General features: G+C 50.0%; 2 protein-coding genes across 2 annotated transcripts; both read right to left on the bottom strand.

The window, feature by feature from the left end:
* Nucleotides 1-24,829: 24,829 nt before the first annotated feature.
* TM2D3 (TM2 domain containing 3) lies at nt 24,830-33,536 on the bottom strand. Its single transcript, XM_004593148.2, has 6 exons — nt 33,378-33,536; nt 33,042-33,119; nt 30,514-30,671; nt 27,769-27,943; nt 26,427-26,502; nt 24,830-25,130 (listed from the first exon to the last, which is right to left on the bottom strand). Exons 1-6 carry the CDS (start codon nt 33,466-33,468, stop codon nt 24,965-24,967), a joined length of 744 nt encoding a protein of 247 aa, XP_004593205.2. The 5' UTR covers nt 33,469-33,536; the 3' UTR covers nt 24,830-24,964.
* A 5,049-nt stretch (nt 33,537-38,585) lies between these two features.
* Nucleotides 38,586-81,194, bottom strand: TARS3 (threonyl-tRNA synthetase 3). Its single transcript, XM_058666557.1, has 19 exons — nt 80,836-81,194; nt 79,269-79,337; nt 78,789-78,964; nt 76,394-76,517; nt 73,871-73,992; nt 70,455-70,572; nt 69,004-69,068; nt 67,879-67,957; nt 67,046-67,192; nt 65,194-65,292; nt 59,385-59,551; nt 56,147-56,309; nt 52,288-52,425; nt 50,020-50,097; nt 49,835-49,935; nt 43,057-43,161; nt 40,858-40,930; nt 40,175-40,289; nt 38,586-39,068 (listed from the first exon to the last, which is right to left on the bottom strand). The coding sequence occupies exons 1-19, from the start codon at nt 81,136-81,138 to the stop codon at nt 38,920-38,922; spliced, it is 2,391 nt and encodes a 796-aa protein (XP_058522540.1). The 5' UTR covers nt 81,139-81,194; the 3' UTR covers nt 38,586-38,919.
* Between the last annotated feature and the right edge of the window lie 45,427 nt (nt 81,195-126,621).

Genomic DNA, 126,621 nt, shown 5'->3' with positions numbered 1-126,621 from the left:
GTGGGAGGTCGGGATGGAATTCCAGGCAGCTGGCTTTGGCCTGCCATAATCCCAGCTTCTGTGGCTATCTGGGGCGTGAACCAGCAGATGGAACATTGTCTCTCTCTCTCTCTCTCTCTCTCTCTCCCTCACTCTGGAACTCTGCCTTTCAAATAAATAAGCAAATACTTTAAAAAAGAGTGAAAGAGGGACCATTGCCAGAGAGCCGATGAACACTGAAAAGGTAATAAAGGAAATATCACCAAAAATGCTATGGCTACACGTATGTTCATAAAATGGTTGGATAAAATGTTTCCTGGAAGACAATCTACTTGCACAAGGCAAAATAGTATTAATAATGTCTTATCCACTGATGAAATTGAATTAATAATTAATAAGCCTCTGACCTAGAAATCACCAGGTCCATGGAGTTGAATAGGTGAATTCTACCAAGTTTTCAAAGAAGATCCCACTTCTCCACAATATCATAAAATAGCAACAGAGGAAGTTCTTTTCAACTCATTCTATGTGGCCAACAATACTCTCACACCAAGATGAGGAAAGTTAACAAGAGGAAGGAAGACTGTGGGCCGGTATCTCAGATAACCATAGATGCTGAACAGTCAATGAGATATCAGCAAATTGAACCCAACCACTTCAAGAAGATTTTACATCGCATCGTGGTTTTTCAAAACTCAGCAAAATAGGAAAAGGGGGGGACTTTTTCAGCTGGATTAACAAGAAGGTCTGTTAAAAACTCTAGTGCTAACAGTGTACTTTAAGGTGACAGTCCAGATGTTTTTCATCCAAGGTCACAGCAAGGCAAGGATGTCCCTAGCACAACCCTTATTTAACATACTTTCCCAAATCATAGACAACGCAATAAGGTTTTTCAAAGGAAATAAAATGTGTATGGATTGGTAAGAAAGACATACAATTCTGTTCACAGACGGCATGACTATTGATGTTGACATTGACAAAGAGGGCCCAGTGCAATAGCCTAGTGACTAAATCCTTAACTTGCATCTGCTGGGATCCCGTATGGGCACTGGTTCATGTCCTGGTTGCGCCATTTCCCATCTAGCTGCCTGTCTATGACTCAGGAAAGCAGCAGAGGATGGTCCAAAGCCTTGGATCCTTCACCCATGAGAGAGATTCAGAAGAAGCTCCTGGCTCCTGGCTTCAGATCAGCTTAGCTCCAGTCGCTGCAGCCACTTGGGGAGTGAACCAGCAGATGGAACATCTTTCTGTCTCTTCTCTTTGTTTAGCTGCCTTTCCAGTAAAAAATAAATTAAACCTTTAAAAAAAAGAAATTGTCAAAGAATCAGCAATACTACTCCTGGAAATAACAAGCAAGATAACAGATTCAGATGTAAAATATAAACCATTCAGTTGTCTTCCACGCCAGCCATTACCAATTGGAATGTAAAATTAGCAACATAAAACCACTACCCCGGGGCAGGCACGGAGCTGGTGGCTAACCTGCTGCTAAAGGTACTACACACAGAGTGCTGGGTCAGTCCTGGCTCTGAATGTGCCTTCCTCTTGATAGCCGGTGACGGTGACGGCCCCTGACACTCAGACAGGTGGCCTGGGTTGAGCTTCCTGCTCCCGCCTTGGGTTTGACCTGGTTCTGTCTGTTGCACATATTTGGAGACATTCTCCTCTGCCACATCTCTTTCTCTGGTTTCCAAAATAAACACAGAGTTTTAAAAAAAGATTTATTGGGTCCGGTGCGGTGGCCTAGCAGCTAAAGTCCTCACCTTGCACGCACCAGGATCCCATATGGGTGCCAGTTCTAACACCAGCAGCCCCGCTTCCCATCCAGCTCCCTGCTTGTGGCCTGGGAAAGTAGTGGAGGACAACCCAAAACCTTGGGACCCTGCACCCACGTGGGAGACCTGGAGGAGACTCCTGGCTCCTGGCTTTGGATCGGCTCATCACACAGATATTTTGAAAGCACATGCAACCTCTGTCACGTTAGCAACATAAAAACCAAACACCTAGGTATAAATCTAATCTAATATAAATAAGGTACATGTGAGGAAAATGATAGTTCTGGTGAAAGAAATGAAAAAACTAAACCCACAACGAGGACAGGAAAGGTCGACACTGTCATTCCTTCTGACGACATCTATAAATTCCATGAAAATTACAACAAGTGATTTTATGGAAATTGGCACACTGATTCTAAAACTGAAAAGTATCTTAATTCAAGATTTACTATAGAAGTATAATAGTCAAGCTGGTGTGATGTTGTTAAAAGATAAGGCCAATAGGTCGACGGGTGAAGTGGGTAACTCAGGAAGACTCAGCTACTGATCAAAAATACTAGAAAAAAAAAATCACCCTGCGTTTGCACTGAACATGCACAGACTTTTCTTGACATTATTCCCTGAACAACAGAGCAACTGCTCTCCCCGGGGCAGGGGTCCCAAGTCCCCGGGGATGATCTGAAGACGACAGAGGGAGTTCATGGGCCACACGCAGACACCGGGCCCTTTGTATCAGAGCCTTGAGCATCCGGTGGGTGAGGGTGGGCTCCTGGATGACTGTACAGGAAGCTGATCTTTGCCCCCCAAGAAACAACAAAAGAAACAGAACCATGCTGACACTAAACAGTGGTGTCTGGACACAGATGTTACACTGCTCACAAGCATCACCAGCGAAAGGCACGTAGACCCAACGCGAAACGTAACACCATAGAATTTCTAGAATATAAGAGAGGGTCAAATTCACGTGACTTGGGATGTGGCAGTGACTCTTTGGGAGAGAAAATATTGATACAACAAATTTCATTAAAGTGAAGACCTTCTGCTTTAAGAGTGACACTGCTGAGATTGAAAGATGAGCCTCGGGCAGTGAGAAAAATATTTGCAAAACGTAACTGACAGAAGACTCACCCCAAATCCACAGGAAACTCTTGAAACTCCGCAATGGTATGAGAACAAACAACCCAATTAAAAAGCAGGCAAGGAATCTGAAGAGATATCTCACCAGAGAAGACCCACAGATGGCCAATATGCATATGAAAAGCTACTCCCCATCACCGTCCCTGGGGAACTGCAAATTAAGACAATCGGAAAGGGCCAGGAGGCACTCGTGGGAGTGGCCAGAGTCCAGAGCACCAGCAGCTTCAAACACTGGCAAGGCTCAGAAACAGTGAAAACACACAAAGTTGGAACTTGAGAAGACAGACGCAGTTTCTGACCAAGCTAAGTACTGTCTCACTGTAGCCGAGAAACCCTGCCCGGCGTTTATCCGGAGCAGTTGAAACATTTTGCCTGCACAAAAACCTGCGCAAGGAAATCTATAGTGATTTCAGTCATAATTGCCCAAATCTGTAGCCACTAAGAAGCAGGTGAGTGGGTAAGCAAACTGTGCTGTAACTGTACCATGAGATACTATAGAGCTCTACCAATACATGAATTACCAAGACTTGAGAAGACTCAGAGAAGTCTCAAGTGGGTGTTGGCCAATCTGAAAATGTTGAATGCTGCCTAATTCCAACTATAAAACATTGCAGAAAATCCAAAACTAAGTGTCTCAAAGAGGTTGCTGCCAGGGAGTTTTTAAAAAAGAAATGGGATGCAAGGTGGAGCCCAGGATGGTTTGGGGTGGTGAACTGCTCTGTACCATGACGGAAGGTGTCATTGTGTCCTTGCCAAAAACCTTGCAGTGCACACTGAGCCACCACTCGCTCTAGTGGCAGGGCGACCGCTGTGCAGGTTCCCGGCCAGTAACAACTGGAGTGGAGGAGAGCCTGTGGCAATGAGAGAGGCTGCTTGTGCACTGCTTTTCATTCAATTTTACCTTGAACCTGAAACTGCTCTAAACAAGTAAACCCAGGCAGGCAGTGAGGGCAGCAGGTAAGCTGCTGTTGGGGAAGGGCCTGGTGTGAGTTCCGGCTCTGCTTCCAACTCCAGCTTCCTGCACATACCTCCCTCTCCCTGTAACTTTGCTTTTAAATAAGCCTTAAAAGAAGATGAATAAAGTAGTGATCATTTCTAGGACATCGCGGAGTTCAGTTTTCATGTGGTAATACCGTGTCTAGCATTCACCTTTGTGGGTTGTTTTGAAGGCATCATTTTATACTCTATTAGCAGCGCCTTCCAATTGCACAAGCTCGAAGTCCATGGGGAGGTAACTCTGCTCCCTGGTCACCACTGCACAATCAGCCAGCAGCTGATTGGTTTCAGCATGAAGAAATTCATAGATGAGGCTGAGCAATCCCACAGCCCGGTCAGGAGTGCTGAAAGGTTCAGCTGCAGGCTGGGCCTTCAGGACCACAGGGCAGGCCTTGGTGACCTCTGTGCCATGCCAGCGGAGCTGCCCCCGACTGCTGTGGACCTCTGGACATGTGTCCCTCTGCTCTGCACATCTATCTAGGGCCTGCTTTCCTTGGGGCTCACCAGGCTGAGTTCCAAAGCTGGGCAGACCTACCAGACTGGGAGAGTGAAGCGGATGGCAAAGCAAGATTGTAAGCATATCTGGAAGGCATTCCTGAAAAGCTCGCAGGCGTCCCTGGTGGCCAGTGTCCCCCATATCTACCTCCTGACCAGAGTCTGCAGGGTCCCAGGCACAGGCAGGTGAATAAGGCAGGGTCCCGGCTTCCAGCACTCCAGGAACGCAGGTCAGACACGCAGATGCCCAGACACTCCAAGCGAGAACGTGTGGGTCTAGCGATTGATGCTTGGACTGGAGAGCACTGCCTTCTACTGAGTGAGAGGTGGCTCTTGGTGAGGTAGCCGGGCCCAGGGCTGGACCCACAGGCACCAGGCAGCCGACCTCCAGCTCGAGCAGGTGCTGTGGATGCTGTGATGGTCTCAAGACCCCAGATGCTGGCGAAGGCTCCATCCCTTTTCCACAAGGGAAGGCACGATTAAAGCCTGATTATATTCTACATGAGCAGCTGCGTCTGTCCCCTCCTGCGCAGGCCACGGGGGAGAAAGCAAGGTTTGATTTCCCCGGGTCCTAAATGTTCAGCTGGCTACATGATCAAAAACAGGAGGTCGCTGAGTGCTTGGGAAACACAGTCCTCCGTAAATGAGCTGGCAGCTGGCATCCCAGCTCTCGCCCGCCAGGCCTAGGTCAAGGTCCTCATCAGACAAGGGCAATGTCGTGCGTCTCAGGTGCTCTCCTCGCAGTCCTGAGCTGGTCCTTGTTTCCTACTCTCAAGGTCCTGTAAAGCGCACCTGTCAGTATTGTGTCAGCTAAGCAGGTGACAGATTGCTCTGACATGGCTAGATGCCCAGGGAACTCGCTGTTCTGTAGACAGGAAGTAAATGGCTGGTGATGTCACCCACCAGACTCACCCCCTTTAATTGAGAAATGAAGTGATATTTATTTATTTTTATCTTCTATTTTTTTTCTGGGAATTTTTGAAGCCCCCTCCAATAGATATCCCCAGGGTCTTTGAGTTTGTGGAAAATCACCAAGATAACTGATTTTTAAAAATTGGACAGTCAGATATACAGAGAGTAGGAGAAGCAGAGAGGAAGATCTTCCATCCAATGATTCACTCCCCAAGTGAACGCAAAAGCCAAAGCTGTGCCGATCCGAAGCCAGGAACTTCCAGGTCTGCCACACGGGTGCAGGGTCCCAAGGCTTTGGGCCGTCCTCGACTGCTTTCCTAGGCCACAAGCAGGGAGCTGGACGGGAAGTGGAGCTGCCGGGATACGAAATGGCACCCACAGGGGAATTGATATGTGCAAGGCGAGGACTTTAGCCGCTAGGCTACTGTGCCGGGTCCATAACTGATCTTTTAATTCCATTGTTCATGAGCTTTATGAACACATGCACACAGACTTATACAGACACATACAAACAATACACACACAGACACACATGCACCTGCTGCCACTGCACACAGCTCAAGTGCAATCTGTGCCCCCCAGGAAGAACAGTCTACCTTTCGCATCAGGACTCCCAACAGGTGCAGCAGGTGCAGGTGAGGGCTGCACAGGTCAGGAAGGAGGGTGACTCAACTCCCAGGTACCCCCACATCCTTGGCGGTATCTCTTCTCTCGGCCCCTGTGCCTCCAGAAGACCCCGGAGGCAGAACCACATCACCCTTGGCCGGTTTCTGTTACAATTGCTCAGTATAACAGGTATTCTGTGACTTTTGGGCAGTGAGGGAGGGATGAGAGGGGAAGAGGCAGGGCCCCCTTGCCCTCCACCCCCAAATCCCTGGGACACAGCTTCCCTCCCAGCTGTATGCCTGGCTCCCTGATCCGCCCCAGAACCGATCTTCAAAATGCCACTGTGGGGAGTGAGAACGCACGGATGTCCTCAGTGGGCACTGGGAGGGTATGGTCCCCGGGTTAGCTACTTAGCTTCCTGCTCTGAATGTTTAGGGGGCAAACGGATGCCACCAAGGGGGATCCTACAGGCCTCCTGGCCCACTGGCACCTGCACGCATGCCCTGTCCCAAGGGGTACAGATCCCAGCTGTGACCACAGCACTCATATGGGATGCGGAAGCTGCAGGCAGCAGCTTTTCCTGCGGTGCCAGAGTGCCAGACCCATTCCTCCTGCTCTCAGCACTTGTTTCGCACTGGGAGTCAGGAGACCGCCTCCATCCAACAGGTGCAAGAGAGGCAGAAGGGAACCAGTGCTTCACCGGGGCCAGCCTGTGTGACAGCAGCTCTTGGCGCATGCGCGTGGGTGCTGCCAACAGCGCCTACCTTCTGGGACGTGGGGGACAGCACCCCCCACCAGGAGTCCCCCAAGCAGTCACCAGGAAAGAAAGACATGGCTGTGGGCATCTGCCAGAGGGGGTAACCATGCTGCCCTGTCCACTGAGGGACTGGGAATGGTCTCACAAGTAGGGAAGGAAGAGGAAAGAGAGGCAGAAAGAAAGAGGAGAGAGGAAGTGAGGGATGTGGAGATGAGTGATGTGAAGAGCAAGGGTACAGGAGTGCAGGGCTCGGGAGGTGAGAGTTGCAAGAGTGAGCGATTTCTAGGTGGAGGGGTGAAGTGAGAGGGCATGGATTCTGTTGGTCACAGAAATGCAAGCGAGCAGGGATGAATGGGGAATGTATAGGAGAAAGGCATGGTGAGGACCAAGACAGGTGCAGAGAGAAGTGAGGTAGCTGTGTGAGTATGCAGGGGTGAGGCCCGCCCAGGTGACGGGGGCAGGATGGAAGCTAGGAGACCCCGGGACAGGAGAAGGATAAGGGCCAGAGGAATGAGGACACAGCTCCCAAAATGCAGTTCCTATCACGAGTCTCCCAGTGCTTCCACACTGGCAGCAAGTTCAAGTTGGGGTAGTATGTAGTACTGGTTGAACAAAACATGCGTCCCAAGTTCCCAGGCCGTGTGCCATCCCTTCTGGTGCCTGCACAGACACCCGGGCAATGGCTGGTTCTCGTCCCCTGAATCCCCTTGTCACCGCAGCAGCGACAATCCAGCTGGGAAGACGCTTTAGCATCCTCTGCACATTTTCTGTGGCATGGACCTCATCTTGCAGGAGAAGGCTGGGGCCAGGGGGTCATGTGCAGGGCCATGTCATAGCTGCCTCCTGGAGGCAGCTGCATGTGGCCTCAGCAGCAGCAGCGGGGGGGGGGGGGGAAGCTACTCAGAGAACTCCCAGGAATAGCCAGACAAGCAAGAAACGCGCAGATTTCTGCTCTGGTGATGGGCTTTGGCTGGCTTTCCTGGGAGCCGCTGGGCTTGGGCAGCTCAGCCCCTCATCCTCCCCTTCATGCCCTGAGCGGTCACAGCATAGCCCACACCATGTAAGACCCTAAACATCGTGGACATAGGAGCCCCTGTTTAGAGCCCCACCTTCGGCCAGGGGCTGTTTAATTGTTACCCTTTGGACATTGTATTGCCTCCACCAGGGCCTTCCGGAGTTTCCATTGTTCTAGAAATCCTTTCCCAGCTGCCTATTCTCCCACTTGGGCTGCTGCCGCAAGCCACCCACCCCGTGCCCACCAAGCCCCTGTGTGGACAGCTCTGGCCTTCCTTCCACCCAGCTCTGACCCCTGTTGAGGCTGGATCTGTGCGTGCCACACTTTGCTGGAGTCCAGCTGAGTTCGGAACTTGAGAAGGGTGTGTGGAATAGGCATAGAGAAAATTAAAGGACCACTACAATTTCAGGATCATAAGGGACAATGCAAGAAAGCTGACCCCTTTATTTATACAGAAGCAGTCACAAGCTCTGGCGCAAACTTTTTATATCATGGTCAAGTGAGTGTTTCCAAGGATAGTTCCGCCAATTGTTTCACCTTGAGGCAGGATATCAGCTGTCCTAATCCTGTGGTCAGGAGGTTCTCAATAGACGGCACATATCAATCCGTAACACATTCCTACTATAATCCTCATTCTACAACTTAGTCTTGAATCAGTTAAGGGAGGAAATGCATCACAGAAGGAGGGACCTAAAGATCAAGGAAAGAGGGAAAGAATAGATTCCCACTACACCTAGGGACTTAACACCATTGATTAGCGTATGGTCAGTGGGGGCAACACGAATAGCAAGAGGCCCTTTTGGTAAGACTTATCAGCAACATCAACTTCCAAGATCACATTGATAGCAAAGACCAACTCTGCAGTGGCAGACTGCCTAAATAGATTACAGAATTCTCAGCGGGGTTGTCTGGTGTCCACACAAAGGGAGGTGGAATTGAGTTCAGGTGGATGCAGAGACATCCACCGGGCCTTGCCATGCAGCGGGAAATTCCTTGCCTGCAATGGAACAGTTCTCTTCACACCTTTGTGTCCTCCACACACATTGCACGGACCCAGCAACCTTTGGAGTGGGACCTTGCAGGGAGAAAGAATCCAGCACACGGAGGGCAGCAGGCCATGGCCCTGGAAGGCCCAGAAAGGGACACCATGCTTGCCCAGCACCTTGGGAGCAAGCCACAGTGTGCTACGCCACAGGAAGGCTGAATGGGCAGAGCGTGGGGTGGGAGAGAGGCGTCCCCTGGAGGTAAACTCACCCCAGCCTGGAGAGGGATTGTTGATCGCCCATTGTAGAACGCGTGCGCCTTCAGCAGGGAGGCAGGCCAGAGGGCCAGGATGTGGGGTACACCTGCCCCAGCTCACACCCCACTCTGTCACTCCCAGGACAGGCAATTCAACTTATGCATCCTATGCTCACGGTTGGGACCACCTGACAAAAATTTGTATAGGGTGTTCAAGGGACAGAATAAAAGTTCTACCTAGAGATCCTTAGTTACTTAAATTAATATGTTTACATTCTTTGGAAATTAGGTATTCACAGTATTAACCAGAATCCCCAACTCACTTCTTTGTTTTTTTGTTTTGTTTTTCATTTTTTATATGAAAGGCAGCAATGACAGAGACAGGGAGACAGACACACACACACATGCACAAACACGCACAGATCAGCCTTCCATTCACTGGCTTATTCCCCAAATGACTACAACAGCCAGGCTGGAGCCAGGAGCCAGATACCCCACCCTGGTCTGCCACACAGGACTGGCAAGGACTCAAATACTTGAACTAGCATCTGCAGCAGGAAGCTGCATTGCAAGCAGAGCAGCCAGGACTTGAAGCAGCCTCTCACCTGCTATGGAATGTAGACATCCCTAGTGGTAGTTTAACCCGCTGCACAACAACGCCTGCCCAGGGATCCAGACGCTGAACTCATATGCACCACGTGAGGCATAATCGCTTGGCATGTTCAGGTGCACAGTGTGAAGCATGTGGCCATCTAACTGGTCCCCATTAGACCCATGAAGTCTAACCTGACTTGCCACGCTGGCTGGCCCGGCGTGTGAGTGTGTGTGATGATGCAGGGTAAGGCGACAGCCCCGATCGTGTGCCTGGGAAGCTGCCAGATCTGTAGAAGCACAGACCCATCTCTGACCTGCAGGGTTGACGTGTCCTATGGCTAGAGGGGTCAATGAAAGGCTGGCTTCCTGTCGTGCCATCTCCCTAACAACCCTGGCAGGAAAGAGTAAAATCTCATTTTTTTTTTTTTCAGGGAATGGGGATTACTCCTATAACCACTCAAACTTATAAATCAGCACTTTGCTGGAAACTTCTTTAAGCCCTCATCAAAATACTCAAAGCACGATTTAATTTTCCTTAGGTGACTCCAGGTCCCTCTGTGGGGAGACAGGTCACGCCATGCAGCTACAGATGAGAACAGCTCCACAGTCGCTGTGGCCACTTGGTCCCCACAGAGGACTCTGGGTCACTCCTCTTGAGGTTACTCCCACGTGCGGCCAAGTGGCCGAGGTGGATGCTGACATCATCAATTGAGAGGCTCTGGCTCAGCAGACACAAAATCGATCGCATGGGGCCAGTTTGTGGAGGGACATGCTGGGGCAGGGCAGCACCTGTCATCCAGTGCGGCAGCATCTCCAAGCTCTGGCTGACTTCATCCCCACATCCCTGTCCAAACCCCACCCTGCTTGGCTCTTACCCTGTCCTGTTTTGAGGACTCCAGCTGGCAACCTGCTGATCATCTATCGCCTGTGCCTGGAGCCTCTGCTCCCTTCTGCCAGCAGCCTTGCCAGCTGCACCTGTCAGCGGAGGGCAGAAGGGCGTGCTGGCAGCAGGTGAGCCCTCCTGACCTGTGGAAATGCCAGTGTTAGCATGTGCTCTGTTCCTGCAGCAGACTTCAAGAGTTGGAAATGACTCTGTCCTCAGCCCTTGATTCCTGTTTTGGGGTCTGTGGTGGTGAGGGTTGCTGCATGAGTTGGGGAGCTGGGCTAAACAAGCAGTGGGGCTTCCCCACATAGGAGAGAAGCCTGCATTGGTCTGTCTTCTGCTACCTGGTAAAGAGAACATGTTCATCTAGTTTATGGCACAGGAGGCTCCAGGCTCAGCTCAGGACAGATGGCATCAAGTGGCAGTGAAGCGGAACTCCTGTCACGTAACAGCAGGACACAGCCTCCTGTCACCTGCAACCTAACTCATCCTTGTCTGCTCTTTATCAGAAGGAATTCACTAACTTGACAGTGACCCAGCTGACTGTTTAAGGTTCTAATCGCTGCATTCAAGGAGTCATTTGCTTCTCCAAAACATAAGAACCCTGGTGGCCGGTGTTGTCCTAGGGGGATTTGGGTAGGGGAATTTCAGGTCTGGGCAGAACATAACTGTTCATATTACCCCCCAAAACCAACTGGAGCCCACCTGGCCATTGTGAATGACCAGCCAGGAACTTGGATGTGAGCTGATCACCTCTCAGCCTGTTTCAATCTATAAGAACCTGACCCCTAACTCCTCGGGGGGCCTGGGAATTAAGAGGTAACTGCCCAGCCCCTTGCACCTGCTTCCTGTCACCACACTGATATAATCAATTAGTTTTCTGAGCAGAACGAGGTTGGGGGCTCTACAGTAGCACCAACTTATTTGGCAATAACAGAAGCTGGCATGGAGGGAGACAGAAAGCCGGAGAGCCACTCAGGGCTCGGCCTCGCCTGGTCCTCACCACTCAGGGTGTCCCCAGTCGGAGCTGCTCCCTGAGGGCAGCGCCCCCTGTGACTCGACCAGCTGCTCGGGGGCCCTCTGCTTCCCAGTCACTACGCAGGGAGCCCAGCTTCCAACAGGTGAGCTCCTGGGGGACAAAGTCTGCCCAAACCAGAACAAAACTCCAAAACTGCCCACACAAGAGAGATCTCAGGAGGTGTGGGACTCATGAGCTTCCTGACAATTCCAGCCTCAGCCCCTGAGTCCTCCCTCTGGCCATGGTCTCAAGCAGTACCAAACTGATGTGCAATACCCATCCAAATGGCTCCTGCATGTGATCCATGGAAATAAGTGACAGTAAAAGTATATATATTTTTTTCTTTAAAAAGAAGAGTTACAGAGAGAAGGAGAAAGTTCTTCCATCTGCTGATTCACTCCCCAAATGGCCTCAACAGTCAGAGCTGAGCGGATCCAAAGCCAGGAACCAGGAGACTTTTCCAGGTCTCCCACATGGGTGAAGGGTCTCAAGCCTTTGGGCCGTCCTCGACTGCTTTCCCAGGCCACAAGCAGGGAGTTGGATGGGAAGTGGAGCAGCCTAGACACAAATCGGCACCCATATGGGATGCTGGCACCGTAGGAAGAGACTTAACCTTTATACCACAGGGCCAGTCCTGTAATTGAATATTTTAAATCACTGCTCCTTGGGGTAATTTGTTACACAGTCATGGAAATTGGAACATTAAGTAATCACCAAAACATTGTCATTATATGCACACTCCAGAACTAACTGGCCCAGATAAACAAATCCAACATAAAAGGAAAATAAAACACATTACAAGGGCTCTTAGAATCCACAGGAGACACTACCCTAATTGGTTGCAGAGAGCTTCTACAAATTGAAAATAACTGAAAATTGTCCCAAGAATAGGGGGAAAAACATTAACCTTCTGATTATACGTTGGCTCTTAATATCTTTTTTCCAAGAGACAAATATTTAACTGTGACTCTCATTGATGATTTTGGTCACTAGGCTACAAAATGTGATGAGAAGCAGACCATCCCAGATTTTAACCAGGGCTGGGAGAAACGGAAGACTGTATGACAGTACGGTGGCACCAACGTGCCTGAGACGACTCCCTAGACAATCAGATGAGTTTGACATTTCCCGTTTCTGTTTCCATGCAGCATGTAGAACGCTGTGCAGAACAAGGAGACCAATCCACACTGTGCTGGTGATCAACACGTCTGGATCTTCCCCACACCCAAGGGTGCTCCAGCGAGCGAGCAGGAGGTGGCTGCGATGGTGAGGCAAGGGACAAGCATACGGCCACCTCCAGCTGTGGGACTATCAGCTACAGGTTGGCAAGTCAGTAATGGCCACCGGCGGGGCTGGGGCACGGATCTGGGCTGATGAGTTAGCACAGACCTGGGAGAAGCTCGTGGCTCCCGGCTTTGGATCAGCTCAGCTCTGGCCCTTGTGGCTACTTGGGGAATGAACTGGCCGGATGGAAGATCTCTCTGTCTCTGTATCTCCTTTTCTCTGTGTATCTGCCATTCCAATTAAAAAATAATAATAAATCTTTAACAAAAAGATTTACAGTAATTTTCAGGTGTAGGTACTGATGACTCTGCGCTGTTCTACTCAGAGCACTTGGTGGTTTTAACTGCAAGTTTTTACAAAGTGAAGGAAAATGATGCAGAGATGCAGCCGTCAACAGAGATCAATGCGAGGATGTGCCATGGGAGTGACCAGGGGTCACTCTGCCGATAACTGACAGCTGGTGTCTTCAGTGGGCACCAACAGGGGGCGCACTCCACCAGACACCTGAAAACAGTTCTTCAGTAGGCACATGGGAAGAGTGAATGCAGCAACACGCGAGGTTGAAGTTATCCCAACAGAAACAGAAAGTGGGGGACGGCATTAGGTACATCTTGTATCACAGGGCCAGCTTTAGTCCAGGCTGCTCCACTTCCCATCCCGCTGCCTGCTGATGCTCCTGGGAAAGCAGCGGAGGGTGACCCAAGTGCTTGGGCCTCTTGCACCTACAGAGCAGACCTGGATGGAGCCCCAGGTTCCTGAGTTTAGCCTGGTTCAGCCCCAGCTGTTGCAGCCACTTGGGGAGTGAACCAGCACTTCAATCTCTGTCTCTCCTCCTCTCTGTGACTGTTTTTCTAAGAATTGAAATTTTAAAATCTTTTTTAAAAATCGCAAGAAGAAAAGCAGCAAAATCAAGAGCTACAGTACTTCCCTGGGCAATATTCACGGAACTGGAGTGCCAGGAGAGGAAAGAGGGAAGATAAGTGGTTTGGAGTGGTAAAAGCCAAGATTTTTTTCGAAAGTATGAAAAAGCATCAAACCCCAAATCCAAGGATATCGAGACCCTAAAGTTAAAAGGAAGAAAACACCTCCGCCACTGCTAACAGCAAGGAATAAAGCTGCTGCCCAGCTGTGCGCAGTCGCACTGCCTGGGCTGCAGGGGAGGAGGAATGCTGGACAGCAGAGAGAAGGCTCCTCCCACACGGAGAGCAAAGCGAAGGCAGTGCCACACATGGACACTGGGACAACACTGCCCCAAATCCGGCACGCGACAAAGGTGTCGTTCAGGGAAGTAGATGCAATGAAGGATTCTGACGAGCATGCTGCCTGCATACCTGCTGCTAAGGCACCCTGATAGCAGCAGACAGTGGGGTGTCTGGGCGGAGGAGGAGGAGCAGCGGAGAGGGCCTGAACGGCTCCCGGCAGGTGAGCACCCCGGCCAGGGCCTGGCAGGATTCTCAGCTGCAACCCGCACCTTGACAGGCCTGTGCCCACATCTGGATTGGGGGTCTTTCTCCAAGCTCATGTGCTTCTTCACAGTTCGGTTCCTTGCACTAACCCTGTTCCCTGACAGGCGGCCTGCTACCCATAGTTCCATCTAGATCCTTTGTGCCTTAAAGTGCTTGGCCAGCCAGCACTGTGTGTGTATCAGTATGTGTCAGTGGTCCAGCGGGCACTGTGTGTGTATCAGTATGTGTCAGTGGTCCAGCCAGCACTGTGTGTGTGTCAGTATGTGTCAGTGGTCCAGCGGGCACTGTGTGTGTGTCAGTATGTGTCAGTGGTCCAGCCAGCACTGTGTGTGTATCAGTATGTGTCAGTGGTCCAGCCAGCACTGTGTGTGTATCAGTATGTGTCAGTGGTCCAGCCAGCACTGTGTGTGTGTCAGTATGTGTCAGTGGTCCAGCCAGCACTGTGTGTGTGTCAGTATGTGTCAGTGGTCCAGCCAGCACTGTGTGTGTATCAGTATGTGTCAGTGGTCCAGCGGGCACTGTGTGTGTATCAGTATGTGTCAGTGGTCCAGCCAGCACTGTGTGTATGTCAGTATGTGTCAGTGGTCCAGCCAGCACTGTGTGTGTCAGTATGTGTCAGTGGTCCAGCGGGCAGTGCAGCATCCACCCTGATCTAGCCCTGCACACTTCAGCGGAAAAGTAGTTTTCCAGAGAACAAATACAATTTAGAGTGTTTTATAGCACAACAGCCAAAATGTTCAGGCTCCACTAATAATAATAATAAATTAGACAAGACATGATATCAAGCATCAAGGCACTCACCACTTGAGTAAGATCTTCAGAAGGTGCCAGTGCTGGAAGGACTGGGATGATGGAATCAGTAGATGAGGGTTCTAATGCAGAATTGTAAAAAGGAGCAATCATGAGAATCAAGACGATAGAATAAGGTAAGCACACATTTAAAGAGACAAAGAATCATTAGTCAGGGTGAAGCAGAGGGCACATTGCAGGAAACAGGAGGACAGGCCAACAGCAGAGGGGCGCCAGTTGTGGGACATGAATGGACATGGGAAAACAGTGGAGACAACGGTGTGGTGTTGCAATGACCAGATACCCCAGAGGCCATCAGCGAGTAGCCATCTGATCTCCACCGGTGGTCAGAGCTCCAGCAGCACCCAGGAGGGAGGGGAGTTGACTAGGAACTCGGAGGTGAACTCAGACAAAGAACTGCCCATCCTGCTGAGTTGTTTGATTTGACCAGGAGCAGAGACAGAGCAGCAGATCCCAAACAGGCATGCAGGAACAGAAGGGATTTCACAACCCAGACCCCTACCAGAACCACATGGGGTGCCATTTTGTGCACAAAGGCAACAGTTGTGGGACAGGACTTCATATGCTCTAAGCTGGGAGCAAACTCATTTCTGGCTAAGTGCATTGCACTGACCTAGCAAACTACAGGTTCCACCCAAAATAGGTCCAGGTAGCCCCCAGACTTATGGCCAGCATTTCCAGAACTCTACCAGTGGCACATCAGGTGCCATTTTGTGCAGTGTGGCAAAGGCTGTGTGATTGGAGGGACAACAGTGAGCTGTGCATGTGTTGAGCTGGGAAAAACTTGCTCCCAGCTCAGTGCATTGCACTGGTCCCACAGGGAAAATAAGACCGACTTTAACATCCTATGGGTCAAAATAGGTCCATGTGCTCTTCAAACCTAATGACCAGTGGGTTCCAACAAAATCAGTACCACCAACAACCGAGCTATATAGGACACCTGGTGTCTCCCTAATCTTGGGACCTGCTTTAACTGGAAGTGGGAGAAAGGTTGTACAGACAACGCTGCAGCCTCAGCACAGTATCACAGGAAGTGGAGAGTGGTAAGTCAGGAGCTGGGGCTACAGAGACCATGGTGGAATTCTAACACAAGAACCTAGACCTGGAACTCACTGGAGGGAGTGGCACAAGTGACTGCAAACAAAGAGCCATGTACCAACTGCAACAAGTAAAATAGAACTGTAGATTGTGGGTGACAGAGCCTAGACTTCCCCGAAAAAGAATCTGCTATCCAGAAGTGCAGTGACCAAGAGCAAAAGAAGAAAAAAAGGCACAATGAATATTACTGAAGACTCCCTTGCAAAGGAACAAAACTCTTTGCCAACCTCAGAGTTCACTGAGGAAGACATTGAGAAAATGGGGGATACAGAATTCAAAACACTTGTTATAAAGCTTCTTATCAACAATGAGAAGCACATAATACAAGAGTTCAAGAAATTCAAGGAACATGTCACACAGGAAATAGCAACACAGAAACAAAATCAAGCTGAATTATTATACATGAAGAACACAGTAGAGCAAATTAAAAGTACAGTGGAGAATCTCCAAAATAGAATGAAGCAAGCAGAAGAAAGAATCTCAGAATTGGAAGATTATTCTTGTCACCATGGGGAAAGAATCAAAAAACTGGAAGCAGAGCTGAAAAAAGTATTCAAGAATTAAGAGATGCTATTAAAAGGCCAATATGAGATATGGGAGTTCCAGAAGGTGCGACAGAGAAGTTGTGTTTAAGGCTGTATTCAATGAAATAATAAAGACAAATTTCCCTAATCTAGAGAAAGAATTGGGAAACAACACCCAGGAGGGACACAGAACTCCCAACAGGACTGACTAAAAGTGATCTTCACCATGACACCTGATAATCAAGTTCTCTTTAGTCAAACATAAGGAAAAGATACTTAAATTTGCACATGAAAAAAATCAATTGACATATAAAGGAATGGCAATCAGACTCAGAGCTGACACCTCACAGGAAACTCTACAGGCCAGAAGGGAGCAAAGTTACATATTCCAGATTCTGAAAGTAAAATATTGTCAGCTGAGAATAACGTACCTAGCAAAAAACTTCTCCTTTGTTTTTGAAAATGAAATAAAACTCTTCCACAGTAAAGAAAAACTGAAAGAATACACCTCTTTCAGATCTGCCCTATGGATGATACTTAAAGATGATAGAAAAAAGTAATAGCGCCCACCAAAACCAAAGGCTAATTTGAAGAACATTCCAGTAAAATAACAGAAGACTAAACCGAACAATGAACAACCCATTGCTAAAATGACAGGACCAAATTACTACTTATTTATATTAACCTTGAATGTAAATGACTTAACATATCAATCAAATGTCATAGATTATTAGACTGGGTAAAAAACAAAACCCATCTATTCGTTGCCTACAGGAGACACATCTCACCAACAAAGATCAGCAAAAGTTATATCTCATGGATTTTGATGTTTTTGTTTTTATTTTCATTTCTTCAAAATGCCTTTTTTCTCATATTAAATTCTTCACTGACTCACAGGTCATACAGCAGCATCATTTTCTTCAAGAAGGTTCTTGATTTTTCTTTTTCATTTCTTCAGCGACATATTAGTCAGTCAGTACCATGTTGTTTAACTTCATGGCATTGTAAATTTCTATTTTTTTTCTTCCTGTTCTTGATTGTGTAGTGTTTTCATTTAAGCGGCTTTTCATTTTGTAGGCTTTTCATATAAGGGGATGTATTGTAACTGTGTAATGGAGACTGTCATATCCAGATGTGAGGATACAATGCAGTATGCATCTCTACTTCCAGACCAAAGATGGACTCCCAATGAAACTGTTTATTATATCTTGACAATAGGATGCTGGACTCTGCCATTGTCCATGCCCACAATGATTGACTTAGGACTGTTTGTGAAGAATTAAACTATTGTAATAACATCGGGGAAATCAGTGTGTGGAGGAGGGGACTTGGGGAAGGGGTAAGAGATTTCATCGCCTATGGAGCTATATCATTAATAATAATAATAATAATAATAATGGAAAATTTTTAAAAGTACATGAAAATCACAAACAAAAAGCAATCATAAACATCCCTGAAACAATAAGAAATGGGGGGCTCAGCGGCGTGGCCTGGTGGCTAAGGTCCTCGCCTTGATCCCGTGTGGCCGCTGGTTCTGATTCTGGCAGCTCCCCTTCCTCTCTGTCTCTCCTCCTCTCAGTGCATCTGACTTTGTAATAAAAATAAAATAAATCTTTAAAAAAAAAAAAACAATAAGAAATGGGAAATCTCAGCAAATGAATGAAAGATATAAAACACTACTAGCAACAACTTGTAACAAAAACTAGATAATTGAATTTTAACAGTCATCATATAGGTCCAACGTGTAAGATTTAACGAACTAGGCCTGGCACAACGGCCTAATGGCTAAATCCTTACCTTGCAACCACTGGGATCCCCTATGAATGCCAGTTCATGTCCCAGCTGTGCCACTGCCCATACAGTTCCCTGTTTGTGGCCTGAGAAAGCAGTAGAGGATGGGCCTACACCTTGGGATCCTGCACCCACATGGGAGACCTGGAGGAGGCTCCTGGCTCCTGGAACCTGGTTTTGGCTCGGCTCTGCTCTAGCCTTTGAGGCCACTTGGGGAGTGAGCCAGTAGATGGATCTTTCTCTCTGTGTCTCCCTCTCTGCAAAACCCGATTTTACAATAAAAATTGAGAAATCTTAAATAAAAGAAAAAGATTTAATGAACCCTGATCAATGCAGATTTCCAATTTGAGCAAGAAGAAAATTTTATGTATGTATGTATGTATGTTTCACTCAAAAGTCAGAATTACAAAGAGAATTACAGTGAACCATCTGCTGGTCCACTCCCCAACCTGCTGGTATGGCCAGAGCTGGGGCTGGTCTGACACATGTTACAATATGAAGGGATGTTGTAGATGTTACAGTTAGGGGCACAGGAAGACAAACAGTACATGGTTCTACTCACGTGAGGTAACTAGAATGGTCAAATTCATAGAGGCAGACACAGCATCACAGCTGCAAGAATTTAAGGTAGGAATTATTGCTTCAGTCTTGGAAGACAAAAAATTTCTGGAAATTGACAATGCTGACAGTCGTACAACACTACGAACGTGGTTAATGCCACTGAACTGTGTGTGCCTAAGAAAGATCAACATGGTAAATGCTACGGACATGTTAACCTAACAAAAATATCACAATCCTAGAAGTTATGACTAGCAAAAGATTTTCAAAATAAACAAAAACTTACAGAACTAAAAAGGTAAACACACAACACAAATTAGATTTGGAAGCTGCTACATTCTCTCATTAGTTACTCATAGAATACTTGGAATATTTGCAAGGTTATAAAAAGCTAAAATATACTTCCAACTTAACCTACCTGATGTTCACAAAACATCACTTGGAGCTGTGGAAACAGACAGAACTCTCATCCTAAGAGACCATAACCATAACGCAGACCAGCACATTTGAAGACTTGAAAGAATACAAATTTTATTCTCTGACCATAATGAAATTCTACTACAAACTGATTATAAAAACAACTCTTGCAAATATTTGTGAATAAAGTACAGTCTGGGACTTCACACAATGGCTCAGTGGCTAAATCCTCTGCTTGCAATCGCTGGGATCCCAGATGGGCGCCTGTTTGAATCCTGGCTGCTCCACTTCCCATCCAGCTCCCTGTTAATGGTCTAGGAAAGCATTGGAGGATGGCCCAAAGCCTTGGGACCCTGCACCCGTGTGGGAGACCTGGAGGAAGCTCCTGGTTTTGGATCAGTTGGCTCTGGAAGCAGCAGATGGAAGGTCTCTCTGTCTCTGCTCTCTCTGTAAATCTGCCTTTCCAACAAAAATAAATAAATCCTTTTTTTTTTTGAAAGTACATTCTAAACTAATTCTTGGATCATATAGGTAGTTATAGGAACTATAAAATATTTTTCACTGTTTACAACAGTTTGTGAAATCATTTGGGTAGGAGGAAAACCACGGCCTCATTTATCCTAGAAGATGAGAAATGTCTCTGATCAATCCCCCAAGATTCTTTATTGAGAAACTGGGGAGCAGAGGGAGTATTGCTTGCATCCTGCGAGGTTCTTTTTTACATTTAGGGATTAAAATGAAAGCTTGGTCCCTGGTGCTGTGGCTCAGTAGGTTGAGCTGTAGCCTGTGATTCCAGCATCCCATATGGGAGCTGGTCTGTGTCCCGGCCATTCCACTTCCAATCCAGCTCCTGGGAATCCAGGGAACGCAGCAGCAGAAGGCCCTAGTGCGGGGGCCCCTGTACCCTCAGGGAAGACCTGGAAGAAGCTGCAGCTTGCTACCCTGGTCACCGCAGCTGTCTGCCTCCTCCTCTCTCTGTGTAATTCTGCCTTTCAAGTAAATAAAATCTTCATTGAAAAAAGAAAAACAAAATGACAGCCTGGCTAGCAAAAGCCATTTCCCATTTTCTAACCTGGACTCACATTTGCTACTACATTTTTTTTTTTTTTTCTGTAAAAAATAAGTTATTGGAACAGAAGCAACAAATCAGGTTGGAAAGACTCACCCGTATCCAGGATAAGTGACCACTGCAGTGAACACAAGGCCATGACCACTGTAGTGAACACAAGGCCGTGGCCACTGCAGTGAACACAAGGCCGTGGCCACTGCAGTGAACATAAGGCCTTATCTTCCTGGTTGATCCGTGGAATTGAGTCTGTTACTGCTGTGCACCAAACACGAGAGCTCCCAAAGAGAAGTTGTTTATTGCTACATCTCCGAACTCCTAGGAGGACACCTGCCCCATAACGGAGGCTCGGCGGCAGAGTGAGGACCCCGCAGCCAGAAACACGTGGGGACTCCCTTCCGTTTCTTCAGTCACATCTTCACGAGCAGCCTTTCATTCCTGCTGGGCACAGTATATCCCTTTCTTTCCTTTCATGTGCTCTCTCATTCCCACTGCTGAATCCTTCTTAGAACTGCTAGAAATACTGCATTTTTCATTAGTTTAAGGTGCATGTGTGTTGCTGTTTGTATCAGTACTTCATTTCTATGATGGAATAAGATTCCATTACATGGATTCTTAGCATTACTCGTTGGCCAGACATTTGGGTTGCTTCCTTATTTTTACTCTCAAATATGCTGCTACAAACAGCTTTTAGAATGCACATATATTCCGCTTTCTCTAGGCAGACGCTCAGAAGAGTCAGCCACACAGATGTGCACATTTACGTCTGGAGGAACTGCAAGGTCGCTTTCCAAGGTGGCTGACCCAGTGCACATGTGCACCTGCCCCGTGTAAGGGCTCCAACTTCCCTACACTCTCCCAAACTTGCTGCCATTTTATTATAACCCTGAGAGTCAGTGTGAAGTGTTGCTTCATTTCATGCCTATCTCATGTGGACAACTTCCTGGCCTCAAGGGAATGTTCTGGAAATTGTGTTTTGTGTTCAACGTTCCATCATGTGCTAGCTGCCCCGTGTAAGGGCTCCGACTTCCCTACACCCTCCCAATCCTGCTGCTGTTCCTGGCCTCAAGGAAACGTTCTGGAAGTTGTGTTTTGTGTTCAACATTCCGTCATGTGCTAGCTGCATGAAGTGGGAAGCGCTCAGATAGCATCTGTTTCAGTATCTGGTCTACGGAGTCTAAGACTTGAAAAAGTCCTGAGCTAAGGTTTTCTTTCTTTCTTTTAAAAGATTTATTTGTTTTCATTGGAAAGTCAGATTTACAGAAAGGAGAGACAGAAAGATCTGGTGCCTGCTGGTTCACTCTTCCAGTGGCTGCAATGGCTGGAGAAGTCGATCCGAAGCCAGGAGCTTCTTCTGGGTCTCCCATATGGGTGCAGGGTCCCAAGGCCTTGGACCGTCCTCGACTGCTTTTCCAAGCCACAAGCAGGGAGCTGGACGAGAAGTGGAGCAGCTGTGAGTTTTGTCCTGCCCTAGACGGGGAGTTCCTTCCCTGCCCCAGGCGCGTCACCTGGGACTTCTGACTGTCTGCTCTAGTTTCGTTTGGGAACTCCATGTGTTCATCTGGCTGCTTGGCAGCTCTTGCTCACCATCTCTTCCCAGCAGCCTTTGCAGCACTCCCAGCTGACACAGGGAAAGGACAAGGACATCCTCCTTCTTCCTGCCAACCTGCTTCTCTGGTCAGTGGGGGTTCCTGCATCTCACCGGGGGCAGCCTCACACACCTGAGGCGTTCATTTTTTTCTTCCCTAACTCATTTTTTGACACTTGGAGCAACGGGTTGCATCTTGCTTGCTGTTTGCTTTGCAGGAAGGAAATGCTGGTTTCTCTGTTTACGTCACTGTTTCAAACGGTCTGTGTGATCCAGCTGCGTTTCAACACTGCCCAGAAGGTCTCCGCAGTGCCTTTCCTGGAGACTCCCCTTCATTCATGCGTCATGATTCCCACTCCATGCCAGGCGGGGCCCAGAGCTGCAGAACCCGAGCCCTGCCTGCAGGCCGCCTCTCCGCACATTATGCGCCAATGTCTCAAGCAAAGCTTCCACACTCTGCATAGAAACGACGTGTTTATAGAAGACAAGCTCCAGACTCCACATCCAAGAATTCACACCCAATTCACTCAAGTTATAAAATCGAATTAGAAATGTACAGTATAGCAGGAGGGCTATGACTATTGAAAGCTTGCTAGGAAGAGTGTATCTTAAATGTTCCTCCCAGAAAAAAATGTGATCTGTGCGGAATAAAATGTGTTCATTTGCTTGACTGTAGGAGCCATTTCACCACGTATGCAAAATAAAAATCACATTACACACTACACACAACAAAAAATGTAACAAGAATACATTTTAGGGCCACTTCCCCAAGTGCCGCGGGGGCAAGCATGGGCCTGGTGGCCAAGTTACCAGGGTCCACACACCTCCCAGGAGTCCCAAGGTCCAAGGGGGGGTCCGGAGGTCACAAGTTCCTGCTAATGCATACTCTGGCAGGTAGCCTTCTGGGTCATGGGGTCCCTGCCACCTACGGGGGTCGAGTTCTTGGCTCCTGTCTCTCCCTGCCCATCTTTCAAATAAGTAAGACTCACAGCATTTTTATCAAATATGGCCATGGAGAGAGCAGGAGGAAAGGGACCGATTCATTTTTCAGTTCTCTGGATGCTGTGTGTGAAAAGCTCCATCAGATAACAGCTCATTTTCTATTCACTGCTTACGGGATAAAATCATTTGCAAATTCCATACCAAAGAAAAAATCCTGGTGCACTAAAAATAAGTGCAATCCTGGCATATTTTAAAAAATTGAAATCAAGCTATGTGGCAATAGAGGATATTTTTACATTTTAAATCCTCAAGCGTAAGAGCCCTGAAACACCTCTTTTACAAGCACCATGGAGCATGGCCCTTCCTTGTTAGTCTGCAGAAATCGCAACATAATACTGCAGACGTGTTTTCTCGAAGCCCATTTGTCTTTTCTCCCTGTAGCCACCAGGTCTGTCCATTTCCAGAATTCCATGAACTCACCTGAAGCTTCCAGGACACTGCTGGCATGAGCTCACTCAGAAAAACCCACGTGTTTCTGTAACACCGTGCTGGGTACAAGGGGTGAAAAATAACCAACATGGCCCCTTCCCTGGAGGGGTCCAGGTGGGGAGGGATCCTCAGAGGTGATGGTGGACAGGGTGCTGCAACGGAAAACCCAGACTACCTTGAGGGCCACTGGCAGAGGGCGGCAGGCTGGTACAATGCCCAGCCTGTGCACACACCCCTTCACAGAGCACACACCTTCCCTCACCTTCCCACTGCTGCAGTCACTGGGAGAGTGAACCAGCAGAGGGAAGAGCTCTCTGCCTCTCCTCCTCTTCCTTAAAAAAAAAAAAAAATTCAACTGCTGAGCCAAATCTTGTGGACAAGACAAAGCATGTGTTTACCCTAAAAGCAAAGGTTGTGCCAACCAGGGCGCCCCTTTCGGCTGGCTGCACTGCCTGTGCCCGGGGAGTGTCTGCCAAGGCTAATGATGCGCCACCTACTGGCCTGCGCTGGAACCGTAACTTGACTGAGCACGGAATCGCAACCCATCAAGGGCCCTCGTGAGCAAGTCATCACAGGGACCTGTGCGCTACACAGCCTGCAGGCCCAAGAGCGGTATGCAAGTAGCCCCAAAAGGCACTCAGCAGTTTCTCGATCTGACGTGCTGGTCAGCACGTGCAGCTAACAATGCAATACACAGTACACCCAGGCATCCAAGACTGAAAGCTTAAGTTTTCCAACGTTTCAAAACCAACCAGGAATGATCCCATTTTGAATGAACAACTGCTCTGCCTCCCAGTAAAGCAGGCTGCTCTGGCTGGAACAGCCTTTACCGTATGAAGCACACGGTTAACACCGCCACCGTGGCAGTAATGCCTGCAACAGCCAAGAGAGACGCTGCCCGCGGGGACGAAGCGTTGCCCCGAGAAAGAGCATGTAACTTCTTAAAAGATGAATGATTACCGAAGACGACATCTTCATACAGAAAACACAGGAAATAGGTTTAGAGTATTTCTTAAAATAGTAATTTTATTCATCTTTCAGCATTCTTGCAACCTTTTTACTAACAAGATGAGGCTATATGACAGGCCATTTCTACAGTTCACAAAGTCACGTACAAGGCCACACTGCATGGCTGTTACCCTAAGTGTACAGTACATGGCAGTTTGGAGGGGTCCCTTTATGGGGGTCACAAAACCCCCCTTTTTCCTGCAACCACATCCTGGCGGGAGACAACAAGGGGTTAACGTAAACAACACAAACCCCAAGGCATAAACTAAGCGGGTGGTCAATCATGCAGAATTGGTTCTTCTGGCTTAAATAAGTGGATACTTTTTCACAGAAAAAAAAATGCACTTCAGGCAGATAAAAGCAAATTCCAGATTAGCATGGGTCGGCGTGTCATTTCACCTTTATTTTACCTTCATCAAGGCAAGCTAAGTACAGATGCTGTACATAAGAACAGACCCAGCGCCCCTCCCGCCCCGCCGACTCCAGAGGACGGCCCTGGGTGCGGCACACACTGCAGCTAGATGTAGAGAGAGCCGTCCGCGGGGCCCACGTAGCCCACTCCAATCAGCAGCACGTCTATGAGCGTCCATATGCCCAGGCCCCCGAAGCTGAAGAGCTTGCCGAGGCCCTCCCGCCACTGGCCCAGGTAGAAGCGATCTGCTCCAAAGCCACCGAGGGTGATACTGCAAGAGCAAGGTACACGAACACGTGAGACGGGGGTCTCCCCGCCACGGCCCACGCTCCTCAAAAGTCCAGAATTTTCATCAATGATTTTACAGTTATTTCCAACGATGATCTCTAACAATCAGGGCATAATGTCACCACGAAAAACCTCAGACCCATGTAAAAGCAGAGAGCAGCTCCAACAATGAGTCGGTCAAGGCCGGCCTGTGGGAGCGCTAGCTGCCCTCCCCCACCCCAGGGTGCGCCCAGCTCTCCGTGGCCTCAGGTGGTGAGTGTTTCAGAAGGAAATACTGTGGGCACAGCTGCGGACTCTTGCCAACCTTCCCCTAAGGAATACTGTGTAACAAGTACAAGTAAAGTCAGGCACTATAAACCACCTGCAGAAGGAACTCGGTTATCTTGGTGATGGCAAGTTTTCCACAAATCTAATGGTAAGCACCACAGTAAGGGTTTTTAGAGGTCAGCTGCAGATGGACACTGAGGCCAGCTGGCAAGACCCCCTGCCCCAGTTCACTCCCGGCCACGGCAGGTGGGGCCCCTGCCTGACTCAGTGGTTCTCAACACGTAGAGGGGTCACCCCACCTGCCTGTGTCTAGAGATGCTCTCAGGGTCACAATCGGCAGTGGGGAACAGGCGACAGCGCCTGTGCCAGCCAGCCAGTCGCAGGTAGCAGCCAGGACTGGGGCTACCTGACAGGCAGCCCCACAATAAAGGGTGACTCTGCCCACACTGTGCCCGCGAAGAGGTCAGGAAGCTCAATGTGCCACCCCATAGGCCTCAGCCTGCTGGGCTCATCCCCGAAGACCTCAACTGCAGACAGCACAGCCCACTTCCCAGCTAACTGCCCCAAACTGCTCAACCACCTGTACCATTCAACAAATACAAGCGTGTCTTTAGGAGGAAGCACAATCCTGTCATCTGTGCAGGGTGAATTGCAGGTTTTAATGTTTTTCTTACTTTGATTTATTCTAGTTTTCGACACTGAATATGTATCCTTTTTTCCTGAGATGTTACTTAAAAATTGAATGCATTTATCATAAGTTGATTTTAAAACTCTATGGTATTTCACATACTCCAGGTACACCACGCACAGAAAACGATGACTGTTTTTGCTAGCTAAAAAAGCCATCATTCCATTAAACTCCAAGGGTTGGTCTGGTCACCCAGACGTCTCTCCCAACGCTGTGTCCTGGAGTCCATGCCCCAGAGGACGACTATGGCAGTGAAGGAGAACACAGCCCGCGGTCTAAGACCCTGCACTGAAGCCACACCAGCTTGTCCCTCGGGAAGCTTACCTCAGAGCCAGAGCCGTGGACCACTTGTAGCCTCCAGTCCAATTGCAGTACAGCATTTTGGGAAATGTACGGTTTCCTTCAAGGAGAAAAAAAAACCCACAGAGATAAAAACACTCCTAGGGTCACTTAACCAAGGACTTTGCAAGTTAGTTAAGTGACTGACTTGCACAGCACATCAGTTCTCCTAGCTGTAGCCAACGCTTAGCAGTGACCAGCACGGAAAAGGGCCCTGCCACCCAGGAGCACAGCCTGACGCCTCCATCAGCTAGGTGACAGCTAAGCCACCACAAGGGTGAGATGCCCCATCAGACAGCATGGCAGGGAGCTTAGGAGAAGACACAGTGGTGCTGGGACAGGTCAGTCACCCCACAGCAACAACGAGTCGAGAGCAAAAACCAGCTCAGACACTCAACAGCCCCGAAGTCACCCGCGGAGGCGCAGGGAGCCCTGTGGCTGGCCATGTGGGAAGCAGTGCTGAAGTTCACCTCACCCCGTCTTCCCAAACCAACCTGGGCTCTACCTTAGGGGAAACAGAAGGGAATGAAACTGTCCTGGAGACGGAGACCTGCGAGTGTGTGCGGCAGCCAGGAGCTACGCCCAAGAACCACCATAGTAGCTGCACCGCAAAACCCCGCCATGAAAACAGCCCAGGAGATGGGAGAGCCAGACTTCGCTGCAGAAGAACCCCAACTGTACGCCAACAGGAAAAGCAAGGTGCCGTAACCACTACTAAAGACTTACTTCTTTGAAACTCAGAAGAGACACCCAGAGACCCACCCTCTGGCTTATTCCCCAAGTGGCTATAATAACCGTCACTGGGCTAGTTAAACGCCAGAAGCCAAGAGTCGGAGCCCCACTGCTTCCCCAGGTGCTTAGCAAGGAGCTGGACAAGTGGAGTGGCTAGGACTCAGGCTGGAGGCCACAGCAGGAGCCCAACCCACCACACCCCAACACTGGCCCCCAAGGAGCATAGTATTCTGTTTTACTACATACACAACAGAACTCTAGAAAAGCTTTAAAGAAGCAGAGGGATGATAAAAACAGTTCAAATGCGTGGTTATCTCAGAAAAGGCCAAAGAGGCAGTCGCCAAATGTTGCTGCAGGTTCGGCTCACCCAAATGCGACGCTGTGCCACAGGCTACGTCCTGCACCCCACATACGCTCTCTCGATGAACAGTAAATTTAGGAAAAGTTCACTGAGCTTATGAGCAAGGCTAGGCACACCCAAAAATCCGCTGTTTCTAATTCAATTTTCATGTGTTTCTCGAATCTGTGGCTCAAGCCCCTTGAGGAAAGGTAGCAGAGCACATCGCATGCCCAACTCCCCCCGGGGCCGACTCACCCAGGCAGTGGACATGGTCCCGCACCGTGCAGTTGGCGGTGTAGCGCTGCCGCGGACAGGACACCGCCATGCAGCTGGTAGAATTGGAGCATTCATAGTCTGTCTCGGGCAGCTGCCAGCAAAACCTGCAAGTCATGTTGATGACGAAGTTCTTCTGGGACCGCAAGTCCTGATCCTACATACCAACAGACAGAGTCCATCAGGCCGACACTTGCGCAATCAAGAGGCATACAACTTCGGAAACATCTAGACCAGGACCCAGCAGTCAGTGGCAGCGAGAAATGGGATACCAAAACAACACGCACGCACACACATGGATGTGGTTGTGACCAGCAAGTACCCGCTCAAGTATATGGCGCATAGCTCAGCAAGACACAGCCACCGAATGCCACATCAAAGCGCAAACAGCACTTCCGGGTGACAAGCTTATGTCATCACGCTCAACTAAACCCATCAGAGTGCTTGCTGTCCGGCACCAATGGACTTGCTGCATGGAGCCAATAATTACACGTGTGGACTACTGACTGATGGACACACAGGATGAGGGAGGAGGCATTGATGAGTTTACATGTCAACAACAGGGAGTTGACTTGAGATTATGGGAGTTCCCATAAGCCTGCCTATGGAACCCATCAACCCATCAACCAGGTATCTCTGTTTTATGTATCCAATCCAGTGTCCTCCTACAGTTAGGTCTTTGAAGTCCCAGAGAGCTAAAAGGGCAGACAGCTCAGTCACTGAAGGTCACAGGCCCCGGGCCAGCCACTGCTTCTCCCAGCATCTCAGTGTTTAGATGTGCCCAGTGTGGAGGCCCCAATCTCTCCATGCCAGAGGTGTCCCCTCACTGGGCTGTCCCTGGGATACCCCCAGGTGCCTGTACTGATGACAGCAGTGGCCCCAAGCTGCAGAGCCTGGCAGGGGGCACTGACCCAGACCTGCACCTCAGCTGCAGGCACAGGGGCTCAATGACAGCATCAGGTGGGGTCAGTGGACCTGGATCCGGCTCGGACCCTGCAGCTCGGTGGTCCTCAGCACCATCTGTCCCTTACATGCCCTGCCAGAACTGGGACAAGACGGGCTCCTGGGAGCCACTCTGTTGGGAGCACTGCACGTGTGCCCTGCCCTGAGAAGGCGCCGAGGCCACTCCTCCTTTCGGAGCTTGGCGGTAAACAGGTTTCAGGAAGTGCCTTCTGATTGGCCTGCAGCCGCATGCCTGGCGCGTGTGCTACGTGTGATCAGAGTTATGACTGGACTGCGCGCATTGGTGACCTTTAAGCTGACTGGATTACGATTGTATATAAGTGGTGGGGGTTCCAGGAAGAGCAGAAGGAGACAGAGACAGACGGACGGACGAAGACGGAGGACAGGGCACGACTGGGACAGACGGACAGAAGAAGACTGGGGGGCGACGAGGAGACTGGGGAATGAAGCAGAGAGAAACGGGAGAAAAATGGGAGGAAGAGAGAGAAGTCGAGTCGACCGGCTGGGAAACGGACCGGTTGGAAGAATAAAGTGCCTCTTGAAACAGAGCCTGGAGTGTCAGGTGATTTCTTCCGTGGGACGGGAGACCCTGATACCACTCCAGCATTCATTGAAGCCATTTCTCAGGTTATGACTGACCCCTCCCAAGCTCCTCTCTGGTACAAACATTGCCACCCACTGCACACTAGCTGCCTCTTCCAGCATACAGAGCCCAATCAAGGGATCCGCTGCTCCAGGCACACCCACATCCAAGCCCTAAAGCTGCCTTCACACCAATCTCAAACAACTGAATCAAAAGGCAAAGGCACCACAATGACCGGAACACTCGCGATGTAATACGGGAGGGAAGGCAGAATATTAAAATTTATTCAATTTTGGGGTCCGGCACTTTGGTGTAGCACATTAAGCTACTGCCTGTCTGGGATCCCATGTGGGCACCAATTCAAGTCCTGGCTGTTCCATTTCTGATCCAGGTTCCTGCTAAAGCGCCCGGGAAGTGGCAGAGGACTGCCCAAGCACATTGGCCCTGTGCCCATGTGGGAGACCCAGAAGCAGCTCCTGACCTGCCCAGCTCATGCCATTTGAGGAGTGAACCAGCGATGAAGATTTCTCCCCCACCCCCAACTGGTAAAAAATTAAATCTTGAAAAAAAATTTTATCTTTAACAAAGTAGTCATAAAATATGGGGGGAAGGGAGGCTGATGCTGTGGCTCAAGAGACTCAGGCACCAGCACCCCATGAGGGCGCCAGTTCATGTCCCGGCTGCTCCACTTCCCATCCAGCTCCCTGCTTGTGGCCTGGGAAAGCAGCCGAGGACAGCCCAAAGCCTTGGGACTCTGTATCCTCATGGGAGACCTGGAAGAGGCTCAAGACTCCAAACTTGGGGAGTGAACCAGCAGATGCAAGATCTTTCCCTCTGTAAAAATCTGCCTTTCCAACACATGTTAAAAACAAAACAAAAACAGGTGTGGGCACTATGGCACGGCCAGTGAAGCCACCATCGGATGTCTATTTCACTCCCCATCCAGCTTCCACTAACTTACCAGGGGGCAGCGATGATGGCCAAGAACGTAGGTTCCTGCCAGCCAGTCTTCCTAGCTCCTGACTTCAGCCCTGCCCAGCTCTGGCTGTGTTGGGCATTCGGGGAATGTACCGGCGGCAGAGACATGTCTCCTCTCTCCCCATGAAAGCCAAGTCTAAGCCACACTTGAGGCTGAGGCTTACAGTGGATTTCTGTAGAACGAGCAAAGCGGCGGTACTTACGACACACGTCACAGAAGGCTTCACCGTGCAGTCAAACGTGACAGGCTTGCCGTAGACACAGGAGAAGTTGGTCGCACAATCTATGCAGTCGGCAGGAAGTCGGCTGCACAAGCCGTTGCTTGGACACTTCATCACGTACGATGGGATTTCAGTGCTTTCTGTGAGGGGGAGAGGAGAGCTCACAGGGGCACGTGGCCATCCCAACCACTGCACTGCCAGAACACAGGGCCATCCCGGACACTGCACTGCCGGAACACAGGGCCATCACGGACACTGCACTGCCGGAACACAGGGTCATCCCGGACACTGCACTGCCGGAACACAGGGCCATCCCGGACACTGCACTGCCGGAACACAGGGCCATCCCGGACACTGCACTGCCGGAACACAGGGCCATCCCGGACACTGCACTGCCGGAACACAGGGGCACGCGGGCATCATGGACACTGCACTGCCGGAACACAGGGGCCATCCCAGACACTGCACTGCCGGAACACAGGGGCACGCGGGCATCATGGACACTGCACTGCTGGAACACAGGGGCCATCCCGGACACTGCACTGCCGGAACACAGGGTCATCATGGACACTGCACTGCCGGAACACAGGGGCCATCCCAGACACTGCACTGCCGGAACACAGGGTCATCCCGGACACTGCACTGCCGGAACACAGGGGCACGCGGGCATCATGGATACTGCACTGCCGGAACACAGGGGCACGCGGGCATCCCGGACACTGCACTGCAGGAACACAGGGCCATCCCGGACACTGCACTGCCGGAACACAGGGTCATCACGGACACTGCACTGCCGGAACACAGGACCATCACGGACACTGCACTGCCGGAACACAGGGCCATCCCGGACACTGCACTGCCGGAACACAGGGCCATCCCGGACACTGCACTGCCGGAACACAGGGCCATCACGGACACTGCACTGCTGGAACACAGGGCCATCCCGGACACTGCACTGCCGGAACACAGGTGCACGCGGGCATCATGGACACTGCACTGCCGGAACACAGGGTCACGGAGCTGGGATCCAAGATGTGGACAGTGTGCAGCTGCGTGGCCACACTCCTGTCCCCCACAGGCACAACAAGAGGCTCTCATTGGCTGTCGCTGACTCACACTTACTGTAGATAATGCTAGGTACAGCTCAGGGGGCTCAAAAATGACCACTGTCTTATAAGACAGAAAACAGAAGCCGAGAGACGGTAACGCCAGCGTTCGTGAAAATCACACAGGAAGTCTGTGGCTCAAGTGGAACCAGACCCAAAGCTCTCCATTTCCAATCCAAGGTTGTTCATTTATTTGAAAGGGAATTACAGGGAAGGAACGAAGAGGCGAGCAGTAGGGAGAGCGAGACAGGGAGGAAGCCTGGCGTCTTCTTCCCCACTTCCCAAATGGCCATGTGGAAGCCAGGAGCTGCAAGTTCCATCTGAGCCTCCTGTGTGGGTGCAGGGGCCCCATCTCTTGGGCCCCCTCCACTGCTGTCCCAGGCCAGAAGCAGCGAGCTACACTGGAAGTGGAACAGTCGGGACCAGAACTGGTGCCCATATGGGATGCCAGCAGTGAATCAGCAGCTTAACCCATGACACCACAGTGCCGGCCCCAATCCAAGGTGCCTCTCACCTGCACCCACTAACTCAGAAATGCGGCCACAGAGGTCCTTTGGACAGCCAGCTCTAGGAAGCACTGGGTCGTTGTCCCACAGAGGAACTGCAACACGCTGTATGTAAACTTTTACAGTTTCATACCACCAAGGTTCAAAATCACTCTCCACCTGACTGGCCTGTTTGGGAGCTGTTAACCCGCTTTTCGCCCAGCTAGCACACCCAGGTGCCCAACATATACCCGCTAAGAGAGGCTCAGCATTGTAGGTATGCATGAGAAGAGGCACTGGAGGAAACCAAGAATTCGTCTTTTCTCTAGAAAATACCGTGCGATTCAAATTTAACGTCAGCGTTGTTCACATTGTAAACATATCAGGGCCAGTTTTATTTCACTGCAACAACAGAGATGAGCCCAGAATCAAAACATGTCCAGCTAAAACGCACCCCTCGGAGAGCGGGGTGTTAAGCGGCAGCTTTCCCCAACACAGGGCTTCCTTCCACTGGTGCTATTCCAGGCACCAATTGCAGTCAGACACTGCGCCCACACAGGCGAGGCGACTTCGGGCGGCAGACAAACCTCACCCCTACCACCCCTGGGAGCAGAGGCCTGCAGGAACGACAACCTGCTCCCCCTCCCCATAACATGGCTTAGAGCCGGACTCTGGGCGCTTCTCCGCACTCGCACGGCCCTACCCGGGAACCCAGACCATCCATGCTTAGCAAGAGGGTTCTGGAAGCCAGGGACAGCACTGGGTACAGGTGACTGATGGAGGACGCGAAGAAATGACACAAGGAGGGCGCGTCTGGGCTCAGGAGTCACCGAACTGCGCACTGCAGCCGCAGCACCTGCAGACGCGACCGCAGGGGCAGAGAGAGTGCCGACCCCCACGCGCCCCACGCGCACAGTACCTGCTGCCCCGGGGACGGCCGTGGCTGCACGCGTGGGGACCGCGTCCTTCACCGCCTGGGCCAGCGGCTGCGAATGCTCTAGAGACAAGGAGACCGCAATCAGACAGAACCGGTAGGGCGCGGGGGCCCCACCAGGTCACGAGTCCTCACGGCCCCGACGGCCGGCCCGCTCGGGCTCCGCGGGCGGCCAGGCAGCCAGGGGAGGCCCCAGGCCGGCGAGCCCCAGGCCGGCGCTCCGGGCACCGAGCGGTGGGGTCCAGGGGCGACCGAGGGCGCAGCGACCCGCCGCAGGCAGCCCCCCGCCCGGCCCGGCGCGGATCCCGGCATTGCACTCACCACTACCACACGGAACGTAGAACTGAGAGAGGAGCAGCAGCAGGCGGCACAGACGGCCGAGGCCCCGCAGCCGCCTCTCCGCAGCCGCCATCCCGCCGCAGCGCGCGCACTTCCGGACTAGCAGCGCCGCCGGCGCGTGCGTCTTAAAGGCAGGCCCGGGAGCGTGCGCCTGCGCGCAGAGACGCTGCAGGGCGGGCGCGCCTGCGCGGCAGGGCCGTCCGAGCGCTCCTCGTACTGGACCAAGGGTGACCCGCAGCGACACAAATTGCGGCTACTGTGCCAGGGCACCATCTCGTCTCCCACAGCCTGCAGAGGCCGCCCATGGGCACCTGGACCCCTCGTACACGGGACGCCCTCCCTCACCTCCCACAGCCTGCAGAGGCCGTGCAGGGGCACCTGGACCCCGCGTCCACCGGACGCCCTCTTTCACCTCCCACAGCCTGCAGAGGCCGTGCAGGGGCACCTGGACCCCGCGTCCACGGGACGCCCTCCCTCACCTCCCACAAGCGGCACATGATTTCAACCCCCGTGTTCAGCTTCACCCTCCGCATCCCTGAGGAAGCTCAGGCTTGAGGAGGTTGAAGAAATAGAATTTCGTAGACCTGCTTTGAATCCTGACAAACTTAGCCAAAAAATCTTTGGCGTGAGGAAAGCTTAATTCGGTTCTGAGCAATGATTTCCTTCACTTAAAATCGAAACTCCTGGGCCTGAGGGGATGGTTCAGTGCCTGAATCTTCCCATTGCAAGGACCAGAATCCCTTATGGGTGCTGGTTGGTATCCTGGCTTCTCCACTTCCCATCCAGCTCCCTGCTTGTGGCCTGGGGAAGCAGTCGAGGATGGCCCAATGCTTTGGGACCCTGCACCCATGTGGGAGACCCGGAAGAAGCTCCTGGCTCCTGCTTACAATTGGCTGGCCATTGTAGCCACTTGATGAATGAACCAGTGAATGGATGGTTTTTTCTATCCTTCTTCTCTGTAAATCTGATCTAGTTTTCCAATAAAAGTGAATAAATCTTACATTCTGGATCCGTACCAACCCATGGAATGGCATCCCATCTAACAATCTAAGTGCTGCTGTAAGCCTGTAAGAGAAACGCTGCAAGTGTTGACACAGCTTACCTGGGAATTCGTCCTTTAACTATGACCTGTAACTGGTCACTTACAGTGTAAATAAGAAATTCTGGAGTTTGACCTCAGGGCCTGGGTAATGGGAGCTTCCAGCAGCCTATTGGCTTCTGGGAGTACCCAAGCCAGGCAGGACTCAATGCTGGGGCTCTGGCCACAGCCACCGCTGCCCATGTGCCCATGTGCCCATGAGTCCTGGGGTTTGGGTGGCCAGCATGCCAATTGGCATGGTGCTCCCCCCAGTGGCCACCCGGCAGCAAGCTCTGGTGTCTTCAGGGTGCGGAATTGCTGCCTAGGTACGTCCATGAGTGAGGCCACTGTGCATGTTGGTGAGGAATCAATCCTGAGGAACTCCCAATGACAGGGTCACTTTACTGGAAGGTAAGCGAGGGTACTGGGATCTGGTGGTTTGGAGGGGAGAGGCCAGATAATCTGTATGGGTAGGACTGATACACAAGCCAACATGTGAGTCCTGTGTGGGACTTGTTACCACTGAACAATGCTGACCACCACACACCAGTCCATGTGAAAGCTAGGGCTGGAGGCCTGTCTAGCAGGGCTAGATCCTAGTTCCTGACAGAATGTCAGAACTGGGAATGGGTCACATTAGGGCCATGACACTTAACCAGCACACAAGAGAACCAAGTCCGGCAGTAGATGTATGGGCCCAACTCTGTGGAAATACAAGTCCCGTTGGTTAGCTCAAGAGTTGTGTTGGTAATGAGCTGAACTAGGTGTAACCATGGAACCTGCCATCACTCATGGGTACAGGGACCCACAGCAGTCTGGGCAGGTCCAGGCTGCAGCACCCGCATGTGCATCCTAAAGCAGGGTGTGAGGTGGGCCAGGCTGCAACGTTCACCAGTTCATACAAAGCCAAGATGGAAGGGTAGACTATGCCAGGCACTGACCTAACACCCACTGGCATGTATGAGATCTGGGTCTGGGAGTGGGTCAAATGGGGAAACTTGGGAAACTCCCCTAGTGAGTCATAACTCTGACAATTACATAGACCAGGCCTGGGAGTCGGGCAAGCTGGGCAAAGTAACTCCAACTGTTGGCTAAAGTGTGGGTTAGTTATGGAAGGGAATGGACCAGGCAGGGCCAAGCAAACCTTAGCCCACAGGCAAGAACAGAGATCAGGCTGGAGCACAGATCATGCTGAACTAGGCTCTTACACTGACTGGTCTGCATGAGCCAGGGATGCCAGGCTACAGCATCTAAGGCAAACACCAAGACAGGTAAGCGGCTATGCCAAGTTTGGTCAAGCAACCACTGGCACGTGCAAGATCTGTGGCTGGGAACAGACCTGGTTAGGGAGTTAAGGGGACACCCTGGCTGGGTTGGGGTTCCCACTGACGAGCGCGGGGGCCAGAGTGCGAATTGCATTCTGGTCTGGATATGGCTGCAGTGTCCCTTGGCACAAGTGTGGACAGGCACTGGGTGCACTGAACTGGGCTAGACTCCTACATCATCTGGTGCTCTGCAGAACCAGTGTAGGTGTAGGACAGTTTAGAATAGGTCTCTGTCCCTGCTGAGCCATGTGTGAACTGTGTCTGGGTGTGGACCAAGCTTGGCTGGGCTGAAACATCCAACAGTAAGAACTGGAATGGGTTGAAGGCCAGTCAGGAAAGGCCACTGTTAACTGCCAGGACAGGAGGTGGACTAAGTAGGACTGGCCCATGGACCCACCAATGTGTGTGAGATCTAGTAGTGGGAGAGGTTCTGATGGAGGAGCTTGGGAAACTCCTCTGTTGGGACACAGTCCCTGCAGGTGAGCGTAAGAATCATGATAGGGAGCAACCCAGACCAGGTCAGGAAAAGGTACCCATAGGCATACATTTGGCACAGGTTGGGGGTGAACCAGGCTGAACCAGTTCACACCACCCGCTGGCAAATCCAAGCACTGGAACAGAGTGTAGGCTGGGCCAGGTTGGGTTGCAACACACACCAGTACACATTAGGGCTGGGACTGGGTGCCGGCTGGGCTGGGATAAGCTGTAACGCCCACAAGTATGAGCTGGAATTGGGGGTGGGCTGGGCTGGAACAGGCTACAGCACCTACTGGTAAATACTGAGGCGAGGTGGCCATGCCAGACCTGGCCGCAGTGCCCAATCAGCACATGTGAGACCAAGGGGGAGGAAGCAAAGCCAGTAAGGGGGTTATGAGGGGCTCCCCTGGTGGGCCACCACTCCCACTGGAGAGTGTGAGTTGGGATGGGGACAGACCAGACCAGGCAGTGTTATAACAACTATGGGCCTCATGTGAGCCTGATCAGGGAAAAGCCAGGCTCGGTTGACTGTTCCTACTGTGCAAGCAAAAATTAGAGTGGGTGAGGGTTGGTTGGGCTTTGCCACAGCATTAGCTGGCAGATGCTGGCACAGGGGGCTAAATCTATCAAAACTGCAGAACCACACAGAGAGTGCATAATCTGGGAGTGGGAGTGGCCCAGTAGGGAAATAGTGGGCACCTCCCTCTTGGGTTGCCACTCCTACTGGAGAGCATGAAAACCAGGACTGGGGCAGGCATGGCTAGACAGAGTGGCATCCACCAGCATATGTGTGCGCTGAATAGTGGGGTTGGTTGGGTTGAACTAGGCTTCAATATCCATTGACATGTATGAGAGCTAAATGGGATGTGGGACAACAGGACCAGTCTGCTGTACATACTGGCAAGCACGGGAACCAGGGTAGGGGGCAGGCCTGATGGGGGTCATGGGGAGTTGCTCCGACTAGGCTGCAGCTCCCACTGGTTTATGTGAGGGCCGAGTGTGTGGTGGGCAAAATCAGGCTGGACTGCAATACGCATTGATTTATATGGAAGACAGGGCTGGAAACAGAACTGACCCAGCAATTGCAACCACCAGCATGTGCATAAGCTGATTGGGGCGACAGACTGTGCTGGACCTTATACTGGCAAGCACACACAAGAATCAGGTCTGGGATCATCCCAGATGAAGTTTCTCTGGGGAACCCTCCAACTGAACTGCTGATCTCAGAACCCCAACCATGGAGAGAAGTGCAGTTTCCATGGTATGACCATGGAGTGCATGTGTCAAAGTTGAGCCTCCTCAGAGGTTCAGACGGAGTAGTGGACAGCATATCCAGGTGCACATGGAGGATATGACAGTCCATCGGAACCTGCAGAAGATACCTGTTACCGGGCCCGGCGGCGTGGCCTAGCGGCTAAAAGTCCTCGCCTTGAAAGCCCCGGGATCCCATATGGGCGCTGGTTCTAATCCCAGCAGCTCAACTTCCCATCCAGCTCCCTGCTTGTGGCCTGGGAAAGCAGTTGAGGATGGCCCAAAGCTTTGGGACCCTGCACCCGTGTGGGAGACCTGGAAGAGGTTCCTGGTTCCTGGCATAGGATTGGCACATACTGGCCCGTTGCGGCTCACTTGGGGAGTGAATCATCGGATGGAAGATCTTCCTCTCTGTCTCTCCTCCTCTCTGTATATCCGGCTTTCCAATAATAATAAAAAATCTTTAAAAAAAAAAAAAAAAAGAAGAAGATACCTGTTACCACAACAGAGGATGGAGGACAGAACAAATCGATCATGTGTTGGCAGTGAAAATCTGGGCAGAGACTCTAAGGTGGACTATGTCAGCCAGTGGATTCTGGAGAGATTTCATCATGCTTGGAATGGCAAGATTGGCAGCAATTCAGAACTGCTGAACCATCAAAACCACTTGAGCAAGACCCTTGGAGCATGCCCCACGCCGGGGACCTGGAATGGGTGGGAAGCTGGGTGGGGCTTCTCCCTTTATCTCCCTCTTTACCCCAGATACAGAAAAAAAATAAACAAATATGGAAACAGTGGTCTTACCCACTTTCCTGTAGCCTTTGACCCTTTGTGCCCTAATCAACTATGTAAAGATTATTAAAATAACTTAAAAACAAACAAGAAAAATTCCACAGCACTGATTTCCTTGTCATTTATCCCAGACACTGCTTCTGTAGTTGCTTCAGTAGATTAATGACCCAGTTGTGGAGATCAGGTCTCAAGGCCCCTTTAGTAATAAAATGATTAAAGTACCTGGAGACATAACGTGGCTGGAACGTAAGATTTCTCCCCCACATTCAAAACAACTTTTACAGACTTTATTTAGTCTATTTTCAAAATCACAAAACTTGGCAACATTATCCTGATTTGCTAGTTCTGTTTCTTTCTGTGAAGAATGTGCCTGCACTTAAGCCTTTGACAACATCAGTTGCCGGAACACTGCCCCAGTCTGCCCTCGGACTGTCATCCAGACGGGCCGGTGAGTGACAGGCTGACATCGGCTGCTCTCTCCTCTCACCCACCCCAGCAGCCGGAGCAGAGGTCAAGGGCAGGCTACTAACGTGCTAACCAGTTAGCAAGACACATCTCAGGTCGAGCCGAGCCTATGCGAAGCAAGCGCCAGCAGCACCCTTCAGAACTCCTCCTCGGCATTCAGGACACGGGATTTCTGAAGGTTCTTCAGTCTTTCAATGGCAGAGCTGACTGAAGTCTCTCCATGAATTTTATTGTCTCTTGTTCGAATGTTGACAGCATTATTTGCTTTTTCCTTTTCTCCAACCACTGTAGAAAAGGAAAAATAATTATTGTTTAAACCACCAATCTATTAAACAATAAGTCAACAGTCTTGAGTTTTTCTTTGCGGCTCAACCCTCCACATGAGCATGGCGCTCCTGCTCTGACAGCAAGTTTCCCGAGGAGGGAAGGGTGTCTGAGCTGGCTGCTGTCCTCCAACAGAGGGCTGTGGGTCTGGCCCAAATGAAGCAGGGACTCCCAGACCCCAACTCCAGCCTGAGTCCTGGTGGCCACCACACCCACTGCTAGCCAACGGGAAGCTTCGGGAGTGACAGTGAAAATCCCATTCTCGCTAGCGGTCCACACTGTGAGATGGTGCAAGCAGCAGGCATCATGTTTTTTGCTGTGTGAAGCAGGATCAAGCGGAAATTCACAGGACAGTGAAGCAGGAACCAGCGATGGGAGAAGGTCTGGACACGGGTTATGTTCCCACTTGTTCTGATGGTTCAGCTGTTTATCAAGCATCCGGGTCCGGGAACTTTCCAGTCAGTTCCCTGGGAGCTAACCTGAGTTTTCCCTCACCAGACCAAGCCTGCCTGAAACACTGCAGCACTCCTGCAGAGGCCAGTACTACCAGCGGGACTGCCGGCCAGGCAGCCCTGTTCTCCGATTTGCCTGCAGACTTCCGCAGCTCACATACGCCACACTACCATGCCTGTGGGCACGTCAGCATCTGTTTCTTCCGGTTTCAGAGTCATTTTCTATGACAGAATGTGATTCTGCATCCAGATCATCTATGAGCCTAAGGACATTTTCCTATCTGGATTATTTTCTTATTGATCATTTGAACTTTGGAAACTTTTCCCATCTATGAGGTTAACCCTAAAAGATTCCATTAAGCAGGAAGGTGAGGGAGGTGAGCTGAGGCCTGCCACTAACTGGTGCCACTCCCCAACTGCTACAGGCACCTGGACGCGTGTCAGACTGCAGCTGTCCTTCCAGGAAACAACAGGGCACCCACGAACAGCACACCCTTCTCTGCGTGTGAACATGAAGCAGCCAAACCATGATCATCAGATTTTAACATATGCTCCACATTCTGGGGGACTGAGGTGAGAAAACAACAGGGATTTGGATTTGCAAACTTCAATTACCTAAAATAAAGTTATACTGAGCCAGCTGTGCATTTCGTATTTTCTTGCTCAGTGTGCAACTGTGATCTAAATCAACGTCGGCCATGAACCCTTCTTCAAAAAACTCCTTACGCACCTAGGAGAAAAGGAGATGCTTTCAATTTCAACATACCAGCGAGATTCTGGGGGAAGCATGTGTTCTCTGCCCATGCTCTGAACACCCCTGAGGTCTCTGTGACCCCAGGAAACAGCACACAGAATGACAGCCACTGCTGTGGCCGGCCTGCTGGACTGGCTTCCATGTCCCTCTGATCATGTGCTCACGGGCCAGCCAACTGAGCAGCCCACCACTGTGTGGGAGAGCCCGGGCCTGCAGCCCTGGACAGCTGCCCAGAACCAGCCAGCGCCACTGCACCCAAGTCCTTGCTTGGCAGAAACAGGGAGAACACATGTTGCTTTAAGCTGTCATCTATATAACTAATAAGGAATTTTTTTCTCCTAATAGAGCCACATGAAAAATAATGGTTTCTCAAAACACAAACACCTATAGACACACAGATATAACTCATGCATTACTCCCAACTGCTGGGACAGGTTGTTAGGAAACAATGTGTTCTGCAGAATCTTACAGCACGAATGACATTCCAACTCCGTGGCCTACACGGACCCCATCACCGGGCTATCACCTGTGTCTCTGACTGTACCTGAAGTGCATAGTTCTCACAAGTGGGCCCCACAGGGACGACCATGACCTGACGGGGAGACAGCCAGAAAGGCCTGAAAAATAAAGCAGGCGTTTTCAGCATCACTTCACAACCACCAATTATGGGATTTAAAAATAACCAAAGATTTTTTTGAAAGACAAGACTTAAGACTATAGCTTCAACAGAATGGTGTAGAAGTTAAAGTATGCAGAGTTAACAGCAGAGTAGACAAGGGGGGGGCGATCTGGGATCCTGACAGAGGGAAGAACTGGGGTGGCAGACGGACAGATGACAGAGGGGCTGGGTGTGCACTCCACACAGGACCCAGAGAGAAGACGACAGGTTCACACAGAGTCTGGTACCATGAAGCTGACGGCAGCTTCATGTCTAACAGCGGCTGTGGTGTGAAAAGCAGCTGGCACCCCAGCAAATGCCCTGCTTGGTGGTGCTAGGAGGGAAGACACTGCATCCGCTTACAGTGAGCCAGCAGAAGTCTTGAGGTCACTGGGGGGTGACCTCCCTTGGAAGGTGGTTCTACACAGGGGGCGGGGCTCGGCCAGGCTGGACCTCCCAGCTTGCCAGCTCCACCACTGTCAACGCTGGCCTTTCCAGAGGCCGAACCCAGAGCGCCGACCAAGCCAAAATGAACCACTTTCATAAATAGCTAGTCTCAGGTACTTAGCATTGTGGTACAAAGCTTTAAACACCCCAAATGTCCTTCAACAGGTGATGGTCAAATTGTGGGCTCAGTAGCATCAGTAATAAAAAGTAACCATCTGCTGATGTGTAGTGAAACAACAGAAACCCCCAGAGTAAAAACAGCAGTTTCCAAAGGTCAAAGAATATGGTACGATTCCACTTATGTCACACGCTTGAAATGAGAAACTCATGGAGAGGGACAAGAGGCTTCACGGTTGCCGGATGGACGGAGAGGAGCAGGCAGGGCGTGCAGGGGTGGGCACTGCCCTGTGACGGGTGGTGGCTGTGTGATCCACTGCTGTGATAAGATCTCACAGAGCACGTGCTCACGCTCAAGTGCAGGTGAGCTGTGAACACGGCGAACAGTTTCACAACAAGCTGTCAGTGGACAAGCTGTGTAACGGTCATGTTCAGGCCCCTTTGTGGTGCTGCTTACAATTACATGTAAAGTCAATCTCAAAACAAAAAGCTGCTTTAGAAAAGCTGTGTGTGCAGTGCTTGATGGGGGCATGCTGCCAGGCTCCTGCTGCATCAGGGCTCAAGGACAACACAGCAATGCAGAGGCACTAGCCCAGGTGGTGCCCGAGGAACACCCAGACTTATTTGCTCTTAAATTATATATATATAAAAACGCACAATACATCTGATAGCAGTAATAATACATCCGTTAAAACTGAGACTATAAAATGAGGGGAGGTGCCTCCTTTGGCCCCTGGCCTCATCCACTATCGCCAGACTTACTCTTCTACAAGAGCCACATTTCAACGCTTTCCATTCCTGGAAGACCCCCACCCCAAGTGTGGCAAGCTTGGGTTATGGGGTGACACGGAGGAAGTGCCCCAAGCACTACTGAAACGGTGAGGGCCTGGCATGGCCCATCCACACCGTCACCCACACAGCCCTCCGAACCTGTCCTGTTTTCCAATCCAACTGCTCTGAAGACTCTGATCTTGTGGTCGAAGCAGTAGGCAGAGCCCTGCAGCAGTGCGACGCCACACCTCTGACCACTTCCTTCCAGGCAGAAAGGACCCCAAAGGGCAAGGTTCTGTAGGCCCCCGGGTGGGGCCGTGCCCCAAGGCCGTCCTCTCCAGGTAACAGCCATTTCTGGGGCAGGTCGGGTCTACCCGCTTTGCTTCTCAGTGCGCAGCCACAGGTCCCTGATGTGGGAGAGGGGCTGAGAGCAGGGCAGGGGCAGTGCCCCAGTGCAGCACGTGTCCCGTGCTTTCCAGAAGGGCACCGGATCCCTGGCGGCTAGAAGCTGGGAAAAACCCCTCAGTCCTACCGAGTTCCTTGGAAGGCAGATGGTGCAGTTTATGCCACTCTGCTTTCTCTGGTCTTGTTTTCTGATCTGGAAAACTGAAGAACTCTTTGTTTGCTATTTGGATACTTGCGGTTTCTGAAGCAGGAGCCCTCCACCTTTCCCTGCCGACGCACACTGATGGACACGCCCTTTAGGAACGGAGCCCGGGCTGCCCTCCGCCCCCGCCCCCCGTCACTCACCATTTCCCGCCGTAGTTTTCGCAGAGGATGGCAACCGTTCTTTCCACGGAGCCCAGGATGGCCCGGTGAATGATGACAGGTCTCTTCTTGTCATCCCCGTCCTTACTGGAGAAGGAGTCACCGCTGTGAGTTTCCCGAGGACGTGGCAATGCACTCATCCCCTCACCTTACATTTCGCTGTAGGCTCCAGGTCTGTTTTGGGTACCTTTCTATTAATATTTTTACTGTCCTATTTTCTCAAAATACTGATTCGTTCAATTTTTCCTTCCAAGATATTTAAATGACAACATGGAAAACATATCCAAAACAAGAATCCTAAAAGGAGCTCCCATTCTGCCCGCTTCACAGTGTCAACCCAGAGCCAGTGTGATGAACCCAAAAGCGTCCCCTACTGTTCCCACTGGGAACCTTGTTTCGGCACAAGCTCCTCGCATTTGTTCTAGAAGTCGACGGATCACAATCCTCTTTACATTCTCCTTACATTTAAGGGTTCCCTCCCCCCATTTGGAAAAACTAAGACAAACAAATATCTGCTAACCGCAATGAGGTGAACCACTTCAAGGTCTCCATGCACGTATTTCAGAAAGACAAATTTCATTTTATTGCAACAAATGCAGTATGTGGCAGACAATTCTTAGGAGAAATTCTATCTAAAAATGGTGCCTCTCCAGCTGCCAGCACACGAGACTCACATACCCTGAACACACAGAGAGCCATCTGGCAACCTGCTTCCAACGAGCTGTAGCTGGATGTTAGCCCCGCCAGTCACTTCTGCTAAGGGCCGTTACAGACTAACGGGCATATCCTTGGATTTGAGCCCACTGAAAGTTCTGGGTGGTGGTGGAGTGCCCGTCCTTGGCAAACAAAGAACAATCATTCATCCATCCACAAACTATAACACCATCACAGAACGTTCCTGAACATTGCGTAGCTTTGCGTAGGGCACGTAAAGGAAGCAGGATGACCTTCGTGGACCCCTGAGTCTACATAAGTTTCTGTTCCATCATGTATTTTAAACAGGCATTCCCTTAAAAAGAGAACTGAACTTCTGTGCTGACCAGATAAACATTATAATCAACATCAAGTTCCCCCAAAACATTCTCAGCAAATCTGATTACAATGGGAATATCTTCACCATAGTTTCTTCCCATTCCAAGAGTGTAGTGTGAATCTTCGCTCAAATAACTCCCTGTTAGTGGCTGTTGACAAGCCTCATGGTTGTACATTTTATACAAACTTGTATGTTTGTGTTTCTTGTTTACTCCTACTGTGTATCTTGTTGCTTCTGAGAGATTTTTTACCATCGCATTTCCTAGATTATTCATTAAATGAAAGCAAACTGATTTTTGTATTTCTATCTTTATTCCATTTTTTTCTCCATTTGGGTATTAGATATTCCAAGTATTTTAACACCTACACATGATAAATATTTTATCTCTTTTAAGTATTTGCACTCCTAGAATATGACTGAGCGAGCACAGTCGGCTCATTTGCCCTTCGAGTTCTGTGATGAAGCCCCTGTCGTTTCCCGATCATGTAAGTCCTGTGGTCAGGAGAGCTCTCCCTCACGACCCAGTGCCTTTCCGCGTAACGACAACACACATCTGCACATGCAACCTCCCCTGCTCAGGAAGGGCAGAGAGAGGAAGAGGGACACACCGAGACAGGGCTCTCCCAGCTGCTGGTTCATTCCCCAAACGCCTGCAACAGCCGGTGCTGGGCCAGCCGGGGCTGGTCTCGGTCACGGGTGCTGGGGATAGAAGCAGCTGATCGCTCCCTAGCCGCCTCCCAGGCTGTACAGAAGCCAGTGGATGTGCGGAGTGAGGCTGGGACTCAAACCCGTGTGCTCCAACATGCAGTGTGGGCACTGAATTCCTAGTACAAACACAGGGCTCCCTCACTTTCTTGGAAGAGAGCTTCCCGGGTTATGGTGAAGGCCTTGATGCCTGGTCTGGCTCCTGGAATGGCGCTGTTACCAGGGTCTGCCCTGGCTCTCCCTGAACGAGGCCCACCCCACACCCATGCATGGGGCAGCAACCTGAAGAGGACCTGGGAACCACCAGGCTGACAGTCGCCTGCAGAAGACCAGGAACTGAGGCCCACCGCACCGGCAGAGGACTTGGGCTGGTTTTGTCTTCCAGCTCCTGTGGTCCGTACTCAAAGGTGGCTCCCACTCAGGAAGGGCACCCCAGGTACAGACAGGGCAAACGGTTCAGGGCAACCCTCATTTCCTGGCCAAGAAATCGGCGAAATAACATTCTGTTCTCAGTCCTCACACCCCTCTCATGGCAGAAAATAGACAGGTCTCTGAAATTCTGACAAAGACGGTACAACCAGAAGGGCTGTGGTCACCAGGACACGGGGTTTGGTCTCTGACCCAGGGTGGGTAGTCCTGGAAAGAGCCTAGTGGAGTAAGGAAATCAAGTCCCAGCTTCCTGGTCACAGAGACACCAGTGAGACCCCAGGAAAATTAACAGGCGCAGGGAGCTGTAGACAGGCATCCTGTAACGGGAACTCACAGGGCCTCCCTGCTAACATGCCTACAGTTGAAGAGACTGCACACCTATGACCATTGCACTTTGGTAATTGACCACGGGGTGGCGCACACACAAGCTGCCCATTAGGATAAATACCCTGAAGACTGATCCCTCCTGGGAACCACAGCCCACAGAAAGTGGAACAGGGCCCAGCGCTGTGGCCTAGCAGCTAAAGTCCTCGCCTTCAATGTGCCAGGATCCCATATGGGCGCCAGCTCTAATCCCGACAACCCTGCTTCCCATCCAGCTCCCTGCTTGTGGCCTAGCAAAGCAGTCGAGGGCTGCCCAAGGCCTTGGGACTGTGTACCCGCTTGGGAGACCCAGAAGCTCCTGGCTTCGGATCAGCTCAGCTCCAGCCATGCGGTCACTTGGGGAGTGAACCATTGGATGGAAGATCTTCCTCTCTGTCTCTCCTCCTATCTGCATATCTGACTTTCCAATAAAAATAAAAATAGGGTTCGATGCGGTGGCCTAGTGGTTAAAGTCCTCGCCTTCAATGTGCTGGGATCCCATATGGGCACCGGTTCTAGCCTCGGCAGCCCAACTTCCCATTCAGTTTCCTGCTTGTGGTCCGAGAAAGCAGTCGAGGACGGCCCAAGGCCTTAGGACCCTGCACCCGTGTGGGAGACCTGGAGAAAGTTCCTGGCTCCTGGCTTCAGATCTGTGCAGCTTTAGCCATTGCTGCCACTTGGGGAGCGAATCATTGGACAGGAGATCTTCCTCTCTGTTTCTCCTCTGTGAATATCTGACTTGCCAATAAAAATAAAGAAATCTTTAAAAATAATAGATCTCAGGCCCAATGCGATAGCATAGCGGTTAAGGTCCTTGCCTTGAACGCGCCAGGATCCCATATGGGTGCTGGTTCTAATCCCAGTGGCCCCACTTCCTATCCAGCTCCCTGCCTGGGAATGAAGTCGAGGAGGCCCAAGACTTTGGGACCCTGCACCTGTGTGGGAGACCCAGAGGAGGCTCCTGGCTTTGGATTGGCTCAGCTCCAGCTGTTGCGGCCGCTTGGGGAGTGAACCATCAGGCGGAAGGTCTTCCTCTCTGTTTTAAAAAATAGATTTTTTAAAAAACATAAATAAAAAAATTTTTTAAAGATTTATTCATTTTATTACAAAGTCAGATATACAGAGAGGAGGAGAGACAGAGAGGAAGATCTTCCGTTTAATGATTCACTCCCCAAGTGAGCCGCAACGGCCGGTGTACGCCGATCCAAAGCCGAGAACCAGGAACCTCTTCCAGGTCTCCCACGTGGGTGCAGGGTCCCAAGGCTTTGGGCCGTCCTTGACTTCTTTCCCAGGCCACAAGCAGGGAGCTGGATGGGAAGTGGGGCTTCCGGGATTAGAACTGGCGCCCATATGGGATCCTGGGGCGTTCAAGGCGAGGACTTTAGCCACTAGGCCACGCCGCTGGGCCCAACATAAATAAAAATTTTAAAAAGCAAGTGGGATGAAATTAGGATTTTGAAGTAATCAGATTGATGCTAACATAGACTATATCTAGAAATAAACTTAATGAGAAATAGAAAACTCTTAAGTTTATATAGAAAGTACCCATAAAACTTTATGAAAAGCCATAACAAATAGTGAGAGCAGTAACAATAATACAACACGGCAATGAGCTTCATCCCAGCCACGCGAGGCTGGTTTAATATTCAAATTAATACAACCCAGTATACGAGCATGCTAAAGAAGAAAATCAATCATATCAACTAATACAGAGAAAGAACCGAACAAAACTCTCAACACCTACTTGTTTAACATAAAAATTCTCAGGAAATCAGAAATACAGAGGGAACTTCTCTAACTGGATGAAGAGCATCCAGAAAAGACCTTCAGCTAACACCACAGTTCACGGCAGAGAAGGTAAGGACGGTGAGCCTGTCCCTCGCCTCCCGCCGTCAGCACAGCACTGCAGGGCCAGCCACCGCCATGGGCACGAGGTGGCAATCACGGCAGAGAGAACGGAAACGAGGTGAGCTGTCCTCAGCTGTCGACGGTAGGACCGTCACAGGGAACTCCCCAAATCAGAGCGCTTCTCTAGAGCACAATGAGAACACGGAGCCAAAACCAAGACCACAAGACCGCCAAGGCACTCCTGAAGCAGGCACCACTGCTGCTTCGCTCTCGGGGTACCTCCGGGACAGCTGCTTCGCTCACGGGGTACCTCTGGGACATCTTCACGGACACCCAGGGAGACTGAGGGGCAAGCCAAAGCCCATGGGCTGCGATCTTCAATGTAGCAATCAAATCTACCCAAATTTCTCTCTAGATTTCATCCAACTCCAATTAAAATTCTCACCATTATTTTTGGATATCTACTCAAAACAAAAATTAGAAACAACTGTGACAAATACAAAGGGATTCACACTCCCTAACTTTGACTCCCTGTACAGCTACAATAAACATCACAGGGCCCGGCGGCGTGGCCTAGCGGCTAAAGTCCTCGCCTTGAACGCACCGGGATCCCATATGGGCGCCGGTTCTAATCCTGGCAGCTCCACTTCCCATCCAGCTCCCTGCTTGTGGCCTGGGAAAGCAGTGGAGGACAGCCCAAAGCTTTGGGACCCTGCACCCGCGTGGGAGACCCGGAAGAGGTTCCAGGTTGCCGGCTTTGGATCGGCGCGCATCGGCCCATTGCGGCTCACTTGGGGAGTGAATCATTAAACGGAAGATCTTCCTCTCTATCTCTCCTCCTCTGTGTATATCTGGCTGTAATAAGAAATGAATAAATCTTTTAAAAAAAAAATAACCATCACAGTATGGTACTGGAGAAAGCACAGTTACGATCAGAACTGAAAATCTGGAAGCAGAGCCACACAACCGCATCAGACTGCAACAAGGGCACAGCACTCCGGCACATCAGGCCAAGCTGGCATCCCATATGGTGCCAGTTCACATCCTGGCTGCTCCACTTCAGATCCAGCTCCCTTTAATGCTCCTGGGAAAGCAATGGAAGATGGTCCAAGTGCTTGGGCCCCTGCACCCATGCGGGAGAGCCAGAGAGGCTCCAGGCACTGACCTGGCCCAGCCCAGGCTGCTGGAACCACTTCAGGAGCGCATCAGTGGATGCAAGATCTCTGTCTATAGCTCTGCCTTTAGAATAAATATGTAAATCTTTTTCAAAAAAAAGGACACACAAAACTAGTGGCATACTACTGCATGTCTACAGAAGCGCTTGATGAACCCGGCCCAAGGGTCTGGCATTCCTGGAGTCCTCACGTAGCAGCGTGCTGGGCAGTTCCTTACCAAGGCAAGCACACCTACATGACCCACTCCCAGGGATTTACGAAACGCAAACTCCATTCACATAAACATTTGCGCACTGATGCTCACAGCAGCTTTGTCCACCATCACCACACCCTGCAAACAACCCAGCTGCCCTTCAACACAACAGCACACAACTCGGCCACCCACATGGACAGATGGAGCAGACACAGAGAACACGATGGGTCTCAGGGCACCACACCACATCAAAGCAACCAGTGTGATTCCAGAAGAGACAAAACAATGACGCTGAGATTAATGGATGCCAGGAGTCAGGGGAAGAAACAGGGTGTGACTGCAAAGCAGCAGCCCAAGGGAGTGGAGTTGAAGGGGCTTAATTCTCATTATGGAGGTGTACACGTCAGAACTCACACACACACACAGCACCACGCTACTGTATGCTAAGGACGTCTTGTAACCAAAGTCCCCGGTATGCAGGTCGTCACCGACTCTCCCCGCTGGGTCCTCGGGCATGTACAGCATTCTTGAGACACAGCCATAGGCCAGCTCCCGGAGAGGAGGTCCCCATACCGCCAGGGAAGGTCACGGCCAGCCACTGTCCCTGGGAATGCTGCTGGTGTGGCTGACGCCAGGGGAACGTGTCCCCCCTCCCCGACCTGATCATGTGCACAGAAAACCCAAGCTGATCCCCAACTCGATCACAAACAGGTTACACAAAAACAGTGTGGGAAATGGGATTAAAAGATAGTTTTGATGAAAAAAAAAGATAATATAATACTTTTTATAATATGCATTTTCCATAAAGTTTTTGAAGACCCCTAATATGCGTAAGTTCCAAAATTTCTGTACCTAAACGGCTCTTAATTTTTCCATGAACTTTGACACACTCTTACATGCTGAACGCACAGTGATAAAGTAGGACCCAACTGCTAACATTTTGGTGTTTCTAACGTCCAAATGTAAAGTAATTTGGGCATTAGACTATATTATTTATCATATTCAATAACTCACCTAACATATGTAAGATTAAATCTGATTGGCAGTTGAAAATCCAGCTGGATGGTCGCACACTGATGGTATCTGCCAATCGCATCCTTGATTTTTATATCAATCTGTAAATTAAACAATGCTTGCTTAGGGACAGTTTCCATTTTTATGTAAATTATACTCATTTTCAAAGCAAATGGTCCACTTACTTTGGGGCCATAAAATGCTCCATCCCCTGGGTTTACTTTCCATGGTTTTCCAAATTCCATCAAGCTATTCTGCAGTTGCTATTATTTTAGAAAGAAAAGAACATTAATACCTTCTGCATCTTTGTATATTTTATCTTTCTGTACTGTAACTCACAAGAGTGAACTAAACAGAATGTAACTGAGTTATTCAACTCAGCACGTATTCAGAGTATCTTCTACATTTAGTAAAGCCCGTTGAACAGACAACACAGACTATTAAGAGATACCTGCAACAACAAACATATGTACACGAGCCGAGGGAGAAGATAATCTCCAGTGAATTCCAGGCCCTCCTTCCAAGGCCCCCACTGCCCTACACACTGACCAGCGTCCACTCCCTGCTGTGGGTCGGGGGCCTGGCTCTCACAGGTGGGGCCTTGACCTGGCTTCCTCTGCCAACTGTCCCCTCTCTCGTGCTGTCCTGTACTTCTGTAGGATTGACTATGGCGGCTCATGAGGGCTACACACTTTCATGGGGTGGGATCGGGGGACCCCGCTCTGGAGCCCTCAGCTGAGCCCAAGGACAGGAAGCCGGCATGAAGGACAACAGTGTCCACACAGACGTCCCACAATCAAGGAGCAGTCTCCTGGCCATCCTGCAGGTGCAGCCCGAGGTGCACAGGGGTCAGCACCCTGGGGCCTGGGCTGGCTGGCCCTGGAAGGGCGACACCTCATGGGGCTGTACAGGAGTCTCCCCAAAGTGGACTCATGGAGCTGGAGCATGCTTGCCCCATCCCAGTCAGCTCAGCCTTGAGACGGAGTTCATTCCTGAGGTGTAGGTCTCCAGGGGCAGCTTCCTTCCCCCTTCAGACCAGACAAGGGAAGAACAGGCCCTGCCTCTGCAGGTCACTGGGGACCTGAAGCTTCTGCCTGGGACGTCTCAGAATAGGCCACAGGCTCCCTCCCTGACTTGCAGGTCAGTGGTCACTACTATCTGAGAAACGGCCCTGAAGAGAAGCAGGTCCATCCTTTCGGGCAGCGGCTCCGTCCTCAGTGAGCTGGCGCCTGGCTGCTGCGCTGCTGCAGCTGTGTCTGATCACCCGGTGCGCATGCGCCGAGCTGTCCCACTTCCTCTCTCCATGCCAGGCCCAGACACCTTAGCAGCCCTCACCTAGCCAGTCCCAACTGAACACAAAGATGGTGTACATGTGTGACGTCCTTCATGCAGCGCACAGGGAAGACAAATTCAGGACAGAAGTGGAGCCATGGGGAAGAGCAGGCCCTATTAGACCCCAACCCTAAATGGCTTCTGGGCAGCCTAGGAGGGCCTCTGCAACTTCTTATAAAGATGTAACAGCCGCCAATCACAGAGCACATCAGGGTCTGACACTATTAATGCAGCTCTTCTCAGATTCTTCCACCTGTGAGGACCAGAGGCCGAGCAGGAGTAACAGGCAGGGCGGGCAGCCAGGCCCTATCACCATTCTCTTCTCTACCCAGGGCTGAACGGGGAAAGCAGCAGTGTGACACGCACCTTCCTCTCAAGTGCTCCAAGTGTCAAGAGGCGCTAACTGAATGGGAGAGAGGCGCTCAGAGGGCAGCCCTGGGGGATGGGCCGGTGAGGGGACTCACATGCCAGGGGGGGTGTGCCAGCCTATGGCTTTAGAATGCACAACCCTGGGACTTCACAAGTCAGACCAACATGATGCCACTGCCATGTTTTAAACTATCTGCAGACACCAGGAGCTCCCGCAAGCTGGAGTTCTTTCTAAAGTCTCAGGTTGGTTAACAGTGCTTGATAGGAATTAGAATTAGTGATGTGTGAAAGCAATGTGAAGAATTCTTACTCCCATCAGTACGAATCACACTGGAAAGCCGCATTCCAGCAGCACTCATGTGACCACTTCCAACGTCAAGCTCCCTATCACAGGCCCTGTCTTGCATCAGCTGGGATCCCATATGGGCTCTGCTTCGTATCCTGGCTGCTCCACTTACTTCCCATCCAGCTCCCTGCTTGTGGCCTAGGAAAGCAGTCGAGGGCGGCCCAAAGCCTTGGGACCCCGCACTGCCATGTGAGGCCTCCAGGAAGTTCTTGGCTTTGGATTGGCTCAGCTTCGGCCGTTGCAACTTACTTGGGGAGTGAACCAGCGCAAGGAAGATCCCTCCCTCTGTCTCTCCTCCTCTGTAAATCTGACTTTCCAAGAAAAATAAATAAACCTCTCTTAAAAAATGCCCATGACAAGGCTGGGGAAGCGCAGCATGAGAACCGAGTGCTGTGTTCGTCCTCACCTTCTCCGCTTCGGCCCACACTGTGGCCTCTCCCAGGAAGCTGTCAGGCCGTGTGGACAGATTCAATTGGAAGGTGAAGCCGAATGTTGAGTAAACACACTGCAAAAACTGCAAGCACCCCTTGATTTCTCCTTCAATCTGAAATTAGAGCCAACGAGAGACTCAAAGGCGACACCAGGTTAAATTCATCATGGCATTCTACAAATAAAACACCTTTGCACACTTAGAGACCAGCCTGTTTTTCAGGGGGTCCCTCAGAGACTGCTGTGTCGGCCACTGTTGCTCACTTACACCTTCCTGGGCACTCCAGGCATGCACAGCTGCCCGAGGCTCATGGCCAGTACAGCGGGGGCACAGAGTAGCACTGCCCATGGACAAGCAGTGCCGTGTGCACAAAGGGGGTTCTCGTGGAGAGGAAGGCGGAAGGCCCAGGGGCCAGAGCGAGGGGACGTCAGGCAGCTGAGGGGGCGCAGAGGCCTGGGAAAGCCAGGACATGAAATAGGGCTACAGACTGAGCCAAGGAAGGGGACTAACATGACCCAGTCAGTTCGTCCCCAGCATAGGAAACGTTCTAGCGAGACTGGCAAGGCCCGGTGGGAGGCTGCGGGAGGCTGCGGGAGGCTGCGGGGGAGACTGAACCAGAGAGCAGGCCCAACCCGCAACCACAAAGATACCCCTGACTTCTCTGCAAGCTGAATGTGTTAAGGTTTTCCAACTAAGTATAAACTGTATTTTACATCCTTTTTATACAGCGGAAGGAGGCAGGCATCACCACGGCCTATGTTCCTAAATAAAACATCAGTTACCCACATAAGGTGGGTCTGCTTCTGGACTCTATTCTGCCCCACGGGCCTTTTGGTCTTGGTAGTAACCCCACACTGTCAGAGCAGCTTCACAGCAATTCTCAAACCAAGCAGTTACGACTTCATTGCTGCTGTTTCTCCTTTCCATCTTTTCTAGTTTCTTTTGATTTCCACATTTTCAGAATCAGCCTGACAATTTCTGCAAACAAGTCTGATGGAGTGCTGCTTGGGCTTGCACTGACCCTACAGGTCACTCTGGGGAGCACTGCTGTACCAATAATTCAGTCCTGTAGCCCAAGAACAAGGTTTAATTCCTGCATTCACTCAGACCTTTAATTTTCATGTAGTTTCCACTGTATAGCTCACCCCCATACAGGACAGTTGGAGCGGTCCCAGTGAAGCACAGCTGACTCCGGTGCTTAAACAGCATGAACTTATTCCTGCTCGATCTGGGGTGGGGAAGGCCAAGCCCATGGTCCTGTCTGATTCAGCTCCCTGGCGAGGGCCCTCCTCGCATCCTCAACAAGCTGCGTCCCGACTACACCCTCGGGCGGCAGAGCAAGGCACGGGGAAGGAGCAAGCTAGGCGTGTCTCTATGTCCAGGGGCCCGGCTGCATGACCCCGTCCACCAAGGCCTCAACCTTGGGGAGACGGCTTCGGCACGTGAACGTGGGGGAAACAATCAGACCGCAGCCCAAGTTGATGAGATGCACCCCCAAGTTCTCATAGCATGGTTCTTCACTTTCAGTTTCCAACGGCTCATTGCTAGGAGACTGACTGACCATTAGTTTTGCATACTAGTATTTCATACAACGCATTTTTCTAAACTCACTAATTCCAGTAACATTTTTGTAGTTTCCACTTCTACAAAGCTGGGCATGTCATCTGCAACACAACTTCTGACCCCTTCTAACCTGGAGCTCACTGCTCCCGTCCTGCCCTATTTCATCGCAAATCTAAGTAGTGAGAATCTGCTGTACAATTAAGAACAGAAGTAACGAGAGATCTCTTCCTTGTTCCTGGCCTTATGGATAGAACATTCTGAGCAGATGTCCCATAGATGCTTTTTATTAGGCCGAGAAAGTTCTCTTCTAGTTTCTTAGAGTTTTGTGAGAAAGATACTGAGTGTTACCAAATGCTTTCTCAACAATCTACTGAAATGAGTGGACTTTTTATTTTTCAGTTTATTAAATGGCGAATTGTTATCATTTATTCTCTAACATTAAGCACATCTTTCTTGGGATATAGCCTGCCTGGTAAAGATACATTAGAGTGTTTTAAGTATTATTGAATGTTACTTGCTAAAATTGTGGTTGGAATTTCTTTCTGACTTTATCTTCATGGTGGTCTTTAGCTTTTTCTTCCTGAAATAGCTTTGTCTTTCTTGATAGTAGGGCAATGCCAGCTGGTAAGGATTTCCTCTTCAACTTCCTGGAAGAGTCTCTGGAACTACATTTTCCTTAATCCAAGCAGAATTCAGAGAAGCCCTGTGGGCCTGCAGCTTTCTCTTTAGTTGAACCTCTAACTCAAGTTCTGTGACACAAGCCGCGCAGATTGCCTACGTCCTCTGGAGTCGAGCTGCGCAGTCTGTGTTCTTCAACAATTTTTCCCCTTCATCTTCGCGATCTCAAGTTTACTGGCCTGAAGCCGTTCATGATACTGCCTTATTACTTCCTTAATATCTACAGTCTGTAGCGATGACATCACTCATTTCCAGCACTGTAGACGTACACCCTTTGTTTCTCCTTAAGCCTAAATTAAGACATCTATTTCAGTGATATTTTCAAAGAACAATTTTTCATTTTCTAATTTTTTTTTGTATTTCAAGAAGTTCTGCTGTTATGATTTCCTTTGGCTTACACTTGTAATTCTCTCTTCTAGTTCCCTAAGCAGGAACTAAGACACTTTACTTGAAACCTTTCTTTTTTCCTAGCAGGTATTTGGTACTATAAACATCCCAGCCAAATGCCATGTTGATGGTATCCCACAACCTTGGACATTTTGTTTTTGTTCATTGTAAAATATTTCTTATTTCCCTTTATATTTCTTCGTTGACCCATTAAAATTTTATTTATGAGCCCAGCGCGGTAGCCTAGCAGCTAAAGTCCTCAACTTGCACATGCTGGGATCCCATATGGGCACCGGTTTTAGTCCTGGCGGCCCTGCTTCCCATCCAGCTCCTTGCTTGTGGCCTAGGAAAGCAGTGGAGGACAGCCCAAGGTGTTGGGACCCTGAACCCGCGTGGGAGACCTGAAGGAAGCTCCTTTGCCCTGGCTTCAGATTGGCTCAGCTCTGGCTGTCCTGGCTATTTGGGAAGTGAACCAGCAGATGGAAGATCTTCTCTAAAATTTGTTTTTCAAATCAAAATAAATAATTCTTTTTAAAAAAGAGATTTATTTATTTATTTGAAAGGCAGAGTTACACACAGAAATTTCTTGTGTGGCCACACCACTAAGAATGTGCCAGGCTGAAACTGGGAGCCTGGGACCACATCCAGTCTCCTGCCTGGGTACAGGGGGAGCTGGGACCACATCCAGTCTCCTGCCTGGGTACAGGGGGAGCTGGGACCACATCCAGTCTCCTGCCTGGGTACAGGGGGCCCATGCACTGAGACCAGCTTCCACTACCTCCCAGAACTGGGGTATCGGGGACTCAACCTGACGCTCACATGGGATACTGGCACTGCAGGTGGTAGCTTAACCTGCAGCACCATGATGCCAGCTCCCAGCAACAGCGACTTTCTGCATGACAATCTTTATCTGAACGGAGAGGTGAACTCTAAGTTCTAGACAACAGTGAACAGAAAAGACACCTAATCCCTTGAAATACTCCACTGAATGGAGTTAAACTAACAAACAGAGGTGGCCAATGAAAAAAATAACAAAAATTCCCTGCCAGGAGATGAATGGATCAGAGACTCACAGATTGTCAGAAACGATCGGCCCCTCAGACCTGAGACCACGTGGCTCATCCCACAGCAGCTCTGAAGGGTCGGGTCACGCGCATCCAGGCGGCACGAGGCCCCAGTGGCTGCGCTTTGCCCCCGTGCTGTTCACCTGTTCCAGCGTGCAGAAGATGTGTGCGTCGTCCTGCTGGAAACGCCTCACGCGGGTCAGCCCACTCAGGGTCCCCGACAGCTCATTTCTGTGAAGAACTCCAAAATCAGCAAACCTAAGAGGCATCTCTCTCCAGGACCGTGGGCGGTGGGCAAACATCAGACTAGAAAAGAGGAAGTAACACAGCTATTACCTAGCAGAGAGTGAAGCTCTCAGTATGAAAACATCACAGCCTGGACATGGTTAGTGGCTCCGTGTGATGAAATTCAACCCCCGTGGGGAGGGATTAAGAGTGGGACTTAATCCAACTATCATGTTTATAAGTGGGGACAGGGGAAGGTGATTAGGATTGGATCCTGTCCTTAGGTCAGGGCACCTGCGGCTTTAAGAGGCAGAGGCCCCAGGCACACACAGGCATGCTCCCTGTCTCTGGCCACAGGGTACACCATGCTGCCATCTGACTAAGGGAACAGACAGCCGCGTGAACATCCCAGAGCCGTGAGCTGAAGGAACCTCTTTTCTAAGTGCGAGTGCCTGGGGCATTTTATTATGGTAAGGAGAACAGACTAATCCAAGCCTCAAGATTTATAAACTCCTTATTCTGGTTCCTCATCACCAGGCTAAACTTCTTCCATGAATTGTTGAACTCACTAGAACCTGAAAAGCCTTCTCTGGTTTATCTTCCAGAGTGCTATTCCCCGTCCTCAGCTGCTCAAGGAAGCTCTTACCACTGACAGCGCTGCAAAGGCTACTCCTGCAGGGAGGCCCTGGCCTAGCCCAGCCTGGACACGCCTGTCACAGCACCTGCGTCCCTCCTTTCTTTTTTTCTAAGAACCGATGGCATGAATAGTCCCAACCCGCCCCTGCTCACGAGCTGACCACGTCACGGACTGTGTCTCAACACAGCTATGCTCCAGCCCCAAGCTCAGGAGGCACTCCCCTCTGTGCTCGTGGTTAACACTGCACTTGCGCAGAGAGCTCTCCTGGCTCTCCCCCCACGAGCACCAGACCCCGTCATCCTGCGTCCTGTGAGGCCCGAGAACATAAAGCTGCATTCTCTACTTCAGCCCAGCTTTCCTGTAGTTAAAATCATAGGCTACCACTTCAAATGGCGCCTAACAGGAACGTCGGCTGAGAATCTGTCAACACGGCTTGGGCTCCAACTGTCTGCACGGGAGGATTATTTGCCTGTTGGTTTTTACAATGTTAATGTGCACCATCTTAAAGTCGCAATTCCCTAAATGTTACTGAGAAGGGTAAACAGCTTTGCTCACTGTTCCGAGACTCAGAATTTAGCTTCTAGCAGCAGTTTACTGGATACGCTGTGTGCTGATGATACAAGACTGGAATGACTGGGATTTCCATGTATGTGCAGAGTTTTATCTGTTCAGTTCCAGGTGTAACATGTACTGGTCTTCTGAGCTTTGCAGACAACACTGTGATGATTACACTCCTTACCAGACAGTCCTTTGGCTCACACAACACCAAGGAGAGGAGTGGCCTGGGGATTACCTTGTGACATAATGCTGAGGCATCTCGGAGATAATGGGAGTGGGAGGAAACGTGTCCTCAAACCAATGGAACCCAGGGACCCACTGATGATGACCTTATTGATCTCACTATAATCCACCTGAACGGTACTTAAGAACTGAATGTTCTGCAAATATGAACGTCTGAAGCGTATTACTGCCAGGAAGACAGATATTATAAGAAAACTGATACATAAAACAATCCTCTAAATAGCACAGAAAAAGTTCCCAGTTAAACATTCCAGGTCTACCAAAGATCAAACATGTTTTAAAGAATAAAATCCCGGTGCAGTAGCCTAGTAGCTAAAGTCCTCACCTTGCATGCACCGGGATCCCATATGGGCGCCAGTTCATGTCCCGGCTGCCCCACTTCCCATCCAGCTCCCTGCTTGTGGCCTGGGAAGGCAGTCGAGGACGGCCCAAAGCCTTGGGATCCTGCACCTGGGTGGGAGACCCAGAAGAACCTCCTGGCTCCTGGCTTTAGATCAGCTCAGCTCTGGCTGTTGCAGCCACTTGGGGAGTGAATCAGCTGATAGAAGATCTTTCTCTGTCTCTCCTTCTCTCTGTAAATCTGACTTCCTAGTAAAAAGAAATGAATCTTTAGAAAAAATACACATTTTCTCCAGAGTGAAATAAATTGGTACTAATGGCTGGCAAGCCCCACTTCAGATTAAAGAATCCTCCTCCCCCACTGAAAAAAGCAAAATCATAATAGGACTTCCGAAACCTCATGAAAAATGTAATTATGTTAAGAAAATTAAGAGTTTTTTTAAAGTTCAGCACCAAAATGTACTCTTTAAAAAAAAGTTTATTGTCACCTACATCCAAGGCACAGCAACAGAAAGCTCTTCCAGAGCCAGCACTGGGCCAGGCTGAAGCCATTTCAGTGTCCCAAGTTGCCGCCACCCAGCAGCGACACTAAAAAGACGAGGAACACTCTTGAGGGTCTGGGAAAAGCCGGAACCGCAACCGGACCCCTCACTGCCAAAAGCGGATGCATTTAAATCCTTATCTCCGCTGCTCCTGTCCCCATTGGTCTAAGCTTTCCTCCCCACTTCTCCAGCCCTCTTTCCACCACCCTTCTTCCCATATTTCTTCCTGTACTTTCTGCTGCATTTCTCCGGTCTTATCCCCGTCTCTCCATCCTGCTTGTATTGCTTCTGTCTGTATCCCTCTTTTCCAGCCCTCTCTGCCACCCTTCTTCCCCTCTGTCCTTCTTCTCCCTCTTCCAGTCTTTCTCCGTCAGCAGTCCCCACCTAGCTTTTACTGGCTACTTTTATATCATTCTCCACCAATCACTTCTCCCCGTGGGTCCACTTGGCGCTACGTGATAGGCCAGTAAACAGCTAGGGCATCAGCCTATCCCTGTGACTTCCTGTTTACCTGCTGGCGACACCAACTCCGCCTCCTGGCCTGGACCAGCCGCCATCTTGCGACGGCCCCTCTCAATCCTTCAGCACCCCGCAAGGCATCCCAGGACTCATTAGCAGGAAACAACTGGGAGTAGGGCAGCTGAGACTTGCACCCACAATATGGCATGTGGGCATCCTAACTGGCAGGCTTAACTTGCTGTGCCACAACACCCACCCCTAAACTTCTCTTGCAATCCATTTTCCCATTAACTCTGGAGCTTGCTTACATTAAAAGCTAGTTAGGATGAACACGCTACAGGCTGCTAGGTGAAGCCCTGTTTCTTCTGGAGCACTCACCAGTGTCCTGGGCAGTTCATGGGCTTCAGGGAAAAGGTGTCCTTCTCGACCTCGAAGGTGAACATGTTCTCATGGTAATACTGCCAGTGGCCCGAGGTCTCCCAGAGTCGGCTGTTGTACATGTTCGGGGAGAGCACTTCGGTGAAGTCCCGTTTGTGGTACTCCTCCTTGAAGACAAAGGCCTTCACAGTAAGACCTGCTGCACACGTCCTGGCCACGGCAGAGCAATCACAGTAACGCTGGGGGCCACTAGTTTAACCCTGAGGTGGCGCCCTCATCCTCAGGTGTCCACTTCCGGGGTGGGCTCCACAGCCTCAGACACGCTCAGGGTGCTGTCGGCACAGAGCCGCTGCACGCTCTGCAATGCCATGTAGCACACAAGGACCCAACCCTGTGAAAATCAGCAACTGAAACGCAACACACGGAGAAGCGCGCCGTGCTACAACTTCTCAAATCTTACATCCTACATAAACAGGAGGGTGTCGTTCCTATGACTTAAGAGGCCATTTTCTCATCAAGTAAGCCTAAATGTCACACTGTATTAGTTTCTGTCACTTAGTTTCCGAGTTGAAACTTGAACTTTGAGCCATAAGCCGGTGTCTCCCCGACCTCCGTTAGCAGCTTCCCTGAGGCCCCAGGGATGGCAAAACTCAAGTTTCCTCAGGGATAGTTCTTACTTTGGTTATATTTCCCTCCTTTTTCTTCTTCAGTTTACTGATACTGGTCCTTGTCCACTGTTCCTTAGATCTTAACATTTTAAGTCATTTAATGGGCATCTGGCACAAATCTAGACAACTGCACTTCAGGAAAGTTAAAAAAGAAAAATGATTTCCTAGGATTAAAAAAAAAAAAAACCCTCGAGAACCATACTCGGGGCTAGAATGTGTGAGGCCTGCGTGGACCAATCCCCTGGAAACTCTGACCCCATTGGACGGTTTAGAAGGGCCGGTGGAGTCTATGCGGCAGGCATGACAGTCTATGGGGCGCGCTGGGCTGACCCAGAGCAACCTCTGGCATACTTAACACTGGCTGGCAACAGGCCCGGTTGGGGAGCGTGGGGGAGGCCTTGGCTGCGTGGAGCCTACCACCAAAGGGCACAGGAACTGGAAGGGGGCTGAGTTCTGGTCGGGTCACAGTTGTAATCCCTTGGCACAAATATCAATTCGGACTTGATGCACCATGCCTGATTAGACCGCAGCACAGTTTGGTGCTCTGGAGGACCAGGATAGACGTTGGACGGGCTCGGCTAGGCCTCAACCCCAACTGAGCCTTGTATGAGATATACGTGGGTATGGACGAGCCGTGGCTGGGCTGAAACTCAACAGCAGGAACCAGAATGGATTGAAGAGCGGAGCTGGCCGAAGGACCTGCTGGTATGCGTAAAGCCCGACACCAGGAAGGAGTCGGAGGGAGGAACCTGAACAGTTCCTCTGACAGGACACTGACCCTACAAATAAACGCAGGAAGCATGGAGGTAAACAACCCAGAAGAGGCTTTGGAATGTGACCCACTGGCATACACTTGGCTCGGGTTGGGGCAGAGCAGGCTGAGTCAGTTCACGTCATCCACTGGCAAGCCCAAGCGCTGAAACTGTGTGGGGGCCTGGCCGGGTTTGGTCGCGATAAAACAAACAAACAAACAAACAGACAAACAAACAGACAAAAAAAACAGTACAAAACACAAAATGCCAAGGTGAAATGGCCTGTGCCAGTAGGGAATGCAACACCCAACCAGCACACCTCCCACTGGTTTCGGTGAGGGACGAGAGTGTGATGGGCAGAGTCGGGGAGAGCTGCGACACTCATTGGTTCCAATGGAGGTCGGGGCTCAGAATAGAACCAACCCAGGGGGTAAAACCACCAGCTGACCGGAGTGATGGACGGTGGCGGGCACTGTGCTTACTAGTAGTACATGTAGGAGCCTGGACTGGGAATGCCTCAAAGTTTTTTTAGGGGATTCCCCTGAAGAAAATGGAGGAATCAAAGCATTAACCAAGAAAAGATGGAAGATGGGGTAGGTAGATCAATCAACCACCTCAGCTATGCTTCCAGCAGAAAACTGGACAAGGGGAAACCCTAAGATGGACTATGTCAATCAGTGGACTCTGCACCAGCCTCATCATACCTGGACTGTTGCTGATGGTATGTTGGAGCTTCTAATTGATCGAGGTGACGCTCTGCTGGCTCTGCCTTCAAACCTGAGAGGGCCTCCCTAAGAGGCCGTTGAACTTGAACTGGACAAGTGGGATGCTGGACTCTGTATGGTGTAAACTTTTAATTAGGGAATCTCAACGGAACTTGAGCTGTGGTTATGCATCAAGGTGAAGGAATTCACCATGGGGGAAGGGTTTGGGGTGAAGGGGGTGGGGGGAATCCCAGTACCTATGAAATTGTGTCATGTAATACAATGTAATTAATGAATAAATGAATATATATATATATATATAAAAACCCAAGACCCACAAGCTCATGGCTCTGTGCTCTTGTGCAGGGCGTGGCTTCACAGGCGACAGTGGACAGCCTGGGTCGCGGACAGCCTGGAGGCCCATCTCCTTGCCCTGTCTACACCAGAACTACAGGACACTAGGAATGTCTGTAGTTTGAGGAGTTACATTAGAAGGTGCTAGCAAGGCCCTGTGTGCGCGTCTTTTACTAGACGGCTTTTCAAGCCAACGCAGGCAATGCTGCTCAGTGCCTCTGAATGCACTGTGAACACGAGCATCTAGGAATGGATGTTTTGTTGAGGTATTCAGAAATCACTTTAAGCCTCCTCTGCACTGGGCTGAAGGAATGCCTCCCCCTGAGCTCACAGCTTAAGTCCTAACCCCCCGGTGACAGTTTTAGGAGGTTGGCAGTGGGCAGGTACAGCCTCCATGCAGGGGGTACTGGCTCTCACGTGAAGGTCCCTCAGCCTCTTCTGGCTGCACGAGGATACATACAAGTTAGCACCCCACCACCTGGGAGAGGGTCCTCCCCAGCACCCACCATCCCCAAGACCCAGAACTCTGTTTGCAACTTGCAGAACCAACAGAAATACATTCCTGTGGTTCCCAAGCTAGCCAGAGGCTAGCACTTACTACAGTGGCCCTTGGGAGTGCAGAGGCAACAACTGCTACATTTCTCTATCAAACATGCGCATATTGATGTGCGCTGCCTTAGCTCTGTACTGTAACATATACACTGGTCTGTCTCCACACACACAAACACACGTGGGAGAGAGATGAAGCCAGAGGGTTCAAGGTTACCGACTGCTGACTCCAGATACAGGGACTGTGGATGCTAACTATCTGGTTACTTCTCTGCAGATCTGAACTTCTCGTAAGAAGAAGATGGAAGGAAGGTACTGACAGCCACCTTCCTTCTCTGAAGAGCGATGGAAACCAAGCCATGGGAGAGAAACTTCTCGCCCTGAGGCTGAGGAGTGTGTGGCTGCCTAGGCCCCCAAGAAAGCCTGATACCCCACCTGGACTCCAGGGCAGCCCTGGCCTTGCAGGCAGAGTGCAGGGAGCTGCACCTAGTGGCCACTCCCCTTGAGAACTCCTAAGCGCTCCTTACCATCAGCTTCACAAGAAGACAACCATTTCTCGTTACAAAAGCTGCAGTGACTCACAGGAGCAGCCCTCTGCAAGCCCCACGCACACAGCAGTAGACAGTTTACAGAACTAGCTCTCCAGGAAGACGGAGCGAACAGCAAGGCAGGATGCGCCTCAGAATGCGGGAAGGGGGTGAGGGAATGTCAGTGACAAGGGGCCTGGCAGGGCTGCGGCTACGCAGGGTGGCTCCCAGCTCAACCCTGCCTTTGCAGGTGTGGATTTGCAACCTTCTGCTCTTAAGGCATTGGACCTGTCCTTCCAGTTTGTAGTTTCTCATTGAAACTTTCAAGGCCATTTTGACCCCTAGTCCTACACTCACGGCTTGCTCGCTCTCTGGAAACTTGTAGGTGTGCAAGGGAAGGAGTGCTTTGTTGGAGACTTCCTCTGTAACCCCTGCTGCCCAGGACAGAGCCCAAGTCTCCTGGGACTGGGGGAACCTGAGGGTAAGGAGGGTGAGGTCTGCAGGAAGCCAGAGGGAACCTTAAGTGTGCCCACTTCCAACAGCAACAGTGACAAAACACAGCAACCCATAAAGACCAGACTGCTACCACTTCGGATTTCATGAGAAAAATTCAGGTCATCCACTGTGACGTGCTCAATTGTGTCCACCTAAAAGGATATTCTCAAGTTCCAAACCCCAGTTCTCTTTGAAGGCAAGGTCTTTACAGCAGAAATCAAATTAGGCTGAGGTCAGTTGAGTGGCTCCTAACCCAGTGACGGACATTCTAATGAACTGAGAAAATAGGGGAAGAGACAGCACAGAAGGCAGAGGACAGGGAGACGCAGAAGTGGCGTGATGTTTCCCAAGGCCAAAGACACCACAGATGACCGGCAAACCACTGGTCAGTGGGCGAGGCAATGAAGGACCCCAGCCCGTAGAGGCACAGGGTCCTGCCCACACCATCCTTTCACACGTGGCACAGCAGATTCCTGCTGTTCTGAAGCCATCTTGTTTATGGCACGTCTCCTCTCCTTAGGAAGCCGAAATGCACACCAAGTACAACCTTGCCCTGCTACGTGGGGGGCAAATCAAGGAACCAGAACGGCTGGTGGACAAGGCAGTGGCTCTGCCTTCTCAGCTTAGGGCTGTGTCCGTCTACAGAGGCTTTCTTCACATCCTTGTGTGAAGAGCATGATGGAGGCTAATGCCACACTTAGATTTTTAAATGAGGTTGAAATAATGTCCCATATGATGATAGACTGGCTGATGGAACCCTGGGACAAGAAGACAAACGACCTCATTCATGCAGGGTACAGAAGTGGATGGTCAGAGGAACCAGGAATGTGCCCTGCTGGTGGCACTGCACCTGCCGTGGCCTGTGCACTCCACCCCAACCCATCTTCATTCCCCTGCCTTCCTGCTCTGTCTCCGAGGGCTCACTGTTACGCTTCCCTCAAGGATGCCCAGAACAGTCCTGAAGCCAGCACTCTCCCAGATCAGTTGCAGAGAGAGAGGCATGAGGGGGTCAGGAAGGAGGTGTGAGTGGTGGAGGCAGCACGGTAAGTCAAGATGCAGCACAGCAGTTCATAGGTCACCGCATCAAGTTAAGGTTGCAGAGAATGGACCAGAAAAGAAACCTCACTGGGAAACAAGCAGAACCATCATCAGGTATGCTGAGGAGTGCTGTGGCTGTGGCGGAACCTGAGGGGAAGTCAGGGTTACAGGAAGTACAGAGCAAGAACAGAACTGTGAGGCCAGTGGTCCCCGTGGGTCACCCTGGATGACAGCGCCGAGTCCTAGCCTGTCAGCACTGAAGACTTTCCAATCCGTGAATCAGTGCTAGGCACTCATGGCTCGGTATTTCCCACAGCGGTGTCATCACTCTCTCCTAAGCAGCCGTCACATCTGGAGTCATGACCTGGGCAACAGGGAGCCCCAGTCTGGTGACTTGACTGTGGAGATGGCCCTGCCCTTCAGCACTGCGGGCCCCTAAACACGGTCCCTCCCTTCCCACGCCCGGCTCGATGCATCATCCGTACAGCCTGCGCGTGTCAGCAACGCACGCGGACAACAGATGCATCTGCTGAGGCTCAGCACCACGCTCGGGGAAAACAGAACTTATTTCCACGTTTTTAGCAGAAATCACAATTCAGTAGTTCAGGGTTCAGGATTCTCATTAATGTTGCTGAAATAAAACTCAGGGAAATCTCTGACCAGTTTGTTACGAGGGAAAACAGAAACACGGGGTTGGGCAGGCATATCACAAACGAACTTACACGCAGGAAGTCCATGAGCGTGTTGTAGATGAAGGCCCCTCTGGGAAGGAAGAAACAGCTCCCAGGGCTGAGCTCGTGGAAGAAGAAGAGCTCCTGCTCCTGCAGTAAAAGAGTTGCTTTTCAAGCTCATCTGTTTTTGCTTAATGTTGACTACATACACACACAAGTTATGCTAGGACACGACACATCATAATCAGACACAATGTCCTTTTTTATTTGAAAGGCAGATTTACAGAGAGAAGGGGTAGAGACAGAGAGATCATCCATGCGCTGGTCCACTCCCCAAATGGCTACAACAGCCAAATCTGGGCCAATCCAAAGCCAGGAGCTTCTTCCAGGTTTCCCGTGTGGGTGTTGGGGCACAAGGACTTGAGCCATCCTCTGCTGCTTTCCCAGGCCATAAGCAGGGATCCTATGTGGGACTAGAACCAGTGTCCGTATGGGATGTCAGTGCTGCAAGGCTATGATTACCCTGTTGAACCCTGCTCTGGCCTCTATCCCTCGTCCTAACAGTAGGCATGCCACCTCCCTCAATACCCACCTGCTCCTACTACCTGTAACAGGACGCCTGAAACCACAGCTTGCACTGCTGCCCTGAGCCTGGAGCTCAGCATTTACGGCACCTTTGGTATTTTCTGGTTTACGTTCCTGGCCCACATGGAACATGGATGCTGTGAGCAGACAGGAAAGACCCAGGAAGTTCCCTGCAGCGTGGGCTGAAAGTGGGGTCCCGACTCGCACGCTTGCTATGTCCTGAGGACCATCCAGGCTGGCACCAGCACCGACACTTGTACTCATGCTAGCCCTGCAAGGCCAGCCAGCAAGACACACACAGGCACGGGCCTTCGCAAGGCAATGCTTGCACCTGTCACAATTCCTAAGTGGCAGAGCTGAGTAAGCCCAGGTCTACCTGTTCCTCAGTCTCCCTGCACACTGCTCTGCCGCTCCAACGCCCAGGCTGCTTTCAAAAACCAACCCTTACACCAGGACAGGAAGACAGCAACAAGCAAAGGGGCAGGTACTTGGTGCAGTGGCTAAACTGCTGTTCAGGGTACCCACATCAGAGTGCCCGCTTAGAGTTCTGGCCACTCCACTTCTCCAATTTCCTCCTACTGTATACCCTGGAGACAACAAGCAATGGCCCAGTACTTGGGGAGGTGGGTCCTTGTCCCCCTGTAGGGATGGAGTTACTGGTTCCTGGCTTCAGTTTGGGCCAATCCTGGCTATGTGGGGAGGGAATCAATGAATCAAAGACATCGTTGTGTCTATTTCTCTGTCTGCCTCTGCATAATGAAAGAAGGAGAGGCTTTAGTAACGAAGTGAGTGAAGTGGGGGCCCAGCACAACGGCTCAGTGGCTAAATCCTTGCCTTACAACCGCCGGGACCCCAAATGGGTACGGGTTCTTGTCCCAGCTGCTTTCCTTCTTCCAGCTCCCTGCTTGTGGCCTGGGAAAGCAGTCGAGGACGGCCCAAAGCCTTGATACCCTGCACCCACACGGGAGACCCGGAAGAAGCTCCTGGCTTCGGCTTGGCTCACCTCTGGCAGTTGCAGCCACTTGGGGAGTGAAGCAGCAGATGAAAACCTACCTTTTCAATTAAAATAAACAAATCTTAAAAGAAAAAGAAAGAAGGAAAGAAAGAGAAAGAAAGAAAGAAAGAAAAAGAGAGAAAGAAAGAACAAACGAGCTGAAGGGTACAAGTTTTAAAAGCTAATAAAAGGTACACGAGAGAAACAGGTTAAGCTACTGGGATATTAACATGCAGAGCTCAGCAGCAGACACGAGAGCCAGCACAACTGACGCACGACTGGAAGCCCCAGGCACACTACCAGCAGCGAGCAGGACACACACACCTTCCCAATTTTCCTGTGGTCTCGGCTCCTGGCTTCCTCCTGCAACTGCTCCCACGTTCGTAGCATCTTGCTGTCAGGGAAGGAGATCCCATAGATCCTCTGCAGAGTTTCCATCGCTGGGTTGCCCTCCCAGTACGTTGAAGAATTCTAAGTGTCACACGAGATTTGGGTCAGCACACCAAGTGCTTTGCTCTCAGCCAGTACACATGTGCACCTCTGCCACCATTGCAGCTCAATCAGGAAGGCGTCCTGTGGGGCCAGGGACACCCACATCTTGGCTCTAACCAAACCTTCCCAGCCCAAGTCAGACCACCGCTCAGCATCTTTCACAAGTCAGTGGTAGACTCCAGGAAGGAGAGGGAGAGAAAGGGGCATGGAGGTGGAGTAGCACTGTGCCCACTTGGCAGCGAGCAAGGGGGCAGGAGGTGCAGGTGCTCCATGGTTGGCAGTACCCTGTGCTGCACCTGTCAGAAACCACATCCCGCAAGGCCAGGCCTGTGCTGACGCCCAGAGCCAGCAGCTCCCAGAGCCACACTCCCACACATCCCTCTTCCTCCTCCCTCCTGGGGCACACCTTTCTCACACACAGGTCAGGTGGCCCAAAACACACACAGGATAAAGGGGAAATAAACGCATTTTAACACTTGCAGTAAGGTTAAATGACAAACAAGTTATACATGGTAGTTATCAAAATTCACAAATGCATTATTTTCAAATAGAGAAGAATTTCAAGTCATCATAATGTTCAGGTTATACAAGACACGACCAAAGAGCCTTATTATCTAGTTTACTTAAGTTTGCTATGTAGATAAATAAAACAAATTAAGCCTCACCTTGAAAAGTTTTATGGCTTTAATCTTCCCAGTGTGTCTCACATGGGGCCCTTTACAAAGGTCAATAAGTGACCCGCACCTGTAAGGAAACCCAGGACATGGCCTGCAGTTAGAGCGCTTTGGACGGCTTACGATAAACCACATTCTCATGCTGTCAGAGGAGGCTTGTGCTGGTTTGTATGTCTTGGGGCACTTTTCAGTTAGGGACACAGAGTGAGGCAGTCTCCCCAACCTCAGACCCTCACCTGCTCCCCTCTGCTCAGACCCAAGAGCCCCAGAACACCCTTAGACAGAAACAGCGCCGGGTCCCATACTGAGAGCCCATGGCTCTCAAGGACCTCCCACTGCCGTGAAATCAGATCTGTGCTCCCTTGCAGGAGCTGGCAGTGCCAAGCCCATCTGACACTCCCTCACACATGGACTGCATGTTTAAAAGGAGAGGGCTGTGTGTGTGTGTGTGTGTGTGTGTTCCCTTTCAGCCTCACAATGAAGTCAGGAACTACTTCTCAGTTTACTAAACTGCAGCAAGCACTGACTTGCAATGCAAATTCTAAGACGAAACTACAATTAAAGCTTCCAAGGCTTCTGCTGGGTGTTCACGCACACAGAGGATGAGCAAGCACATCTTTCTTGCTAAGTTTGGGCTCTTCATTCCATGAGTGTGCAACCCCAGCTGCAGCCTCGGGTGTTTCTACCTGAGGCTTCATCTGTGGGGAGCACTGTCCCCTTCCGTGCCATGGTGAGTTACCCTGCACATTTGGGTGGGGTGCTGTGGCAAGGGTCACGTAAGGCAGACCCACAGCCACGAGGAGCGGCCACCACCTGAGCAACAGGGCTGCAGCGAATGCAGCAGAAGCCTCACTCCCTCTCGGCTCCCATAAAGGCAGAGACTACGTGGCCACGGTGTCAGCCACACCAACACAGTGCCCACCAGAGTCAATTCCCAGAAATAAAGTTCCTGTCAGTGGCGAAGACAGCCCTTTCCCCAAGGTGGTGACTCTGCGCTCCTCCCTGCGGCGTGCTGGCCACAGGAGGTCACCCAGGGACTGTCCAGCATAAACCCAGCCCTGTTGCTGCCACTGCCCTCACCCCCGCCAGGAAGCAGTGCTCAGCTCATGCACAGACCTGTAAACCGTGGTGGTCGGAGTGTCAACCTTCTCATTTAGAATGCGGCATTTAAATTTATTGTACTACAAAACAAAACAAAACAAAACTTGCACGTTACCATCAAACTGGACGAGCGAACAAACACGATTTTCCTTTTTTCAGGACATGCTGCAAGAGAGCCTGTGCTGTGTACTGAGGAGCCGATCCACAGGCCACTCAGATGGCTGCCCTTCCAGACACCTGCCAGCGGGCACCGAGGACTCCTCTGAAGGGGCTGGATTGCAGCCTGTGTGGCACCAGAGTCCCAGCTGCTCCACTTTCGATCCAGCGCTCTGTTAATGTGCCTGACAAAGCAGCAGCAAGTGGTCCAAGTGCTTGGGTCCCTGAACCCAGATGAAGGTTTCTGGTTTTGGCCTGGCCCAGCCCCAGCCATTGTGGTCATTTTGAGAGTGAGCCAGTGAATGAAAGACCTCTAACTCTGTCTTTCAAATGAATACGTAAATAAATTCTCCAAAACAAAAGGATTTTTTTTTTCTGGAATGAGGTGTGCTGGCTGCCAGGGCATGGGGTGGGAAAGCAGACCATGAAATAGTTTAAGAGGCTGTGTGAGACACCTGCCTCCCAGGGGCCCAACTGGAGTCTCCCACGTGTGCAGCAGGGGCCCCTGCTACACACATGGGTCATCTTTTTCTTTTTCTTAAGGTTTAATTTTCTTGGAAAGGCAGATTGACAAAGAGAATGGGAAATAAAAAATAAAGATCAACTAGAGCTGAGCCAATCCCAAGCCAGGAGCCAGGAGCCTCTCCAGGCGTCCCACGCAGGTGCAGGGTCCCAAGGCTTTGAGCCGTCCTGTTTTCTCAGGCCACAAGCAGGGGGCTGGATGGGAAGTGGAGACCTGACTGGTGACGTTAGGTTTTACAGGGTTTAGGGGTTCTGTCTGGGAAGAGAAAAAGCCCTGCAGATGGCGGTGGGGATGGTCAGAAGCCACTGAACTATACACATTACCATGACAAATCCTATGTTTTACCACACAGAAAAATAAACAGCAATGATTACCAAAACTCAAGCTATGTAGTTCTAGCCTACAAAAGAATACTATGCTTAATGATTTACAAAATAAAGCCAGGAATACATGAATATATCGATCATAACAACATAAAAAGCAAGCTAATTTTTTTACATACAATATTCTAGGTTGAAATAAAAACAGAAAATTCCAAAGAGAAGACACCAGAATTTTATATAGGATCATACATTGCTGAATTGTGTTCAGCTGTGAATTGACCAGGGCTGCACACACACGTGAGCAGTGCCTGGCCTTTGATCAACCCCTGGCCTTATATGTGCTGGGCATCAGAGAAAGGAAGGGACATCATGGACACGCATGGCTAGCACCCTCACAAGAGACTCCAGCAAGTCAATGCTCTGGGGTCAAAAGGACTGTCACCCCGATGGTTTCTCCAACTTACCTTAAACATGTCCAGGAGCACATCCTTGCTGACTTCCAGTCTTTCAAAAGGCTGCCTCTCTTTGATGATGTCTTTACACATGTCCTCCAGGGCCGGCAGATCCGAGCTGGACACCGCTCTGGAAAGGAGAGCCCCGACCCTCAGCCTGAGCTGTCCAGAGCCTTGGCACACTCCATGCTCTGTGCCCCAGCAGCTGACACACTTCCTACATTCAATGGGGTATTTCGCTGGACTAGGACAGCACAAAGTCAAACATTTCAGTATTCCCCTGCTGCCCGAGGGCAGGACAGAGGCCTCGGCCCATGCCAACTGGGGCCTCCAGCTCTCTGCTGGAAGCTGCTAAGAAATACCTGTGGAAGATCCAAGCGTCTCGAGGACCCTGTCTCCCATGCCCTTCCTTGTCCTCAACACACCTGGACTCCACAGGCAGCAGCAGGTAAGTACCCAGCGCGTCCTGCCCTCCCTGGCTGTGGGCTGGGAGCTGGGTCAGTGAGCAGTGCGGAGGCACCCTGCCCCTCCTGTAGCCAGAATCTGGTCCTCACTAGGCTGGCTGACCTCTGACTGGCCAGGCTCACTGGGTCCACACAGACATTCACAGTTACGCCCACGACCCTCAGGGCTTGCTCCTTCCCCACACTGGCCACTGCTTCGATGTCCCCTATGTTGCCTTGCCGTTCCTTGGCCGCCTGCCTAGCCTGCCTCACTTCCTGCACTCTTTGCCACCTGCTGGGAGGTGGCTGTTTGTCACTGCCTGCTGTCACTGATTTGTTCGTTAGAACCCCGAGGACAGGCCATCTATCTGTCCACTGTCCCATCACCCGCACCAGGCAGAGACAGCCACAGTGGGAACCAAAGCTGGACTGCTACTGGGATAAAGAACACGCACTGGAACGTCCAGGTTCCACACACAGGGTTTCTAAGGCCCTGGTCTCCAAAGCAGTGAGACTGGCTGGTATGCTGATGACCTGTGGCTAGGGGCCCCTAGAGAGCCTGGGGGAGGGGCACTAGTACCACACGTGGCAGCAAGATTGGAACTTTCAGCCCCTCATCCCTAACCCCAACCTCTGCAGAATGGGGAGGGGCTGGAGCTCAACAACACAGGCTAATGACTTAACCTACTGTTCCTACACAACAAAGCCACTGTTAAAACCTCCTAGGCAACAGGGCCCAGAAGCCAGTTCCAGCTCAGGGACATGCCCTGGTGCTGGGAGAGTGGCGCAGCAGCCCCGTCCCACGCCGCTCACCACGCCTGTCCAGCTGGCTGCCCATCTCCCCCCTTACATCATGTGTGACCAACAGGTGAAACTCCACTGAGCTCTGTGGGCCATTCTAAAAAATTGCTGAACCCAAGATGGGTGGGGTGGGTGGTCTGTGGGGGTCTGGACATGTGCCTGACATCTGGAGGCAGCCTCATGAAACCACACCCTCACTGTGTGGAGTCTGTGTTAACTGGGGGTAGTCAGTGAAGAACAGAACTGAATTTCTGGAACCTAGGTGGCATACAGAGTTATAGAATCTACTATTGATGTAGGGAAAAGAAAAAATCCACACTTGGATCAGTAGCATTCTAGACAGGGCCTGGCACTGCAGCACAGTAGGTAAACCCCTGCCCATGATGCCAGCATCCCACAAGGGCACAGGTTAAGGGCCATCCCAGCTCCTTGCTGACAGCCTAAAATAAGCAGCAGAAGGTTCAACTGCACCCACACATCTGGATGAGGCTCCTGGTGCCAGCCTTGTCTGGCGCTGGCCATGGCAGCCACCTTGGAGTGAACCAGTGGACGGGAATCTTTCTCTGCAACTACGATTTTTTAAATAAATATTTTTCTAAAAAAAGAAGTCCTGCAGACAAAAACGCTGCGCAGCTGTGAGTACAACAGCTCAGACGGGACAAGTCCGTACGTAGCACTTGGGTAGGGAGTTACAATGCAGGAGTGGCAGCGATAGCAAAGGTGAGCTATGTAGGAGCCAAAGCACAAGCGAGAGCAAGAGGGACAGGTGGGGAGACTGAAGTCTGAAGTGGCAGGCGTGCGCAGAGCACCACCTGCAGGTAGAGGGCCATGGAGGCAGCAGAAGGGCCCTAAGGTTTCAGCCTGTGGAGCTGGGGCCACGGGAAGCACAAGGCAGGGTGCACAGAGGCTGAGCCTCTGCAGGCTGTATCTGCCTGGCATCCCTCAGGGCAAGAACTCTGCTAAGGGCACCTACACCCTCAACCACCATGCAGAACTGAGCTAGTACCCCTTGGGAGACACCCCGAGAGTCTGTGCTAGGTCCCATGAACAGCGTACCACCTTCTGGGGAGAAAACTGCTTGAGAAGTGATCCTGGAATCCAAACTCATTCAGGAGCACACCAGGTACAAGGATGCCAGTTTCCACCCCAGCCACTCCACTTTTCATCGAGCTCTCTGCTTATGGTCTGGGAAAGCAGTGAAGGAAGACCCAAGTCCTGCATCTACATGGGAGACTCAGAAGAAGATCCTGGCTTCAGATAGGCTCATTCCTGACCATTGCAGCCACTTGGGAGTGAACCAGCAGACAGAAACTAACTAGCTAGCTGCCTCGCTCACTCCTTTTTCTGTAACTCTGCCTTTCAAATAAATAAATCTTTTTGGAAAAAAAATTTAAATGAGTGACTAAAAACAATTTTTGCACTTGCACTCCATGGTTAGACCATGGAACCTGCACTTCTCTTCATGGTTGGGGTCCTGCAATCAGCAGTTCAGTTGGAGGGATCCCAAAGAAACTTCGTCTGAGGTGATCCCAGACCTGATTCTTTTGTGTGCTTGCCAACACAGGGTCTGGCACAGTCTGTCACCCCATTGGAGTTCAAGTGTCAAAGCTGAGCCTCCTTAGAGGCTCAGACGGAGCAGTGGACAGCATATCCAGGTGCACATGGAGGATATGGCAGTCCATCGGAACCTGCAGAGGACACTTGGTACTGCAACAGAGGACGGAAGACAGAACAAATCAATCAAGTACCCCAGTCATGTGTTGGCAGTAAAAATCTGGGGAAACGGAGACTCTAAGGTGGACTATGTCAGCCAGTGGATTCTGGAGAGATTTCATCGTGCATGGAGTGGTGAGACTGGCAGCAATTCAGAACTGTTGGACTATCAAAACCACCTGAGCAGTACCCTCGGAGCATGGCCCACATCAGGGACCCTGGGATGGGTGGGAGGCTGGGTGGGGCTTCTCCCTTCATCTCCCTCTTTACCCCAGATACAGAAAAATATGTGGAAACAATGGTCTTACCCACTTTCCTTGACCCTTTGTGCCCTAACCAACTATGTAAAGATTATCAAAAGAAAACAATTAAAAATTTTTTAAAGTACACAGTGATTAACTTAATATGTAATCATCACAAAACAATCAATCATGAACACATGCATTCATGAGTCAGCCTTCGTGGTGCTACCTGTCTTCAATGAACATATCGTAGTAAAATCCGTCTTCGACGGGGGGCCCGTAGCACAGGTGGCCTCCGTAGTACAGCTCCATGGCCTCTCCGAGCACATGAGCACTGGAGTGCCAGTATACCTGCATGGCAGAGGACAGGTCAGGAGTCAGCTATCACACTGTCTCAGGGAACATAGGTGGTAAGTACTGTGAGAGGACAAGGGGTAGTGCCGCTCCACAGGGCAAAATGGATTTAAGTGGACAACCTTCTGTGCCCCCCCTGGAAGGGGGTGTTTTCTGAGCCCTCCCTGCAGCTCCATGGTTTCCTGCTTCGCTGGAGTGCAGTCACAGCTCAGCTCCCTCATCACCTCTGGCCACGGGCACTGAGCCCAGAGAGTGAGACCTGCCACCCGGGACACCAGGAGAACTGCTGCCCAGAGTGGGCAGACAGCAGAGGGGTGCCAGACCCCACAGCCCTTCCTGTTAGCCCAGTGGCAACATCCGAGCTGGAAGCCAGAAACTGCAGGTGGTACTGATATCAGATTTTACATCTCCATCACAGAAAAATGGGTTGCCAGGGAACCCCTGCTGCCACCTGGGACAGCTGCCTGAGGCTGTGTGCGCCTGGTTACTAACTGCAGTTCAAGGACAGCTCATCAGCTCGACATGCTCAGGAAGTGCATTTGGTTTGAATTCCTTGAGAATCGTCTTAGGGCCTGGCATGACAGCCTGGTGGCTAAGTCCTGCACATGCCGGGATCCCATATGGGTTCTGGTTTGTGTCCTGACTTCTCCACTTCCCATCCAGCTCCCTGTTTGTGGCCTTGAAAAGCAGTGGAGGACAGCCCACTAACTCTTGAGATCCTGCACCCCCACAGGTTGCCCAGAAGATGCGCCTGGCTGCGATCGGCTCAGCTCTGGCTATTGTGGCCGCTTGGGGAATGAATCTTTCTGTGCCTCCTCTCTATAAATCTGCCCTTCCAATAAAATTAAGTCTTAAAAAAAAAAAAAAGGAGTTGCATTAGACATCCACATTAACCAAGCAAATAGAAAAACAGGAAGGTACTTCAAAAAGTTAAGGATAAATGAAATTACAAGATTAACTTTATTTTGGTACAAAACCATTTTGTAATCCATGCACAGTTTTTTTCAAAGTACCTGTTTTCTGCAAGCTTTTTGAGGTACCCTCGTTTGGGGCAAGATGACCGAACCCTCTGTCACCTGCATTCTTTATCCACAAGACCACAGTCCCCATTAGCAGGCCACCGGCAGACTCATTTGGAGCAGGGGCAGCTAGCCGACTGGGCACACAGACCCAAGGGCTGGCCCTGCAGGGAGACACTGCACCCATGAGGCAGCTGGCCGCCAACGACCACCCAGAGCTCCTCCTCAGGGCCACAGCCCACAGCTTGGTATTCCTAAGCAGACACTGCTGTGTACGGGAGGTGTGAGGGTGAACACGACAGTGTCCTCCTGTGGGGAGAGGCGGTGAGAAGGCGACTGGACTTGCGCATCAGGAGGTAAAAAGGGGGGATGCGGCGAGTTCTGCAGTGAAGACCCCCACCCCCAAGCAGCCAGGAGGACCCACGTGGCTCACACGTGGGCAAAGGTTACCGCTAAGGAAGGGCCAGAGACCACGCAGATCATGGGAGGAGGCCGAGTTTGTTCCAAATACTACAGGACACATTCAAAGATTCCATTTCTGTCTACAAAGTATTTCACAGCAAGCAGGTGGTCCCTTGGGTGTAGCAGGGGTCTGCGTGAGACCCACGTGGAAGGTATGGCCTGCTGGCTCACCCACACACTAGAAGCTGTGGCTTGGGAGGGGGCAGGCAGCCAGGGCAGCACACGGAGCTGGGTACTACCAGAGTGAAGTGCTGGGGTTAACAACACGGCTCGGGACAGGCCGGAAGGCTCCTGGTCCTTGTGTTGAGCAGTCCCCGAGAACTTAGGCAGCCCAGGCGGTGGGCATTCAGCACTGCCCTGTAAACCTAGCTTATTCACACACAGCACACTGCTCCTGTACTTGGTGGTTCTACCACCAGTATTTTCAACAGAAATTGTAAGGTGCGGGGCAGACACTTGGCTCAGCATCTAAGAGGCCAGGAGGTCCCTCGCTCGCGGTCCCTACTCCCCGCTGACGCGGCCCCTGGGTGGCAGCAGCGATGCCTGAGGCTGCGGCTTCTGGCCACCTTCACAGGGGACTTGCTCTCAGCTCCTGGGGAAAGCTGTGAGGGAACTAGTGAGTGGGAGTTTACTACTCCCTTAATGCCTCTCAAATAGTTTTTAATTTTAAAAATTAATAAGCATTTAAGTTTAAATGTCTATTAAAAAGCATTTCAAATACACATCAACTCAAAAGCTGAACTCTAAAAAGCAGTTTTAAGACATGATAAACAGATTGTCTAAACACACAGATGTATTTTTGTGTGCATTCCTCCCACAGGTGTGCACTCCACGTTTATCGAGCCCTGAGATTCAATTCTAAGTCTCAGAAGGCCCCCATACACTCTGTGTCCCCCACCCCGCAGCTTCCAACTCACCGCCCGCGCCTCCTCGCTGTCGAAGGTGAGCAGCTCCAGGGAGCAGTCCCCCAGCAGGGGGCGCTCCAGGTCCCACAGCTCCCCGTTCACCTTGGCCACCACTGCGCTCTCTGCCAGCTCCGGGCTAGGGAAGACCAAAGCCTCACAACAGAAAAAGCACTTCCAAGGTTTTCAAAGCAGATTTACAGTACAAATGTAAACCAAGAGGACACTTTGAACTTTTTATAGCATTCATTTTACGTACAAATGTAGTATGTCTTTACTGTAAACACTTGGAAAATAAGGCATAAAGAAAAAATTAGTCGCATGCGCACCTTTGCATCCAGCAAAAGCCACACGTGAGACCCGCCCGCTCCCGCCCATGCTTTTACACACGCAGACTGTGCGCGTGGCCTGCTCGCTGTCTCCACTCCGGACCACGCACGTCCAAGGCAGCCTACACCCACACCAAGGCCACCCTCACGTCCACACTGCACAGACATCCACACATCGCTGTCTCCCCCCCCACACACAGGGCCATGACGTGGGTCTGCCGGGGCAAGGGCACGCCTGCCTGACACCTACCACACTACCGGAGGAGTTCTCAAGCCTTGTCAACCTGCTGGTGACACCTGCTGTAATTATTAACTAAGTATCTACCAGCTACTCTTACTTTTTAAAAGGTATTTCCTTTGCCTATTTTTTTATGAAGATGTTAGTTGTTTTATTCTTACTGTGGTTTCATTGTTTTTAAAAGATATTTATCTCAAAGAGTTACAGAGAGGGAGAGACGGAAGCAGACAGAGAAAGAGGAAGGAGAAAGGGGAGGGGGAGAGAGGGGGGAGGGAGAAAGGGGGGGAGGGAGGGGGAGGGAGCAATCTTCCCCCTGCTGGTTCACTCCTGCGATGGCCATCCACAGCCAGGGCTGGGCCAGGCCAAAGCCAGGAGCCAGGAGCTTCTCTGAGATCTCCCACGTGGGTACAGGGGCCAAGCACTTGGCACATCAGCTGGATCAGAAACAGAGCAGCTGTGACATGAACAGGTGCAAACCCTGGAGGCTGGCGTTGCCAGTAGCAGCTTGACCCGGTGCCCCACATATGCCAACCTCTGGTTAACCTGAAACTCAACAAGGAATCTGCATTCTCCCCCATAAGACAAGATGTCTCTAAGAAGTTGCTGAAGAGCTACAGGGGAACCAAGACTGCTAGGCATCTTATTTGCTTATTTGTTTTATTTTGACAATGATCACGCTAGAGCCAACAGTCCTGATCCATTTGGGCATGGAATTACTTTTCAGGGGAAGAGCTGGTTTGGGGGGACCCAGCTTCCACTCATAGATCTGGCAGCCTGGACTGTCGCTTCTAGATGGCTGCCCAGAGGGTCTGAGCTCTCAGATGTACCCACTGTCTGCAGGCGTGCCCATGGTGCAATCACCTACTGAGTGGGTCTCGGGGCATTGGAAGCCCCGGAGACCTCCTGACCCCACGGCCAGCTGACTGGTCCGGCACACTGGAGGACAGGCCTCCAGACCTGGTTTCCTAACAAGTTTCCAGGTGGGGCTGACCCTGCTGACCTGGGGACCGCACTTCAAGAAACAGTGACTTAACAAGCAGTGCGCAACCTGTTTCTCCAGAAGAAAACAGGGACTGATTTTGCCTCGACATCTGTCTCCCAGCACAGCAGCACCTCTGGGAGACGCCAGAAGAGGCGGGGGGCCGGAGGGCGCCCCGTGGGCAGGACTACACCGAGCAGCCAGGTCTGGCCCGCAGATCTCAACCACTGCCTGCCTTCCAAGGTAAAGCAACTTCACCCAGATGGGAATTCTGAGCCTCAGCATCCACACTGTCCTACTGAATGCACAAACACACCTCATCTCTAGAAGGCTCCAGGCCTCGCAGCACATCTTGCACATGCCTGGCACCAAGGATGCCAGGCCAGGCAGCCTACTGCACGGCCAGCTCCTCGGCAGCCCCCTGGAAGGGCTCTGCAGTCAGCTCCCGCCCCCACGTGGGGGGATCCGAATCCCGTTCCTGGCTCCTGCTGCAGCTAGCAAGCCTGGCCGTTTCCGCCTCTGGGGAGGGAACCAGCAGAGGGAAGCCCACTCTCCCCGCCTCTCACAATATGATTTTTAGACTGATGGGTATGGCCTGATGGAGGAGTAAGTCAGCGCGAAGTGACCCACCAAGGCTCACAGACGCTTCTACACTCCTCACACCGATTTGAAATTCAGATTTCGGCTTTCTACAGATAAGAGCCTGCGTTCTGACATTCAAATCCAAGTGGCCCTGTCAGCAGACAGACAATAAAAACAGATTCTGGGTAATTTCTTCAGCTATAGTCAAAAGCACCTGACCTGGACAGTCCCCAAGGAGACACTCGCACCATGCACTGGCGCGATGACAGCACCAAGGGTTACCTCATTCCGGCAGCCACCTCATAGGGCGTTGTTTGCCCGACGTGCCCCAGCACCGTGCTCCCACCAGCCACTCTCACGGTGATCCCACGGCCCTCCTCCTGCTCCCCCGGGGTGTCCTCCTTCAGCCGCGTGAAGAGCTTCAGGCGTTCCTGCATGTAGCGCGGCTGAGGGATCACCTGGGGAGCATGAGAGCGCCGCGAGGTCAGCGCCCACGGCACCCACGGCACCCACGGCACCCACGGCCACCCACGGCACCCACGGCACCCATGCTGCTTCGGCCCCCTCCCATACCCGCCTTCTCAGCACACCCAGGTCCTGCTGTTCCTTCTTCCCAGCTCCAGCCGGACGTGGGCTCCACAGTGGACGTGGCCCCATGGTAGACGTGGGCCCCACCTTGGATGTGGGCCCCACCGTGGCATCTGACCCTGCGTGTCCTGCCCAGGGTAGTATTTCACAAGGTTTCCCCCAGCAGCAACTCACCTGACGGTCAGGTCCACTGCCCCTCGTGTCCTTCCCGTCACTGTCTTTTCCTTGGCTCTGACTGGGAGGCTGGGAGAGACAAGGAAGTGCTCACAGACAAGGCCAGAGGAAGGTGGCCCAGGCCGGGGCCCGTCCCCCCTGTGGGAGACCCGGATGACGCTCCTGGCTCCCACTGACGTGGCTGGCTCTGTGGCCATCCGCATGGGAGAGCACTGTCCCCTCTTCCATAACTCTATTTTCCAAAGTAAGTCATAAAAGCAGGGCCACTTGAAACCCACTCCTTCTCACCCCATGCGACGCAGACTCCATCAGGCTCCAAAGGCCATCTGCATGGGCATTCACGGTCGTCCACTCCTTCCTCAACTCCATGGGGGAGCAGCACAGGGTATTCCCAGACCCAGAAAGGCTCGGGATTTGGCCATCACCCCACCAGGGAGCATTGTAATGGTGGAGTCTGTCCAGCAAGCCCGCCTTGGATTAGCTAACCACCACCAAGGCTGGCCTAGCCTGCATGGACATGTCGTGCTGTGCCAGGGACTGGCTTGCTGCCATGGGGTGAGGAAACAGGGACAAGGCACACGACCCTGCTTTTCTGGGTTAAAGACACGGACCTCATCCCAACACAGCCCACTCCTCAAACCACCAGGCCCCAACAGCCCTGAACCAGTCATGCCAGGAGATGGAAGGCTCCTGCACACAGAGACAGATGGTCTCCTAACAGCTCAGCAGGGCTCTGCCCCCAGCAACTGAACCCACTACTCATTGTTTTCTACTGAAAATCACCAAAATATCTGTGGTAAACAGTTTCACACCCATCAGGCAAGTGCCACTGAGGGCGGCAGAACAGGACGCCCAGGGACAAAGGGTGCAGGGGCCCAGGAGGTGAGGGGCTCAGGGGTCCCTGGGGTTAGGAGTCCAGGGACCAGAGTTGCAGGGACTCCAGGGACAAGGGGCTCCGGAGACGAGGGGTGCAGGGGCCCCATGGGTGAAGTGTGCACGGGCCTAGGAGGTGAGGGGGTCCAGGGACGAGGGGTGCAGGGGCTGAGGGATACTGGGGCTCCGGGGACGAGGGGTGCAGGGGCCCAGGAGGTGAAGGGGTCCAGGGAGGAGGGATGCTGGGGCTCCGGGGACGAGGAGTGCAGGGGCCCAGGAGGTGAAGGGGTCCAGGGAGGAGGGATGCTGGGGCTCCGGAGACGAGGGGTGCAGGGGCCCAGGAGGTGAAGGGGTCCAGGGAGGAGGGATGCTGGGGCTCCGGGGACGAGGGGTGCAGGGGCCCAGGAGGTGAAGGGGTCCAGGGAGGAGGGATGCTGGGGCTCCGGGGACGAGGGGTGCAGGGGCCCAGGAGGTGAAGGGGTCCAGGGAGGAGGGATGCTGGGGCTCCGGGGACGAGGGGTGCAGGGGCCCAGGAGGTGAAGGGGTCCAGGGAGGAGGGATGCTGGGGCTCCGGGGACGAGGGGTGCAGGGGCCCAGGAGTTGTGGGGCTCCGGGGTCCCGGAGTGAGGGGTCCAGGGACGAGAGGTGCAGAGGCTCCGGGGTGAGGGGTGCAAGGCCCGCCCCCCCCCATTACCTGCACGCCGGCTCCGGCCGTCAGCGCTGCCCTCTGCTCGTCCTGGCGCCTCTGCACCTCGGCGAGGCCCAGCCGCAGGCAGTACGCCTGCTGGCGCAGCTGGTAGTTCTCGGCCCGCAGCTGCGCCACCTCCCGCGACAGGTTCGGCCTGCCGGTCACGCAGCGCTCGGGCGCGCTCAGCGGCGCGGTCCTGATGCGCCGGACCTCCCCCCACAGCCAGCGGAGGTCCTCCTCCTGTCGCTCCAGGCGCAGAGTCAAGGCCTCCACGGCCCGGGCCTCCGCCTCCAGGGCCTCTGCCGCCATGGCACCCGCCTCCCTCAGACGCCGCCGCCGCCCGCCGTGAGAGCAGCAGCAACGCAGAGCTCGGCGATCCGGTGGGGAAAACGCCACGAGTGACCCTGCGGGGCCACGGGGCTGGGCGGGGCACGCTGCGGGGCGGAGTCACGGACTGGGCGGGGCCGAGACTGGGCCTGCTAAGGAACAGGGCTATGGAGGTGGGCGGGGCCACTGGGATGGGCGGGGTCGAGACTGGGCCAAGCCGTAGGGATGGGCGGAACCGCTGCGAGGCACACTGCGGAGCGGGTCCATGGGCTGGGCGGGGCCCCGGCGGGGCAGATGGCAGTGCCTCAAGTGCTGGTGCCAGCACTGCTAAAATCCCAGGGTGTGGATTGATTATCAGGAAGCTGGAACAGCTGCAGGGCTGGGATTCAGACGAGCCCTCTGGTGTGGGATGGTGGCACCCCAGGCAGGTGACTCAACAGCTCTGATGGTCCTTGAAGGGCGTGTGGCAGAGAACGCTGTCTGGAAGCTGTGACAGGTGCATCCCAACCCAATCTTTTAGGACCAGAGAGAAGAGCATGCCACACTAGGGCTCTCATTGTCGAAGGGGGATAGCAATATGGAACGCGGGAAGGCAGATGGGGTAGCGGCATCAACTCCTAAGGAACTCACAGATTGGGAACTGCGCTTTCATGCCTGTGCGTGTTTCCTGCTTCTGCATGTCTCCTACTCCTGCTGCTGATAAAGCCAGGAAGCCGACCCAGGGTCAGCGAGGACACCGAGCATGAGGCTCTTGACCTCCAACTTCGGGCCTCCTGCGAGAAAAGGCCAGAGCACCTCATGTGTTGGAGATTGAGCAAGTGTGCCCCACAGAGTGACTGCAGCATGGCTCTAGGACCCAGGGACTGGCTTGAAGGGTATTCCCTGGCCCAGGCAGAACCATTCAAGCTCTCAGTAGCCAACAAACACAAACCAATAAAAAAAAGATGAGAATTTGTAAGTCATATGCCAGCGCACCACCCTGATTTCCTAAGTATACCGAGGACAAGTTAAACAACAGAGGAGGAAGAGCTAAGCCGGAAACTGGGAAGGGACTGGGTCCATGTCGAGTTAGAAAACCACCCGGTGGGTGGGCTTCCTGTGCCTCCACGTGGGACATTTTGAAGGTGGTGAGAATATCCCTTCTGCAGAGCCCATACCTGCAACACACAGCCGCAGTCTCTGATCACGGGGAACAAACAGTAAGTGAGGAATGTATTTTCAATGCGGACAGAGGAAGCAAAGAGCTGTATTCTTACAGAACGTTGATATCCAAAGAACAACACCTGCTCCAGAGTTCCTGATTAAAGCGTGGAACTGACAGCCATGAGGGTTCCGTGCTGTGCAGAACCCTGGGGGTGGGGGAGGCAGATGAGGTGAACGTTCTAGAAAGGACTTTATGAGATGGTGTCATCATGGATCAAGGGGGCGTGTGAATGTAAGTTAGGAGAGTGAGTCCTTTTGTCATGATGTACACAGTTCAGGTACAAAGGATTCTGGAGACGAACTGTGGAGGAAGAGAGAACGCATGTGCCGCAGAGGGTAAAATGTCAGCTTCAAAGGTCGGCACCTCCAACACTATTGGTGTGTAATACCCCGGCAAAGTTTGCACATGTTTCCACTGCAAAGGGTGAACTGCCTTACCCAGATGCCTGAGCCCCTGACCCACACCTGCTCCATGGCACCCCTCGCGCTACTTCATGGGGCTCTCCGAGGCTCCTGTGCACACACTCCTTCCTGCCTCTGGGATTTGGCGCCGCTGGAGTCTGCCTATTAGTACCTTCCTCTCTGTGGATTCGAATTCCTATCATCAGGGAGGTTTTCACTGCCACAGCGCTCCCTGTTTGAGGGAAGGGGCTCTGTCCATGGCTCTCTGCTCATCTGTTTCAGCTGCGTTACAATTATTTGCACATTTGACTTTTTTTCCTACCACCCAGGGAGGCTGGCTGTGCCTGCTCCCTCACCATGACTCTGTGCTGTGCACACCTTGGCGCACAGTGGGCATGCAGACAAGGAGAAGGACGGGAGCTGCTGGAGGCTGGGGAGAAAGCAAGGCCCCGAGGTCTTTGGGGGCAGTGACTGTGTTCTATTGGTCCACTGTCACGGCACAACTCTGCTGGGTATTGACGCGACAGGGAACCAGGAGGCATGTGCCTAAAATATAGCCTCTTTTGTTGTTTAATTTTAGGAAATAGGGTCTTCGGGCAGACACGCTGCCACGAGATGGCGCTGTTTCCCGGCGTGGAGCAAGGCGGCAGGAAGTGCTGGCGAGAATGGTGCAGGGCCCGCCCTGCGTCTGTGCTTTCCACACGCGGCTAAGGCTTTTTCTTCAGGCCAACAGGGCACAGGTGCGTCAGGAGGCAGGGGCGGCCCGCTCGAGGCGCTCACAACGGGGGTGGGTGGGCGCCGGGGCTGCCCCTGGCGGTCCTGTACCCGATGGGCCCTGGGCCAGGGTGTGAAGGCAGGATGGGAGCAGTGAGGGCTGGGATCGTTTGGTTTGCACAGCGTTCTCAGGCCAGGTTCTGGAACTGGCTGACTCTGTCCTCCTTCCTTGGTGAGACGGGCCCTGGGTCCCTGAAGTGGCAGCCTTGTGGTCAGGGGCAGATGGTGACAGGAGGCTGTTGTCCAGGTCACACGCTTAGCCAGGCAGAGCCTCTTGTGGTCACCACATTCAAGGTCCCACCACTCAGGGCAGTTGATCTGGGCAGGTAATTTTGCATCCAGACTCTCATGAGAGCATCTCATGTCTTTCATAACCAGAGCTGGCAAGGCTGTTAGGACAACCGTGTCTCTTTCCACCAATCCCCTAACTGGAAAAAATAAATGCTTGAACTCTGTTAGTTCCTGAGATGACTCCCTCCCCCGCCATTATTACAAAAAATAGAATTCCTCCCTGTTGGTTCATTCCTCCACCCCTCGACTGCCAGAAATGGACCTGAGCAGCCAGAAACTCAATCCAGTCTCCCCAAGGTGGGCTGTGTGGAACCACGTGTTTGGGCAGTTCCCTGCCTCCTCTTGCAGGTACACATTAACACAACGCTTGAATTCAGGAGCCAGAGCTGAGAGTCACGAACCCGGGCGCCTAGGATGACGTGAGCTGAGTCACGAACCCGGGCGCCTAGGATGACGTGAGCTGAGAGTCACGAACCCGGGCGCCTGGGATGACGTAGAGCTGAGAGTCACGAACTAGGGCGCCTAGGATGACGTGAGCTGAGTCACGAACCCGGGCGCCTGGGATGACGTGAGCTGAGAGTCACGAACCCGGGCGCCTGGGATGACGTGAGCTGAGAGTCACGAACCCGGGCGCCTAGGATGACGTAGAGCTGAGTCATGAACCCGGGCGCCTAGAATGACGTTTAGAGAGATGACTCGCTGTGTGAGAGGGACTCCACTCTGTAACTCGACTTGTGTGCATGTGCAGAGAAACCAGAGAAAGGAGCACATTTGAGAACCTGTGGCCAGCAGGCCCTGGCGAAGGGACAGAAGTGGGGAGTATCCCGAGGTGACTCCGGGGACTGTGAGCTTCCGAGCAGGTATAAACAAGAGGCCTGGCTAGGAGCAATCGTATTATATCTGGCCAATCTGCTGTGAAGAATCGCTAATGGCAGTTTCCCCTCCCCCGCCCCCGGGGAAGCCATAATCCCGCCTTCTAATCTGGTTTCATTAAGGCCAGGCTCAGAGGAGAGGGGTCATATGATGAGATTGCATTATTTAAGCAAATAGTCAATCATCGCAATGTTTGCATTGTTTCCAACCAAAGAAGGCACGAAGGGCCCATACAATGGAGGCAGTAGGCGGTTGATGAAACCACAGATATCTCTGGCCCCAGCTCCTTTGCTTTCCCTCGCCCAGTTTTACCACGGCACCCTATAACCCCAAACTTGCACTGGAGGAGAGTCCAGGGAGAGACTGCGTTTCTGATCTCATTTCTTGCCTTGGGACGAGACTGCGGGTCAGTGACCACTGTGTACTCAAAACATTGGGAATTGTTACTTAGCTCTGTGTGTGTGTGTGTGTGTGTGTGTGTGTGTGTGTGTGTAGTCTGGGAAGGGACTGGGAGTCCCAGGAAATGAGTGTTTGGGGGATGAAAGGAAGATTTTCAATTGCTCAAAGATGGACCGACTGCATTTGTCGCCCGCCTGGTGAAGTTTATGGCTGTGAGGGGTTAACTGGCACAGGCAATCCTCCTGAGCCGCCAGCCAGCGAGGAGGGAGGGCCCCCTGGCCTGTAGTCATCCAGGGCTTTCCTGGAGGCCGGCAGGGCGGCAGTTCCCAGGATGTGTGAGCCGGGTGACCAGTCTTGGTTTTATGACGGCGAGACAGGGGCACGCAGAGAGAAGGAAGCGAGGAGCGCCTGGCTCTCAGAGGTCCAGGAGAGCTACAGAGAGAAGCTCCTGACTCAGGGCTTGGACGTGAGCCGGGTGCTCCCGTACCTGGTGTATGACGGCGTGTTCTCCCTCGAGGAGTGCCGGGAGGTCCTCGCTCAGGACTGCGAGGCCACCCGAGCCGAGCTGTTTCTCCTGATGCTTTTCTCCAAAGGCCCGCACGCCTTCTGCGCCTTCTGCTCCCACCTGGAGGAGCTCTGCCCTTACCTGCTCACCTGTTTTTTCCTCTACTACCAAGGTAAGCGCGCCGCCTGCCCTGAAGGGTCGGGAGCTTGTGGTCAGAAGCACAGGTTGCCAGGTGAGAGTGTGGGTGCAGTCCCGCCTTCTAACGCGAGCATCAAGTGCTCCGAATCTCAGGCTGTGCAGGTACCTGCCTGTGAGGTCAAACAGGCTCCAACTTGACCTGAGGGCTGACTTCTGATCCTCCCGTGGAGAGAGCTGTGTCGTCCTGGTTGTAATGGGGATTTAAAGTGTAAAGCATTAAGGTAATGCAAAGTAAGGACGCTAGGCTTTGGCTCTGTGCACGGAGGCAGGAAGATGACCCTGGCGCCCATCCACATTTGAGTTGCCATGGAGCCAGCAGTCTGTCTCCCAGAGGCGTGAAGATGTGTGTCCCCGCCAAGCACCCTGTAGGAGCGAATTCACAATCACCTTAGGCATAACAGCCAAAACTTGGGCACCACCCACCCAGCCGGCAACTGGATGGAGGCAACAGCTGTGGTGCGTGTGGCTGTTCACCCAGCAGGATATGACTGCACCATCGGAAGGACTGAAGCAATGACACCTGCTAAACGGAAAAGGCACCAGGCACGAAAGGCCACACACTTTGTGAGGTGTCCAGGATGGGCGTGACCATAGAGACAGAAAACAAGACCCCTGGTGGCCGGGCGGGGGTGGAGCTGGAGGGAGCAGGAGCGGAGTGGCTGCCAGAGGGGGCAGTGTTTCAGAGATGATGAGCATGAGGTTGCGTGATTGCACCCTAAAAACCAGTGAGCTGTGTGCTTCCCAAGGGTGAGCGTTTTCGCTAGGAATTACATATCAGTAGGGGCTGTTAGCATGAAGTCCTCCTAGTTCTCCCAGTCTTCCCAAACCAGAAGCGAGAGGAGGGTGTGGAGAAGGCGCAGCAGGTGTCTGGGGGAGAGGATGGGGACAGAGATGAGAGCAGGGTGTCCTGTGTGCTACTGCAGTTGTGTGTCGGACCCAGTCGGGGTCAGAAACACGAGTGCACGAACTAGAAGTAGGGCTCCGTGGCTGATCCGCACTCAGTCACAGCTTCTCCAGCCCCAGTTTTCCAACAGTTGTGTGCCTCTCAAGATTAAGGAGGTCCCATAATATGCAGTGAGATGACCAGTCCGCCGATACAATCAAGCTGGTGAAAACCATGGTTTTTCCTTTTTTTTTTAAGATTTATTTTTATTAGAAAGATTTACAGAGAGAATTTTCCATTCACTAGTTCACTTCCTGAGTGGCTGCAACGGCTGGAGCTAAACTAATCCAAAGCCAGGAACCAAGACCTTATTCCGAGTCTCCCAAGTGAATGCAAGGTTCCAAGGATTTGGGTCATCCTCTACTACTTTCCCAGGCCACAAGCAGGGAGCTGGAAGGGAAGTGGAACATCTGGGACATGAACCGTTGTCCATATAGGATTCTGGCACGTGGAAGGCGAGGATTTAGCCACTAGGTTATTGCTCCAGGCCTCCAAACCAGGGTTTTTAATGGATGATTATTTTAAGTGGCCAAGTTACAACTCTATCAGAGAAGAGTTTGCTCACTGAGTTGTCTGAGGGTTCAGTAGAACTTCATGGCATGCCCGCTGCATCTGGTGAACAACCAGAAACAATATCAGTGTAATCCTTTGTTTTTGCGTTCTCAAGTCATTTGTTGCTATTAAATAAATATCACACATTTTAAAAATTGATGAATATTTTAATGGCATAACCTAAAATATGTAAATGAATAATAGCCTGAATATTTATTGCAGGAACTGTTTAACTTTTTACATAGGGGACAGTTACAGAGTGAGTTTTATGTTAGTCTTAAAAAAAATGTTCCTTGTTTGGCTTTACCAAGAGGGGAAAGGAGAAAAGGAAATTGGTTGAAGTTTTTACTACATCTTAAATATTTAACTCTTCTTGTAAAATTTTTTTTACTTATTTGTTTTAAAAGGCAGGCTTACAGAGAGGCAGACATACACCTGCATGCTCCAACAGCTGGGGCTCCTCTCCTCTCGAGAGAGGCCTGGTTCACTGTGGCTAAAGGGATGTGTGGCTGCCCTGGGCACGTGCAGAGGGGAGGATGGGGACAGCTTTTCAGGAACTCAGAGAAGGTCAGGACATGAAGGCAGGAGAGGGACAGCAGGCTTTGAACATGGAAGTGACCCCAGAAGGTGGTTCTGGGCCTCTTTATCTTTCTTTTTGTTTCCACGGAACTCATCTTGAAAGTATTGCTAAGAAAGTCTTTCTTCTCAAGCCTTCACAACCAGAGAAATCTCAGTGTGCGCTTAAAAAAAATTTGTTTATTTTTACTGGAAAGTCAGATATACAGATATACAGAGAGGAGGAGGAGGAGAGAGAGGAAGATCTTCCATCCACTGATTTAATCTTCAAGTGGCCACAATGGATGGAGCAGAGCCAATCTGAAGCCAGGAGCCTGGAGCCTCCTCCAGGCCTCCCACGCAGGTGCAGAGTCCCGAGGCTTTGGGCCGTCCTCAAGTGCTTTCCCAGGCCACAGGCAGGAAGCTGGATGAGAAGTGGGCTGCCAGGATTAGAACCAGCACCCATATGGGCTCCTGGCACATTCAGGGTGAGGACTTTAGCCGCTAGGCCACTGTGCCAGGCCCAAGCATGCACTTTTGAAAAATGCCTACTGTATTGCTGGCCAAGGAAAGCCAGGATTTATTCTGAAGAACTGGTGATGATTCTGTTTTCAATGAACCGATGGATGCTTACTCAGAAAAACACAAGTGGATAATGCTCATGTTTTATAGATAATTTAAAACAGCCCAGTCCCCAGCCACACGTCGCTGTCATTTTAGGGAAAAAAAGAAAGACAGCACCTGGTTGATGAGCTCACCCTGTTGCTAGGAATGTGACGCCCATTTCTCTTACAATGCAGAGTGGACACAAGGTCTCCTACAAGATGTGTGCACTGCAGAAGGGCCAGCGAGGAGCAGATCTCCGTGGGAGTCGGGCTCTCTCCGTGAGGCTGATGGCCAAGAGCAAAGTGTCGGACTCCTTAACAAGTAGGGTAACAGTCTCAGTGTTTGTTTGCTCATTTTCCTCCTCCCTTGGTAGTTCCTGTTCCACTTTCTCTGATGCCCGTGCTTGTAAAGCTGTGCCCAGGCCACTGTGATGGCCTGGTAGCTGCATCATGTAAGAAGCATGGTCCTTGCACACTCCCGCTGGACAGTGAGGAGTTAATTCTGCTGACATGTGTGGCTGGTCGTGGATCTTAGTTCTTGTTCTTTGTCGAAGCCAAAGGAGGCTGATGCTGTTCCCTGAAACTTTAGATATGAAATGGGATGTTAGTTGGCGTTATGAAACTGTCAGTTTGCTTTAATTTGCCTTTGGCTTGTAGATGCTTGAGATGTGAAATCAGTAAATAATTGCATTTGTCAAAATCCCGATGTTTAAGCAGCATTTATAATTAGCCTTATATAGGTAAGCCCTCTTACCCTTTGGGGGCTTGCTTTTGTCTTGTATGTTCCAGAGGACCCCGTTACCACAGTCGGTGCACTCTGAGCCAACACATCCTGCTTTCTGAGAACAGGTGGTGTCAGGGGCTGCTGGGCCTGCAGGAGCTGTCACTGCCTTCCTAGTTCAGGATCCTGGACTGCAGATGGCTCCTGTGACGGCCCAGGAGGTGACTTCTGTCCCCTTTCTCCTCCTACTTCTGGCTTTCAGGAGAAAGGGGAAGAGTTGCAGTTACGTGAGACATTCACATGCACAGAGACTTGGAGAGAGCAAGTAAAGCAGTCTGTGGGCAGGCCAAGGGGCTGGAGATCTAGGGAAGAGATGGCATTGCACTCTCGCGTCTGAATTCCGCAGGCTGCAGGGGCTGCGTTTCTGTGTGGCCCGGTTGAAGAGAACCCCTTCTTTCTCAGGACCTTGCTGAAGTTCCCCTCCTGTGCGTGTCCTGTTGGTTCTGCTTCTGCATGGGGGTGGGACAAGCAGCAGCTCTCTGTGGGATCCCAGGAAAACTCCAGCTTGGATACTGAGCTGCCGCTTCTGGTGCGACTGTCTTGGCGCTTGCGGGGCTTTCCGTTTCCTGATAATGTGGTCAGCTGTACCTGCTCTCTTCCTATGCCTTAGGTCTGTGTCTTCAGGCAATCTTTCCTTCAGACTCCATGTTGATGCAAGAGTTAGCCAGGAGTGGAGACCTGCCTTCCCTGTCCCCACCCTAGCCCAAGTTCCAGAGTTGTTTCCCTGAGTTTAAAACTAAGTTAACAATATTTTATGTTTCTAGTTCCAAAACATGTTGTAGCCAATCCTTCTTGCCACCCCTCTCAAGCTGTGGCCTATACTCTCATGTTTGCTCTGCTCCATTCTTCTCTTTCTGTCTGTCTTGACTCTAATATTGTCATTCTTTTGTGGCCTGTACATTCTAAAAAGAAGACCCCCAAGACCACCAGAACATCCTGTCTGTATTGATTCATCTTCCCATCCACTTTCTCCGAGTTCACTGCTTGTGCTAACAGTCACTTCATATTTCTTGGCATCCTCGCTGTGGAATCCTGTGACACTTTAAAGAATAAAGTTCGACTTTCCCTACTGAATAAAGTCTAGAAGAATATTTAAATCCTTCAACTTAATCCATAAAGTACATAATGTAAATCTTGTTTTGTTCATGTGAAAGTCACTAAAACATGTTTATTTTTCTGCAGTAGTAAAACTTTGGTCTAAAAATACAGTTACCACAATCTTTTTCAAAGATTTATTTGAAAGGCAGGGTGACAAAGGGAGGAAGGGAAGGAGAAAGAGGAGGAGGAGGAGGAGGAAGATGGAGGGAGGAGGAGAAAGAGAGCTGCCATTCACTTCCTCAAATAGTAACACCCGTAGCTGGGCAGGCTGAAGCTGAGAACCTGAGCACGGATCTACCACACAGGTGAGTGCAGTTGGCCATCCTCCACTGCTTTCCCAGGCCATTAGCAGGGAGCTAGGGAAGCCGAGCAGCCGGGACTTGAACCAGCACCTCCGAGGACAGTGGCGTTGCAGGCTGCAGTTAGCTCAGTGTGCCAGTGTACTAATTCTGCTGCCAACCTTTTAGTGCCTTGAGAAGGAATAAGCCATGTGAAATAAGCAGAAAGAAACGGTTTCGTTCCCTGTGGTGTCTATAATTCAGGGTGAGTCTAGATGCATCCGTGGAGCACTGGGGCAGCAGCTTGCATACACCTTGCCCCGCTGACGCCGTGAAGTACAACGCTCCCAGCGCTGCAGGTGTAGAAGCTGAGACTCAGAGACAAAGCGGCTCGTTCCGAGCCCTCTGCTCTCCCTCCCAGCTTCTCGGGGCTGCCCCGAACTGCCGCGTCTCATCCTGATGGCCCCCTGAGAGGTGACCCGCAGGGTCAAGGCCTGAGGTGGGAATGCCAACTTCAATGACAGCCCCACACCTGGGCTGTGGAGAGTAAAGAGCCAAATCACCCCCAGCGTGGTGGTCAGGCGGGTGTGACCATCACAGCCACGGCACATGTGGGATCCGGGACTTCTGCTCGCATAAATCCTTCACTGACAGATGGCCTGAAACTCCCTGTTCCCATACACCCTCCCACTGATCCATTTTCTCATGCTGGGGTATCTGTTTCATTCTCAACCCTCTGCCCTCACCCCCCAAGCCCCTTGCTCACCACCACATACACACATAGGGGAAGGTGCCTTTGGGACCCATTCTTTAGTTCTGGAAGCTGGCACAGCCTGGGTTGGAATGGGTGGGGGGGTCTGCTTTAAGCAGCGATCAGAGGCACACTGGCCTCAGATGCTGTTCCTTGGGGCCCAGTCACTGTGCCAGAACACGTTCCTCCATCCTCTGGACTCAGCTACTCACTTGCCTCTGGTTCTGGAAGCTACACCGCTCCCCTCTGCCCTGTTGAGGTTGCCACTGAGAGCTTCTTGCCTCTTGTCTTGGCCGGCCTTCCTGCTCCTCATTCCATGGTAGAAGGTAGAAGGACGAAGCAGGTGGGGCAGGACCCCACCGTGTTCTTTTGTAACAGTGCTAATCTCACCCATATGAATGCAGTCCACAGGGCCTGACCAGCTCTTAAAGGTCTCACCTCTCCGTAGTATGGCAGTGAGCACTTTAGGAAGCACTCTTGCAAATCTGTAAAAACAGTAAGTAAAAATGAACACCGACCTAACATACAGAGAGATAGGGCTGCATATTGCTAACACATTGTAGCTACTCCAACTAGCACTGGCTCCTCCTCCCTAATTCCCAAGGATTCAACTCTAAATAATTATTATTAGTCTAACATTTAATGGTGTCATTTTTAATCGTTCATTGTTTCATCAACTAGAATTTCTATGGATGTCAGGTGTGACAACTGATTTGAACATTTTTTCAACCTTTCCCTTTTTATATTAACTTTAGAATTTTAGGCTACAATTCCATAGGGTCTGGGATTCCCCCTCCAAGTTCCTACCCCCTTACTGATTTTCCCCATGTTGTTACAATAGAATTAGACTCACGTTGTTTAGTTCCCCAGATGGCCACAATGGCTAGAGCTGGGCAGGTCTACAGCCAGCAGCCAGGAGCTTCCTCTGAGTCTCCTACATGGATCTGGGGCCCAAGTACTTAGGCCATTTTCCACTGCTTTTCCAGGCACATTAACAGGGAGCTGAATCAGAAGTGAAGTAGCCGAGACTCAAACTGGTGCCCTTATGAGATGCTAGCAACTCAGGTGGAAGCTTAGCCTACTACACCACCACTCCAACCACTATAAGCATTATTTTTAAAAAAGATTTATTTATTTTTATTGCAAAGTCAGATACATGGAGAGGAGGAGAGACAGAGAGGAAGATCTTCCATCTGATGATTCACTCCATAAGTGACTGCAATGGCTGGTGCTGTGCCGATCCGAAGCGAGGAGCCAGGAACTTCCTCCAAGTCTCCCATGTGGGTGCAGGGTCTCAAGGTCTTGGGCCGTCCTCGACTGCTTTCCCAGGCCACAAGCAGGGAGCTGGATGGGAAGTGGAGCTGCCGGGATTAGAGCAGGCATCATATGGGATCCTGGTACGTTCAAGGCAAGGACTTTAGCCACTAGGCCACCACACTGAGCCCCACTATAAGCATTATTAACACACACACTTGATACCATTTTAGTCTCAAATCATGCTTTCTGTGAATGCAGGTCTCTACATTTCCTTTGTGTTCCTCAGGAGTGTTCTCACCTTCCCTGACATGAATTACCATCCAATTTACATTGCATTTGGGAAAAGGTGCAGAAACTCTGACACTTGAGTAGGTCCCTGTGACAGCAACTGCTCAGCGTGCTAGCAGAGGCGGGTGACAGGTGCTGCTCCCAGGCTGTGATTGGGGGATCCAGCTGTTTCCGTCCTGAGCTGTGCCATGCAAACAGTCTCCTCCCTCCAGAGTTCTCGCGGCAGGAGCACCTCAGCTCGAGTTCGTCTGGGCCTGGAGGAGAGACTAGGCCACCATCACGTCATTGACTGAACATGTGACAAGGCCACCTGAGTGCAAGGGACTTGGACGGATGGTCCCTGTGGAACCTGGAAAAGTGAGTTGGTCCAGAGAGTTGAGTAACAATGAGAGGTGCTCCCCCACCAGCATGGGGTAAGCCAAAGAAACCTTCGGGCATGCAGAGTCCCCAAGCATCTCATTTCCAGGATGCTGAGGAGGGTGTCCGATCAGAGTGAAGCAGTACACAGAGCAAGAGGATGTCCTGGGGTAAACAAACAAAGACCACAGGCCAAGGGGGTCCCCAGGAGGATGGTGCAGATCCCACCAGGATGGAAACGAGTGTAGACTAAACCTACTTCCATCAAATTGGAAGCCAGCCACCCTATGAAAGAGCCCAGCTGTCTCATGGGGAGCCTCGCCAACCTGCACCTGACCTTGACTGCCCTTAGATGGCAACTGTGATGTTCCTTGGTGCTTTAGCACAAGGGTTTTCTGTCGCTTGTAACAGCACCAAACCCCAGACTGACATCAGAAAAGTAAAGTCAAGGCAGGAGTTAGCTGTCCGCCAGGAATTTTCGAGCCTGTGGGAAGGAGTTGATGTGGCGTTGGCCTTCACGCGTTGCCCTGCTTGTGATGACGCGCTGCCCAGGGCGACAGTGGTTGGGCTGATTCCTCAGTGGCCTTGGAAGCAGCCATGTCACAGGGCCTTTGCTCCTTCAACAGCAACATTTCCTCATTGTCTTCTTTCTAAGGAAATTAACATTGGAATTTGAGAATTTATCACAAGGGACTAAACCTGAATATTTCCAAAAATTGAGCTACTGAGGGCATTTGTCAGAGCATGGTTGATTACAGGTGGAAAGGCACGAAGCAACTTAAGAGCCCAACATTATAGGAACGGTTAAGAAATTGTTACATACTTGTCCATGGAAAAATAATTTTGTAAAACCATTTTTTCCTAGCATGCAAAGTTCTTAGTAGTTTCTTATGAAGTGAAGGAAGTCAAGTGGTAGATGAGTTTGCTAGATTTGAGAAATATATTCAGGGACTGGTATTATGGCATTTCAGGTAAAGCTGCTACCTGCAGTGCCGGTATCCCATAGGGGCCCCAGGTCTTGTCCTGGCTGCTCCCTTCTGATCTAATTTCCTGCTAATGGCTTAGGAGAGTAGCAGAAGATAGGCCCAGTGTTTGGGCCCCTGCAACCTCTTTAGAGACCAGGATGAGGCTCCTGGCTCCTGGCTTCAGGCTGGCCCAGTCCTGGCCTGTGTGGCCACTTGGAGAGTGAGCCTGCAGGGAAAGTCTTTCTTTGTCTCTCTGTAACTCTTTCAAATAAAAAAAGAATTTATAAATGTGTCCACTTGGGAAAAATACTTTAGATAGTGTTTTTTTAAAAGATTTATTTATTTTTATTACAAAGTCAGATATACAGAGAGGAGGAGAGACAGAGAGGAAGATCTTCTGTCCGATGATTCACTCCCCAAGTGAGCTGCAACGGCCAGTGCTGTGCCGATCCGAAGCCGGGAACCTGGAACCTCTTCCGGGTCTCCCATATGGGTGCAGGGTCCCAATGTATTGGGCCTTCCTCAACTGCTTTCCCAGGCCACAAGCAGGGAGCTGGATGGGAAGTGGAGCTGCCGGGATTAGAGCCGGTGCCCATATGGGATCCCAGGGCAATCAAGGCAAGGACTTCAGCCGCTAGGCCACGCCGCTGGGCCCTAGATAGTGTTTTAAGTGCTGGAATTTCAGATGAAGTTCTCTTTTTCTTGTTTTTCTGTTTTCCTTATTTTCTTAAAAGAATAGGCATTAGTTTTATGACAAAAAGATGCTTATAAAACCTAGGAGGTGAGTTCAAGCTATGGTATTTTGTCTGCATTAAGGGTGAAAGTAAACCAAAGAGATGTTTTGGCCTTGATCTTGTTGCTTTTTTGCAAAACTATTCCCTGTGTAAAGACTGTTACATTTCTGTCTTTTTTTTTTTTTTTGGTAAGGAAATTGAATGAATGTGAGAACGTTTCGCATTCAATAAATTCTATCACCTTTTCAGATAAATCATGTCACTATTGTACACATGAAGGTTTTCTTTTAACAGTTGTTAATTCAGTGAGCAAAATAGAATAGATTCATTATGAAATGTTAAGAACAATTTTGCCCTAAACATTAACATTCATTCTTCAGACCTTTTATGGTTTAGACATAATATCTAATACTTCAAGTTGTGAGGTTTAAGAAGTCACACAAATTGTTGCCATTTTTATAAAACAATACTCGAGGCAGGCAAAAGAGTATAAATTCACACTGAATCTTTTTTTTGTTTTGCTTAAATTAGAGTTAGACATATAAATCTGGAAATGTGCTTTTAACTGTAAACATAAGTAAGCCAAATGTAAGTGTCTTTTGGTCTCTTAAATGTGTCCACCTTACCTGTGATGCTGTTGCTGCATCCTCCAGCTGCCGCAGCAACAACTCTCCTTTTAGGAAAGTTCTTTTCTGCGGCCAGTGCCATCGTGTTTCAGGCTAAATCTCAGCCTCTAGTGTGGGCACCTCCTGTGGGCACCAGTTTGTGTCCTTGCTGCTCTAGTTCTGATCCAGCTCTCTGCTGATGGCCTGGGAAAGCAGTGGAGGTGGGCCCAAGGCTTTGGGCCCCTGCACCCACTTGGGAATCCTGGAAGAAGCTTCTGACTTCTGGCTTCAAGATGGGCTCCACTCCGGCCCTTGCGGCCAATTGGGGAGCTCCTTCTATCTGTAAATTTGCTTTCCAAATAAGAATAAATAAATAAATGCATTATTTTCTAATCCCTCTATAAGTCTCATTAAAAACAATTGTTGGGGCAGGCTGTTCACCTGAGAGTTAAGATGCCACACCCCATATCAGGGTGCCTGGAATCCATTCCCAGTCCTAGCTCCCAACTCCAGCTCCTGCTAATGCAACCCTGGGAGGCAGCAGGGTCTCCCGGGTCTCCCATGCAGGTGCAAGGTCCCAAGGCTTTGGACCATCCGCTACCACTTTCCTAGGCTATAAGCAGAGAGCTGGATAGGAAGTGGAATAGCCGGGATATGAACTGGCACTCACATGGGATCCCAGTGCACGTGAGGCAAGGATTTAGCCACAAGGCTGTTACACTGGGCCCTAGATTGTGTTTCTAACTCCCAGCTATAACTCAGCTTAGGCCTAGCTGATGACAGCATTTGGGGAGTGGTCTAGAAGATATGATTTCTTTGCAGCACCTGTCGTATCAGAAGTTTTTGTTGTTAGTGCACATTTACTAAAAGATATGCACGAACCACAGTTCTTCAAAGGAAGAAAAAACAAAGTATTCTGCATTCTATTGTAGTACCCAAGACAAAATAAAAAATTGCTGTAGTTATTATGAAAAATCAATTACAGTATATGTTCAATATTTAAAAATATATAGAGTCTATGTTGAATAAGTTCTGGGAACACTTTAGAACATAATATTGTGTCATGTGAAATACTTAACACTTTGTTTTACCTTTTCTATGACAACTGACATCTTCTCAAATAAATTATGGAGCTAGAAAGTCTTTTCCCTTTCCATGACAGTTCACAGTCCCAGGGTGTCTAAGAGACTGACCTGGATTTGCTGGTTTCAGTCTAAAACCAACCTCAGTTCTCCCCTAACTCAAGCTTGGAGAGAGATCCCCACTAGATGGCAGTATGGAGCGGTGATTAAATTCTACCTTTGCTTCAACTTGGCAAAGCCAGTGATTTTTCTGCATTGAACAAATCAATCTTCATACATTTTTGCTGTTCCTATTAGCAGTATCTACTCTTCGCCTACCTTTAATTTGCTAAATCACCTCATTATGAAGGGGAATGGCAGCTTTTGATTCATGAGGCGATCCCTTTACATCAATTTCTTCAGGTTAAGTTGAATATGGGCTTCGGAGAGTGAAGGCTCGTTCTCCATCTTCCCCAGTTACCTTCAAGCTATGCAATATTGTAAAGGAATGCAAACAACAGCTTTCAAAGCCAACTAAGCCCTGAAATGACAAAATGGTATTAACAAAAAGCCAAACCGCCTTTCCATGGTGTATGTTACTGAGGGCTAAGTCTCTTGTGTGTTTCCACTGCTGCATCTGCATGGAAAGACTGTTTTTGGCAGAGAGGGCGCACTCAGTCTTAATCAGTGGGTTCAAGCAGCCAGCCTGTGGCCAATCCCCTGTTGAATCAAAGCATGAACGTTCCTGCGGTTTCTCTGACAGACATCAATGCTGGGTTCATTCACCTGGGAAGGTACAGTGGTTTTAATCCAGGCAGCATTTGAACCCAGCATTGTTCTGCATTGCTAAATGTTGACATTTTCTGGGGACAAAGTTCCTGCTTATTTGCACGTGAAAGCTATTCCAACTGAGCTGTGCACGGTGTAGCTATCTGATTGTGCTGTGTATTAGGGAGACGCGGTTGCCGTCGGATTGAGCTGTGCCTTCGGCTGACATACTTCCTCTCTAAGGATGCCAAGCACAAGTGGCTTCCAACAGGACACAGACTGGCAGTCGGCAGGGCGTAGGGGCTAGGTGAACTGGCACGGAGGGCAAGCTTCCCAGCAGGTCGTGACGAAGGCAGCTGCTCAATGCTGTGGTCTTGCCCTGGCTGAAAGTAGGATTGTGTCCAGGACTCCAAAATGCCTCCGGGGATTCTGGTGCCATTGGTTTGGGTGCCCCCGTGGGATGAGCCCTAATAAACCATTGTCTTGGTGTTGGCTGCCAGTCCAAGAGTCAAGCTTGATGCCCACATCACTAAGTACCATGTCCAGGTCGTATCCAGGGCACCCCGTTCTCCAAGAGAGAGCAGCTTCTGCTGTAAGGTCCTCGTGCCCTGGAGCTGTGCTGCCAATGCAGCCCCTCCACATGGGCTGTGAGGACCAGCTGCAGCTAATCCAGGGAACTGCACGCGTGGGGGCAGGGAAAAGGGAAAAGCAAAAGATTTCTGGTGGATCTGATGACTGTAGCACTCACATTCTGTAGTTCGTATATATCCACTGTAACCCACAGACATTTACTCAAGGAGTAAACTTTAACATGCAAAAATGCCTAGCATTTCTTCTCATCTGCTCCGTATTTTCCCCTTTGCAATACATTAGGTATTTGTAAAAAAAAAAAAAAAACCATCTGTATTCCGCAGCCCATGTGGTGTCATTTAGCACACAGTTCACAAAATGGATGTTCAATGAAAATATTTTCAGTCTTTTATTGTGGGAAATTTTAAAGACATACAAAGTAAACAGAAGGTCTGATGACGGTGGCAGTTACGCAGTGTCGGCAGCCACCACAGGCCTCTCTGTCCACTTCTGTCCCTTACTCGACACTGAATGCTCTTGACAGTCTTCTTGAAGGTAAATGTGATGTCTCTTAGAGTGCCATGATGACAAAGAAATCCAGCCTTGTAATTCTGACAATCACACACGGCTCTGTAAGCCACAGCTCCATCCTGCACCCAGGAAGTCCCGCGTGTGCTTGTGTAGGGGACCCTGGCCCAATCAGCCCTGCTTAGTATGAGCTCCTTCTCACCTAGGGCAGTTCTGTCCATTCTCAGTGGTCGTCTGAAATAGACAAGTGTACTTGCTTTTTTGTCCCCTGATTCTTTCACCCCCATAGAATGACTGTGAGGTTCATGCATTCAGTATTTTTTTTACAGTAAAATGTTCTGGATCAGAGAGTGGCAGTGAAAGCGGAGGGCTCGGGGTAAGGAACAGATTGGGCAAGGAGGTTGGCATGAGTCTATGGACACCCTGGGAAGCCAGGAAGAGGCACTTTTACTCTGACTTCCTGGCTCCGGGTCAACGCCTGCTCGGTAATTGTTGAGGAGGGGCCGGGAACTTGTGCTGTGTCCTACTCCACACTGTTTTAGTGAGTGACTGCTGTGCCACTGCATGGCAGTGCCTGCTGCCAACTCTGCTTGCAGCTGGTGCAGCCACATCTCTCCCTGAAGGCCTGGCACATCTGCAATACCCATCCCACACTCCCTGGAAAGAGAGGAGGAAGTTCAGAGCTTGGCACATGTCCTTGAAAGCTCATGCCTGCCCCCTGCAGGTGGGGGGAGCTGGAAGTACAAAGAACAGGAAGGGCACAGTCAGGGAGCCGTGGGCCAGGGCAGGGCACCAGGAGCTGGTTGGATCCCAAACTTGGCAACTCAGGACTGGCTTTCTATTGCTGGCGGAGGACAGAACTGGGTCATCTACCAGACTGCTGTGGCTGTTTTGACTTGTGTCCATTGGTGCAACCCAAGGTCAAGAGTGCTACAAACCAACCATTAAATGCAATCGCAATGAAAAAAACTTGCTGACTGGACCAGCTAAGACGTGCAACAGTCGGGCTTTGGGATAGGAAGGAGCTGGTGTGGACCCAAGGCAAGCCTGGGAACATGGGCCGTCCAAGGCAGGAATGGCAGGAGCTCTCTGACACAAGTAGCAGGGGCTGCTGTCCACTGCGGAAGTCGCTGTCCAGCAGGGGAAAGGGTGTGTGCAGTGGTGGCTTCCCCCCAAACAGCCCTTTTGCTCTGCTTCACTCCCAGAAAAGTACAAATTTAGGGATCTCACAAAAAGTGGGAGACCTTCTATGTGCCCTACAGTAATTTATAGGCTCCTGGTGTTGCATAACAAATGACACCAATACTGGTTACCTAAAAAACATTATGTCTCATCCCAGAATTTGTTGTGGATTCTTGCCGGGGCGTACCTCAGTTGGGACGTTCGGCTGAGCGTTTCTCACAGGGTGGAAGTTGAGACGGCAGACAGGACTGGGGTCTCATCTGAAGATTTAGCAGAAGGACCTACATCCCAGCTCACACACGTGGTTGGTTGTTGGCAAGATTCAGCTCCTTGCGACATGGTAGTATTAAGGTATTTTGAAAAAATGTGTATTCATATTTGAAAAGCACAGGAGAAGAGCAGAAAAAAATTTTTTCTTTAATGCTCTCAATTGCCAGGTTTGAAGCAGGATAAAACCAGGAGCTGACATTCCATCCAGTTCTCTCATGTAGATGGTAGGGACCCAAGTACTGGGGCCTTGGTCTCCTCCCTTGCAGGGACATTAACACAGGAGCTGGAGCAGAGGCAGGGCATGGGCTGGGAGCCCTGGCATAGTAGGCTAAGTATCTGCCTGCAACCTTGACATCCCACGTGGATGCTGGTTCGTGTCCCAACTGTTCCACTTCTGATCCAGCTCCCTGCTTGTGGCTTGAGAACGCAGTGGAGGATGGCTCAAGACCTTGGACCCCTGCACCCACATGGAGACCAAGAAAAGGGTTCTGGCTTCAGATGAGCTCAGCTCTGGTGGGGGATGAGGCCATTTGAGGAGCAAACCAGCAGAAAAAGGTCTTTCTCTCTTTCTGTCTTTCCTTCTCTGTCTTTGTGATACTTCCTTTCAAATACAAAGAAAATGAATTTTTAAAAAATAGAGCCGCTGGGACTTGAACCACCACTCCAATATGGGATGCCAGCTTTGCAAGGGGCAACTTAACCCACAATGCTAACTTCTTTCTCACTCTTGATTATTAATAAAAATTGACCAACATGTTCTTTCCTAAGGACAGAAAATAAAATCTATGGGTGAAGACTTGTGATTTTATATATATAAATATATGTGTATATATTATATTACATATATAATATGTATTAATATGTTATATACACACCATAATGTATTCATTGCTAAAAATGTATGATAAAAAGGATTAACTTGGATTTTGCAAGGATATTTACCAAACATGCCCCATTTCTGGTCAGTGAGGTCTGACTGTTCCATCAGATACCTACATTAAGCAAAGTACCAGTGTCTTAAGATTTATGCTTTTGCATGGACCGATTCCAGGGTGTAGCACTTTAATCTATAAAAAGTACTAACTAAAAGGAACTGTTCCCATGGCAACTCCCTGCCTGCATTAGTGGCTTCTAAAGGCGAAGCACTTTGGAAATGAACATTTACTGATGCCCCAGACCAGTAGGAGCTCCACAGACTGCATTTTAAATCACTGCTAACACTTGGAGTTTTCTTCCTAGGTTCAAAGTAGATCATAGAGCTTGCCTCATACATATACATTTTTTTGAGGTAGTGGAGAGTGTTTCTTTCATGAGTGTGAGCTGATTTTCTATATAGACTCAAGAAAGTTGATTTTAAAATGCAGCCAGATGAGCAAAGTCCAGACAAAGAGCTGTGGCAGCTTGGGAAAAGGAGAGTAAGGGGGAGTGACGTCACACCACAGAACACAGCAGTGGGTGGCCTGGTTCAAGCTGAGGAAGCACAAAGAGATGGATGCAACCAGGAAGACAGGCCAGGAGCTGCCCCACACAGACCCGGGGTGGGCATGGCGGAGTGGCCGCATCCAGACCAGCATGGGGAAGGCAGCAGGTGTAAGCCACAATGAAACTGCTTGCATCGCTCCATTTTCTGCCGTGATATGGGCAACTGGGCAGCTTACAAGGAGCAGAAAGTTGTTTCTTCTAGTTGCAGAGGACGGGAAGTCCTGGACCAAAGTGTGGCAGGAGAGCTCAGATGTTTCTTCTGATAAAGCCATTGCTGAAAACCCCACTCTCATGACTTCCCAAAGGTCCCACTTGTAAACACCAGCAGCAGATGGGTTTCAAGATTAAGTCTCCGGCACACGAATCCTTGCAGGCTCTTTATGAAGAGCGTGGTGGTGGGTCCCTATGTCACAGGAGTTTTTAAAGGCCAAGTCCCATGGGATTCACTGTGTAAGAGTAAAAGCACCGAGTATGTACAGGAAGGTGAGAGGAAATGTCATTGAGCCCTCCGGGAAAGTTCGTGGGGAAGTCCTTGGAACACACATTACAGGGTAGACCAGGATGAATATGACAAGGTGGAAACAAACCATCTCTGATCAGCAAAGCTGTCATACTCAAAGGCAGCAGAAAGCCAGGTTGGGAAAGAAGGCATTGGCCATGGATTAAGTGGCTGGGATGGTGTACAGCACAACACGGCCCAAGAGGATTGGCTGCACGGATGCAAATGCTGAAGGCCGTGTGTGGTTACTCAGCCCTTGACATGTGGCTGGTATGACAGAAGAGCTAACTTTTTAATTCCATCTCACTTTTATTTTATCTTAAAGATTTATTTATTTGAGAGGCAAAGTCATAGAGAAAAACAGAAAAAGAGAGATACCTTCCATGTGCTGGTTCACTCCCCAAATGGCACAACAGCCAGAGCTGAGTTGAAGCCAGGAACCAGGAATTTCTTTCCACTTTCACATGCATGCAGGGACCCAAGCACCTGGACCATTGTCTGCTGTCCTCCCAGGCACATTAGCAGGAAGCTGGATTGGAAATGAAGCAACCTAGACTTGAACAAGCATCCAAAGAAGATGTCAGTATTTATCCACTATGCCATAATCAGCACGGACTCCTTAAGTCTGATTTAAACTTGGTAGCCACAGGGCACTGTTGGTTCATGTATTGCAGAGCACAGATCTACAATAGAGAAATCAGGAAGAAAGGACAGAAGCCTGAAATACAAATAGGGGAAAAGAAAAATCAACTTCAACTCTGCTTCTTTCTCTTAATTCTTCTAGCCCCATTGCTTTTATTTTATTTCTGTTGTACATGTGCATTTCTCTGACCCACACATTCTCTAGGATTCTTCAGAGAAACAAGGCAAGCAGGGTATGTGCTCTGGAGTTGGAGGGGATGGGATTACGGTGGGAATTGACCCACACCTCTGCAGGGGCTGGGACGTCCCAGGCTGTGGCGCACGGCATTCTCTGCTGCTCTGGCTGAGTCAGGGTGGCCGCTGCCCGGTGCTTTATGATGGTGAAGGCTGAGGGGGTCAAGACAAGGCAGCCACCCTGGTGAGGTGAGGATTCCATGAGGGACACAGGGTGCTAGCTCAGGTCTCTGATATTCTGCCAAGGTCACCATCTCTTAGAGGTGACGCACAACCCTTACAGCTTGTTTACCCTTAATCACCTCCCAAAGGCTCTAACAGCACACACCATAGTGGGAGAAGTTTCGACTGTCTTACTACTTTTCTAAAGATTTATTTATTTATTTGAAAGACAGAGTTATATAGAGAGAGGAAGAGACAAACACACACACACACACACACACACGAGAGTGGGAGAGAGAAAGATTGAAAGATTCCGTTGACTGGTTCATTCCCCAGTTGGCAGCCATGACTAGGCCAAGCCAAAGCCAGAAGCCGGGATCCAGCAGCTTCATCTAGGTCTCGCGTGGGAGAGGCAGGGAACCAGGCACTTGAGTCATCCTCTACTGCTTTTCAAGCTGTATTAACTGGGAGCTGGACTGGAAGAGGAGCAGCTGGACTTGAACCAGTGCTAAGTGGGGGTGCTGGAGTTGCAGGTGGCTTAATGTGCTGTGCTACAACAGCTTTCTACTCTCTTAGTTGTAATGGATATTAAATGTCAGCCTGAATTTTGGTGGGGACATTGAAACTACAGGACCCTTGGGTGTTGATGGTATGAGCTCAAATCCAAAGATTTCAGAACAGGGAAATGGTATAACTTTGTCCAAGGCCAAAGCCTCAGATGTGCATGTATATGTAGGAAGGCAGGGGGAGTGTGACTGGATCTTGGAGTCTAAATGCCTGCAGGCTAAAAGATGCTTCCCCGGGTTTCCAAGTATTTCTCAGTCCAATCAAGGTGACACTGAAACGTCACCCACCCAAGTCTAGTGCCTCTCTGTCCTCGGGAAGAAGCACAAATGGGCATTTGGGCTCTTACCAGTTGTGCCAGAACTGGTTGGGATGGAAGCACCACACACTCAGAGACTGTGCACAGCCCAGTGTCCGTGGCACACTGTTTACTGGAGCTCATGATAAACAATTGCAGTCACCAGTGTAAATCCGGACAAATTGTAAGACAGTTGACAAAGGCCTCATTGGTCTTTCCAACTCCAGACAAGCTGACTTTTAGAGGACATGGGGCATTGCTTTAGTGATTTTCTTTTCATAAGCAGAAAGAAATTCTAACTTTATGTACAGCTAATGCATCCTTTAGTCAAAGAGAACATGGAAGGAACGGTTATTTATTACATAACTGGGCAGGAACCTATTTCATTGCACACTCTGAGCAACCCAGGTAAAGCAGAGAAATCCAGAGGCGGCAGCGAATGCAAACAGGATAAGGGCAGGGTTGTCATGGGATGGCAGGGGGAGTGTTCAGTCCTCCATGCAAGGAAGATGGAACTGGAGCCATGTCGGACACCTAGCTATGCCTGTGACTGTCACACATGACGCTGAGCCGTGCCTGTGACTGTCATGCATGACACTGAACCATGCCTGTGACTGTCACACACAACACTGAGCCGTGCCTGTGGCTGTCACACACGACACTGAGCCGTGCCTGTGGCTGTCACACACGACACTGAGCCGTGCCTGTGGCTGTCACACACGACACTGAGCCGTGCCTGTGGCTGTCACACACGACACTGAGCCGTGCCTGTGGCTGTCACAAATAATGCTATGTGCCTCTGACCTCATCACAAATGACATTGAACCATGTGTGTCAGTGAGCAGCTTATGTTCTGAACCATACATGTTCCTGTGTCTCATGTGTCGCTGAACCGTGCACGTCATTTGAGTTGTGCATGTGACAGTCATGTTTGTTTCTGAATGATGTATGTGAATGGAGAAGGAAAACATTGTTTTGCTCAGGAAGATGTGCTTGGAAGGAAGATTGATTTGCTTTACCTGTTGGGCTGAAAGGCAGGTGGTATCTTCCGCAATATTGAACTAGAGGATATGAAATGGCCATTTTTGCAGGCTGAAAATGAATGCAGAAATCGCAACTTCCTGTGGCTCAAACCACCCCGTATCCGGAAACTTTCTGAGAAATGAGGGAGCCACGGAAGTGCAGTGGGATTCTCGGGAGAAGGGGTTTGGGTGGTTCCAGACCCAGAGGCCATGGTCAAGGGATTGATGATGTATGGCTTGAAGAGTGCAGAAGACGTCAGGACATCAGTGACGGGGGTACTCCAAGTGGACAGCCCTGATGTCCACGGCATCCAGTGATCCTAAAACAGAACTGTAAAATGCCCGACCCCATGCAGACCATTGACACTGTAGCTCTTCAAGCTCCGAGGCCAGGCCTAGGTTTAAGTGTACCATCAAAAGCCACAATCACAACAGTTTAGTTTATAAATACATTTTCTTTTTGAGTCTAGAACCAGGCAACACTTCGTCCCATAAAATAGAATAAATGTCCCCGTGGCTGAGCAGAGGACTTTGGTTTTATAGATAGAACAGGGCTGAAGGAAGCAGATGCTCCAAAGTGAAAAGCAGATGGGCCGTCTCAGTATTTCTTGATTTGTACACTAGGTGAAACAATGGGAAAATGACTGATCGGTACTGCCGGCTTACTTCCGGTTACTATTTTTATGAAACGGTCCTGTGTGACACATTTGGCTATTAACATCTCTAATCTTGATTCCCCGGGAGGTCAGACAAACAGCTAAGTTCCAGTTTGGTAACATAGCACTTCAGTGTAGGCAACTCCATTTTCACTTCGAGCCACGGCTGTTGGGGCCTGGTGCGAGATCTTAATCCAAAAAAATGGCCTCCTCTTGTTTAATTTTACCACTGCTCTTGTTGAATTCATGTATCTTCCCACTAAGGAAAGGCAGTTATGGGAACATCAGATAACTCTATGGAAGACCAGGCCTTTTCCCAGTGGTAATCCTGACCTGGCTGTGCAGGCAGTGCCACCCAGCTGGTGGGTATCAGTGCTTGGCACTGAGGTGGATTCCTTGCCTAGGGAAACCAACCGATTCTTTTTTTATTATTATTAATTATTTTGCATTATGTGACAGTTTCATAGGCTCTGGGAATCCCCCCACCCCTCCCCACGCCCCTCCCCCCTGGTGAATTCCTCCACCTTGATGCAGTATTACAGTTCAAATTCAATCAAGATTCTTTCCTTGCAAACGTATACCAAGCATGGAGTCCAGCTACTTATTGTCCAGATGGGTTGAACAGTTTCTTGGGGAGACCATTTCTGGTCCGAAGTTAGAGCTGGTAGAATATCATCCCAGTCAATTAAGAGTCCCAATATAACATCAACAGCAATTTGCAACATTATGGAATTGACATGAAAACCAACCAATTCTAAACTCTGGTTTGATAACAACTGCCTAGTAAGCAGAGGTAGAGATACTCAGGATCACTGGCCGAAGGAGAAATGGAATTCAAAGCCACAGTGACTTACCATGCCCATGCATGAGGATAGTCACTTTCAAAAACAAACAAAATTGCAAGGGTTGGTGAGAGTAGAGAGATAGTGGGACAGTTCTGCCCTACTGGGATGTAAAATGGCATCAGATAGGAAGACCCTATAGCAGTTCCACTTCTGAATCACTATCCAAAAGAATTAAAAGCAGGGTCTCAAAAAGATATTTGTGCCCCAAGGTTCATAGCAGTGTTTCTCACAATTGCTGAAAAGTGGAAGCAACCCAAGTGCGTGTTAGAGAATGATATATGGCATGCTGACTTGTACTTGTGGAATATACGTATGTAACATTAGAAAGAGTTCTTACACCTGCTCCAATGTGGGTGACCCTTCAGGACACCAGGACACAAGGAAGAAGCCAGTTAGAAAAGGACAAACCCTGGGTGATCCCCCTTCTATTGAGTTTCTAGAATAGTCCAACGTAGAGAAACAAAAAGTCAAATTGTGTTTGCTAGGGGCTGGGCAGAGGGAGACATGAAGGGTAATGGTTTTGTAAATCTAGTTTAGTTTTGTGAAATAAGATGCATATTTAAAATGGTTAAGATGATAAGTTAGTGTGGTATGTACTTTGCCACAATGAAAATTTTAAAAGAAAGCGTCATACAGAAATATTTCATTCAGCTCTGAAATTCCTTTCAGTGATTGAATAGTTGTTTATCGTACGATGTGTCTTAGGAATTCAGAAGGAGCCTAGGTGAATGTCCAACTTCTTGGGAAGTCATTTTCTGGAGACATCCACTGCAGGGATGAACCCTTTGGCTTAGACTGCATTGTGGTGTCCTGTGGACCTCAGAGTTGAGCAGGACTGGATTCTGACAGGCAGCAGCCAATGACTGAAGCGTGGTCTTCCTGTGCCTATACTCTCCTGAGTTTTGAGTTCAAGTGAGGGAAAATAACAATGTCTGTCATCATCTTCTCATCTCCCACGTTCACGTCCCTTTCTTTTTTTAAAAAAAATTTTATTATTTTTTTACAATCTTTACATAGTTAATTAAGGTAAAAAGGTTCAAGGGTTATAGGAAAGTGGATAAGACTATTATTCCCATATTGTTTCCTTCCTGTATTAAGGGAGAAGGCCCACCCAATTTCCCACCCTCCCCAGGTCCCGGATGTAGGGCATGCTCCGAGGTTCTTGCTCATGTGGTTTTGATAGTTCACCAGTTATGAATCACTGCCAATCTTGCCACCCCAAGCACGATGAGGTCTTTGAACAATCCATGATTGACATAGTCCATCACTGAGTCTCCGTTTATCCCATATTTCGCTGCCAACATATAGCCGAGATGGTTGATTGATCTGTTCTGTCTTCTGTCTTTTCTTGGTTAGGGTTCTGAGTCCAGCATTTCAATTGGGGAGATCTCCAAAGAAACTTTGTCTGGGGTGTTCTCAGACCAGATTCTTCTATGTACTAGCAAGTACAGGGCCCAGCACAGTCCATCGCCCTGATCAGCTGGTGGTTTCAATTGCTGGGTTGGTTCTGTTTTCAGTCCCGAGTTGCACTGGAACCAATGGGTGTTGCAGTCCAGCCTGGTTCTGCCCAGCACATACTCGGCCCTCACATAAACCAGTGGGAGCTGCAGCCTAGTTGGAGCGACCCACCAGGCCCGCCCCCTACCCTGGTTTGCCAGTATGTGTAGCAATAGTCCAGTCTGTCCCACACCCCATTTGGCTCTTGTACATGTCTATGGGTATTAAAACCTTATTCCATCTGACCAGCTCAACTATCCAGCCTTCTCGTATGTTGTTGGGAGTCTGTCTGTCTAGCCACCCCAGCCCCTGTCCTTGTTTTCGTGCCCTCCCGTGGAAGTGGTAACCCAAGAGGGAGGAGCCCACTGTTTCCCTCCCAGGCCTCTCCCACTCCCGGATTTTGCACTCTCCAGGTAGTTCTGTGGTTTGACTTGACAGAACCAGCCCCCAGTGCCAGCTTCTGCCAGCTGATGCTGTGGCTAAGCCCAAACAACCCTCACCCACTCTGGTTTTGTTTGCACCAGTAGGAATAATCAGCCCAGCCTGGCTTTTCCCTGATCTAGTCGACATGAGGCGCACAGGTGCTGTAGTCCTGCTTAGTCTGGTCTGCCCCCATCCCGGCTCATGCTCTCCAGTGGGAGTAGCTGTCCAGCAAGGGAACCCCCCCATATTCCCTTGCTGGCTTCGCCCCTCCCTTCCTGGTTCTCACGTGTGCTGGTTGGGCACTGTGGTCACATCTGACACAGGCAACCTCACCTTGGCATTCCGTATCGTGCGCTGATTTTAGTTGCAACCAAACCCGGCTCGACCCACACTGTTCTGGTGATCGGATTTGCCAGTGGATGGCATGAACTGATTCAGCCTGGTCTTCCCCTGACCCATGCCAAATGTATGCCAGTGGGTAACTTTCCATGGCCTGTTCTGGGCTGTTTCCTATCATGTTTCTTGCGCTAACCTGCTGGGTCTGTGTCCTGCCAGAGGAGTTGCCCGAGCTCCTCCATCAGAACCTCTCCCAATGCCAGATTTTGCGCATACCAGTGGGTCCATGAACCAGCGCTACTCCGTTCACCTCCTGTCCTAGCAGGAACAGCGGCTTTTCTTGACTGGCCTTCAACCCAAACTGGTCCTTGCTGTTGGATGTTTCAGCCCAGCCATGGCTCGTCCATATCCACATATGGCTCACAAATGGCTCAGTATTCTATGTAATTACAACACAATGTAATTAATGAATAATAAAAAAATAAAAATTATTTTAAATCATTGCAAAAACAAAAACAAAAAAAAAAAAAACAAATGGCTCAGTAGGGGTTGAGACCTTGCCTAATCCATCCCCCATCTACCCTCGTCCTCCAGGACACCAGAGGGCGTTGGAGTCTGACCCGGCTCAATGCATCCAATCCCAGTCCACACTTGTGCCAAGGGAGACTACATCCATTTCCTGGTCAGAACACAGCCCCAATTCCAGCCCACGCACCCCTTGGTGGGAACCTCAACCCAGCTAGTGTTGTCACCTTAGCTTCCTAACTGGGCCTGTTCCCAGCCATAAATCACGCGCCTACCAGTGGTTGCTCTGACTCAGCTTGGCTCAGCCCCTCACCTGTCCCGACCTCTGCCTTAGACTCTGTGGCTTAGCATTCCTGGCTCACGCAGACCAGTAGGTACAAGAGCCTGGCTCGGCATGACCTGTGCTCCATCCTGGTCTCTAGTTTTGCTTGTGGGCTAAGGTTTGCTCAGTCCTGCCCGGTCCACCCTGTTCCATTACCACTTGACACATTAGCCAGCTGTTGGAGCTACTTTGCCCAGCTTGTCTGACCCCCAGGTCTGGACCACATGTTAACCAGTGGGAGCTATGACTTGCCAGGAGAGTTTCCCAAGTTCCTCCACTTAATCCACTCCCAGACCCAGTTGTCATACATGCCAATGGGTTTTAGCAGTGCCCGGCTCAGTCTGGCCTTCCATTTGGCCTTGTATGAGCTGGTGAACATTGCAGCCTGGGCCACCCCACACCCTATTCAGGATGCACATTGCCCTGACTCATCCAGACTGTTGCGGGTTCCTTTACCTGTGATTGATGGCAGGCTCCTTGGTCACACCTGGCTTTGTCCATCACCACCCGAACCCTCGAGCTAACCAGTGGGGCTAGAATTTCCACAGGGTTTGGCCCACACAGCCCACACAGAATCTACCCCCGGATATGGTTCTCGAGTGCTAGTTAATGTAATGGCCTTGCTTAATGTGACCCGTCTGCTGATCCATCATCATATCAGGTAACAGGATATGATTCTGCTGGACAAGCCCCGAGCCATAGCTTTTGCATGGACTGGTATTTGGTGGTCAGCATTGTTCAGTGATTACAAGCTTTTCAAAGGAAGAGTTACTGTCATTGGGAATCTTTGCGATTGATTCACGTCCTAGAAGCTCAGTGGGTTCAACCTGGAGCTACCTAAGCATTGATTCAAAGAATCAAAACCCCAGAGCTGCCTGGCCGGGCGGCCAGCAAGCGGAGCCTGGCAACAAATGGTGCACTAGCTGCCCGGGGACAGCTCACTACGTGCATGTGGTGGCTGGCATCTGGGATCCAGGCATGAGACGCCCCGTCCTGAGACCCACCAGCAGCCGGGAGGCTGCTGGAAATTTAAACTCCCAGGCCTCCCTTGGTGTACTTACCCCGAAGGGAGCAGTCCCCGGAGCTTAGGCAGGCCCGGGGACAACTCACCACGTGCACGTGGTGGCTGGCGTGTGGGATCCAGGCATGAGACGACCCATCCTGAGACCCACCCACGTCCCTTTCTTACGCTTGTACAGGAGAGAGGATTCTGTGTGCTGACCCCCTCTGAGAACAGTGGGAAAATCCAGCCCAGGTTCACCCTTGCAGGACCCATTATTGTCAGGCACAATGCATGTTTGATTGAGTCTTCTGGAGGAGGGACAAAGAAGTTAGCCAAGGACCGACATTGTGGGAAGCAAATCCAGGCATTCCTTACGCTGCAGCCCAAACAGTTCTGGCTGTGGCAAATGACTACAGCAAGCCTGCTTCTCGTGGCCTGGGTTTGAAAGTGCTGGAAACCGAGCGACAAGAAGGGAAGAACTTTATTCTGCAATTCAAGAAAAGAATTACACTTTAAAGTAGCTGCAGAACAATGGTTTTCATCTGCTTAGTCTTTTTGCCAGTGGAAAGAACATTTCTTCTAAAAACTCTGAAAGCGGTTTTGCTTAGTTTGTAGCTTTGGATAATGATTTTCTTTAGCACATAAAGCGATCTCGTGACACAGAAGTCACTGGTGCCCAGAGATTCAATAACTGCTCATAATGTAGTAACTTTCCCCTGCAGTCTCTTCTGTGCTTGGGGATAAAAATAGAGATTTCCACCTCGGAGCCAAGAGCCACTTATTGTATTTATTGCGTGTGTTATAATTAAAACTGTTGTGAATTCTGCAGCTTCGCCTTGCAGAGATTGAGAAAACCTTTTTTTCAGTTTGGTTTAAGTAAATTCACACTTCGTGAGTTCCACTTGGTGTCTTAGGATCTAAAAAGGAACCCAAGATGAAAGCAAAACACAGCCACGACAGTCATGCTAAGCCCAGTCCTCAGTGGAAACGAAGGGTATGTGCGTGCCCGGCACGTGTGCAAATGACACGATCATAAAGGTCACTGAAGCTTGCCCACTGCAGTTTTAACCAAAGATGCTACTGTTCACATCTTTATTTTCCCCCCTCAACCCTTGAGGTCAGCTCTTGACCCAAACATCAAAACCACACTCATCTTTACAACTAAAAAAAACTATTTGAAACAGTATAAGGAAAATGAGACAGAAAATATCACTAGGGAGGAGAGGTCACTTGTGGGTGTTCATTTCCTTAGCTCCTTGGAGTTTTCAGACTAAGAGTGTGTGTCACAGAACATCAAGTGTTGGTAGCTACATCTCCAAATTCCTTCCAAATTCCTGTGCTGGTGGCAGGTAGAGATGAGGCCTTTGGGAGGGAGCTATGTTGGATGACGTCACTAGGCTGGGCCCATAACTGAGATGGTGACTTTGTAAGAGCTAGCACCCTTGCTCTATCTCACTCACCATGGGAGGCCCTTGCCAGCTGGGGGCATCACACTTCTGGGCTTCCCAGACTGCAGACCCCAGAGGTAGATGAATAACCCACTCTCTGGGGTTTGGCAAGAGCAGCTGGAAGTGGACTAAGGCATATCTTGATCTCTATCTTGAGGAATCTTCCCTCCGTCAAGGTGGGGTGTCCTTGTCTTCCGGCCCCAGCATTGTTCCCAGGCTGGCCAGTTGATGATTGAGTCGGTGGGCCACGGGGGAAGGTCTGCCCTCAGGATGGGTGGGCGCCACACACTTGGGAACTGGTGGGGGGGGAGTAGTGAATGAACAGAGCCAAAATGTAGAACAAGGGGTTGCCATTTTCCCTCCTGGAGTTGGGATGTACTCCTCTTCCTGGCCCATAGACTTTGGAGCTCCCAGATCCCTCTGGCCTTTGGACTCCAGGGCTTCCAACACCAGTGGTCCTCTGGGTTCTTAGCTTCTCAGTCTTGGACCAAGACAAGCTACCAGCATTCCAGGATCTCCAGCTTGAAGCAAGTGGGGACTTGTTGACCTCCTCCATAATTGTGAGCCAATTCGCTAACAAATCCTATCTATGCAAATGTGCCCTGTTTGCTGTGTCTCTCCAGGGACAGAGAAGTGGAGAGAATCTGACCTTACTGGGAGCAACAGCTCCAGTGGGAGGAGGCAGCTAATAGGAGAACTGGGAGTAACTGCCTGATTGAGAAATTTGTAAAAGCTCCTTGCTGCTCAGCCTTAAAAAGAACATTCTACTCCCAGGAGCCCCAGAATATCTCAGTGTAAAGATATGAGACAGATTTTCTCATGCTTCTGGCAAAGGGAAGGAAGACGTGACCACCCCAACATACACTGACAGCAAACCATTGCTCTTCACAAAGGGCTCATCTCAAGGGAAACTAATGTACCCAGACTTGACCAGTGTGGGTTTGATCAGAGCCACTGCTGATATAGGAGAAAAACCCAGCTCCAGCCCAACTCCACTCTTCCTGTTTCACCATAGGGAGAGAGAGAGACAGACAGACAGACAGACAGACACACTGAGCTGGACTTGTTTTCCTGGTCAGCCTAGGAAGATAGATTTACTAAAAGGCTCAATCTTGGGATAACCATGGCAGTGAATGCTTCACCTGCCCAAACACAGTGTCACCACAGTCGCAAGGCTCCTGTCTAACAGCACAGGGACCTGCAGGGCTCTGGTCCTACCTATGAAGGCATCTCCCAGACCACTCAGACTACAGAGGAAAGACTAGGAAAAATATAGTCTCTCATAGCTACAGCTACTACAAGCAACAAGCACCATCTAGTTCTTAGAGAAACATGAGACTCACAACTCCAATTTCTTTCGCCTGATATATAACATTCAGCTTTTGCCAAAAGCTATAAGGCATATTAACAGGTAAAAATAACAGTATTACAAGATAATGCAAGCATCAGAATTAGACTCTGATATCATGGAAATGTTGGCTTTATCAGTCTGGAACTTAAAACTGTGACTGATAAATTAAGGGCTGTATCAGATCTCTTTTAACATGAATTATCTAAGATCCTATAATTAAATAGTCTCACATTAGGAGTTGGGGCTTCAACATATAAATTTTAGCAGTACACATTCATTCAGTCTACAGAATTTACTCCCAGAATACCATGAAACTCAAAGAGAAATAAATAAGAGAAAGATAGTTGGAAAACCCCAAGGTATTTGCAGATTAACGCCAAAATTCAAGAAAGAAATTTCTGGAAAATGCCAATAGATAGATAAAATTTCAAGTTCCAATATTTTGAACTAAATGAAAATAAAATGCACTAATTGATATATGAGGAAGGTGGCAACGTTATGTTTAAAGGGAAATGTATAAACTTGAATATAATTTTAGAAAAGAAGCAAGATCAAAAACCAATAATCTGATATCCCACCTTTTGGAGGTAGAAAAAGAAGGCTAAATTAATCCCAACATAAGTCAGAGAAAAGATATATGACTGTACAGTCAGTGAAATTAAGAACATGAGTTTAATAAAGAAAATCAGGAAAACCAAAAGCTGTTTTTTAAAAAAACAGTGAAATTTATAGATCTGTAGCTGTACTAACCAATAAAATAAAGATACAGGACAGAAATTACTAATAGCCTAAGTAAAAGAGGGAGAAATTGGACACGTGTATGCTGCTGGTGGGAATGTAAATTGGTGCAGTCACTATGGAAAGCAATGTGGAGATTCCTTTAAAAATTAAAAATAGAGCCACCATATGAACCAGTGATTCTATTTCTGGGAAATGAACAATGATCCCAGAGAAATAGGCCCTCTCAGCTTTCCAGGGGCGATGTTGACACTAGCCAAGATGTGGAACCAATCCTGATGTCCCTGGGAGGAGGAGGGATAAGTGCAGCGTTGTAGACACCACCAGTGAAAGACGACTCGACCTTCAAAGGCAGGAAACCCCGTCAGCGGTGAAAACATGGCAGAAGCTGTATGGTATATGCTAAATGACATGACCCAGGCATAGAAGGACAAAGACCATCTGAAATAAGCTAAGGTGATGGAGGAGACGATAGATGGTGGCTGTAAGGGGGTGATGGGAGGTGTGGCAACAGGGATTGTTGCTCCATGCCTGTGAATTGTAGAACAGGACTCTTCAGAAGGCTTGTGGAAAGTGACAGGGATGGGAGAAAATAGCAGTTAGAGCCAGGGCATTTAGCTGGTGGTTTCTGTAGGTGTTATAATGGTGGGTTCATGACCCTTTGTTATATGTAGGTGTAGATCCACACCACTGTACAACACATAAAGTGATTCCCTAATCCAAATTATGCATTTAAATTTCTTGCAAGAATTTGTCTCAAATAGTTTTTGTCATATATTTGACAATATGTGTCTTATATATATTATAGTTCTTTTATTTCTAATCTCTTTGCATCTAAAATGTCTCTTTTGTAAACAGTATATAGTGAGTTGGAGTTGGTACTTTTTTTTTTTTTAAAGAATATTTATTTGGAGGGCCCGGCGCGATAGCACAGAGGTTAAAGTCCTCGCCTTGAAAGCCCCGGGATCCCATATGGGCACCAGTTCTAATCCCAGCAGTCCCGCTTCCCATCCAGCTCCCTGCTTGTGGCCTGGGAAAGCAGTCAAGGATGGCCCAAAGCCTTGGGACCCTGTACCTGGGTGGGAGATCTGGAAGAGCTCCTGGCTCCTGGCTTCGGATTGGCTTAGTTCCAGGTGTTGCGGCCGCTTAGGGAGTGAACCATCAGAGGGAAGATCTTCCTCTCTGTCTCTCCTCCTCTGTATATCTGCCTTTCCAATAAAAATAAATAAATTTTTAAAAACAAGAATATTTGGAAAGGCAGATTTACAGAGAAAAAGATCTTCCATCTGCTGATTCACTCCCCAAATGGCCACAACATCTAGAGTTGAGTGGATCTGAAGCCAGGAGCCTCCTACAGGTCTCCCACATGGGTGCAGGGTCCCAAGGACTTTGGCCATCCTCCTCTGCCTGCCCAGGTCACAAGTAGAGAGCTAGATCAGAAGTGGAGCATCTGGGACACGAACTGCCATCCTTACGGGATATTGGCACTCAAAGGTGGAGGATTAGCTCATCCAGCCACAGCACTGCCCCTGGAGCTTGTATCTGAAATCCAGTCTGATAACCTAACATTTCATGGTATCATTTATGAGGTTGCCATTCTGTCTGTCATGTTATTTTCTCCATGTCTCATGATAGTGTGTTTTCCTTGTTAGTTTCATGACCATTTTTTTCCTTTACTGCCTTGTTTTGTGCTCATTTTACCCACTTAAGTCGTTGGGTAATTCTGTGTCTACATTTGTTTTCATCATTCACTTGGTAGTGCCAGAATCCCCAGCAATTTGGGGAGCAAAGCTGGTGTCAGAGTCACTGTGTTTTGAGAGTTGCTGTCTGGACACTCAAGGGTCTCCTGGAGCCACTGGCTTCTGGAAGTTGAATTGCCTGAGTCTTCCTGTTTTGCAGTGATGCTGCCTAGAGGAACCCCTAAACCCCAACTGATCTCTTGTCCAGGTTCTTGACTTCAACCTGGGACCACCAGACCCACATCTTCTGACCTGGGAGCCTTTGTTATCTCCAGTCATGACCCCAAACCTTCCTGGGCTTTGAGAAGTCCTACACATCTGCTAGAAGTCAGTGAGTAAGCTTTGTTTCTAGACATGGAAAGCATTGGCCTAAATCAGATAGATTTGAAAGGCTCTTTCACATTCTATTACGTTCTGATTGCCTTGAAATAGTGCTGGGAAAAAAAGTGCTCGACTTCTAATGTTCCTATGCATCGTTTCCTGAACTCTCTTCAAAGTATCAGTTGCATGCTTAACCTACCTTTGTGTCTAAGTTCAGAATTATTACTGAAATTGTAACTGTTCTATGAGGTGATTATTTAGTGTTAGATTTATGTGTGTGTGTGCTGTAGAATTAGACTGTCTTACATATGTTTTCTGAGAGATCTAGGGCAGTGAATCCCTTCTGGATATTTTTCTCTGAAATTACCCTGAAAGAAATAAACAGCTGTCAGGGGTATAAAGGCTAAACCATGCGACTGCTGACTCAGTGCTCTGGACCTTACACCCTGTCCTAGAATGCAGGTCACATGCCCTGACAATCAAGTGCTCATTTGCTTTTTGTGAGGGTCAGCATCAGTTAGTCGTCTGAGGTTGAATAAGAGGTCAGGAACACAAGTGACAGATGCAAAGTTGTGAGCAGGTGATAGCCAGCATCCTGGCTATGCAGACATAGTCCAGCATATGGTTAGTACTCAAAGTACAATCAATACTTGAGCTGCGGTCTAGGAAAGCCACTTCTTGTAATAGTTCTCTTTATCCATTACAGCTATTGAAGTATATACAGTGATTGCTGGTTGCTTTCTCTTGCTTTTCCGCCTAAGAGTCTTAAAAACATTTGTAACAAAGGCAAGAATTTGCAGATATAAAGACAATGCACTTGTTGCTCAAGCCGCATCTCATGCCAGCCTCTCTCATCTTGAAGTGGAGTCAGAAGACGTTTTCTGGTCCCAGACCAGTTGCATGCCTCTGCAGGAGCTTGTGAAGTTTGAAATACCGTCCTGGTGCATTGGGTGGATGCTCTGAGCGACTCTTCAAAAGGCAGTCTCCCAGCCTGCACCATCCCCCAGGTGGAGATAGAAAGCCCTTCGGTCTGTCTCGACTGAGCCTCTGGGTTTTCTTCACAGGTATAGGAGGAGGGTGTCATAGATGAATTGTGAAGAAAAGGGTGGCACTAAGAGAAAAGCTAGGAAAATCTGGCACACAGCACCTGCAGATGGTCAGTGTCCCAATGCGGAAGACTCAAGAGCCCTGGGCTGGGTCAGCATCCTGGGTGGTGGGGCAAGCCAGGCTGGAGCAGTGTCAGAGCACCGCAAATGGAGGACTTGTAGGCCCGTGGTGGAGTCCCACTGGTCAGATGGGCCTATCAGGTGCCTGGTTGCACCAGACTGGTCCCCAAGCCTGCAGGCATCACCATGAATCAATCGCCAGGCACAGGCCTCAGCTTGGCTGCATGGTGCCCAGAGGCCACTTACGGTATTAGGTGCAGCTGAAGTTCCCACCAAATGGGCCGCTTAGTTGGATTCTGTTGGTTGGTTTTATTTTCCTATTAGCAATAGGAGGTACTTGAGGAAGGCAAGATATTACATGAACAGAATAGGAAATGCCATTTACTCTGCACATCCAGATTTTGCAAGTACCGTTGCAGATAAATCATCGATAAATGAATCAGAAAGGCACATGCATACATGGGCACACACACATACACACACCCCTGCTGTGGACCCCCCATTTGTGTAGCCAAGATACAGACCTTAGTGGAAGTAAGCATCCAAGTGGGTGGTAGAACATTCACAAATTCCAGCCAGATCCTGGCTCTCAGATCACCAGCAGTATCAGTACAGCTAGTTGTCTCCCAGGGAAGAAAGTGTTGCTGTGCCCGGGGCCCCCATGCCACCTCCTGGCCTCCAGCTTCCAGAAAGCTCCCCAACCCCAAGCTGGCAGTTCTTGTCTACGTATGATGATGAGTCTTACATACACAATATTTTACTTATATAATTCTTTTTTTTAAAAAGATTTTTTATTATTATTGGAAAGCCGGATATAGAGAGGAGGAGAGACAGAGAGGAAGATCTTCCATCCGATGTTTCACTCCCCAAGTGAGCCTCAACGGGCCAGTACGCGCCAATCCGATGCCTGGACCAGGAACCTCTTCCAGGTCTCCCACGTGGGTGCAGTGTCCCAATGCATTGGGCCGTCCTCTCCCAGGCCACAAGCAGGGAGCTGGATGGGAAGTGGAGCTGCCGGGATTAGAACCGGCGCCCATATGGGATCCCGGGGCTTTCAAGGCGAGGACTTTATGCGCTAGGCCATGCCGCCGGGCCCTTTCTTTTTTTTTTTTAGAGAACTTTTTGTTTCTTTAAGAGTGCTTTTCATGTCTTTGCACAGTTCTGTTCCTTTTGTAAACTATTGCTCCGTATGTTTTCATACACATTATATGCCTGCTTGGTTTTTTTTCTTTTTTTATTATATATATATTTTTATTAATTATTTTGCATTATGTGACAGTTTCATAGGCTCTGGGAATCCCCCCACCCCTCCCCACGCCCCTCCCCCCTGGTGGATTCCTCCACCTTGATGCAGTATTACAGTTCAAATTCAATCAAGATTCTTTCCTTGCAAACGTATACCAAGCATGGAGTCCAGCTACTTATTGTCCAGATGGGTTGAACAGTTTCTTGGGGAGACCATTTCTGGTCCGAAGTTAGAGCTGGTAGAATATCATCCCAGTCAATTAAGAATCCCAAAATAACATCAACAGCAATTTGCAACATTATGGAATTGACATGGTTTTGAGTAACCAGTATGTTAAAAAAAAAAAAAAAGCAAGTCCTAACCACAACCTATGATTAGCTCATTGACATCTCAATTTTAGTTTATATACAGGACCGGCTGCTATATACCTTAAAATGGCTATAAGGTACCATTCAGCTGTCTCGTGTCTATTTCATTTTAGTATTTAGCCATTTGTTGTGTTGAAGTATAATTTTGCTGATCTTGGCAGATTTTAGGATAATCTAGACTGGCTTGTAACTCTAACAAGATATTTGTCAACATTTAAGGTGCAGAACATTTTTTTGGGGGGCGGTGTGCAGGAAAATCCTCAACACCATGGTGAGGAGTAACTAATCTTTGTGTCCCACCCAGCGAGGCATGAGCCAATCCACACCAGCTCTTTCCTGTCAGATTTCAAGCTCTACTTTCTGTTGTTTGCCTATTTATTTTAGGTTTTTTTAGTTTGTGTGATTGTTTGTTTGCTATGAGGGGTTTTTGGAGCGATCCCAATGGTCATTGCAAGGGAGAGTGGGGGTCCAGAGGTGGAGCCAGGCTCGGACCAGAGAAAGCTCTCCTCCCTGGTCCCAAAGGACGTTTATTGTTCTTCTGTTTCTGCAGACCGCTCAGGGCTTCTGGTTGTCTTTCCGATGACGTTGGTTTCTGCACAGTAGTGTTTGGACTTCTTCCATCCCCTGCGGAAGCTCCGGTTGGGGGTGGGTGACCTCAGAGTACTCGGCCTCCGAGGGCATCCAATTCCCTGTGGCCTCCTCGGCAGTTGGGATATAGTCCTTGTTGCTCGTATTAATAGTTTGTGGTGAAGGTCTGGGAGTCTTCATGGTTGGGATCCAAGCTTCCTCCTTACCACCTGCTCCACTCTGGAGTGCCCCCCTGCTCCACGCACATGACCTCCTGTTAAGAGGTTGTCAGGATCGCACCCGATTCCCCCCTCATGCATTGGTATAGTAGTTTTACTATTGTTTAGTGCCGCTTTGAGTCTGTTGTCTATGAATTACCAGATTTGATCTTGATAGGCTATATTGTACTTTTTCCTCACTCTTTTTATATAATTCTTTCAAAATCAGATTGCCCTTCTGCCTGTCTTTGGAGTTGTTGGCATGTCTGAGTGGGTGGGGCAGTGGCAGCCTCTCCTGGTGGACTCTGGAGACTTGGCCCAGTATAACTGCTCTCCCATGGTGCCGGAGGCCCTTCTCAGCTTCCTGGCAGTCTTTGAGGCCAAGCCAGCATGAGCAAATCTTTTCTAGAAGGAATCACAGTGACCTTGCCAATCCTTGCAGAAGCTTCCTCTCTTAATATGGGGACTCAAAGAAGCCAAATCATATGTTCTAGTTATTGCATTAGATATGTTTATTGCAATGTCTGTTACTCTTCCGTGAATTTCTGCAACAGCAGTAGTGAAGAGTTCTCTCCTACCACTTTAACTTGAATTGCATCTCTCCTTTTCTTCAAAAATCTAACTGCATTGACCTCTAACACTGACCTAAAGTCACTTCTTTCCTCCCTATTTTATTTCTCTTACCTCATTCCTGTGTTTATCTCAGCTCCGTTTCCCTAAGAGTTCCCAGTATGCTCATTGCATGTTTGACACTGTGTGTTGGGACTAGCAATCAATCTGACATCATGGCCTATAGAACTAGGAATGTGGGAGTCTTCCCTTTGGGAGAAGCAATGGGGTTGGAAATATGTGGGCCTGGAAGCCTTGGAAGGGACAGCTTTGGCACTGGGCATGCAGGCCACAGCCCTACTGAGGAGTGAGGTAAGCACCAGCAACACTCCTGGGTGACATCTCACGTAGGCTCTGGACATGAACTTGGCTTGGTTTTCACTCAGAGTCCGCCTGAGTGTGTGCACTTCCTGACACCTTTCCTGCTGCACTCTACCCCTGTTGAGAGAAGCCATCATCTGGCCACAGTACCAGGTGTGCTGCCGCTCCTGCCCACCAGAAAAAAATTCCAAAGGCAGTCAAGATTCTAAAGTGATGATTACACACGGAGACAGGGCCTATGGTTCCAGACTGCCCACTCAGAGAGATGCTTAAAGGACTGAATAGCTCAGGTTCTGGGTGGAGGTGCGAAGGGGACACCACAGGAGAGGCCTAGCATCTTTACAGAGGTTCTTCTGGCATGTGGGATGTGACCACTCTAACTTCAGTACCCATCCACATGTTCTCAGACATTTATCATCCTGAGTCCCCAGGTATCCACTAACAGGAGCATCTCCCAGTGATCATGCCAGCAGGAACACCATCTACATCTCCAGACACCCAGTGGAGGTGGTACCTCCTCCAATTGAAAACCAACACTCCAGCACACAACGTGACCTGCCCATCTCAGAGTAGTCTCTCTGGTTAGGATTTCACGTTTGATCCTAGAGCAGACATTATATGTGAGAGCCTCCAGTGCAATGAAGTGGTAGAAATCCTGGGCCCACCTTGAATGGCTCGCTAATGCCCCTAATGCCAGTTAGCATGGTCCTTGGACTGGTAGCCCTAGCACACCCTGAAAGGGTGTTAGGAATGCAGAACCTAATAAAGCTGTGCTGGCCCAAGAACCATATTTCCTCCAAGCACACATGAAGATGTAAGGTACACTGCTGGGACCCTTCCACAACCCTCATTGTTAGGCGTCTTCCCTGCCTTCCTTGGCACAAAGTCTTCATATCCCAGGCCCCATTGGTACAACCCTTCCAACTTGCTCTTTCCTGTGGTGATAAGACAGAGGCTTTTCTACTGAAGAGCCATCGTGTTCCTTCCCAACTCCGTCAACTGGGTTATGTGACCCAGGTGACTGTAGGAGTGCCTACTGATTCCTGTTAGAGTCTGGAATGATGCTTTGAGTTTTCGAGTGTAAGTGGAAGATCTGCTCAGGAGCTATTCTGCTTGGTTTGGTTTGCCTTTCCCATTTGTTGCTGTTGTTATTTTATTTCTAACCAAGGATTTTTTCCTAGTTTGAACAAGGCTCTACTTAGAACATCCTCTGCACCCTACTTCCTGTCATCTGCAGCAGCAAAACTCTAGGTCCTAGGGGAAAATAAAGGGGGATTGTGCCTGGCTGCTGCCAGCAGGCTCCAGAAGCACAAAGAACTACTTGTTCCCATCCCATTCACGGTCAGCTGGCTCAACAGGACACTGGGAGCATCAGTAGCCCTTGAACCTTCCTGCTCCAGCCTGCAGCTGGCTCAGCAGTGAAGTCAGCTCGGGTAAGCATCCAAAGGCTGCCTGCAGAGAAGCCTGCCTGGATCCAAGCAACTGCTGCTTCTCTGTCGATGGTGCCCACTGAACTGCTTTCTGTCCAGAAATGAGCAAACAGCTTGCAAACTACCAACCAAAAAAACGGGGTGGGAGCAGTGGGGCAGTCCCAGTAAATTCAATATGGGCTTATCCTTTCTTCCTTCAAATCCCACATTTGAAGTTCCTACCGAGGTGGGCTTTTAAGGTACATGGAGATGAACTATTACTGGTTTGTGTGGCCAAACACCTACAGACATGAAATGTATCGTTTTGATTACAAGCATGCAATTCAGAGGCCTGCTGTGCATCCACGTTACTGTGCCAGCATCACCACCACCCAGCTCGAGAACAACTCCAAACATTGTTCTAGCCTTCATTATATATTTGGGAAAACCACCCTAGTCCTCTCTACAGTGAGTCAGGATGCAGCTGGTCTAGGGTAGCTAGCTTTGAAGACCTTACCTCATTTGTGCACTGAAGATGGAAGGCCAGCTGTGGAGAAAAATATGGAAATATCTTCATACTGGGTGTCTGTGAAGAACTATTTTCAATTTGCTAAACACTCCCCATTCTTTTTTATTACTATATACACACATCATTGTCTCCTGTCTCGAGCCTCTTTACTAATACTGAAACATCTAAGCAAGTACAGTACAAACAGAGGAAGAAAGACCTTAATTATATGTGTGTTATTCTTCAAAAATTCAAAGCAGCCATCCCACTTATTTTAATGTTTTCAAATTGCTATACAACATCCTGCAATAATGAATATTTTTAAAGTCCTTAACTGCATGGTGAGATAAATACTTTGCTCTTTTCATATATCCTCAAGCGCGTTGCTATTTATAGGACATAAGCACACAGGCACACTGGAGAGCCGTCTGACTCTATCAGGGACCCAGAACTTAGGGGCAAGTGACAGAAAAAAAGAAGGCTTTGAAAAACAATTGTCAGGAAAATTTGGGGCTGTTGCCTTCCTGACATAAGATGTGTTTAAGCTTCTTATGGTACCTTGAAGTGGGTTAATAAGGCTGTGATTAAATTCTCAATTCTTTTTTAGGGGTCATAGCTTTTCATTATTCTTATCTTTTTATAACTGCCTTCCCTAACCAGTAAGTCTCTTCCTAAGTTTGGGTCAGAGACACCTCCTTACAAGAGTACCACCCATAGGAAGAATGGTCTCCACCAGTTGCTCCCTGCCTCTCATTTTGATACACAGAACTTTGGCGTTCACTGTTTTGTGTCTGGGCATTTTTTTAGTTGACCATCCGAGAGTGAACTTTGCCTTCAGTTTTTCTCCAAACGTGTGTATCACGGATGCCTGCTTCCATCATCCATGGAAGGCCAACCACAGAGGACACTGCATTTAGACAACCACTTGGATAAACAATGAATCAATTATGAAGAAGTTAGGCCATGAGAAAGTCCAGGTGCTGAATTTCTACAAAATCAAACTGTATGGTGAAGCCTGGTAAATGTTTAGCAACTTTAGATGATGTATTGATTTGCAGGATCAGAAATTCTTAAAATTTTCGTAATCAATTGCATACATATAGCTCTTCTTAAACACACTGTACCAAGCCAAATTTGTTCTGTGGATTAAGTGTTGTATAATTATGTTTTTTTTTTTAAACACGTGTTTCTGGTTATCAGTGCGTTACATCAGGAAAAGTGAAAATGTTGGGATGCTTTGAGCTTTGAGTCAAGAAGACAGTCTTAAGATGTCAAATGAATGCCACACTCAAAAGGGAGCAGCTTTTCTTTGAGTGGTTCCACAGGGGAGGTCACTGCTGGGGGAGTCACAGGAGGGCGGAAGACTTTTAGACTTGAGAACTGGCCAGCAGCAGAGCAGAGCTTCTGGGGTGGCCAAGATCAAGCAGTGTGGATCAAAGTATTGGCAGCCTAGACTTCCCTCTGACCTTGCTTCGCCCTCATTGCCCTGGGGGTTCACGGTGTGGCTTCAGCATCAGGATCGGTACTGGGCTGTGAACAGAGGTGGTGGCCTCCAGCACAGCCTCGGTTCCTGAATTTTGGCTTCTACCAGGGAGGTCAACTAATTTACAAAATGGCTACATCCATCCACCCTGTCCAGCCTGCCCTTTAACAATGTGTTTCTGCTAACAAAACGTTGAAATCTCTTTCCCCTCCTCATGAACACAGACTGCTCCTGCAATGTTGACGCAAAGCAGTGGTAATGAAATCAGAACTTCTAGGTCTAGACCCAAATGGCCCCTATTCTGTTTCTGCCTTTGTGGAGGATGACTGCCTGTAAGGAAGTCCAGGGTGCCCTGCCGGAGAGATCACGTACAAAAAGGCAGGGTCTGGGTGATGAGCAGCTGGAATCAGCCAGCACCACCTAGAAGCTGGCTTGCATGTTCCCAGCATGGCTTCCTCAGCCAACCCCACTGGAGCTGGGATGAGCAGTTTTGTCAACCCTCCGTCACGTTCCTGACCCAAAGAGTGGTGAGCGATGAGCTGGATACTGACTCAGGTCACTGAATGCGAAGCTTATCTGTTTTGTGGGCATCAGTAACTGGAACAGAAATGGGTATGTGGAATGGAAGGCTGCCATAGCCCAAACCTAAAACATTTGTCGCTGCTCTGATCCAGAGGAGACTATTAGAAGATCTGGGACATCAATGAGAACATTGCAAGGAGAAGTTCTGGAAAGGGTGGTCTGGGTTACATAGTGGTGGGATGTGGAGCCACACTGTCACCTCTAGCATCCTGAGAGACAGGAAATGTGACTAGAGAATGTGTTGGTATGGCTAGGCAGATCTCCAGGCAACACGCTGAACGTATATTTAGCTACTTTTAACTACACTGAAAAAGTACAGATAAACTGGAAAAAAGAAGCTCTTCAGCACAGTAAAGAAGAAATCTAGCAAGCCCAGGACAGCATCTCTGGTTAGCAAAACCTTCTCAAAGAAAGGTCCTTGGGTTAAAGATTAAGTCAAGGGCTTGGTGCTAAGATCCTTAGTTAAAACTTCTGGAAGATTTAAGACAACTTGTATAAGACTATCTCAAATCCAGTCTGTTGACCTTCAAATAGTCTTAAGAGTATTTCCCCACAGCAGCCTCACAATGTGACCCAAATTCAAGAGAAGCACATCTTAGGAAGGGTTAGAGATATGGCCTTTGTGCCATGGTGTAATACTCAATCAGATGCATAAAGAACTTAGCACATTAATATAAATAATATTAATTATATAGGTACATAATTGCTGAAGCACTATCTGCTTCAGCTACAAAGAGCTGAGACCCTTTACAGTGGAAAGAACTCTCTAGCCCCAGCATTTAAGATGGAGGGAAAGGTTTCTAATGAAATACAAGGACAACTCAGAGGGCAGAGCTGAGAAAACAGAGGATAAACTGAGCAGCAAGAGAGAGAGAATGGATCAGGAAAGGAGTTTTCTGTCCTGGTGAACACAGCCTAGCTGGCCTTTCTTTTTTTAATTTCATAGACTTCATTATTATTATTATTATTATTATTATCATTTTATGATACAGTTCCATAGACCCTGGGATTTCCCACACCCCCTCCCCAATTCTCCCCCCCCCCCGCACTGAATTCCCCTATATTATTACTATACTATAGTTTGTCATACACAGTCATATGTCCATCATTGTGGGCATGGACAATGGCAGAGAGTCCAACATCCTATTGTCAAGATAGAGTAAACAGTTTCATTGGGAGTCCATCTTTGGTCTGGAAGTAGAGATGCATACTGCATTGTATCCTCACATCTGGATATGACCATTTCCATTACACAGTTACTATACATCCCCTTAAATGAAAAATCAGCAACAGAAAAGAAAATAGAAATTTACAATGCCATGAAGTTAACTAACATGCTACTAGATATAGTTTCCATTACACAGTTACTATATATTTCCTTAAATGAAAAGCCACAGGGCTCGGCAGCGTGGCCTAGTGGCTAAGGTCCTTGCCTTGATCCCATATGGCCGCTGGTTCTGATCCCGGCGGCTCCACTTCCTCTCTGTCTCTCCTCCTCTCAGTATATCTGACTTTGTAATAAAAATAAAATAAATCTTAAAAAAAAATGAAAAGCCACAATACAAAATCAACAACAGGAAGAAAAAAGAAAGTAACAATGCCATGAAGTTAAATAATATGCTGCTGAATGACTAATGTGTTGCTGAAGAAATGAAAAAGAAAATCAAGAACCTTATTGAAGAAAATGATGCTACTGTATGATCTATTTGAAGAGATGAAACTTTAAAAAAAGCAACATCCATGAGGTACAGTTTCCACTGATCTTTGTTAGTGAGATATGTCTCCTGTAGGCAACAAATAGATGGTTTTGGTTTTTTTTTTTTTAATCCAGTTCACTAGTCTATGACATGTGATTGATGAGTTTAAGCCATTTACATTCAGGGTTAATATGAATGGGTAATTTGGTCCTGTCATTTTAGCAATGGGTTGTTTATTGATTTAGTCTTCTGTTGTCATTTTACTGGGATGTTCTTCACATTTGCCTTTGGTTTTGGTGGATGCTATTCCTCTTCTCTGTCAAGAGAACATCTTGAAGTATCATTTGTAGGGCAGGTTTGGAAGAGGCATATTTTAACTTTCTTTACTGTG

The sequence above is a fragment of the Ochotona princeps genome, chromosome 6 (genome assembly GCF_030435755.1).
Source record: "Ochotona princeps isolate mOchPri1 chromosome 6, mOchPri1.hap1, whole genome shotgun sequence".
Lineage (NCBI taxonomy): Eukaryota > Metazoa > Chordata > Mammalia > Lagomorpha > Ochotonidae > Ochotona > Ochotona princeps.
Note: the sequence above shows the minus strand (reverse complement) of the source record. Positions and strands in the feature narration are given on the sequence as shown.

Bases quoted from the DNA above. Each gene is read 5' to 3' on its own strand.
- TM2D3 (XM_004593148.2), bottom strand. From the start codon at position 33,468: ATGGCGGCTGCGGAGAGGCGGCTGCGGGGCCTCGGCCGTCTGTGCCGC. The intron at 27,944-30,513 runs GTAAGTACCGCC...GTTGGTATGTAG, and splicing joins AGCCTTCTGTGACGTGTGTC to GATCAGGACTTGCGGTCCCA. The intron at 25,131-26,426 runs GTAAGCTTCCCG...TTGCTCTTGCAG, and splicing joins TCCACGGCTCTGGCTCTGAG to TATCACCCTCGGTGGCTTTG.
- TARS3 (XM_058666557.1), bottom strand. From the start codon at position 81,138: ATGGCGGCAGAGGCCCTGGAGGCGGAGGCCCGGGCCGTGGAGGCCTTG. The intron at 70,573-73,870 runs GTAGCACCACGA...TCTCCTTTCCAG, and splicing joins GATATGTTCATTGAAGACAG to AGCGGTGTCCAGCTCGGATC. The intron at 40,290-40,857 runs GTACAGTCAGAG...CTTTTCTCCTAG, and splicing joins GTGAGAACTATGCACTTCAG to GTGCGTAAGGAGTTTTTTGA.